Below are 144,179 nucleotides of genomic sequence, written 5' to 3' on the forward strand. Positions count from 1 at the left end.
CCATGATTCATTTTCACACAATGTAGGTTTTAACAGCTATTCAGAAGAATACTATATCCAGTAGAAATATACTTCAGCAGCTCAGTTGGCTGTCATACCATAAAGGACACACAAAACTGGCACAGACACACACTTATAGGGGGTTATAACACTATCTATATTTGCTGAGTCCCCATTCATCTCTGTGGTCATTTTGAGAGATGATATGAGGGCTGAGCGGTGACTACCCAGATAGTGATCCCAGAGCATTCTTTTGAAATCTCTGGCATATCCACTCCTTTCATATTTGGTAGCACATTGGGCCAACTATTCTCCCAGAGGCACAGCCCTTCAAATAATGCATATTTTTTTTAAGCTAGGATATTGACAACAATATTAAATCAAGATCAATTCAAAATGGAGAGATTCTTCTCATATATTGAAACAGAAAATTGAAAACAAATAATCTTGTTTCATTTTGCAGATGAATCCCTGTTTACTTTTTCATAAAATGATAGTTTTTAAATGAAAAACTGATCATTCTGATGTTTTGAAATTTTTTTTCTTACATTATTTTAGCTGAAACCTTTCCCCCAACTTGAACCAAATTCTTCTATAGATTTGATTCTCTCAGACAAAACCAACCACCAAAGTCCTTGCCCATACTCTCCCTCCCCTAGAGTGTCAAATGAGGAATTTCCAGGAACTCCTATATGTTCCTTTATTATGACAGCTACAAACTATAAAAACTTGAAATACTTTATGCACATTTCTCCGGCAATGTTAAAGAAAGTTAAAAGCAATCCTTATCTCAAATCTGAGGAATAACCTAGTATGGAGGATAGAAGACAGCCGCTCTGGCTTTGCGAATGCTCCCTCAAGCCTGCCCATTTTCCTCAAGTAATCATGCGTTTGACCACGAATCCACAGCAAATATTCAGTCCTGTGGGACTTGTTTGGACCCATCATCCTAACTCCATCTGCAGCCAGGGCCAGTGTCTCTGTCTCCTCAGTGCTTAGTGCCTGAGCTGGCTTCTGATTTCCAGCACTATTTCTTCTTCCCATTTGGAGCTCTCCTTGGCTTTTGAGCTGGGGCGAATACCACTAGCAGTCTACCACATTGCTACCAAAAGCAATCTAGCACATTCACAATCAAATTCAGGGATAAAACTGTTTTTCATAGTTCACTTTCTTCAAACAAAGATCAGAGACGAGCCCTCAATGTGTAATTGGATACTTATTAGTTTGAGAAGCCTCTGCTCATTTAATTGAGATTGAGTAAGACAAGTATGGCATGCTTAATGAAAATAGGAATGATATATTGGCACTTTAATTTAACAGCCAGTTTCTTTGATGTAGGCTGGCTCGTTAGGGTATTGAAATTAGAACTGAGACAACCTTACAAGCTTCAAGCTTAAAACTTGCTGTAGTTCCCATTTAAGAACACTTTATAAAAGAATTAATGTTGTTGCCATATGACAAATTTCTGAGAATAAGCCACCAGCATGCTTTTCCAAATGGACATATACAAAAATAATGAGATTTACAAGAAAGTTTATATCTGAAGCTGTTAAGCTAGGTTGAACTTCTGAGGAAGTGCAGTCACTGATATCCTTGGTACCATTTCTTTTTATTCTCCATGATCATTGTATTCCTGTCTTTGTTTAATGCAAATTTTTAAGGCTCTCACTCCTTTTCCCGCTTCATCTCATTTCTTTCTTTTCTTACCCATGTCAGTCCCATTATTTTCATATTCAGGAGGACAAACACAGGTAGGTCGAAGAATGTCAATATAGTATAGCTAACTGATTTGTATTTAAAATCATACTGGTAATTAATCTCTGTTGTTCAATAAATGAGCTATTCTTTCTGAAGCTTACAGTTCAATGGCTGCTTTTTTGCTAAGATTGCACCTATCTTGGCCTCTTTCTTTAACCACACGACTATGGGTATCTTAAATACACGTTGTCTATCCCACGGCATTGCCACTTGAAGATACAGGAAATCTTCACAGTGGTATTTGTACCATGGGTAGCTGACGAAGGCAGAACGAGATACACTCTCATTTACTCGCTAGTGTGAAACCTTGGTGCAGTGTTGCTCTTTGGGAGTCATGTTTTGGTATCTGGGCTGAGACTGCTGAAGGACAAGACAGGCTGGAAGGCTCTGTGTTCAACAGCTGATGTATAGAGTGAAAATAGCATGTACTATGTTAGGAAAATATTCACACTTTCAAATTACTGCCTGACTGAAAAGGATTGACCATTTCTATCTTTGATTGCCTAATAATGTTGCGTTTAGTCTCAAATAAAGTGGTGAATATTTTATGAAAGGAATACTTTTTATCTATCTGTTTATATAGCACTCAGGATAATCATCCTTAAAAGACTATTTTAAAGGTCTTTTTCATAGTGTAGATAATAAGGGGATAATGAATAGAATAGCTGGTTTATATACTATTCTCTCACTGTCTGACAAACAAATCAGTAAGGACCAGAAATCCACTTATATGGCCACATAACACTTGCATAAGAATAAGATGTATATCACTCCTTCCTCCAGTCATCATATAGAGCATGCCAGGGACAAGGGCAGCCCCCAAGGACAGTTTGCAAGGGTTCTTCCAGACCCTTGCATTACCTCGAATTCTGATGTCTTTTTTCAGACCTAAGATTAGGAGCCCGAAAAGGTGGCAGATTGCTGTCACCCACTAGATACTCACTGGCTTTGAGAGTGATTCAGTCATTACATTTCTAATTTCCAACAGAATACTCTCAAAATTCAGAAAAACTCAAGGCTTGGTAAGAAAGAGGTGCCAGATTGTTCAAGCAGCAATCAATTTCAAACTGTAGACATTAAAAAAAAAAAAAAAGTAATCATATAAGCAGCTTAAAATTTGAACTGTTCATCTGCCAAGGAACAAGCTGCAAACTTTAATAGTTATTACGTAGTCTGCAGATGTTCTCAGGGGGTTAGGAAAAAATTAGTACAAATGCTTCTGTAATTGTGTCATACAAACTGGCATTGCTCACTGACCCTCAAACCTCTATTTTCATCTCTCTGTTATGATTTCCTGTTCCGTAGCGTATGTCCTGCAGAAAGCTTGCTTAGTAACGGACTGTTTTCTACAGTCTATGCTTCCTGAAATGTATTTGCCTGGTATTGAGGCAGGCTGCAAATGTGCCACTCAATTACACAGCAACCAAACAACCGGCAGCACACATGACCAGTGGGTTAACAATGCACAGCATGGAAATGGTTCATAAACAAAGTTCTGTATATGACACATTAAGGTGTTTGACAATATTGCTTTAAAGCCTGCCTGGGGAGAAAAAGCTTCATTTTCTCCACAGACCACAAAGGAAACCACAAGTTTTCATGTGATACAGCCTTTGCCAGACCTCGCTTTAAACCAGACAGATGTGATAAACTTGTGGTTGATAGGCATGTTGTAGGATTGGGCAGTAATCGTGTTTGCACTTTACTGGATTTTGAGTCTTGTAGTAAGTGGTCTAGTCCTAAATAGCCCAGGACATGAAGAAGATTTTTAATTACCTTCTCCTCTAACTTGCTTGTATGTTGAACGCAGAATTTGTTTGTGGTCTGAAGGCGTATGTGTACTTGGTTTCAAACCTTGGGTCAGATAATTTTTTTTTCAACCAAGACAGTTTTCTGATTTACCTTATCCGTCACATGTGATACATTAAGCACTTTCATCTCAGGGTGATCATTCACATTCTGAGTGCACAGCATGCCTTGGGGAGGACAATGAAGTGTAAAAGTTTGTGCCACTAATGAACACTCATCTAAATCATTAGCATTACCTTTTACACCAGAGGGGTGAGATATTTTAGAAAAAACTTGAATTAATAAAACTAACTTATTAATATTTAGAGTTCTGGGGCATTCTGTGAAAAGCAGAATTTAAAGAAGCAGAGTTTAAAAGAATTTCAGGGTAGAATTTGAAGAAGTATTTCCATTCCTATTTTCCCATTCTCTTTATCAATCGTCAATTGATAACAACGTGAAATTATACAATGCTAAAATATTAACTTTGAAGGTTATAGATATTGTGACATTTTCTAGCTACGTAGCATATTCACAATATATTTTCGTAATGTTCAGTGTTAACAGAAATACAGAAATTTCTAGGAAAAATAACAGCTTGCACATTTTTTTCTCCTGCAGATGTAGGAGGTTGATGAACAATTTGAATGCAGTTCAGTTCTGTGATTTTTGGCTGAATCAAATCTACATTTCCCTCCAGGACATAAATGAATGTATAAACTTGTAATTGGTTGCTATCTTAGCCTGAAGGCAGAGAAAAAATTTCAGCTTTGGAGAGCACTATACAAAAAAAAAAACCCAGAGCATTACAACTTACACAATTTGTATCAAATCACAAGATTAAATTTTAACATATAAACACATTTATTCCTGACATGGACGTTTTTATTACAAAATGATGGACTTACCTTACAAATTGATTTATACAACTGTATTAGATAGCATTCTAAGTATAGGCCTTCTGTGCCTCCAGATATTTTATAGACAATGCATATAAAATACTGTATTTCTTTTGATCAAAGTCTCACGTTAACTCTTTGTCTTTTATCAATGCATTAATTCTATCTCACAGCCTCAACACAGCTTAAAAGTCAATAGGATTAACCTAATTTTACATTTATGATATTCCTCTCATCTTTTTTGATTTACAGAAAGGAATCTTTATTAAAGAAAAACTTGAACCCTCTGAATTAATACAGGAGTCGGGTATTCAGTCAGTCTGGTTCCTCCATTTCAGTGACTGAAAATGTATTTTTAATAGTGTCCCTGGGTAATCAAAACCAAAATTCAACACTTCGTCGCTTAGAGACAGTCCTTGCTTAAATTGCAAGATGAGCTTAACTGTCTCACTCTCAGCAGAACAAAACCTCTATCATGGGGCAACCTCCTTCTCTTGCAGAATCAGTAGCGAGTTTATGTCAAAAGTCTGAGACTTTTTACAAGGGCATGTAGTAATAGGACAAGGGGTAATGGCTTTAAACTGAAAGAGAGTAGATTTCTATGAGATCTAAGGAAGTTCTTCCCTCTGAGTGTGGCGAGGCACTGGAACAGGTTATTCAGAGAAGTGGATGCCCCATCCCTGGAAGTGTTGAAGGTCAGGTTGGATGAGGCTTTTAGCAACCTGATCCAGTGTAAGGTGTCCCAGCCCATGGCAGGGGAGTCGGAACCAGGTGATCTTTAAGGTCGCTTCCAATCCAAACCATTCTATGATTCTATGATAAGGTGACATTGTGGGGACAAGGAGTCAAAAGATAAAGACGTTTATATGTCTATACATTTATTATGTTGCAGAGATGCAACTACATATCATCTCCTCTTTTTAATACCATACAATAATGAAAAGATGGAGATTGGGAAAGTGTTGGGCAAAGAACTTCTGCCCTCTGGGCTCCCAAAATAGCCAGTGGCACTCCAGTAGGACTTGCCTGCACAGTCATCTGTATGCGCTATGCAATGATGTCAACCTCCACGCACTAGTTGCTCACTTTATTGTGTTCATGCCCAGTTGGATATTCAGTGCACAAAAGAAAGCACAAGAAGTAGCTAAGGATATGCCTGTACTAGTGCCTCCAATATGGACATCACCTGAGATACTTCTTGATCACTTTGCCTGTTTGTATGCATATGTCCTTGCCTTGTTAATAGTACATGTGGTCCAGTTCTGATCATCTGTTGCCATCACTGTTCATAACCTAAATAAACACAATATGCTTTAGCCATCCGGTATGCACCTTTAGTGCATGTGCACTCTTAGTGCACTCTGAGGAAGATTTTATATGATATCGTACTCCCATTTGATCTTCCACATCCTCATCAGGGAGCCTCTGGCAGGGAAATTTCCCATAGACTGTGTGTATGCTGGTCATGCTCCATCCAGGATCTGCAGAAGCAGCAGCAGAACAGTCCTATGGCAGCTGCATGTCATTAACTAGTGTATTAAGCAGATGCGTACAGACATTCAGCACTTCTGGAGCTCTAAGTGTTTGACTTTCCATCATCCCATTCCTTTAATACAGTCTACATGTAAATGTCATACAATCCAGTATTAGTCCTCTGTGTGAATGGAAACGCAAATCAAGCCCAAATGCCACAATGGAGTTTTTAATCTCTTCTTTCACAGCAAATGCATTAAACTCCAAGATAGCCAGATGCTGAGGAGAAAATAAGGATTTCCTTCGTGAGATTCTGCTCACATATTTTTTGTGAACAGATAGTTACAGCTGAACACCTGCCATCTCAGAACATGAGATTGCATCAGTCTTGTCAACAGAGGATCAGGAATATGAATCTCTCTAGCCAGGAGACTAGAATTTGTATTAAATGTATCAATAAACAGTGTGTTCACATCATGACTGTGCTTGCCAGAAGGCTTATATTCTCTATGATGAAATACAATTTTTCCCATTAGTAAGTCAAAAACTGGAGCCACTCAGCACAAAATCATTTGAGGCCAGAGGTCTGTTAACACATTTAGAGACATGGGCAAATATTTCCAATATACTGTGATAGCTAGCAGACAATTTATTCCCAGTATCTCTTCAAAGGTGGGAATATAGATAATAACTGAACTCAAGAATAACCTAAGGAATACAAGACCAGCATCTTAAAGCAACAATTTTAGTTTAATATATACATGACTGAACGTATAAACATGAAACAAATTTGTAATGTTTTCTGTCAAAATTCATCTTTGAGTAGCTTCATGGAATTCAATGCACAGAATAAAATCTTGGAACTGAAGAGCGTATCTGTATATTTTTAGTTGCATAAAATAGCAACATCAAAGATAAAAGCTGCATTTGTGATTGAAGTCATGCCTTTTATATTATTTTAGCTTCAGAACTGGTCTATATATGTCACATTGAGCCAAGTGTGTTTTATTTTAAAACTTATTGTATGTTATATACTAGTTTCATTTAAATGATGATGATGAGGAGGAAGATGACAATGATGACGACAAGAGTATCAAGTCTTTCTTGCATCTGTTTTTAATATGTGTTACTGCATCAATTCTCTTGAAAAGTGGTTTACTGGGATGTAAGGTGATGTCTGCCTCTAGTTGTATCCAACCCCCCAGACATAATTTCCATAGATCTTCAAGGTCAAATGTTTCTGTTGGGCATTTTTCCCAAACTTCTTTCCCAGATGATATTGAAATGTTTCCTCCACAAGGTCCTACGGATTCCTGTGTTGTTAACTTATAATTCAGGAGGTTTGTTGCTAAAATTTGGGTAACATAAAATTTTAACAATTTTTGTAAGTGTACGGAAATGGAGGGAAAAAACACAAATCCACAATTCCAAAAGTCTTTCAGAGCATCAGTCATGATATAAAAAACCATCCGATTAATACAGTAGCACTTGAATATGTTTGCACTGTGCCTATAGGAAAAAACATTTGGATGGAAATTCAAGAAGCCTTTGGTCAGACTTTCATTACCTCCCAAGTTCGTTATGGAACTGGATGATAGAATAGGTTCATTAAATTAGTTGCCACGATAATACGCTTTGGTCTGCTGTGTTGGCAAGAAAAGGAAGCAAGAGGGAGTTGGTATGGCCTACATATTTTCACTTAAAGCCTATTCTTTCTTTCGTTCCTGAAAAAGTGAAGAGCAAAGTAACAGAAATTTTACAGATGGCTTGTAAAGATGCCTAGAATTTGTCTTCTTGATGAGATGACCCTCAGAAAGTCTCCTAGTAGCAATAGCTGGAGTGTCATATAAGCCCAAGAAAAAGACACAGCTTCTATCCCTTTGTTTGCTAAGACAACCTGGAGTACCTCTGCAAGAGATTAGGGTGGGTAGAATCACAGAATCACAGAATGTTAGGGAATGGTAGGGACCTCAAAGGATTATCTAGTCCAATCCCCCTGCCGGAGCAGGACCACCTAGATCAGATCACACAACGCGTCCAGGTGGGTTTTGAACATCTCCAGAGAAGGAGACTCCACAACTTCTCTGGGAAGCCTGTTCCAGTATTCTGTTACTCTTACTGTGAAGAAGTTCTTCCTCATGTTTAAACGGAACCTCCTATGTTCCAGCTTATATCCATTTCCCCTTGTCCTGTCATTGGATGCTACTGAGAAGAGACGGGCTCCATCCTCATGACAGTCATCCTTTACATATTTATAAACATTAATGAGGTCCCCTCTCAGTCTCCTCTTCTCCAAGCTAAAGAGACCCAGCTCCCTCAGCATTTCCTCATAAGGGAGATGCTCCACTCCCTTAATCATCTTTGTGGCCCTGCGCTGGACTCTCTCAAGCAGTTCCTTGTCCTTCTTGAACTGAAGGGCCCAGAACTGGACACAATATTCCAGATGCAGGCTCACCAGGGCAGAGTAGAGGGGGAGGAGAACCTCTCTTGACCTACTAACCACACCCCTTCTAATACACCCCAGGATATCATTGGCCTTCTTGGCCACAAGGGCACATTGCTGGCTCATGGTTATCCTGCTGTCCACCAGGACCCCCAGGTCCCTTTCGCCTGTGCTGTTCCCCAACAGTTCAGTCCCCAACTTGTACTGGTACATGGGGTTGTTCTTACCCAAATGCAAGACTCTTCACTTGCCCTTGTTGTATTTCATTAAATTTCTCCCTGTCCAACTCTCCAGCCTGTCCAGGTCTCTCTGAATGGCAGCACAGCCTTCAGGTGTGTCAGCCACTCTTCCCAGTTTAGCGTCATCAGCAAACTTGCTGACCGTGCACTCTATTCCCTCATCCAAGTCATTGATGAATATGTTGAGCAATACTGGTCCCAGTACCAACCCTTGAGGGACTCCACTGGATACAGGCCTCCAACTGGACTCTGTCCCATTGACCACTACTCTCTGGCTTCTATCCTTCAGCCAGTCCACAATCCACCTCACTATCCGATCATCCAGACCACACTTCCTCAGTTTAGCTGTGAGGATGCCATGGGAGACTGTGTCAAATGCTTCACTGAAGTCAAGATAGACCACATCCACTGCTCTACCATCATCCACCCACTGGCTGATGTCCTCATAAAAGGCTATCAGGTTTGTCAAGCACGACTTCCCCTTAGTGAAGCCATGTTGACTGCCCCTAATGACCCTTTTATCCTTGATATGCCTAGAGGCAGCACCAAGGATAAGTTGTTCCAGTATCTTTCCAGGGATGGAGGTGAGGCTGACCGGTCTATAGTTACCTGGGTCTTCCTTCTTGCCCTTTTTGAAGACTGGAGTGACATTTGCTTTCCTCCAGTCCTCAGGCGCCTCTCCCGTTCCCCACGATTTAGCAAAGATGATGGCGAGTGGTCTGGCAATGACATCCGCCAGCTCCCTCAGCACCCATGGGTGCATCCCATCAGGACCCATGGATTTATGGATGGCCAGGTTGCTTAACTGGTCCCTAACCAAGTCCTCATCAACCAGGATAGACTCCTCCTCTATCCTGACTTCCTCAAGAGCCTCAGGGTTCCGGGGCTTATCAGGATAGCCTCCAGCTGTATAGACTGAGGCAAAGAAGGCATTTAGTAACTCTGCCTTCTTCTTATCCTTTGTCACCAGGGCACCCTCCTCATTCACCAGTGGGCCTACATTGCCTCTAGTGTTAGTTTTATCTGCAATGTATTTGAAGAAGCCCTTTCTGTTGTCCTTGACCTTTCTTGCAAGGTTTAATTCCAAGGAGGTCTTAGCTTTCCTAGTTGCCTCCCTAGAGTTTGGGAACTGTATTGCAGATCATGAGGCTCTACTTGGGATCCTGAAAGCATAGACAGATCTCGTGTTGGCATACACAGGACTGAAGAGGTGGGGTTTGGGATGGCAGTTGGAGTTTTGATGTGGTAGCATAAATTACACCAGGTTTTACTTCTGATTTTCTAACAGTGTGATTTCCTTTCAATTCAAAACTATATGGATCAGGTAATACATTAGTAAATAATTTGTGACTGCCTTACTGTAAGTAATACAATTCCCATTCAAACTGTTTTCCTTTGCAATCCTGTTCGCTGCATGTATGAAACATCTAATTCATAATCATGAATGTTTCCTGTAGGTACCCAGGACATTCAGGGCCAAATCCTTGCCCTGTGAAGACAGAAAATGACTTCCCTTTTTTTGTCTTTTTTTGTCTTTTTTTGTCTTTTTTTGTCTTTTTTTGTCTTTTTTTGTCTTTTTTTATCTTTTTTTGTCTTTTTTTGTCTTTTTTTTTTTCCTTTGAGGAATCCAACCCAAACTGCATTTGAGTGAAAGAACTGAGTAGCTAGATCATCTTGCTTTGCCTTTGTCTGCTCATGATACTCGTCAGCCAAGAATAGCTAACATTCACATGCTCTTGAAGATACTTTTATCCTGGCCATGTGTTTGGGAACTAGACAATACAGCCATGTCTGCATGCCATGTCTGCCTCCCATAATAAACTCTGCCAGTTCCAGCTTGGGCCTCCACATCACGCTGCCAGTCTTCCCCCAGCAACACAGAGACGGGAGCAGTTTATTTGACTTAATAACCAGTTACCATTGTCAGAACTAAGTGATCAAAGTGAGTTTGGCACTGTCTTTAAAATTTGTCAGCATCATTTAATTGAAAGATTAAAGGATTATCACCCAAGACCTCTGGCTTCAGTATTCACCTGTTACAAGTATCTGAACTGGGATTGTCTATGAAAATACAGCAGCGGTCCTGTACATTAAAAGAACTATCAAAATATACTGTAAAGAATGCAAAACACGTTGGGATTTTCCTTTCATTTTACTAGATGGCTTGGTTTTTTTTTCCCTGTAATAAATCTAAACAGAATTGATAGATTACATTGTCTTTGATTCTTCTTAGCTATAGTGTAAAACATAAACCAATCATTTTTAAGAAAGTACCTAACTGCTTTTACTGAACTGTGCCTTTCCCAAGTGGTAACAAAACGCTGGAAAGTAAAAAAAACAACCACCCCAATGATCAGAAACTGTGCTGCAGTGCCAATATCAACAACATATAGCCACTCACTTCAAGAGTGTGAACTCGTACACTATGTATTTTTCTCCTCAGAAATTGTGTGAGAAGACAGAATCTAGACATTGATGAGGAAGGCTTTCATCCGATAATTGTTTTTTTTTCATCTGCATGTTCTTCTGCAGTGCCTCCAGGGACTTGGACATTCGAGTTTCTGATTCCTCCACATGGATTAAACACCCCGGCCAGACTACAGTGATGTCCCACAGTCATCCCTTTTAATGAGACACTGCACTGCCTATTGGAAATCTAAGTGACAGTGAATTGGAAAAGATACAGTCTAGCAGAAGAATCAAAATATAGAAAAAAAAAAAGGGCGTGAGATGTTCAAACTACAACTCCCAAGAAAATTGATGGCCAAATTTACAAAGAGAAAAATTTCATTACATTTTAAAATGTCTTTTTCTTTAAGAAATAAGAAAAGTCCTGTAAATGACACTTTATTAGAAAAAAAAATTTATCAAAATGAATTTTCCATCATTTGAAAATGATTTTTGACAGAAAATTGTGGACCAGAACCAAACTCCCCATTGAATGTGTTTGTCAGGGTCAGTGCTGCCTATGGGGCAGCCAGGGCAGGCCATGCAGGATAACGACTTATATCTGGAAAACACAGCCCAATTCACTTTGCTAGGAAAAAAAGCAGGAATACCTGTGTTCAGATACCTCCTGATGGAATGAAACTAAAAGTGTCCATAGCCTGTAGTTTAACACCGTAGTACAGTAACTTTATTTTTCTTCTCAACAGTGGGACTGTTAAGAAAATGAAAAAATCAGAAAGCAAGCAGAGACAGTGAGCATTCATTATTGAACTTAAGAAGTTCTGGCACTTCATTCATTACATGATTAAAATATCTGAAATATGGACAATTAATATTGCTCTCAGACTTTTATAGAAGACACTGAGCTATTGTTATTTGAGAAATCAAGCTCTACCCAATTATTTATAGAGCCAGTAACAAATATATGAGCAATTCAGAAATCTAAGTAGTAGAAGCTGTACTTTTTAATTATCAGAGGCCAGATCGGGTGGCGTAAAATGTCACAGCCCCACTGTGGTTTCAGCAATACTATGACTTATGTCAGTTCTGGATTTGGATGGCTATTCAGAAACAATTTGAATGCCTGTTTTTCTTGCATATATATACCTTTTGAGACTTTCCATGTGCTTTGCTGCAAATACAGTAGTATAATGACATAGGTAATTCCTTGAAGCATTTCTATTTACAGTTCCTTTCAACACTGTGTTTTTCTATGCAACTAACTGCAATCAGAGGAAGCAGAAAAAAACGAAAACAAAAAAAAACAAACACCATTAACCATTGGATTAAGCCGTAAGGGAGAACCTAACTGAGTGCTAATTTGACTGAAAGTCTTAGAAAGTCAGTGGCTGAACATAACAAACACCCTATCAATAGTATGGATTGTATCTTGGATGTTCGCGCCGCAGACAAGGACACTGTCATTTGAGTTACAGAATTGCTCTGACAGTGAACATGTTGTGGGTTAGAATTAACAACTATTAATTAAATAGAGAGAAAAGAAAATCCCAGCTAGAAAAAAGTATAAATTGCAATTATAATAAGAGGCTTCATACAGACTCTTCCCATTCATATCTGGCCCTGGTACTATCTTCATCCTTCTTCCTTCTCTTCCTTCTTGCTGGAGACCTGTTCTTCTTGCCAGCTGGACTGGGAAAGTAGATTTACCATCATAAAGAACAGCAATATTTGGTTCGTACCCCTATTTGGTCTAACTATCCAGGGAACAGAAATCATGGGATATTCAGTCACATCAGCACACAATAACCTGAAGTGTAACTATTCATTGTACAGCAGCACTTCTCACAATCCAATCAGTATTTAGTTTAAATCAATATTTCTTTTAATACAATTTAAAGACTATTAAAAAAAACCCCGCTTTTATAGCTTTTCCATTGAAATTTGAGATTGCTAGCACTCATAAAAATGAAATGTGAATAGCACTGATGAAGCACAGTATAATGTAGGCAGATGATATGCAAATATCACCAAGAATCTCTGTGAATGCAGCTCTATTCTCACCTGAAACAGCCTTGCTAATATTCCTTCCATACTCCTCTGATTAGATTGCAGACACTGAAAGGGGAATAAATAGCTACCTGCATAAAACACCCACAAACTAGCAAGCAAATGGCATTTTGAAATAAAGATATGCAGATTTATTTTTACCTCGAAGGGGAAATAATTGAATTTGAGCCTGAAGGGGTTCTAAGCACACTCTGTCAATAAATTGCATGCCAGAACAAATAGGTCTGAATATAAAATGAAAGTGTACATTCCCAGTGCCCATTTTTATTTAAAGGATGTATACGTGTGTATATGGGGGGGGAGGTGTTCAGTTAACTGCTTGCACATCAGGGAACGCATAAAAATATCAAATCTCATGGTGTGGAGCCACAAACCTGGACTGCTACTATGCTGCCGATACCTGCGATCCACAATGGCATTTGAAACTGGAGTAGATGTTCAGTGTCACAAGGACATGGAATTCTTTTCTGAAAAATATTAAGCTGCTTGGTATTTTATAAATGTACATAAGGAGTTAATTTAAAAGAAGTACTAATAATAGCTGGCAAAGGATTTTTCTGACTTTTGGCTGCCTTCTCAACATTTGCCAGACTGCTCGCCAATCACATCAGAATGATGAGAAATTCACGGTTCAATTTGAAAACATATTCAAGTCTAATTATGCCAAATCCCTTTCCAATTATGTTTCATTTGTTGGACCAGTTAATTGAAAAATTTTATTATTTAGAAATCCAGAATCACAGAGGAGAAAGTGCTTTAGGACACAAAATATCTTAAGATACTTCTGTGTATCTATCTTTGTCAGTCTTTACAAGAATTCATTCTGATAACACAGTGGTGATGGAAGTACTGAGCCAGGCTTGCACAACACAGAAACCTCCTGTATATGCTACAGAACTGCAGAGAAACACATTTATACAACAAAAGCCAATTTTCCAGCTTCCTTATCCACAAAACAAGAGACGGTGGTAAAATATCAATTTGTCCTGTGAGCATAGCGAGTGCAACAAAACAACCAAAAGTATTCAACATTTATGCAGAAGTACTGTTTTCCTCAGGGTCTCTGTCTGCGAGATGAATGCTCCCTGTGATCACCGATTCCTCTTGAGCCGAGGTGTTCTCCAGCTGCTTATTTGTGCAATACGGAATGTGGCCACAAAAATACATGTAAATCCATGGGTTGGTGCAACTATTTAAATTGCCAAGGAGCATGATAATGGTGAATGCCGAACCTGGAATGAGACAGTTAAAGGAAGAACAGAGTAAATAAAGCACTCGTATAAATAACATTTTCACAGTGTGCTGTTTTCTAGCGTAGCTGTTCATATATTAAAGCTAATCTACTAGAAGGAAATTCCCATTTATTCAATGCAATTTGTAATTGTTGAAGTAATGAAGCACACTGCATTGTATGCATTTCAGAGTTAAATAGTTCCAGATAGCTCTTTTTTTGATGTAGCTGCATTAAATTTAAAAGCAATTACTAACCTGCTATGCAGATATAGATAAATACAGATATAGATATTGATATAAATGTGTGTAGAATAAGACTCAAATTCACACTGACAGGAAGAATTCTTAGAACAAAGATCAGAAGAATTTTTTTTTCATCAGACAGAGCTAATATCTTTTTTTTTCCTTTGGTTTATATCTTTGAGTTCAGAATAGGTGAACTTAAAGTCACATACAGAGTCTGCCTTTCACAAAGAGTGAATAGTTTAAGTTTGACAAGATTAATCTTGTTTACAACATGATGTTCTTTGATACCTCTCTCAGACTTGCTTTTTTGCTTTATAAACAGCTGTTTTGCAACTTTCAATTGTTTCATAGTGTACTACAGAGATTTCATCAATTTGATTTCAATATTCAAAAAAAAAATCAGATGTCTTATAACATCACTGTTCTATCCAGTAAATAAAAAATATTTATTTTATTACTTTGAATAGTTAATTACTCCTTTTCACCTCAAGAACCCCAAATACTGCTGCTATAATTTTTAAAACCTCTAAAAGTCTGAACCCTTGCTTGAGCAGATGATAATTTTCACCGTGCTGTTCATTAACCTTTAAATTTTTAATCACTCAAAACACACACACAAAATACACACTTGTGTGATGTTTTGAACACATAACATATGAAGCTCACTGTACCTAATTAAATACAGTAGATAATCAATCCAGGAATTTCTTCTTAATCATACTCAAATGATCATATGTAACTTTTGCACAAAACCAAAGTGCAAATATAAAGCAATATAGCAATGTGCTAGCCTGCTATGAAGTTATGAATGAGGATGGAGAGTATCTTACCTTCAGTCACGACACTGGGGAACCACACAGACCACAGCTGTGCAATGAAGAAAGGTGACCAACAGAGAACATACGCAACAACTGTCACCACTGTCATTTTTACAGTCTTGATCATAGCCTTTGAAATACAGTTCACGCTGCTTGCTCGGGATGGCAGGACTTGCTTCAGATTTGTTACTTCATATTCATTCTGGTTTTTCACATATATATTTCTTCTGATTATTTTGCAAATCTTAACCTGGCACGTGATAAGGATAACTGAGGGAATGAAGAATATAACTACAAAAATCCAAGTCACGTATGCCCTTGGGCCCCATGGCTGAATAAATTCACCCCAACATTCAAAGACACCTGGAGATATTTCAGTCTTAGAAAATATAAATACCTGTGGTAGGCTAAGAATCAGTGATACAGACCAGCTGGTGCAAATGGGGATGTTCCAGAGAGCTCTCTTCTTTTGGAAAGTGACCATAGGGTAGCAAACTGCTTGATATCTGTCCACTGTCATGACCACTATCATATAAGTAGAGGCGAACATGCCCAGCAATTGTAGATACTTGATAATTCTGCACAAGAAATCTGGCCCTATGAAAACGTCTGTAATATCCCATATAAGTTGAGGCAGCACTTGAAAAAAGGCTACCACTAAGTCCGCGATGCTGAGGTGAAGCATGAACACATACATCCTAGAAAGCTTCTTTCTTCTTCGCCACAGCACCAGTATGAGAATAAAGTTGCCCACAGACGCCGTCAGAAATATGACCCCCAGTACAGCGATCTCTACTTGAGCTAATTGCTCATCTCTTTCTGGTCTTCCAACAGGATCTGACTGATTTGTCAAACTCAGGAATCTGTGAGGAGAAGGACTCTCCGTCTGAGGTGTGTTATCCTGCATAGGAAACGAAAAATTCTTCATAGTGCACAGAAGCTACTTACAGTAGCTGCTACTTGCAACTCAGGTTGACAGCTGTGAAGTACGGGGCTGGCAAACAAACCAGCCCGGGTTCAGGTTTCACTGTATCTTCAGGCAAATCTCCTCCTGCTTGTGTGAACTGAAGCAGTGGGACCTGGATCTTGATAAAACTCTGTCTCTTGCTGGCGTGCAAAAAGGCTTTATATAGGCTCCCAGCAGACAGAGCCTTATGTAACTGCAGAGCCCCCGGGTAGGCTGCCGGGACCGCAGCCAATGGCAGAGCGAGCCACACAATTGGGGGAAATATATAAATAAAAGGCAAACTTCAGAGGCTCAACGTAATTCAATTACTCAGTTCAGTCAAAGCCCGAACTTGTAAATAGCTGTGGCCAGGATCATACTTAAGTGATCTTACTCGGGAGACTTCTTGCAAATATTTTTTTATACGCAAACCAGAAGTCCGTGCTTCGGCCGAAGCAGGAGGAATGTTTATACGTAGACGGAAAGTTGGGTCCCTGGGCTCAGGAGCATCGTAACTGCAATTCTCTAGGCTCCTGGGGCACGACCACATCCTAAATGCGGCAGAGATAAAGAAATGCATTTTTCCATAGCTTTTTTTTTCCCTTGTCTTTTTTGGAGTCACCTGATTCTGAAAAAAAAAAAAAAAATTTTAACTGCCCTAAAAATAATCTTTTTATTTCAAGACAGGGTCAAGACTTAGAGGTTTTTTCTCAGCAAAATGAAAAATAACACATGTGAAATAAATTACTTTTAATGGGACTGTGAGTCTACTGAGAATTTAATAGAAAAATAAGTGAAAATTCAGTGGGAAATGCAGCAGAGGAAAAGGTCTCTACAATGAAGCAATTTCCAAGGGTCTCTATTCTACTATAGTCCTAAAGGCTAGGAGGTCATTTTTCAGTACCTAATCCTTTTTATTTTTGTGGAGTAAGTTGTATCATGACCACAAGGATTTCACTGCTCTTCAGCCTTCCAGTATGACTTCTGCATATTGTTAGTGGCAGATAAGAAGAGCAATTTTGATTTAATTTTATTTTTTCTCCTGAAGTCTGTCCGCTTAATCACAAAATATGGATTTAATAAAATGAATTAATTTAATATGAAAGATAACACATATTTGTATGCAATCTTGTCTGAAGCTAGAGCACTCATATCCTGGTTACAGGCAGGAGGCTGGTAATTTGAAGTCTTTCTGAAGAGGAAACCAGTAGATTAAAAGTACATCCTTGCTGCATGTACAGTACATAATACTGCACCTACACTGATTAATCTCTGTGATCATAACCATGTTATAAAATCAGCTGAGGAATCTTGCAGATCGCCATCTCTTTGGCACTAAATGTTTTCATGTATCAACAGATGGGAATGGCAAAATTCATAAACAGGAGGCTGAGAGAGACTACAACGGTTTGTAAAAACAGTATGGTCTCTGTTCTCTCCCTCTTTCCCCCTTCTATCCCACCACGGGACTGATGTTAACATCTCAAGCAAGGGTAAGACTATGAGAACAGACCACAGACAAGCTGAACAACCTTAGGAAACTTTGCCACCACCAGCAGCTGTGAGTATCCATAATCCAAATTTGGCTGAACACTTCTGCAGCTGCCTGAGAATACAACAGCTTTTCTCTATGGCCATGTCGCAAAGAGTATGAATCATATCAATTTAATCTAATATACTTGATATTTTTTTCCTAAATAGAAGCCTATTTGTACAGAAATTTGGATTCCTGAGGTTTTTTTCTTTTAGTTTTCCCCTCACTTTGGAATCTACCCCAATCAGTGGGAAACAGCATGTCAAGACCGTAAAAGAACAAATGGTTTTGCCTCTACCCTTGTCTTCCCTTCACCCAGCAACTTCCAGAAGAATAACTGAATTGGCCACAGACCACGAATCTCTGGCAATTCTGCTGATGGCCATCACCATGCTGCAGAGCAGGCTGGCCGATCTCCAGTTATGCCTTTAAATAGAGACAAAATTTCAGGTTTGTGCTCCAAAATCATTTACTTTGACCATCCTCACTCCATGAGTTAGCAAAAAGCCAGGTAGAGTCTTCATTCTTCCCAGCAGGATACTGGATAGCCATCTATACCTAGGCAGAGCTGGGATTAAGTGGGTTGAAACAGTAACATATGCTGAATAGAAAACTAAGCCCAGGGTCAGACATGGAAGATAAATTTATATCTCATGATCAGAAAGATGATCAAGGAATTATATGGAAAAAGGACAGAATAAGCAACACAAGTCACTTCTGGCATACTACTGGAAGACTAACCAGAATACAGTACCAGAAGCATATATTTTTATGATTTTCACAATGCATAAGTTATGGGTAGACATATATTCTATATAGAATCGTTCAACAAGATCCCTGGGAACAGGCAACTCTTCCTAAGTGTACACACGTACACAGCACACGCTGTCTGGGCAGCAGACATGCTATAATAGGTGTCAGACCCAGCCGACATCAGTTAAAGGTCAAGCACACTGCGCAACAAGGAGCCTTTGCCATGTTTATAAAAAGGGAGGTGGCCCCCTCCTTGTACAAATTATCCCAGTGATGTAAGACTCTACTCCATCTTGCTTATAATCAGTTCGACGTATGTTGACGGTTTCATAACTTTGTAATTGTGCCCTTTCCATCTTTTTCATCCACACTAGCAGACATTCAGGATAACGTTATATTGAAATTGAATCCACTCTGGGACTTTAGCTCGCTGAGAAAAGAAAAACAGGATAACAGATGAAAATGTTTAAGTAGTCCTAGCTGTTCTTTTACTCCAATAGTGTCCTTCTCCTGTTGCCCAGCTTTGCTTCATTCCAAACCATATCTGTCCAAGTTAAATTCTTTTCCTAGATTATTTACTTTCAGTAGTGTGGGAAGGCACATTTTAATTAACTTCTGTTGAATTTCTCAGTGTGGGCTCTCATCTAATGTTTGTTGGTTAGCTAGTAGAGAAGGATTCAGCTCACGGATTAAGACTTAAGTTTAGGTGTCTGCTTAGAATTACAGAATCACTCAGCCGCTCAAGGCAGGGACAACACTGAATTCAGATCAGTTTACTCCGGGTTTGTGCAGTCAGGTCTTGAAAACCTCTAAAAGTTTAGACCCTCAAACCTCCCTGGGTAACTGGTAGCAAATGCTTAATTATTTTCATTGTGAAAAAGCTTTCCTTGTGTGCCACCAGACACCCTCCCCTGACCACTTTCTCTCATTCTTCTGCCATGATCTCAGTAAATGCCTGGCTTGGATCTCTTGCCAGCCTCCCCATAGCTACCGAGGGGCACTGTTAGGCCCCCTGAAGCTGTCTCTCCTCCAGGCTAAACAAGGTGCATTGGGAGCCTTGCTGAAAATGTTGTATTTGAGGAGTTAGTGGTCTTGAACAGGACACGTCTGCTCTGCTGAGCCTTGTACTTAAAGACTGTGCTGACGCTGGTGAATGTTATGACACAGATGACATCTCAGCCTGTTAGGAGAAGATATGTGATTGATCATTACACAAAATAAAAGGCTCCACAGCGTGAGAGGGAGAAGGAACCCCTCCGCAGATGGCATCTGTGCAGTGTGCTGGAGGAAGATCATCTGATGTCTGTCTGGTGCTGCAAAGAAGTGGGATTCTTGGTACTGGAAGGGACCTAAGATTTCCTCACCACCTATATTTCTGGTTTTACACTATCTCATGAAAACAGCTATTTTACCACAGCCTTTATTGTTGCACTTGGCTGGAGCAGAACACAAGCCCAGCGCACTCTGTCTCCTCCACCAGGTTACATGTTCCGGCCCTCTTACCATCTTCATGGCTCTATGCTGAGCTCGCTCAAGATCATCAACACATTTCCTGTGCAGGGGCTCCACAACCAGAGACAGTATTCCAGGCGTGAATGCTGAGTAGAAGGGAGTAACCACTTCCCTTGACCCATGGATAATGTGTGAGCTGTGCATGTCAACTCCCATCACACCCAAAGGGAATCAAGGCTTCAGTTCAGTGCCTAAACGTAGCTACAGAGTACTGTTTGAGTTGTCCTAGGGTATACTGAGGTGGCCCAAGACCCATTTAGCACAGATTTTACCCTATGGTTGTGTTAGGATTGTGGCACAATTTAACTTTCTAAAATCTTTCCATGTAGTTTCCTCAGTGTATTATTTTTTAAATATCATCTTGGAAGATGAGATACTGCCTAGTTTGTTGTTATTGTTGCAATTCACAAAATTCCAACATTATCCAAATAATAATTCCTTCATTCTTCTTCTGGCATTTGATAATTTAAATATGTGGTACTGTCAAGTAATCCATCTGAATTTACTGAGGCTATACAAGAGGCAAATGGGGTCAGCATTTTTTCTGTATCTGTAGATGGGTAAGCATTTCAAGTCACTTTGTTGTTCAAGGAGATATACTCAAAGCTAGGATTTAGGCAAATCTCAGCCACAATTTTTCCTGTGGCAACGATACTGACTATACTAACCTGATCTAGTTGGAGATATCCCTGTTCCTTGAAGGGGGGTTGGACTAGATGGCCTTTGAAGGTCCCTTCCAGCCCTAACGATTCTATGATTCTATGATTCTATGAATACCTTAATCATAGAATCACAGAATCGTAGAAATATTGATTGGAAGGGACATCTCGAGGACTTCCTCCAGACTGTAACTGCCTATTGAAGTGGGACTATCACCATCACTAGATCAGGTGAAACACAGATTTGTCCAGCTGGGTCTTAAAATCCTTCAAGTATGGAAATTCCACCTCTCTAAGCAGCCTGTTTCAGTGCTCTTGGTGAAGAATCACTACCTAATGCGCCTTCGGAATCTCCCACAGTGGCCGTTGTCCCCTATTAGATCACCTGCCACCACTGAGAAGAATTTGGTTCCATCAACTCTGTAGCTGCTCTTGAAGTACTTACAGGCTGGTATTAGATTACTCCTTAACCAAATCTCTGCCAGGCTAAACAATCTTTATCTTCCAAAAGCTGCATGAATTGCAGTGCATTGCAGATGCTTTTTGCCCAGCCAGGCAAGGAATATATGGTGAAGCATATGCATTTCAGTGTTAAAAGCCCCCCACCAACTTCTAAAAACCAGCAACTGTTTCATCTCATGAGAGACATTACTTATTAAATATAACTTGTGAAGATAGTAGGTTTGCACTCTCTTACTTTAGAATGCATAAACCAGTTCTAAAAAGTTCCTGTTTAAGAAAAGATCAAGTGGAAAATATTGCCGTCTGCTTTTGATTTAAGAAACCCAGGTCTGCCTTTTTTCTCTGTGATATTCTGTAGATCTGAAGAGCTAGTGTATTATTGCTACTGCACTTGACAAGTCATGAAAACCAATTAATTAAGAAAAGCAAATTTTCGCATGGTTGGCTACGTCTCTAGAAGATTTTAGAGAAATGGCAAATTATTTCCTTTCCTATTTCTTTTCAAACATTAAAATGTAAAAAACAGCTACCATAGACCTTAGAGGGTGGAAAGGACTGAAGTGTGCAGTAAAAGATTAGTTATCAAGAAGAGGCTAGAAACATTTACTTCTTATTATCCAGTTATATAAAACATTTACTTAGCAATATATTCTAGGGTAGATAAAAAGAGTGAGCATAGTATTGCACTGAAATTGCCCTAGCGATAGAGAATACATTCGAGAAGATGCATTAAGTACTGCAAATACATACCAGTAGCATGAAATGTAACGAGAACTCCTTACTAGAGAGGGTCTAGGGAACTAAAGCAGCCTCAAAGGTAAAATTTATTTTATTTTAAAGCAAAATTTATTGCAGACCAGTATTGCAGACAGTATTGCAGACAGCATATATACAACCACGCAATGTTGGCAGCTACTAATGCTGTTGTCATGACATGAGAAGACATAAAATGATGAATAGTGCCAATAACTCCATTTCTCAGAAAGAGTTAAGCTTTGATTTGGACAAAAACACTTTTGGACAGGAAAGAAAACTTTTAGGGAAGCCAGAAGACTATTAGAAAATGTCAGGACAACCTAAAATCTCATCCATTTCCAGCCCAGACACATTACAAACTACCCTTAACTTTTCAAATTAACATCATAATGAGCACAGGACAACATTTGGTCCTGTTAACCCTGCTTACATGACAAAAGTGGAATTTAAACCCTTCAAAGTGGATCCACCTCTCAGTTGTGCACATGCCTGTGTTTTGTGTATGTGTGTAGGTGTGTGCAAAAGCTGCTCCTCTACACACATATGATCTGGATGCCTTTCACTTTCCACGAAACTATGTTCACTTCCCAGATGAGTAAGTTAACTGTGTATTGAAAGGAGGAGGATGTTACTTTACTAAGATTAAAAGCTACACAACATCAAATCCAGCTTTATAGCCTTAAAACGTAGGACTGCAACACACCAAACTACTATAATTACTGTTAGGCAGTATTTTGGAACAAGACTTTCCTAAATTAAGTGCATCCTTCAGTAGGAATTAGCCACAGGCATTAAAGTCAGAGAAAAAACAATGGATATGGGCCCCCTGTGGCTCATAACTAGGCATGTCCCAGGTACTCACCATAAACCAGTACCACTAACTACGTACTTTACTACGTGCCTCTTTTTGATCCCTGAGGAGATTATGTCTGAAAGAGTAACTTTTTAACATGTTCCAGTAAATCTTTATTATTCACCAGTGCTGACCTCATTCTTTGGGTATGTTTCTGATTTCACAGACATTACTGACAGCAGTGAGTGAGAGTCCCACTCGGCCCAAAGCCCAGAACTGATTTGCTTAATTCATGTACTTGAATTATGGTAGTAGAATTATCTTCCACAGCTTGTAAAGTATTCTCTAAATAACGCCTTTTTCCCATTGCTGCTGTAATATTCTGTGCAACTTTAATAAATAGTGTTTACCCATACACTACTGAGCTTTTACCGATACTTCTACAACTTTCATCAAGCTTCTTTAAGTTGAGATAGAAATAAATCACTACAAATCAGGTATGAAGGCTTCTTCCAAAAAGTATCTTTTTCATTTGCAGCACTCCAGACAGTCTGGATTCTGTATTAGAACACTAAATGGCCTGTGAGCTCACCTGCCACCAGGGCTGTGGAAAACAACTGACATGTAAGGAGCCTCACCAAGGCTGGTCAGAGCGAAGAAAAAGGGAGAAGTAACGTGCAACTTCCAGAGAAGGAACTATGATGGACTGGTTTTGAAGAAGAATGACAAAGTACTTTTTCCACAGCTGAGAAGTTTTAAGCAGACTTATTAATAAACGCAAAAATGCAAAGATGGAACCTAGTATAATACCTCAAGGTCTGGTGCAAAGGTCAGATATATCTCAATGTTTTAATTAAAAGACAAAGTAAATAGCAACAACTCAATTTCCCCAGTGATACTGAATAGGCAACTGCAAACAATGAATTAATTTCAGTGGACCTAAAGAGATCGCGTGTTTTGACCTCTTTCCATTCATGCCAAGAACTTTGTCTGGGACTTGCACAATCATACTCTCAACCAGACGCTGCAGTAACAAAATTCATATCTATCAGTTCTTGAGCACTGAAAGATAACAGAATGACTATTATAGTAATCACAGAGGGCTGAAAGGAATTGTGATATGACCTGTAGCATGAGTCTGAATTTCAAATTCTAAGTAATCAACTGCATTATTCTTTACTACTATATAATTATTTGACCAGTACAATCTTAGTTTTAGCAGTTAGAGTTCTAGAACGCATAAAAGCACTGATCAAGGTCACAGACCACTGACTATGAGCTGTGGAGGCACAAGAAATCAAGGCTAGTTTTGTAAGAGACCTCAGCTACCAATTCCTTGAGCAGAATCAAAACTCCTGATTTAGGGATTCAGAACTCTGATTCAGGGATCCAATCACCTTGACATTCAGTGAAAAAGCAGGAAACTGCCTGAGCTTAGCAAAGCAGCAAAATGAACAGAGAGGGGCGTAGCTAAACCCTAGATCCAGATTCTAAGCTAGGAATGAGAGCCAGGTACCTTTACCCATTCAAAACGCAGAGCCTGTAACTCTAAAGGCACCTTACAGCCACTTCTTGAAGGAACAGGCTAGGACTTGTCCAGTTTTTTCAAAAGAGGTGAGAAAAAGTTGAGGTCCCTGGGTGGGGAGAGGAGAAACAGCAGGAATAGGAGGGAAGAGGAACAGGGACTAGGTCATCAACAATATCTAGTATAGCACTATTTTCAATGGACTATTTGCCCAGGTGATGCAAGAAAATTGGGTCAGCGTTATTTTCAGCCTGAGAAGGTTTAAATACACATTTCTGATTCCCTAAGAGAATTTCCTGTTCACCAACTTTTTGGCAAGGCAGAACAGAAAATGCTTTCTCCTCTTGTTGAAACGAGGTGACTACGCACAAAAGATTGGAAGACTCATGCGACCAAGAAGAAACCCTGGAAAAATGAATGTAGTTCTGTAGACGTGTGCCTAAAGCACTCCCATGGGAAGGGGAATGCCACAGTCTGGTGTTTGCTCCTATATATGCATTTTACACCAAAAGCTATTGCATAATGACAATAAACTGAGGAACCAAGACCAGAAGCCATGGCCATCTCTGTGGGTGACTTCCTAATCAGAAGGCAGGAAGTCACCTTTACATTTGCACTTACCCTTCTGTCCCACTACACTTCCTTTTCTCATTTGGAACCACCTCAACAGGAAAAACACCATGGGAAGCACTTGAGTCTTTTCTGATCATAGCTCTTAAGGCTGCCGGCACTGCCCAGTATGGCACTGGAGATAGCCAGATTGGCTTGGAGTCTGTGCAGCCAAAATAGCAGCACAGAGATGGAAAGATCAGGTGTGATCTGGTGGGATCTGTACAACAATTTATAATATTCTAGGAAAATGAGTTGCCTCCTTAGCAAATGTGTTGCTTCCATTTAATTGTCTAAGATTCAATGACAATAAGAAGCAAAGCAATCCAATTACTTTAGGTAACTGATGTAAGACAAAAGTACTAAGCAGCTGCAATAAAAGTCTTATATCGCCTGTTTTTTGGATGTACCGAAGACAACTTCACAACCATGCAACTACCTGGCAAGGATAGTTTTCTTTGAAAGTTTCTCTTCTATTCGAGTTGCTTAAGCCTTTCTCAGGCTTCAAGAATTTTTAGTTCTTCTTTGACAAAAGCAAAATATTCAAGGGAAATAAGGGAGATACAAAAGCAAGAAATAATGTAGAAACGTTCCACTCTATTATTGCAGTATTTGTGCCAAAAACCACAGCCAAATGAAAGGCTGCAGAAAGTATCCACACTATCATAAGCATGATATTTTGTGTCTGTGTCCAATGGTTTTCATTCTTATTATTTTGAGAACTTTCAGTGAATGTTCATTGAAGTTGCAAATTAATTTTTCGATATTTTATCTCTGAAAACAAGGAAATGTTTTCCCATTTTTGTCTGCCATCTAGTGTTAAGAGGCAGAATACCTGTGTTCTGCATTTACAAAGCTTAACAACACTTGGAAGCACTACACAGCTTCTGCCTGTGTTATACTACTTTGATGAAAATAAAACCCAGCATTTTCCCTAAGGCTTAATTGAAGATGTTAGATTTAAGCAATTATCTCAGATACCATTATTAGTAGAATACAATCCTAACAATGTGTGTTAATTTATCACAGCGCTTTGAAATACTTGGGGTTTTAAAATTTGAGTCTCCTAGGTGACAGTGCTGTGTTTCCAGGATACCATCCATGATCAATATGGTAAGGAAAAAATAAAAACCTGCCTGTATATGCTTAATGCTATTCATATAATACCTTCGTATCAAATGCTCAGTGAAAGTATATGCAAAACTATTTTCTCAGAATTAATATCTTACCCCTGGAAGTTGTTCTATATAGGTTTAATACATATAAGCTGAAGTCACTGAATTCTGCAACTGGAATAGCAATGAGAGTAAGACTTAATTTTGTAAGGAGTACCAGAATGAATTAATTTCAGTATATTTACAACATCTTTTATAGTGAAGGAGAGTGTAAGAAAATAGAAAACTCTTATATTTCGTAGATCGAGAGAGAACTCTAGAAAGACAAATTTGGGAACAATTATTTCTGGTAAATATCCAATTTTTATCAAACTGCCTTATAACGCATTATGACTTTCTCTCCAAGTAGCAGTCCAAGACAAATGTACAAATGTGAATGTTAGAAATAATTAATGGCATTTACAAGTATAGCATACTGTCACGTTAAGACACAATATCATGTCGATAGAGGACAGAACAGGGGCTACCTCGAGCCTTTGTCAATTTGACCAGTCTGCCCCTTTTCCAAGCAGGGACCCTCACGGGCAGTGGCACTGGCACAAATCCCTTATATCCTCTATGGCAATTATTGAAGTTTCCAGAAACTTAATTTATATATGACAAGTTTTATTACACATGCTCGTGACAGAATACAGATTCAAAGATAGCCAGTGATAGGGACTGTCTGTGAAAACAGATTTAATTAGGATAATATAAAACTATTACTGATCAGTGATAATACTAAGTAGCTAGCAAGGTGTTAGTAAGTAAATGCACATAAAACAGAGCTCTTACCCAATAGGCGTCCCTATGGGGGGGAGAAGAGACGTCCAGCCCATCGACTGATCCCAGACGTTTCAATGGGGGACTTCTCCCTAAAATCCCCTTTGTCTTTTGCCATTTTATACTATTTCTTTACTTTCAGGTGGAGCTTGAGTGACTCTAGTCATATATACCTTTATTAGGATTGGTGTAAATTTTTCTTGCTTTGATTTAAAGGCATAGGCAAGAAGAAATTCAGGGCGCCGGCTCAGTGAGGGTGGTCGCAGCCCGGAGCCGGGTAGCTTTTGAGGTGGAGGTGTGTTTTGGTATTAAAATGACATTATAATGAGCAAAGTTCAACTAAAGGACAAGATTTCCCGAGACAACAGTTGCGATCCATCTTCCTTGATGGCGATTAGACGGTTATCTTCACCAGATGTTCTTTGCCCCTGATAACAGGGATGAGCCATGGTACCTCTGTACCATTCTAATCCCCACTTCAAGGACATCGCTCATTTCATCTGACCAGCAGGCAATGTCCATCCTGGGAGCAGCAACTGTGTCTCACTTCAAAGCTGCTCTAATATTGCAGCCTTTGAGCTTAACTTTGCAAAGCTGTATTTCTCCATTTTCCCCAATTTCGGTTATTTTCCCACAGCATACATATAAATGAAGACAGTTAACTCACTTGTAGTATGGACGTCACAACACTTCGGCTATAACATGACAAAAGTCATGTACACCAAAGAACTCTCTCTCATTAAAGCAGGAAGATTTACCACAATTTTTGATCTGTAACTTAAGTTACAAAAATTTGTATCTTACCTACAAAAACATGTATGAACATGTACATTGAGAAAACGTTTTGAAAATCTCAGATTTTTTAAATTAAGTTACAGGGATAGCATTCATTAAAATGAAACTACCTTCAGTGCTGTCCTAAACTGGAAACTATCACATTTTAAGGGACCACTGTGACAGAGCTTGAGTGCTGGGTATGCAACCTAATAGAGATCAGTAAAAAACCCATCAATAATCACAACAAAATCTTGTATTTTTAAAGTATTTAAGTATTTTAAAACAGTTAATGTACATCTTATTAAAATTAAAATATATCTCAAAATGTGATAACTGAGATCATTTCCATACTATGCGAAAACTGCTGTAATTGGAGTTAGCCATCTTCTGAATACTGCAGGTGGATTCATCTCTCTTGTCTAAGAAGTAGGTGTTTAGTCAAATGGGATGAATCAACTCACCTTTGACTATTCAGAGAGCTTACAAAATTAGCTTAGCTGAAGTGCCTATCTTTTAAATAAATAAATTTGAGATCATTTCTTCTTAATGTCACGATCGCAGTAAAGAGAAGGCTAAATTGGCAAAATGTTTGAGAAGATGTGGATGCAGAACTTGTGCCTGGGAATACAGAAATTTATCTTTTTTTGTCCGGCGTTTTTTAGTTCTTTCAGACAGTTGCGTGGCTGTTTTGAGAACCTGATGAATCATGGGCCTCTGAACATGTCAGATGAGACAGGTCTGTTCATCCTCGGGGAGAGCCATGTGGCAAGAGCAGACGGGTTTGTGATTAGACCTGAAATGTGAAATTCTAGAATCTTTTCCTTAGCAAAGGTATGAATGGACAGACCATTGTAAATATCCGAGTGGTGAGATGAACACCTGAGCTGGCAAAGAGAATTTTACAGTATTATGGGAGAAAGCATGACCATTTAGGAAGGAGCTATGTGAAGTAGAAGGGATCAGCTTCCATCTACCTCCAAGACCTTATTTGCCAGTCAAAGAGAGGCAGGACGTGTCCTGGCAGCATGAAGCTTAACATGGCCAAACTTCCTTCTTACAGAAGTTGTAGGTCTTGTTTTGCCTAACTCTTTGTTGCCGTAAGAATGCAAGTTAGCCTGTTTAAAGCCAGCTCAGACTGCCCTTTTAAAGCCAGTTCTGGTTGTGGCTTCAGATAAGACGCTGCTTCTTAAAACAGTTGCCAGGAGTAAACCATCTCTAGATATTACAATCAGATGTATAGTCATCTACAGACAAGGCAGGCAGACCATACCTGCCAAACAGGCCACTGTAATCCAGAAAGCAACAACTCTGAAAGCATTTAGGAGGGAACAGATGAGCACCTGGGTGTAACCCCATGAACCATCATTTTCCTGTGCAAAAAGATCCTAGATAATACACGTCTCATGAGCTATTTGTGGTCACTGAGTACTTCACTGAGGAAGCGATACTGGAATACTGCCTTTACGTCTTGCCTCGATACCCTCCTAACAGTGCAAAAATTTTGTTGCATTGGGTTTATGTGACAAGGTTTTGGTAGTGGAGGTGCTACAGTGGTGGCTTCTGTGAGAAGACACCAGAAGCTGCCCCTATGTTGAAAGGAGCCAGTTCCAATCGGCTCCAAGATGAATGTGTTGCTGGCCAAAGCTGAGCCCATCAGCGACTTGTGATAACATATTTAAGAAAGGGTAAAAACTGCGGCACAATAGCAGCTGGGAGAGAGGATTGAGGCTATGTGAGAGAAACAACTCTGCAGGTATCAAGGTCTGTGAAGATGGAGGGTAAGGAGGTGCTCCAGGCGCCAGAGCAGATACTCCCCTGCAGCCCATGGTGAGCAACATGGTGAGGCGGGCTGTCCCCATGTAGCCCACGGAGGCTCACACTGGAGCAGGTGGATGCCCGAAGGAGGCTGTCATGCCATGGAGAGCCTGTGCTGGAGCAGGCTCCTGACAGGACCTGTGGAGGAGAGAGGAGCCCATGCTGGAGCAGGTTTGCTGGCAGGAATTGTGGCCCCATGGGGGACCCAAGCTGGAGCAGGATAAAAGTGCGAGGAGTCCTCCCTCTGAGGAGGAAGGAGCAGCAGAAACAACGTATGACAAACTGACTGCAACTCCCATTCCTTGTTCCCCTCTGCTGCTGCGGGGAGGAGTGAGAGAAGTGGGAGCACAGTAGAGCCCAGGAAGAAAGCAGGGTGGAGGGAAAAGATGTTTTCAGATTTGATTTTATTTTTCACTCTCCTACTCTGTTATTAATTGACAATAAACTTTTATTTCCCTAAGTGGAGTTTGTTTTGCCCATGAAGGTACTTGGTAAGTGATCTCCCCGTCCTTGTCTTCACCCATGAGCTTTTTGTTACCTTCTCTCTCTGTCCTGTTGATGGACAGGGAGTGACCGAGCAGCTCAGTGGGCACCTGGCGACCAGCCAGGGTCAACACATTGACAGAAGGCAAAAAAGGAACTACAAATTATTCAGTTAATTTTCATAAAATATTCAAGACCTGAAGAATGTCTGGCATTGAGAGATGTATAAAGCTCAATCTGTTCGATTTATAAAAAATACATAACAATTACATCATGCAATGGATACAAATTTCCCTTTTGGGGAAGAAAATACAAGCTAAGAAAATTAAATTTACTTTTTAATTCGTGAGAAAGAGCAGAAGCGGACAACTGGAATCTGAAACGCCAAATGAAAACATTATCCTCCTAAGGAGGCGTTCCTGAGCCCACCGAGGCACGTGGCACATTCACCATCTTTTGCCATCACCACCCTTAAGTTTGGGAGACTTGATTAAAACTGTATTCCAGCCAGGCCACGCAGACAGGGATCTCACAGGCCCGCTGCTGCTCTTCAGTCTGGCCGGGTAACACCAAGGAGCCCCTCTAACCCCGCCAGACCCATGAGGAACACCTATTTGTGAGCTTTATGTGGGAAAAGTGGGAAATGCAGGAAAACATGTCTGCGGCGCCTGCACCGAGCTGCCGCAGAGGAGCTGGGCGCCGCAGGAATCCGCCTCCTCCTCCTCCTCTTCCTCCTCGTCACAGCGCCCTCGCTCCCAGCGCCTCCAGGGCGGGCAACACCGACACCCCGGCGCCGCCAGCAGCCTGAGGCAGAGCCCGCCCCGCCGCCACCGACGGGACGCACAGCGGCGGCCTCCGCTCCGCCCCGCCCTAGCGGCGCTGAAGCGAACCGGGCCCGCCCCGGCTCGGCCCCGCCCCCCGCGCCCCGCCCCGCCCCCGCCGCCCGCGCGCAGCCGCCGCCGCCACGGCCTCGCCCCGCCCAGCTCCGCCGCGCGACCGTCGTGCGTCACACCGCCCGGCCCCCGCCGCTGCCGCCCGCCCGCGGGGCCGGTGAGGCGGCGCAGCTGTTTCCGGCGCGCCGGGCGCGGCGCAGGCGCAGTAGCGGGGCCCAGCTCGGTGTTCCGCGCCGCCGCCGTCGTCGTTGTTGTCACTCTCGCCGCCCTCCTGTCCGCTCCGCCGGGGTGGCACCGCGCGGGCCGCGGCGCCTGCGGCCGCCCTGCTTGTGAGGGCGGCGGGCCCTGCCTAGTGGGGGGCGGCGGGCTGGGGAGCGGGGGCGGGCGGGAGCCGTGGCCCAGCAGGTACGGCCGTCGCCGCCGGCGTGGGCCGCGTCGCCCTCCGGGGGGGCGTAGGGGGTGGGCGGTGAGCGCGTGCCGGGCACGCGGGGCTCGCGTGCGTGACGCAGGGGTGGGTGCGGGCTCGTGACGTGGGGCCGCCGGGCAGGGCCGGGGACGGGACGGGACGCGCCGCTTGTTTACGCGGCCGCTCTCGAAATCGTTTCTGCGAAATGGCGCAAGGTAGAAACAGAACGCGCTCCCCCTCCCGAGGCGGGAGGCTCCCGTGTGCCTATATAGCGCCGCGCCCGCGGCCTGGAGCAGGCGGCACGGCGGATCGGTGACACAGCAGGAGGGCTGGCGGGCTTGGGACGGGCACAGCGTAGGTTCAGGCAGCCGCTGAGGAAACTGTAAGTAACGATGCTGCTGCCGGCGGCGGTGTCGCCTCCGCCGTACTTCGGCGTCGTCGGCCCGTGCCTGACCCCTCTGGCACTTGCCACAGGGGCGAGAGAAGCCTGATTTTGCCATTGAGGCAAATCATGGATTTGATCCTGCAGTTTCAGCACGGCTCTTGCGTACTGTGTGAAACTCTGACCCACCCAAGAAGCACCTTTCTTTGTAGAGTAGGGATTACATACTGCCCTTAGCTCTTAGGGTAGGAACGTTTCATTGAACTTGTAGCTTTATACTGAAGCTTTGCTCAAAGAGTTGATGTCCGTCCTCCCCTGGGAGGCATTCTGCAAAGGGATGCTAATATAATTTGGCCTCTGCACAAGATAATTCGCTAAAGAGATAAAAATTTCTCTTTATTTGAAAGACCAGCAAGCAGTTTCACATATGTCACTAAATGCATTCAACAAGTGTTGCATGTTGCTCAAGACGGACTAAACTGGCTTTTAAGGAGTAATGTTGAAATTAAAATGTTGGGATGACACTACCAAATGTCCTGTGCAATCTCATTCCCATGAGATTGTTTGAGTTGATTGTTTATTTGTCTCTACTCAGAGAAGAAATAAGCTGCATCTGCTTTAAGCGGCTCTGTGATTTTAGTTTAACTTGTTATTGGTTTTAGATTTCCATTATTGTTTTTTTTTTCTTTTTCAGGTAACACCATGATATGAAACTTACTTATTGAAATATATTTTCTGGAATGAAGTAGACAAGCAACATAGAAAAGGTGAAATTATTTATAAGTAATGACAGTTCATTTATCTTTAGATACATATTTGTTCTTTGTGACTAACCGAAAAAGTCTTTGGTGGAAGCAAAGAAACAAATACCTGTATTTGTATAGACCTAAAGTCTGCTGGAGGATAAATCATGCCGTTCACCTGAGAGTTTTTCATACAAGTGAGCCTCAGTGTAAATGGGCCAGAAGCAGAACATTTTGGTGTAACAAATACACTTACAGCCATGACTTTTTATACTACAGGTTTTCTAAACTTTTAACTTCTTCTTCCAAAGGACTTAAAAAAGTGAACAATCGCATGTCACGAATTAAGAATACTATAGAATCTGTTTCAAAGGCAGTGTCTGGCACTCACAGTGAACTGGTTTCGCGGATAGCTCGATTAAAATCACACTCAGGTACTCTGGGAAAAGCAAATAAAAGTAATGGAGATGCAAATAACACCAATGCAAATCTGGAAAATGATAAAGAAGTCACAGATGCCAGAACTCAGGAGGATTGCGACAGAGGCCCAGCTGCAAAGAAATCCACTTGTGCAAATGAAAACTTGGAGTCTCTGTTAGTAAGCTCAAGTGGCACTTACCAAGATACTCCAGAAGTTTCAGCGTCTGCTAAAAACCACCTTTTTCATGTAAGCTACTTTTCTACAAATTTTGGACAGACTTACAACTTTGTAGCTGATCATATCAACTGGTACTTTAGTAATAATTTTGTTATGGATCAAGAGAAAAAAAAGAATGCTTTGCTACAGGACTCTAAAAGTGAAGAGACGGATAAGCTTGAGTCATCAGAAAATACTGTAAAGAATGAAGAAAAGTCAGCAGCTACTTTAGCCCCTGAAGCAGAGACTGTGGGTACTGAAAAGACAAATACTACTCTTCCAGTTTCCACTAAAAAAAGTATTGCAAACTTTCTTTCATATCCAAGTAACAGTGTACAAGCTTTTGTAGACAGTTACATCGGAGGGTTGGTTCCCAAGTTAAGGTCTGATACAAAAGTTGCTTCACAAGAAAGAAGTAAACAGATGGAACAAGAAGTGTCTGAGAAAGATGAGGAGGACAAAGCAAAAGAGGCTAAGACTGCAGAAGAAAAGGAAAAACATCTGTCTCTTCAGAGAGAAAAGGCAAGTCTTTGTTTACTGTTAGTTCTTTATGTATTACTTCTATGTATATGTATATTTTATACAAGTGTATAGATACACTATACACACATAGGTATCTACCTGTGTGTAAACTTACATACACACGTGTACTTAGATAAGTGTATACCTGTGTATGTACTTACATGCATGTAAGTGTATGTATGTCTATGTACACACATACATTTATTTGTATGTGTACGTACAACATATAAGTACATATGTACTATATATGTGTATACACATGTATGAAAGCTATATAAACTTGAATATACACATACTATATGTAACGTGAGTTTACATATACATAGCTGTACTTATATAAAAGTAAGTATACATTTTCATATATGTATATATATTTATAAGTACATCTATGTATATGTAAGTTTATATGTAAGTGTATATATGTGTATACACGTGTGTGTATAAATATACATATATTTACTTCTTAAGTATGTAGAGAGAGAGTATATAAATATAAATAGATCTTGTTGCCTTTTTTTGTTGTCATTTTAGTAATCTTACGCTCCTTCATGGTCCAACTAGTGTGATTGCCCTGAAAATACATCTGAGTACATGCTGGCACGTGTTTGTTTGGTGTGTTGTTGCTGTGAGCTGCCTTTATTTATTTTTCTAGTAAAGAAAGAATCGGAAGATTGCCCATTTACATTTAAGCAATGCTTACTTGGAACCTGTAGATCTCGAGTGTAACATGCTGTCCATTACTTCTGAGAAATCTTAAAATAACAGTTTGGAATTAGTCTTGCCAAATTGTACATGTTTCTTAGAGCAGTTTTATGTTATTTGTGTAACTTATCTTTTTTTAGATTATTGCAAGAGTGAGTATTGATAACAGGACTCGAGCTTTAGTTCAAGCCCTACGAAGATCCTCAAATCGAAGAGTCTGTATCAGCAGGGTTGAAGAACTGACCTATCATCTTCTAGAATTTCCAGAGAGCAGAGGAGTTGCAATTAAGGTGCAAATAGTCTCTATACTTAGACAAAAAATAAATATCTGACAGACAATTGGCGTAGAATAGCATAAAACTTCATTCTCTGCTTTCGTGGGCTAGTCAGATTTTCTGTTTGTAAAGATTACAATGCAAATGTCTCTCTTTATAGCTGTTTTTTAGCTGGTGTAAGCAGATGCTTATGCAAACTATCAGTAGTTTAGCTAAGGAGATTGCAATGTTTAATTTAGAAGCATACAGCATTGTCATGTGGATAGATAGTATAGCTTATTCTCGTGGTAGATGAAGGTCGTACACTGTGTCCTCTGTTGCAATTGACCAGATGGGAATGTACAGTACAGTTGATCTGCATATGCACAACAGTTTTTATGCTTGTTTGCATGCTTCCTTCGAAGAGAGATGACAAGAGTGGAGTGTAACCATCAAATAAATTCATGTAATCTAGTCCTACTCATTCCCTTTCCTGCAGTGAAAGGACAGGAGGTGGGTGGTAGACTGTTCTAGCAATACTGGCCAAATCACAGCATTTGTCAGTCTCGTGCCTTTTTCCGCAAGATGTGACAGATGTGTGACATAGCTTGTAGAAATGCTGGAAAAGAGACCTTTGGGAATGGAGTGCAGGCCAGATGAATCATCTGGGCAGGATACAGGTCGGGCATCCACATGAATAGATGTGAATTACTTTATTGTGAAAGAATACATTCACTACTCCCATTTTGATTATAATACTCTATATCTTTGTGATAATTGTATGTTTAAAAATTGCATTGTGTGAGGAAGAATTTTAATTTTTTGGTTTTAGAATTAGTGTGCTTAGAGGGCATTTCCTGTTTTGAAGCAGTGTGATACTCGGCAAAATCTGAGCTTTTGGCTGTACTTGATGTGCTCCATACTTGGATGTATATTTGGCCAATATGACATTAAAGTCAATAAAACTAAACTGCTGGTAAATACAGCTTTTCTAGCTATTTGAAAGATGTACATTCCACCTTGATTGTTTAATTCTCATAGGTAGTTGCTTTAGCATTGAGGCATATATGACATAATATTGGAGTCCTTTCTTTCCCTTATTAGAAAGAGAAATGGGTAAATACAGATTTATAGAAGTTTTCCTCTGAGTTTAACTAATATACTACTTTTATACTTAAATGCCAAGCTAGTAGATTGAAGCATGAATTCTTTTGATATAAACATAGAGTTAGAATAAAATATCTTTGTATTTATCAATAGGAAAAATTAATCCCATGCCTGCTGCGACTGAGACAGGCAAATGATGAAAGTCTTCAGGCTGCTGTTAGAGAGACCTTAGCTATAATTGGATATACAGACCCTGTGAAAGGCTGGGGAATTCGAGTCCTTGCTATTGATGGAGGAGGAACAAGGTAAAATCTCTGGGTTTTTATATACTCACAGCCTTTTTCATACTGTAACTGGAAATAAAATTTCAGTTTCTGTTTGATAAGTTTGTGCCCGAAGATTAAATTTATGGTTTACAGTTCTGTTACATTTGACTATCCAAGTGATGGATATTATTTTTGTGTATGTTCGTGCTTAAATTTTCATGCATTAGTAGTCCTATGACAATGAAATTACTTAACATTTAAAGTTAACTATGAAGTTAAGTGCTTGGCTCTTTCTGCTTTTGGAAGTAAATAAAATGGTTATTTGAGTTAGTCTGCTTACAAGTCTAATTTCAGAAATACAAAATTGGTGTGAAGTACTAGAAGTAGTTTATACTTTTATGATTGCGTTGACTTAGTAATGCAAAAACATTCTTGTACTTGTCAGGAGGGTGACCTGCCCTAGCAAGACTGGTCTCATCTGCAAATGTGAATAGGCTAGTGATGGAAGCTACTGTAGCCATGCTGTTGATTTATCCTTCTTCTACAGCGGACACTTTATTTTTTTAATTTATGAACCACATGTCCTTAGTTACGTGTGCTTTAGTTCTGCATGAATTTATGCACCTACCACAATTTGTAAAAGGTAGTAGCAGAAGCATGTTCATTGAATTTGAAGTCTGATGTTTACTAAAAGCTGTGTTTTTAGGCATATTTGAAGACATCTTGTTGGCAAACGTTTGCTGATTCACACATCTTTATTGGTAGAAAGCAAAGTATGAAGTCATTGCAGAAATACTGTTTCACAAACATTTTGTTTCCAGCCATAGTATTTCTTTACTTGCATCAAAATCAGTTGTCTTCAATAAGGAGTAAGTGTATGTCACAACTTCCAACGTTTGTGTTTCCAAAAGTTCATTGTAAACCATAAAGATTTTACAAAGTAGAAAGAAGGACGCTATATGTATGAATATAGGGTGTTAATTTTTCTGTTAGATTTCTAGGGGAGTGACTTTATAAGACACCTTACTGGAAAGTGGTATCTAACATCTGTAACACTAAGTGAAACAAGTCCAGGAAGTGTGCCTGAGTACTGACTACTGACTGTCGTGCCACTTAATTGATGGTGTTCAGCTGGTAGTAGTTTCGGACTGAGTTGGCTACTGCTCTTCAGCAAAAGCTGGGACAGATATGGGGGCAGCATGCAAGAGGTGCCATTCTCAGCAGAATCTGTTAAGGTGGTAATTGGTTTGGTGCTGCTTTTGCCATATGCAATTCTCTAGTTCTAGGCCAGCCGTTAGCACCTTTGGGTGCTGGATACTCTGTTTTATGCTATAGAAGCACAAGTCTGATGGTCTGGAATGCATCTGTCCCATTATTTCAGACACATTGAATTGAAGCAAAACAGATAAGTGCTATGTCCTAAGGGGCATTACACAGCTCTGTTGAGACCAAACTTTTAAGTGCCATGTGGTGTGAATGCAGCTAAAATCTATCCTGAGTCTACATCTACAGAAGATGATCAACCCTGAGCTTCTGCTACAGAACAATACGGCTGTAGCTGTGGAGTACTATCTTTGATGTGCCTGAGTATATCCCTTATGTTTAGTATTCATCATTCCATTTTAATTGTGTTCTGCTACTTTTTCGTTCCCTGAAATATTCAGAATTCTTACTGTTGTAGTTAATGGGTTATAATTAGTTACAATTAAGCAAAAGTGGGCTTAATTAGAGCTATGTAAGATAAAACTGCCATTGTGTGTGAAGGTTGTTTTTTTTTGTGTGTTTCAGGGGTTTAGTTGCACTTCAGACACTACGAAAACTGGAAGAACTAACTGGAAAGCCGGTTCATCAACTTTTTGACTACATTTGTGGTGTAAGCACAGGTAATTGAGCCACACATTGGAATTTTTCTGTCAATATAGTAAAAGAACATCTGAGAATAAATGTAGATTTTGTGGAACTTGCCAGTGTCTGACTTTGAGAGATGGGAAAGTACAGGTGTGATTTCTAAAGTCTTTCTTTTTTTCTTGTGAATAAGAACTTTGGGCGATTCATGATACGCTTGTAACTTCAAACTGATTTGTCATTTTTTTCAACGAATGTGAAACCTTCATTTAGCGCGCAGCTATAATATTTTAGATATTTATGGGGCTTTACAGACAGCTAAGGCAACGTCCCTCAGGGACTGATACTGGGCCAACAGTGTTTCCTGTCTTTATTAATGACCTGCACAGGGGAACAGAGTGCATGTTTGCAAGTTCTTGGGTGATACTAAATCAGAGGAAGTGGTCAGTACATTGATGCCCTCTGTTGAGATTGGCCTGTGCAGGCTGGAGAACTGGCTTGATAGGAACCACCTAAGGTTCAGTAAAGCCAAGTACCAAGCCCACTATCTCAGGTGGGCCGACTGGCTAGAAACCAGCTTTGCAGGAAAAGATCTGGTCCTGTTGGAACAAGATGAACATGACTCATCAGCATGCTGTTGCAGCAAAGAAAGCGGACCACATGTTGGCTTGAACGCACCCAGCAGATTGAGAGTCTCTGTTTGGCCACTGCATGTCTACCTTTTGGCTCCTCAGTAGACCCTCAATCTGTTGGGTACGTTCTTGTACCTACTGGGTGAGTCTGGCAGAGGCCCAAGTTGGATGGTCAGGGAACTGGAGGTCATGATATATAGAGAGAGAGTGCAAAAACTGATTTTATTCAGCCTTAAGAAGAGAAGACTAAGAGGAGGCCTTATTGCTGTTTCAACTAATGGAAAAATACAGAGAAGATGAAGCTAGACTCGCCTTGAAGTTGCACAGTGATAGGAGAAACCTAACAGACAAGTTGGAATATGGAAAGTTACAATTTGGTGTAAGGAATCGTGTTTTCCTTGCAAGGATGGTCAGACACTGGAGGGAGTTGCCTGTACACACTGTGGAATCTCCATCCCTGGAGACAGTGAAAACTCAGCTGAGCAAGTCCTGAGTAACCTGTTCTAATTGAACCTGTTTGAACAGGAGGTTGGTCAAGATGACCTCTAGAGGTCCCTCCCAGCCTTAATTGCTGTGTGATTCAATTTTAAGTTACTCCTCCCTAGGAAGGAGGAAAATCTAAAGCATAAGTTTCTTTGTAAGACAGCTTTTGGAAATTGTGCTAGACCAGTAGCAGCGTAATGCTGACTTTTAAAATAAAAGGTATGCTGTAGTTCAACAGCTCGGTTTAGTTTAGAAACCCAAATGCTTCAACTTTTTTTTTGCATTATACATATCTTCCATGCAGTTAAACTCAGAAATAACATTAAATGCAGATCACCATGACTAGATATAATGTTTGTGTTTTCAGAGATTTGTTTAGTAGGCCTGAAATAGTAAAGAAGAGGAGAATGTTTAGGTCTGTTAGACAGAATTTGTTTGTTGGCACAATATTTGTTAATTAATTTAGCAGTCAGTGGTTGTTTCTCTGGAACATGGTTTCACTGACCAAACACTTCTCAAGCTCAATATGAGCCGGCAATGTGCTCTTGCGGCCCAGAAGGCCAACCGCGTCCTGGGCTGCATCAAGAGGAGCGTGGCCAGCAGGTCAAGGGAGGTGATTCTCCCCCTCTACTCTGCCCTCGTGAGACCTCACTTGGAGTATTGCGTCCAGTTCTGGAGTCCCCAACATAAGAAGGACATGGACCAGTTGGAGAGGGTCCAGAGGAGGGCCATGAAGATGATAAGAGGGCTGGAGCACCTTTCCTATGAGGACAGGCTGAAAGAGTTGGGGCTGTTCAGCCTGGAGAAGAGGAGGCTCCGGGGTGACCTTATAGCGGTCTTCCAGTACCTCAAGGGGGCCTACAAGAAAGATGGGGAGAGGCTGTTCAAGAGGGCCAGTTGTGACAGGACAAGGGGTAATGGTTTTAAAATAGAGGGAGGTAGATTCAGGTTGGATATTAGGAAAAAATTTTTTACCATGAGAGTTGTAGAACACTGGAACAGGTTGCCCAGAGAGGTGGTGGATGCTCCATCCCTGGAGACGTTCAAGGCCCGGTTGGATGAGGCCCTGAGCAACCTGATCTAGTTGGAGATATCCCTGTTCCTTGCAGGGGGGTTGGACTAGATGACCTTTGAAGGTCCCTTCCAGCCCTAACCATTCTATGATTCTATGATTCTATGATTCTCTAACGTCTCCTTCGATCATAATAGAAACCTTTTATCTTTGGTAGAGAGGCCTGGTGTTCAGAATTCCATTCCGCTACTCTGATTAGAACTAACTTTATTCTAAATTCTTCACCAGATTTTGAGTTTTGTAGTGCTAATGAGTGCTCTTAAGCTTTGTTTACACTGTCAGGCTTTTGTCTGTGGTAGTCCAGCTTGCAGTAATAGGTGACGAGACATGGCTGAGAGGGGTTTTATATATGTCAGCATGTGCTAGCAGTGAACTTCCATTTCAGTGTGTGTTGGTGGTGCATATGCCGATAGGATTTGCAGAACCTTGCAGCTGGATGAGTTGTGGTTTATAAGAGTGGTGTATTAAATGAAAGGTAGGATGCCTCTTGTGCATTGCATTTCCTGCATACTGTTGTGTTTTTTTTTTCCTACTGTGCTTTTTATCTCTTACTATCATTTAGCTGTTTTGCCTTTGAGATTTGGAAATAACCCATTTGCTGTGAATTCAGCTTCACAGAATCTGTCTTTGTAGTTATCTTCCCTGTACTTCACTGGTGGTCGCAGGGTGTAAATGCAGGCAGTCACACGGAAAGATCACTGTAATGATGCTGGAATTGGCCCTGCATACTTAGGTCACCTGCCTATTGCTGAGTACGGTATCTGGGCATGGGAGCACCAGAAAATCTGCAAGCACATGCAATGCAGCGATGGATACTGAAACTGTCTTATGAGGAACCGAGTTAATGTAAATTCTGTACTGAGTTTGTGCCTGTTCTGTGGAAAAATCCAAGGATGAAAGCAGAGTGGCTGAGAGGAGGAAGTGCTGTTGCCCCGTGAACTGAGCTGCTGGGAGTTCTGTAAGTGAGGGTGATTTTCACCGTTCTCCAGAGCATGACATGCTTTTAGAGATACACAGAGCGCTTATCCCATTGACGACAATTTATCTGCAGGTATGCTGTGGGTGTGCCTTGTGTGTTCTTCTCGCTGCTTGTGCGGTCTCCAAATGTATCAAAGATACTTCTCAATAGTGGTGCACTTGCGATTCAGTCAGAGGGAGCAGTTTGTAACATCAAGAGTATATGATCAGGTGAAGTAAATGCTACCACATTTTCAAATGTGCTGGCCTCCACCAAGAATTTTAAAAATATGCTTTTTTTTCCCTATATTTCTATATTGATCATATTTAGTGACATTCAGATGTATTGTATGAGGGATTCCGTCATTGATACACTGTGATGAAAGGTTCTCTAAGCATATTGTTTCCAGTGCATTTTGTAACAAAGACATCTGCATTCTACTGGTCTCTTTAATCATCAGTTTTGAATGTATGTGAAGTTTGTGTAAGGACTTCACATAAGGATATTCCCCCAAAATATACCTTCCAGGTTGCTAACAGCATAGGGCTAGTGCCCCCATGTATTCTCCCAGCCTTCAGTGATTTGCAGATTAGGAGCCTCCTTAAAGAGAGTTGGGGTGTTTCTGTGTTGATGGTTTTGCTTTGAGTTTTTCTGCCCATAATTTCTTTCCACTTATGAAATGCATTTTAAACACTTTTCTGATGGAGGAAGCATTCTTTTTCAGGAGAACTCACAAATAAGTCAAGTTATGGTATTACAGAGTCGGAAGCGTCCTCAGGAAGTTACCTTATTTCCCAAGGGAAGGATCAGGTGTGTGTGTTTCACTGCTGATGATTGTCTAAGATTTTGAATCACATTATATCTCTTCTGAAAAGATGTGTTAGTGATCTGCTGTCTTGACGTTTGGAAAAAAAATTCCAAATGTCTAATGTTGATCCTTGTGTTGCAGTTCAAATTTGTTTCCTCTTGTCCTGATTCCCCAGGAACATGGATAACAGATTCTTTCCTTTCTGTTTGCAGCAGCATTCTGTGCATTTAAAGGCTTTTGGCATAGCCTGTTTATTCAGGCTTTCCTTATAGACAGATTTCCTTGAGCCGTGATGGGTTTTTGGTTTGTTTTTTTTTGTGTGGTTTTTCTTTTTTTCAGTTGGTCCGCATGTGTTTTGAAGAACATCATTCAGTTCCAGATATAGCACTTCTGCTGAAGTCTTACTAGTACTGAATAAGGAGGGAATACTTTTACCTTTCAGATTATATGCTTGCTTATCTCATGTCTCATTAGCCAGCTCTATCCCTGTGTTCTTTGAGATATACTCCTTGGCCTCCTGGGTTTTATTTAGGTGTTTTTTCCTCCAGAAGTGTTGGCCTGAGATGGTGGCTGGCGTGTGGGAGTCTGTGATACAGAACAGGATGTGGTGGAAGCATCAGAAGCTTTTTTCACTGGACCATGTGCTAGAGCCTGCGCTGTATCTTTGATTGTGACCTTACTCTCCTGTGAGTGTCTTCTTACCACTCAGCAGGTTTCAGCAAAGTCCTGACTCTGATAGTGTCTACTGCCATTTGTGCGCTGATGCAAACTGCGGGTTTTGGTGGTGTTTCTCAGGAGGTGAAGTGAAAATGAGTGTGCATTTGGTGTGAATTTTGGCTCTTTGGCTTTGAAACTGTTCACCAAAATAGCAAATGCATGATATTATAGAATTGGTGCTGGAGGGTTAAGAGGAAAAGAGGTAGCAGAGGATTTGCGTGATTAAGGAAAACGGTTTTTCTCTGCTACTAGCCGTTTAGTCTGCGTTGAATGCAGGCGTTTAGTGATTTGGCAGTTGAGTAAGTTTCTCTTGATGAAACTGTGCTGGGTCAAGTACGCCCAGGTTATATTATGCATGCGTGCTACGTTTCAAAAAACTGAGACCATCAATCCACTGACACTCAGCTACTGTGGTAGTGGGAATTGTGAAAGCAAAAGAAGCTTGAAAGCCACGCTTCCTTTAAAGCCATCTGTAACTTTATATAATTCTTTCTGCATATGTGTTTTATTCTTACTCTATTTCAAGAATTTTCTCCTTTTAAAATTAATTTTATTCAAACCTATTGCATTCATTTCCAAATGGAAAAAATCATGTTGTCCTAATTATTCCTAGTGCTTAATTACATGTCCTCATAGTACTGCACAGTTAGATTTAAAGGTTGCGTATGTCCCTTTCAGTTTAATATATCTAAGAATCGTGGTGGTGCATTAATTGTATTTTTCCTGTCTTTTTAATGATATTATGCAACCATGCTTTTAGGATGCTGTTGCTTTGTTCCTACAAGGGTAGGTCATAATTTTTTAGGCCCACACTAGATGGCAGTATTTATGAATGACTAATTATAAATGGTTATGACCAAATATATTCCAAACAAGTCAAAACTCCCTTCTTTTTTACAGAATTATGCTAGATTTTTTCTTTACTGACTTAGGGTTTGCCAGATAGCAAGTAATGCTCCAAATATATTTTTAATACCACGGCATAGATTTCTCTTATTTCTCTTTCCAAATAAAGCAGTAGATTGAATTTGCTTTCTGCCGTATACATGTTTGTAGGAGTGAAATCTGTGAAATGAAATAATGCCATTTGTCAACCTTTTGTAGTTCTGTTTTGAAAGTAGACTCTTCCTGTCTTGTATATGTCCTTTTAAAACATGGTTTGTGGTCTTCTGACAGGAATTTAATGATACAAACGTCAATTGATCGTCCTTTTTTATGATAGATGTTCTGCTGACCTGTGAACTACATGAATTGATAATCCATCTTTATAATCTTACTCCAGGCTATATTTTACATTTCAAAATACTTCTTTTTCAGGAGCTATATTAGCTTTTATGTTGGGGTTGTTCCACATCCCTCTGGATGATTGTGAAGAACTGTATCGCAAGTTAGGATCAGATGTTTTTAAGCAGAATGTCATTGTTGGAACTGTCAAAATGGGATGGAGCCACGCCTTTTATGACAGTGATATATGGGAAAAAATGCTCAAGTAAGTAAAAAATGGTCAGGTAAAAATAATTAGCACAATGTCTGAGAGCCTTCGGTTTTGTCATTGTTTCACTGGTAAGCAAATTCTTCAAACAACTAGAAAGGATTAGCTTATACTCTCATTCTTTTGAAATAGCTGTTTTCGTATTTACCAAAACATTGAAAGTCTTTAATGTAATGGTTTCTGCTTCTGGGAAAGAAAGTAAGCTTTAGTGCACTGATTTCTGATTATATTCCTGTATGCTTGCCAGCTCTGCTTGATCTGACTCATTATAGATCTGCTACAAATTTTACTAGCCACCTGCTGTGCCTTTTTTCTTATAGGAGACATGGTGAGAAATGAAATAATGTGCTGTAGTGGGGATTTTTAATCTTAGCTGCTCTATGGAGGGGTTTTGCCCATTGCCCCTTTCTTTGAAAAGGGAAATGAGCTGGAAGGATTGTGATGAAAAAATATCCTCTGTGCCAGAGTTGCCAATGAAATGGTATTTTTTTTCTTAGATATGTACACAAACTCATTAACAGCTCTTCAGGAAAAGTCACCGGAATATTAATATCTATTACAAGTTTTATTACTTAGTATTATTCATCAGTGTTTGTATTAATAGTTCTGTTGTTTATAATTTTTAGCACACTAATGTCAGCTTCTCAGACAGTGTGAACTGGCACTACTACTGAAAAGACTGAAACAACCTTTTCTGAGAGCGAATGTAAAATGGTAAAAAGCTTCTTTGGATAAGAAACGACAAGGTCTGCAGGAACATGTTTAATGTGCTTTTTGGGATTGAAAGAGTTTTTTGTAGACATTATAGTGGGAATATCTGTGCTGCCTGAGTTTTAACCATCTCACTTCTTTGCTGAAGTGGAGAGAGAGGCTTCTAAGCACCACTGCTTGTGCTTTTGTTTCATTTTAGGAATAAATGTGTTTATCAAATGAGTATCATAAGTTATTCTTCTCAGATATCTAGAGTTCCTCTTTTTTCAGAAAAGAGATTTTTCTCTGCTTTCCCTCTTTTCCTCCCCTTGCCCAACTAAAAGAAGTCTTGTGAAAATCAGAATTACCTCATATGAAAGTGTTTTACAGGCCTTTAATTAAAATGCTGTTATTCTGTGTAGTTACATGTAACACATGAGGGAGGTAGGCACTCTACTCCTGTGCAATGGACGGAAGCCAGGCAATTATTATATTAGCTGTAGATTAAATTAAAAATTAAATTTACTGATCAACCAAATGACTTTTTGTTGACCTAATTCTGCAATGTCGAAGGGAGATGCTATGCCTACACAACATTTCATTGAAACAGTAGGGATTCTTGTGGGTTTCCTTGTGATGTGGAAGCCTAGAACTAAGAAGGGAATTTAAAGGTTATATAGCATCTCTTTACAGCACTAAGAAGGTCAGGTGTAACTTTCAGTCACTGCATGGGAAAACTGCTTTATATTTTGCTTTAAATTTAAAAGCCTTACTTGTGCTTTTGTTGTTCAAATGGTAGCAGACTTGTCAGCCTTGCTTGAAACAGAGTTATATCTGTTTGCAATATACAGCCGTGCAGTATACGTTTAGCCCTACCACAATATTGATGGTGATATTTTCTGTCAGAAAGTACTCTTGCTGAAAATAATTAGGCTAATGCTTCATTAGACTAATGGTGCATGCATTCATGAACCATATTATGAATTCCACTTCAGAAAATGACAACTGATTTTGGTTAACTAACTTTTTATTCTGACTGCTGTAGAGAATTGATTTTATGTCTTACATATATGTTTATTTCAACTGTTCTTATGTTTTCCTTGAATTGCAATTGAGGACTGGTTTTAATCAGTTACTTTTATTACTTTGTGCTAAAAATTATACTTACCATACATCGGTCTATGTAATGCTATATTGAATTGCATTTGTAAGAAGAACCTGGTTTATAGTTCTAAGTTTTCTGTTTTCTTTTGGCTGTTGTCTACATGTACAATTTTCTTTTTTTTACATTATCTTGAGAAAGTACTTGAGAAATGTGGTGAGCCATTAGGGATTTTGGGAAGCTAATTAAAATTCCATACTGGGAATTTGTAATCTTGAGAAGCAAGCAAGCACCGTATAGAGAGAGTAGGGTGAAAGATACACATTCTCTGTTGGTAGGAAAATGGATAATGCCATGTGTTTGGGATTACAAGTAATAATGCTTCACACCAGTATTTGTTACGCAAATTGAAGTATGAATTGAGACTGCACTCTGGTGACTAGACAGGCAACACATTCTGCACTGGTTAGTCACTCCAGACATCTTGAACACATTTTGCAGCATTGTCCTTGTGGAACATACAGTAAAAGTCTCTCCTTTAGGTTCTGTAAAGATATCATAGTTTCCTGGTACTTTTGTTGTTGTTAGAAGGGCGTAAAAGCTAGTGTTGCCTTTCACATTGAATTCTCTTTCTCCAGGCTATTTGATTGCACCCTGGCTGTAGCCCATTAAAATGTTTCTTTAAGCATAGGGTTGGCAATATGTTCTTCATAGCATTATTGAAATAAATGTTGCAATATTAGTGACTCAAAGAGATGAAAGATCAACATTTGTAAGGGAGACTTGTTTAGATAGGTCATGTCTAGAGGTCATAGATCGCAGACAGACACAAGCAAAGCAGAAAAATGGAAAGATAGGATGGCAAATGAAATTATGTGTAAAGTAATAACCCATGAGTGGAAAAATGTAAAATACTTACAGGATTTAAATTAACTAATATCAGAAGTGATTTGGGTGTCGTCGTGGGCAATTTAATGAAACATCTGTGTGCTTGTAGTCAAACAAGATGATTCAGTGTGTGATGGCTGGGATTGAAAATAGAGAAGCTATTATGATGCTGTTATATTGATCTTTAATACAGTTTAATTTTAAATAGTATTTACAGTCCCAGTTACCACATTTTAGAGAACACTTCTGTTGCAGGAATGGTGAAATGTAGCCAGTGACCTAAGGACAGCTCACACAAAGGAATTAGGACTCTTTATCCTTAACAAAAAAAGCAAACAAGTTACAGCAGTAATTTGAGATAGTAAGATATCTTGAGATTACTGCTCTCGTTTTTTCTTCAAGAACAAGGGACTATTCAATAAAATTAAAATTAGAAGACTTTCTCTTCTAACACAGTATGTGAATAATCTGTGGAGTTAATTGTGTTATGACTTTGGTAAATAAAATAATTGAACAGTGAAGCTTGACAACAATGTTCATATAATACACAATTACAGTATTAATGCTAGCAACAAAACTAAAATAAATTTGGAGATGATACTAAACATTTACACCTTAATGTCTAAAGTTGCATAGTAGTTTAAGGGATTTCTTGTACCCACTCTGTAGAGTTTTATACCTTTATTGTAAGCAAATCAAAGTTGAAATAGATGTTAATATGAAATTATTGGTTAGTATGCTGATATCCTACAGTCTCCTGTACTGTGCAGGAGGGCTACCTTCAAGTTAGCAGTTAGAATACTGGCCCTAATGCTGATGCAATGATTAATTACAATGCCAACCATTCTTGTGATTTCACTATAAGATTTATAAAAATGTATACGTATGAAAAAGTTCTACCTGAAAAGTGGATGTTAAACACATACTGAATTATGTTATGAAAGATTACATGTAGATGGTTTATCTTTCTTCTACGTCATGTAGAATGGTCTCTTTCTTTCCCTAGATTATATTTTCTTAACAGTTCAGGAGAGTAATCTTCATTACTATAAAACCACATAATGAAGATGTTCGGTTTTTTGATTCTTAAATGTAGCAAAGTACTTTGTTTTCCTCTCACAAAGTAGCTGAGTAATCCCAGCGATTTATGGTTAAGTATGTGATGAAGTGAGTAACTGAATCAAGACCTCATTTCACTCTCCGGCCTTATTTCCAACAGCCTAGAAAGTCTGAAGTATTGGTCCATTGAAGCCAACTGTAGAAATCCAGTTATTAAAGTGAAATTCAAGCGTTGCTTCTTTTAAATGCAATGTTCTCAGAAGTAAGGATGATAAAAATATGTGGTTTTTTGTTCATGCTAAACTGATGGAGCATTTTCAAATTTTTACACTTATTTGTAGAGAAAAAATGGGCTCAAATCTCATGATTGAAACTGCAAGAAATTCCAAATGTCCAAAGGTAAGTACAGTGTTCTAAGGTACATATGAATTGTATATTCCACAGGTACTTTTAAGAGTTCTGAGTAAGCGTACTCCCTAGAAGAACATTGGATAAACAGCATGAGTGTTGATATGCTCTCCAAGCTTCCATATGAGATAACCCATGCTTTTAAAGGATAAAAAATAATTAGATTCTTAAATTTCTGCAGCAATTTCTCGTATTTTTATTTAATACTTTACGTTAGAATATGTTTCAAAGATGTTAAAAGGCTTATAAGCAGAGAAATACTAGGTCAGCTTCGTGAAGTTCTGCAGAGTTTGATACAGCACAAGAGTGAAAGATGAGAAAGCAAGGGTATTTTATTTTTGGTGAAGGATAGGGTGTGAAGAAAGGAGAGAAATATAATAGCACATATTTCAGAACAATCTGTAATTAACAGGTGTTTTGGTGTCATAGCACTATATTCAATGCTTTACTGTTAAATGGAAGATATTTACATTTTTCTAAACATAGAAACATGTGCTTGACCGACTGCGTTCCCAGACCCTGTCTAAAACAAGGACATGAAAAGGCTGGAGTGGTATGTTGCTTTCTGAGAAAGAAGCTATCCTACATTGACTTGAAAGTTATCTCTGAACCGAGATCTTTGGCATCCTTCCATGTTCTTCAGTAATAAAATGTGAATATAAATAGAGTTGAAACTAGCTATCCCCAGTAATTGCTTTGTAGTGCTGGCAGTGGTGGCACTCTTTACAAGGCACAGCAAAATCAAAATAAAGAACACAGTCGTGTGTTCTGCTGCTGTTAAATTTGCGGCAACATGGATTTTTCCAGAAGGTGCTCAGCACTTTACAACTTAGACTGCATCGTGAAGTGAAAGTGTATATGGGTGTCACTAAAAATAAATTCAAGCATCGTTTTGATTTTCTATTAAATTTGCCAAAGTATTTTTTCTTACTGCTTCCAGTAATGCTTAGAACCAGACCTTCCTTTTGACAAAACCAGGAAACTTCTCCTCTGTCGAATGATGGAGTATGAATCGTGCGTGTTTTCCTTCTGGGTTGTCATATAGAAGTTATACCTTTGTTTTCTTTTTAATAAGGATGGACTTACTGTGAAATATAACTTAAGTAGCTGAAGAATGGAAATGAATACAGTGATATCATAGTGTCAGCTGATAGTGCTGTTGAGTAATGTTTCACAAAACCACTCTAAAATAGTAAACAAAATAGACTTGAACACCCTCTGGTCTGCTAACGAGTATTGTTCTGAACAGCGTCAGCCAGGCTGGGTGCATCATCACTAAAATGTCTTCCACATTCTGACACTCACCCAAAACTATAGGTACTCTCACCTCATGTGATTGTATCTGTAAGATGTGATTTTTTTTGTGTGTGTGGTCATATGTTTTGTTTTATTGAAATACCATTTTGGCTTTTCACCTAGATTTAAATATGTGACTTTTTGTTAATGACATTTCAGTGACCTTATTAAAGACCTTGAAAGATTAATGTTTGATTCTTTTGTTTTTTGTTTTTTTTTCTTTGGGAGAGATTCTTCCTGCAGTCCTTTAACTCAGGTTGCAATATTAAGTAATCGTTTTCTTGGAGAAAGCATTTGGTTGACGTTTCTACCATTTGTATTTAATGGCTTTGTTGCGTTGCTGGTTACAGACTTTTGAGAACAAACTAGTATTCATAAAGACAAAACATTTTAAAGTCATATGGATGACACCAGCTTTTAGTTTAAATATTGATGGATAGATACTGGTAGAAACAGAATAGCCAGTGGAAACATTTAATTTCAGGTTAACAATAACATTTTCTTTAGGGAGTTTGTTTTTTGTTTTGTTTTCTTTCTTTTTTGTCTTTCACTTTTTAAAATTTAGATAGGCATTATAAAGAAGTAAATAAATAGTGAACCAGATAGGATTTCAGAGATGCATTTAATATATAAATTGAATTTTGTGTTGTGGGAAGTTGTAAATATTGTATTAATATTATTATTATCATATATAACTGTTTTTGTTCCTCCTAACTCACCAGGTAGCTGCAGTGAGCACCATTGTAAACAGAGGAACACCACTGAAAGCATTTGTTTTTAGAAACTACAATCACTTCCCTGGTGTTAAGTCTCATTATATTGGAGGCTGTCAGTATAAACTGTGGCAGGCCATTAGAGCATCGTCTGCTGCACCAGGTTACTTTCAGGAATATGTCTTGGGCAACGATCTTCATCAGGTAAGTGGAAATTTTCTCCTTTAGTAGATATTTTCCAATATTATACCTGAGGAAACAGTTGTCTGAATTTCTGAATCAAAACTAAGCAAGTAAGTTGGTAGCAGAAAGGAAATCTAGGACGAGTAGGGCTAGGAAGGGAATTTTTTAGCCTGTATAGCCCTTATAGAACTAAAAAGGGTATAGGCTTAAAAATCTTCTCAACATATACTTATGCTCTTCTGCTATTCCTTTCTTCTCTGCCTGGAAGGAAACCTTATATGAGTTGTAAATTGCCTCTGACTTCCTGCTTACCACTGGTATTTCATTGAGCATTATTTCGCTAAACAGATGGTATGACTTAAAATCTGACAATACTGTAAAGTGTGAAAAAGTCAAGTCACGCATTTCAGTGTTCCTTTTATTAGTGCATGATTTCAGTTTACGGTCTACTTTTAATTCTTTCCACTGATAGCTTATTAAGCTCTACCCTGGTTCTGAGCTAATAGAAAGAATAAGAGATGCTGCAGCAGTAAGATTAAACTCAGAGGACTGCTGCAAAAGAAATTCCCTTGAGGATAAAGCCATGTTTCTTATCAACAGTGTATGCTATTTTATTGTATTACAGCTTCTGTTGGTGACCCTGATTAGTAAAGAGCAAGACAAATTTTCTTTACTAGTGTTCTAACCATTGCATTCTTGTCCTCCAGTGCCCCTTTATTGCTCTGTAGTTCTCTGAGTTTTAGAACCCTTTTTACAGTACATATTAATCTAAAACTGTTAGTATTTATTTTTAAAAAGATCTGTTCCTGATCTGTGGCAGCAAGGACTATAAAGGATGACTGAACCTGAGACCTTCAACAAAGACAGTGTAGGATTCTGTCACCTAAATGTAAAGAAAGTGTCTATTACATTTCTGTCATACTAATTTATATAATGGCATAAGCCTTAACTACTAGAAAGCAATTAATAATAGCATATTTTGAGTAATAAGATGTACTGGGTCACACCATTTCTCATAGTGTCAATTAAAAGTGTGTAATCTCATTAGCATTGTAATATGAATAAGTAATACTGAATTTTCAAGATTAACAGATAAATAAGATGAAATATAAGTAAATATAAGATGAAATAGTGAAAAATTCATTAGATTAAGAGATAATAAACAGAATCACTGATACAAAGAAACAGGATTTAATCTGAAAAAAACAACATAGTTCATTTATTGAATTAATATTTATAAGGAGATGAAATAATTATATTTGTCTATATAGAGGCTCTACATAAGTTGGGAGTGAAGGTGAAGGGCAGGAGGTGCTATTACATAAATCACATACTGAGAGTTCTTCCATTTTATTCTATTTCCCCGTTTTGTTTAAAGTCCTTTTTTTTTTTTTCCCTCCCAACTCCCTGCACCCCATCGCCCCCCAGCCTCCCCAGTATAGTACATGCTTGAAATCCTGAAACGTGGTCATCTTCCATCTGGCCAAGCAAAACTGGGAAGGGAGCTGCTTTAGCTTGTGGAGCTGTTCCAAGCTGCTCCTTGACTCCTTGAATGGGTCAGTGTTAAGCTACGTGAAACACTTTTCTTCCTCTTCTCACCTTTCCACCTCCTCTTTCCTTGAACTGAGAGTACATCAAAGTCTATCTGTGCTTCTGGATGAAGAATAGCTAAATAAACAACATGATTTTTAACTTCTGTGCAGTGCTTAGACAGTTATTTGTCTTAACATCGTTTCTGAGCTGCCAGGCTTGTCTGAAATGCAGTAAGGTGGATATTGATTTCATCTGTATTCACTTCTAAGTCCAATTTACCAGACTAGAGAACGTATGATTAGTGTTAGAGACCAGATGCAGTATTCTCAGACACACGGAGCTAGAATGAAGTCTAGTTCAATTTTCCTTACTCTGGACTCTTTCAACAAAGACCTTCCATATGATCCCACCAGCATTGTTTCTCAAACTTACCATTCTTTTCTAGTTGACGTATTTTAATTGCTAGAAAGCAAGGGCTTAGGATGTCGTTCATCTTTGTAAACCGTAGAGCACTAAATATGCTTTCAGTACTAAAGTTGTTTATTGCAGCAGAACTAGATGCTAAAATTTCTGACTTAACCTTTCATATCATCTGAAAATCTCTATTCTATCCAGGCATGTTATTTAAACACTTCTGAATTGTTTTAGAATCAAAAGGTTATCATCTTTCATGTCTTTCATGCTTGCATGCTTTTCTTTCCCCATATTACACTTTTCTTACCACATCTCTGTTTCCATAATTGTCTTACTTCGTGTAGGATGTGCTTGGTATTTTATGGACAGCCAGCTAGCAAGGTGCGACATAGCAAATGCTACATAACCATCTTCATGCAGATTTCTCTCTCAGATTATAAATCCACCACTGCATATTCCAGCTGCTTTGAATTACCTGGTGTAACAGCCTCCATGCATGTAGCAGACTGTTACCCTTATGTTCTTGGGTGTAAGGGTATCTCAGTAGAAGGTGCAAGGTAATCAAGAGTTTTATCTTTATTAAAAGTATCCAAGGTGAACTGAAAAGAATACGTATGCATAAATACATTTTTAAATAAATTGAATCCTAAGTGCAGTCATATTCCCATTTAAAATAGCTTTGTGATTATTTTTAAAGTATGTTAATAACTCTTAGTCCTTAGTTACAGCTCATATCATAAATATGAGATAGGAGACTTTAAATTTCTTTATACTAAAAGTGCACTGCAGTTGTCATGTTAAGTTCCTTGGGCAGGTCATATGATACTAACATTTGTAGTTTATATGGAAATACTTGCTCTTTTCTGTCTTATTAGTTTGGCCTTGTATACTATCTAACTGCTTTTGAACTGCAGAAATAAATGAAGCATGACGTTCTCACTAGTACCATGATTTTTGTAAAGTGCATCAGCACAGTATGTATTAATTGTAAATAATAATTTATGCCAAAGGCTTCAGTATTGTAGTACAGTGTCAGAAAGATGATCGTCTTTTGAGGATATTTTTTTAATGGATTGGAAACTTTCATTAATTAATCAACATAATCTCTTTTCTGAACATAAACTATGCTAGTTTGTTATTAATTTATATATAATCTGCTTCTGCACTGTTGATATTTGTGAGTAATTCAACGAATAGAGATGACCAAAATATGAAAATGATTGTAAAATGTCTGTGAAAATTCAGAATGGTAAATACAATGGGATTTGTTTCCTGGCTTTGAAGTTTGGGTCTCCAAAGGATTATATATCGAGACTAGGTTTTGTATTGGCTTATCATTCAGTTGTACGGTTAAATCTGAAGGAAAAGCACTCGGGCAGTTGATCTGACTTGGGAGTCTTCAGATGTGTATTATATTTATTTTGATAATGGAAATTTAGTGGATTTGGTTTATGGTCAGCCTGCATGTTCTTATCTTTTGTTATCTAGCTTTTCTTGAAATTAGAGTCCTTTTGCAAACTGTGTGAAGTAGTTGAATGAGAGTTATGCGTAGGGTTGAGATTAATTTGTAAAGATTTTATGTATGGCTGTAGACATATATGCTGGAATCATGCCTGAACTGAACGGTAGCTGTTTGCTTTAACCTTCACTTTTCCACAATATATGTAGATGTATATATTTATATATGCATGTGTATTTGTGTACATACATACGTGCCCTTTCTCTGGGAACATTCTAGTCTGACTTCCTGTACTAGTCATTGTAAATGTTTGAGGGGATTGTAAAGTGTGTTAATTTATTAATAAGGTTCTTCTGATAGAGTTGTTTAGAAAGAGGTTTCTAGGTGGCCAAACACTTATTCTTATTTGTGCTGCAGATAAGCTGATGCCAAGTTTGTTAAATTTCTGCAAAAAGCAAGCAGTTAAAAAAGAAATAGCAATATTTACATTCAGGTCAATCATGCCACGCTATCTGGTTCCACTCTGTCAAGTAGGAAAAAACAGTGCAGCTGTTGGTAGATGAGGGTAGGAGGATTAATATTCTTTGTGGTTCAAAAGAGGAACACATTAACATTCAAAGGGATTTAATCCCTGTAACATGCTTCTCCAGGAACTGTGAAAGTCAAGAGAGAACAAGTCATGATGTTACAATGTAGAAACTGTATTGCCACATGTCAGCTTTTTTATATTAAAATCTATTTATGAAGCGCTGAGAGTCTCTTAGCCTCTCCGCGGTCCTGTTACAACCAGTGATTTTTTTTTTCCCCCCTACTTCCCACGGAGGGTTGTTGTCTTACATCTATTTCTCTTTTCTTCTTTTCTTTTTTTCCTGTAGTGTGAAAAGCATTTGGGTTACTCAATAGTGTCACTTCAGTAGACAGTAGAGTATGCTGAGGAAATTGCCAATTAATTAAAAGAGCAATTTAAGATTTAACAAAATCATTATGCACACTTCATTTACTAGGCTTTACAGTAAAAACTAAATTTGTCCCACAGGATTACTTAAAAGGGCAACAGGGGTTTTGTGTGTGTGTGGTGGTGTTGAGTTTAACAAAACCACAGATTTTTCTCAAAATAAAATATGCTCAATTTAATACAGAGGACTCGATCACCTTTTTCTTGATAGCTTCCCATGATTTCATTGCTGCATTACAATTCCATTTATTAAAATGCTGGTGTTGACTTATAGTAGTGTTCAAATAATCGTATTTTCTTTGAGCAGGATCAGATACTAAAGTGGTTAAATTGGCAGCTAATCTTTTAGTGGAGTTGTAATAAAGCAGGTGTGACAGGGTGTGTGCTGAGAATACAACCTAGAAATAAAAAAAAAAATATCGCACAATAATATGACGTAACTAAAATCTCAAGTCTTGCCTTGATTGAAAAAAGGTAATAGACAGTTTCTTCGTATTTTTCGAACTTTTCCTTCCTTTTATTAGGCTGTAAATCTGTAAAGCCATTTCATCCTTGTTGCTCGTTGCAGGAGAGGCCTTCAAAAGCGATTCGCCCAGTGGATCCTACCCTAATTGGTTTTACACGGTAGCTTTTAAAATTAGATTCAAGGGTGCTTCCCAGGCTCCAAGAAGGCATAGAATATAGGTCACATTGAAGTTCTTTTCATTCTTAGGATATGCCGTGGTGATCAGTATGCACCAGAGCTTATACAGGCTGCAGTTTAATAGGTGTATCTGGTTCTCACAATGATAGAAACAAATATTTCTTTGTTTCTCTGTCTACTTGTTGCCATACACATCTTCCTACAGCCTTGGAGGCGATGTCGCCTACTGTTTAAGGAAGAGGGAATTTACTGGAATGTGTTAGTTACATGGATATGTGCATTTCTTTTATGGATTGTAGAGATTTGTTTAGCAGCTCTTAAGGTGGACATGCATGACGCAGTTTACCAGCCTTTGTGAAATTGCTGTGGTTATTGCACCAGTAGTGTTTTGCAGAGCAGACTGCTTGTGCAAGATCCCCTGCAGGGACTTGCTAAGTGAGGTATTATTGAAAGATTTGTTTTGTGAAATGAAATTGAGCATATATTTTGTTTAGGCATTTAACTTGGATGTGTTATAATTTGTATCTCTGATGATTCAGAATAATGCTTTGCTACTGTGATTTTCAGAGTGCTTATTTAAAACAAACCCAAACCTCTCTCTCGAAGGAGCTGTATTAAATTTAACTGTTTTTTTGCTTAGACTTCTAAGTCCATATATCTTTAGTGACACTGTTCACCAGCTAATACTAGCTATAAAACAAATCTCGCAAAATCAGAGGAGGCTGGTATAGTGAAAAACTAAGAGCGGAGTCAGTTCAGTAATTTCTGTACAGACAATCTGGGTTGCTGCTCTCAAGTTCTGATGTAACCGGCCACCACTTCTTAGATCGAAAAGAGCAATTTACTGTCAGTTCTTGATAGCTTGTAATTTTTGTTTTTTCAAGTTCTATATATGCCTAACACTGACTTGAATGGGGCCACATTTCCATAAGAAAAAGCCTTGTGATATTCGTTGCAAATAAAAGCCTAAGACTGTGGCAGGACTGTTGATAGACTGTTACTCCTTCCCTTAAGGAAAGCTTGTTTATGATAGTAGTACTTAGTGCGAACGAGTATCTCATGCTTTGTCAGATACCATTCCGCCTCTAATTTGACTTCTGTATTGTAGTTTAGGAACCTGCCCTCCTCTTGTTGCTTATACAGGTCGTAGTCCTGCGATAGGAATAATTTTCAGCACGTATACAGAATGTGCATAGTCAATTACTTCAATACCCGATGTGTTCCCATTAATTGAATAGAACACAATACAATGTCTAAGCCCTGTTTCCTGTACTGAACTTCTCTTCCAATACAAGGATTAATCTATAATGTTAGTATTGCAAATCCCAAATCAGTTGTCAATCTCTTCAAAGATTCTTTACCTTGCAGTATTTCTTTTACTGGGGGTATATTTACACTGCTGTTTTCAGTGGCAGATATATTTTAGATTTTTGGCTACGGAACTTAGAATTATTTCATCTGGCATTTCCTTAGGAAAAAAATGATAAGGGAGTACAGAACGAAACAGTTTCCCTCAGGCCAAATTCAGTCCTCTGTCATGGTTGCCAGCTGCCTCATAGACTGTAGTTCACAAACATGTAAAGCTGTCTTTGCTGTTGCTACCCATGGAGAACTCTTTATTATTTCAAGAAGATATTTCTTCATTTTTCCCACAGCCAGAAAATTTCTCATTTTCACTCTTAAGTCTATTCCTAGCTAATAGATACAAATTCTCCTTGTGCCAATACTGTTGTCTAGTTTAATTAACTTTTTGCCTTGTAGTATTTCTTCTTCTGATGTGTATATAGCAAGCACTCATATCCTTTTTTATTTTGTTAGTTTAAATATGCCAGTCTGTCTCAGTCTTGCAAAATAGGCTCTGTGTTCTCTTGATCATCCTAATGGTCCTTCATTGCACCTGCTGCAGTTTGAGTCATCTTTCTCGAAACTGGACTATTCAGTGTGCTTTGGCATGACCCAAGGCATATTGTGCGAAGTTGAATGATATGCCAGATTGAAAATTAGCATTTCTAAATTAGAAGCAAAATTCAGAGGAGTTAATTTGATCAGGCTGGAACACTGTTCTAGATACTGTCTGAACTGTGTCGTGTAAGTTACAGCTTAGAATTAAAGTTGCGTTTTCAACAGCCGCTTCATTTATAGGTGGTGAAATCACTCTGAGATGGTGCTCTATTCGGATAGTTCTCATGGTTGTTCTGATTCTGACTTAGTTCTGAAGAGCATAGCTTTGTGTTTACGAGCGCTTTGCTTGGCTGTATGTCATCTCCTTTGGGTCTTCTTAGACCTTAGTTGTTCTGTATTTACAGTAAGGCCTTGGTATTTGCAAAGCCTCTAATCTTTTATAGTAAGAGATTTCCTTAGCAGTTGTGTGCTTTTGAGAAAACAATAGAGAGGATGAGCCCCAAACCAGCTGTTGAGTAACTGATAGAAAACAGTCCCAGCCAGAGAGTTCCCTGTTCAATACAGACTGTTGTCCCATGTAATTAGACAGTTCTTTCTCCACTCTAGTCCCTTTCATCACTTCCAGTGGTCTGGTACGTAAGGTGCTTTATAAATCCGAATTTTCTTCATATAAAAATTTCTGTTTTGATTTTTATCTGCCTTTGACAAACCCATCTTGTATTTGCCATCTAGGCGCGTACTTCTTAATTTAGAGGACTTAGGAAAGTGCAGATCTTTTTCCTTAAGTTCTTTCTCCACCTTCCTCTGCCCCCCACTGTGGATACAAATACTAGATAATTCATATCAAAATCCTGAACCCTTCACATAACTTTTCTCCAATTATCAGTTTACTTTATTTCTTGAATTTTGTCAGTTTTAAGATCAAATCCTTTACTTATGAACCCGCTTGCTTTCAGTTGCAATGAAGGAAAATCTAACGTTTGAGTCAACAAATAAAGAATAAATTGTATTAAGAAATCTAAATAGCTTATATAGTTTTATAAAAAAGGGGATTTATGGGAAATCCAATTTAATTTTGAAATTACAATATGAAAGATAAAGAATTTATGGCATCTGTAATATATTTAGTTTTAGAAGTTGTCTGTAGAGTTATCTTACAATATTCTGATTATTGTACAGTTTTGAGCAGATGCATGACTAGCAGATTTTGAGTAGCATTTGTCAGTGATATATCCAGTAATACAAGTCACCTGGATTCCCTATGGGTCACTCCTTTCTTCATACTCTTCTGTATTTTTCTCAAAGCATTTTGAATTTCCTGTCATGTTATTATTCCTTAATAAACTAACAGCTAAAAGCATAGACCAATTAGTTACCAAAACTAATATCAATAATTAATATTAATAACAATCAGATTATTGATGTAAAAATATGTTGTATCTTATTTACATTGTTAGCTTGGGAAATTAAGTTTAAAGAATTTTGAAAATCTAACATGGTCAGCTTTCGCAAGGATTAGGATATCTCTGAATCTGGGATTTCTTGCTCAGTTGTGGAAGTTTTATACTAATGTGGTTTTTTGTGTAACTACTAGAGCTTTCTCCTTAGTCTGATACATTCCATCATAGCAAATAGAATTTGTGTATGTCTTCTTAGTTAAATGTTGCCAGAAAAGACAAACCTTCTAGACTTGAGCCCCCTAGTGTCATCTGAATCCAGAAAGATTTTATTTGGATTCGTGGGGGTTTCTTTATTGTTTTTTTGTTGGTTTGTTTGGGCTTTTTTTGTTGTTGTTGTACTCTTGAACCTTGCCTGTGCTTCACAAACATCATATGGAGAACCTGAGCTTAGGTCTGTGTTTGGTGCCAGTATAGATTCAACCACAGGTCAGCTTTTTCTCTTAGTTGCTGTCATGGTTTAGCCCCAGCTGGCAACTGAGCACCAGGCAGCCTCTTGCTTGCTCCTCCCCCTACCCCTGCTGTGATGGAGAGAAGAAAAATGTTAACAAAAGGCTCGAGGGTTGATGCAGGGACAGGGAGGGATCACTCAATTATGGTCACGGGCAAAACAGACTCAACCTGGGGACAAATCAATTCAACTCATTACATTACTCGTTACTCATCAGTCACATCAGAGAGGGCAATGAGAAACAAAGCCAGATCTTAAAAACACCTTCCCCCACCTCTCGCTTCTTCCCATCTCTACCTCCTCCCTCAGCAGCACAAGGGGATGGGGAATGGGGGTTGCGGTCAGTTCCTCACGTGTTGCTTCTGCCATTCCTTCCTCCTCAGGGGAGGACTCCTCACACTCTTTCCCTGCTCCAGCGTGAGGTCCCTCCCGTGGGAGGCAGTTCTCTATGAACTTCTTTGACATGAGTCTTTCCTATGGAATCCAGTCCTTACTTATCAGACTGCTCCAGCACAGACTTTCCCATGGAGTCACAGTTTCTTAGGGTACAGTCACCTGCTCTGATGTGGGGTCCTCCATGGGCTGCAGGTGGGGGTCTGCTCCACCGTTAATCTCTGTGGGTGGCAGGGTGGCTGCTGCCATCTCACCATGGGCTGCAGGGGAATCTCAGCTCTAGCACACCTCCTCCCACTCCATCTTCACTGGCCTTGATGTCTACACAATTGTTTCTCTTGCATCTCAGTCCTCTCTCTGATGCAGCTGAGCCAGGCCCAGCCAGCCCAATGCCCCTTGGCAGTCGTGGCGGGACGAACTCTGCCCAGCGGGCGCCCCAGGAGCAGGACACTTCAGGAGCTCTCCAAGCCATGCTTCTGCAGCCACCACCAGTTGAGTGGCAGTGGCCCAGTGCAGGCAAGTTGCCCACAGGGAAGCCTGGGGGGGTCACACCCCCTCACTCCACCTCCTCTCTTTTTACTGCAGACCCCGCATGGCACAGGTTTCTTGTCCCCTTCTTAAGTATGTCATTCACAGAGGCACTGCTGGGCTTGCCCTGGCTGGAGGTGGGTCCAGCTTGGAGCCAGGGAAGCTTCTAGCAGCTTCTTACCCCTCGCCTGCTACCAAAACCCCACCACAAACCCAAGACAGTTGCACACTATCAGCCTCACTTGTAATATTACAGGCAATTCATCGTTTGGGAAGCACAGTTAAAACACTATTTTGGTGATGTGTCCTGTTGTTCATTGCAGAATTCACGTGCACAGCTTGTGCTTTTAGTTCTTTCTTTTGATGTCTGCTATCTATCTGACAGAATACGAATTCAGTCATGTCTTGAGAGCTGCGGGTAATTTTCCGTGAATTAATGAGTCACTGGGATGAGTTAATAATTTAAGATAATCACCTAGCAGTCTACTTCAGCTGACCATTCATTCTAAAGAAATGTCAAGAGCAAACATGGCTAACGTAGGGTAAAATAATGTAAAATATATTATTAAATGTTTAACTTACAATAGCAATAGTATTGATAGCTCTCAGAAGCATTTAGCGTAACATTTGTGTGTGTGCAAATAATGTATTACAGCAGTGCTGATTTTTAGGAAAAAAATGATGAATACTGTATGGGAGAAGAAAGGAAGGAAGCTTTCCATTAAACTTTCAAACTTAATTAGGTTCTTTTTTTTTTTTACTTTATTTAATGTGATTCCAGTATAACATGTTCTATATTTGCAACTGGTGTAGTAGAAGTTCAAATGTAGCTAATGTACCTTCTGATGTTTTTTTAAACCATCAAAGACAGCAGTAATGGAAATTTTGATGTTAGTGTCATTCAATAATATAAATACAAATGCATTTAGTTTTCACTTTCTGCACATTTTCTAAAGAATTTTTCCATTATCCAGTTCAATTGGAATCCCTTTTTCAGTGCATAATTGAGCAGTTACTTGTCACAGTTCTAGAGTGTTTGTTTTTCTAGTATCTGAAGAGAAATGGTAATTTTGAGATGTGCTCATTACTTTGTGAGGCCAAGATGTGTATTTCAGGAATTTAAAGGAGCATCTCTGCCTCTCCTTAAGTAATGGAATTGATTCGTTCTGAAACTGTTAGAAATTTGGCGTATAGGAGGATTGCATTAATATCTGTCACCAGTTAAGGCCTCAGTTGGAATCCACGTGGTGCAGAATACATTATAAATTTTATGTAGACACCCAATAGCATCCCTATTAGCATGATTATGAAGCAAAGGTGAAGCCTGAAGAGCCAGCTGTATCCTGGGCTGCATCAAAGGAAGTGTGGCCAGCAGGTCGAGGGAGGTGATTCTGCCCCTCTACTCTGCTCTCGTGAGACCCCACCTGGAATACTGCGTTCAGCTCTGGAGTTCCTAACACAAGAATGACATGGAGCTGCTGGAGTGAGTCCAGAGGAGGGCCACGAAGATGATCCGAGGCCTGGAGCACCTCTCCTTTGAAGAAAGGCTGAGGGAGTTGGGGTTGTTCAGCTGGAGAAGAGAAGGCTCTGGGGAGACCTTTTAGAAACATTCCAGTATGTAAAGGGGGCCTATAGGAAAGCTGGAGAGGGACTTTTTACAAGAGCATGTAGTGATAGAACAAGGGACAACGGATTTAAACTGAAAGAGGGGAGATTTAGATTAGACATTAGGAAGAAACTCTTGACTCTGAGAGTGGTGATTCACTGGAACAGGTTGCCCAGAGAAGTTGTGGATGCCCCATCCCTGGAAGTGTTCAAGGTCAGGTTGGATGCGGCTTTGAGCAACCTGATTTACTGGAAAGTGTCCCTTCCCACGGCAGAGGTGTTGGAACTACATGATCTTTGAAGTCCCTTCACCCCAGAAGGCCAACCGCATCCTGGGATGTATCAAGAGAAGTGTGGTCAGCAGGTCAAGAGAGCTGATTCTTCCCCTTTACTCTGCTCTTGTGAGACCCCACCTCCAATACTGCGTCCGGTTCTGGTGTCCCCACCATAAGAGAGACATAGATCTGTTGGAGCATGTTCAGAGGAGGGCCACAAACATGATCCAGGGGCTGGAGCACCTCTGCTACGAGGACAGGTTGCGGGAGCTGGGATTGTTCAGCCTTGAAAAGAGAAGACTTCAGGAGGACCTAATAGCTGCCTTCCAATACCTGAAGGGAACTTACAGGAAGGCTGGGGAGGGTCTTTTTACAAGAGTGTCCACTGATAGGACAAGGGGAAATGGGTTTAAGTTGAAGGAGAACAGATTTAGATTAGATCTGAGGAAGAAATTCTTCAGTACGAGGGTGGTGAGACTTTGGAATAAATTGCCCAGAGAAGTTGTGCATGCCCCCTCTCTGGAGGTGTTCAAGGCCAGATTGGACAGAGCCTTGAGTAGCCTGGTCTAGTTGAGAGACGTCCCTGCCCATGACAGGGAGGTTGGATTAGATGATCTCTGAGGTCCCTTCCAGCCTATGCCATTCTATGATTCTATGATTCTGCATACTAACATTCTCATAATAGCACTGGGCGCGCAGTACCATGGGAGAGGACTAGGTCAGGATGACAATCTTGGAAGTTATCTGTATGCATAGATCTTACAGGCAGTAAAAGAACTGTCCTGTGTCTACTCTGTCTTCTACTCTGAGGACATTTGCTGCTACTTATGTAAATGTATTGAGCTGATTTTACAGAATGATTCGGTAAGGAGTACCCATTTTACTTATGGAGTAAATGTGTTTAGAGTAGTTATTTTAATTTTTCTAAAAGTAACCCCTTGTTATAGTGTAGCAACTCTTCAGACACCTCATTTTAAGCAATAAGCCTTATCCTTAATCTGCATATTTATTATATTTATGTTGACTTTAAACATAGAATTTAAAAAATACGTTTCAAAATTCCATTCATAATCTTAGTCTGTCTTGCCTGAGCCTGTGATAGCTTTGTACTAATTCTGTCTCCACTTTTTCACAAAGACAATGAAAGTAAACAACAGAAAAGTCTGTAAAAGTGAACTAAAATGCAAAGCATGTCTGCATAGGCAGTGAGGTGAAATGGTTACTATGGAGCCAAGAAACTCAGCTTCCAAATATCAGACTTGGCTTTCTGAAGTTATATATCATTCATCCCATGCTAGATTATTTTCTTCACAAAGTTTAACATCGTTTAAGTGAAACTGTGCAGCGCACAGGATGTTACACGGAACGGTTACAAGGCATGAGTTGAGTCTGACAAAATTAGGAAATGCAATGATATCCTGTGAGCGTACAGAGTATTCTAAACTTATTAGAAACAACTGCCCATGGTAAAGTACAGTTCAAATTGTTGTTTTTATTTTAATAATTTTAAATAACTGTTTCCAAACTGTTGATTTAAATATATGAGTGGTGACTTTATGCACGTTCACCATAATTATTTAAACAGGACAAGGTTTTCAGAAGGTCTTAGGCTACCAGGCTCCCAAGTGGTCTGGAGCACTTTCTTTGAGACTTCTCAATATGTTTTCTTTTTGATTGTAGAATTTTCCTCCATCTGTTTCATGTTTAACCAGGCCTTTCTTTATCCCTAGAACTGGGCAAGCAGGGTATCTTCATCAGAGAGTTTTCGTTGGAGCATATGCCTACAATAGGTGCATCTTTCCTACTTTAAATAATTTACGATCTGGTAGTAGAATCATGAGGGAGCCTTCCCTGACTATTTTGCAACTATCAAAAAACTTACAGAAAATATTAGCTACAGCTTTAGACTTCTGGCTAACGATCAGCAAGCCCTAAAAATATGCTTACAATTGCAAGGGGAATTTTTTTGAAAAATCTGTATGGAAAAAAATGTCATTGTATTCACTTGGGAATTAGCTGATAAAATATTAAACAAAACATAACAATTGAATGCTTACCACTTGGAAAGCCTTTGACAGAAGACTGGCAGTGATGCCCTGTCCCTGATTTTGCTGCTTTGCTGTCACTAACAAGCTTGAGTTTATATGTATTAAGCTCCATTTTAAGATTAATTTATTTGATTGCTTCCATTATTTTTATTAGAAATTTTAAAAAAAGCCTTCTTCCCTACTGTTACCTGCATGAGAACGTTAGGGAAGTTATACACCCTTTTTCAGCACTTACTTGCATTAACATTCCTACTATGGCCAGCAAATTAAGTTGACTCAAGTGTGGAGTGGTTTTGCAAAGTTCAGCAGATGAAGAAACATCTAATACTTGCCAGTGCAGTGACCATAGCAGCACAGAAGAATGCAGAAAGGAAGGGGTGACTCATATATGTTTGGGAAGTGAAAAAGAGAGCGTGCAATTAGATTGAGAACTACCTAAATGAGAAGAGATGGTGAAATGTAAGGAAGGCCAGACCACCAAAGAATGAGAGAATGAGGGATCTACTCTGGCTGTTTGCACAACACTAAGTCCTGGGTCAGAACTCGGGACAATTGCATGTTTTTCTGGACCTTGGTCAGCATTTTAGTAATTTGAAGAGTTCCTGTAGGTTACCCTTTCAGTTCCAGATTCCAAGGTATGAGTTTGCATTTTCCACAAGACTTAGACTAGACTGACAAAGCTCGATTTCTAATAAGAATTACTTTTAAAATGTAATTTCACTTTAACATCTATGATTCATATAGTATTTCTTTAAATAAAGTAGAACCTTGGGAAAACTGGAGGAGGACTGGACCTCAGGGGATTATCTGGTCCAGCCTCCTGTTCAGAGCGGGATTAACTTCAAAGTTGAGTCAGGTTGCTCAAGGCCTTGCCTGTTGAGTTTTGAAAATATCCAAGGATGGAGATTCCACAGCTTTTCTGGCTCTTACTCTGCACTTTTAGAGTCTGGCTGTGTCTTCACCCCCTTTAGGTGGTGGAAGACTGTGATTGATTCCTCCTTGGCTTTCTCTTTTTCCAGGTTAAGCAAACCCAGCTCCCTGCGTCTCTTCTTATATGTTACGTGCTTCAGGCCCCAAACCATCTTAGTGGTTCTTTACTGTACATATTCGAGTTTTTTAGTGCCTTTTAACTGGGTGTCCAAAACTGTACATAATATTCCAGTGTGACCTCATGGGTACTGACTAAAAGGGATAATCACTTCACTTGACCTACCAGTTTTGCTTTTAGCCCAAGTGTATGTTGATAATCTCGCAGTTTTAGCTAATGTACTGCTCATATTGTCTCTCTTTTTCAGTGTGCACACAGACTGTACCATACCATAGCAATATATCTGATAATATAGATGAAGGGAGGGACATCTGAAGACATTCCAGTCTGTCAAAAAGAAACTGATAAATTTAGTAGGAACTGAAGAGGTTTAGGGCTGCACGTAAAGTCAGCATTTCTTTGTAGAATTCAAATTGCATCTGAAGCTTATAGTATAATTTAAAGTATCACTTTATATCAGCAAGATTTTTACACCATTGTATGTGCTATAAAGATCCTTTTTTGTTTGCATGATTTTGTTTATATGAAGGCTTTTGGAGATCAGAATTATGCTATGCTGGTATGGATCTGTGAAATATATACTTTTTAATTATAACTAATGATCTGAAAATATATTCCATAAAATAGATACTGGGCACAAAGAATGCAACAATATTCCTACATTTTGAAGATTGCATCCTGTCAATGCATTTTGCACATCTTGCTAATGTTGGCGTTTGCTGATCACTATACTTAATTCTAAAATGCATTATTGTGTAAATACAATTTTATTCATGGAAATTCAGACACATGAAACTTCCCCACAGTCATTCCATAGAGTGTGTAGTGTCCCTAGTATACCTAGTTTCCCTAATCTTTTCAGTGGTGGTCATATTTTTCCCTATAGCACAGCACAACTATCCACTTCCCTGTATTTCTAAAAAGTATTTTACTAGTGTTTGCTTTTGTTTGTTCCCCAGCCATGAGTGTCTTTCAGTCCATGGCCTGAATCAATGCATTTAATTGTTTGGGATAAACTTTTTGCTTCTGGATTACTATTCTTGATTTGTCATTCTTCCCTCCTGCAGAAGCATGCTGGGAAGATCCTAATGCTACCATCATACTCACTGAAAAAATTAAATTTAAGATTTAGAGATAGGTGGATCAAAGACAAGAGATTGTACCAAGAAAACAGAACATTTGAAATTGAATGGACTCATAAAATTAATGAGTTTCTTCTGAAAATAGACACAAACAAGAATTCAGATTTTGGCTGACAGGCATCGCTGTGCTCATAGATCAGATAAATTTGCCTTGTTTACTGCCGGTTGTTTAACTGCACAAAACTTTAAAGTGGTGAGAAGGCTCATAGAAGCTATTATAGAAGGGGCAGCTGTTGTGTTAGTCACCGAGACATTCCATACTACTAGAAATCATTCAGTCTCTTGGTTATATTGCATTTTGATTAATGTATTTTTATAAACATCTTTTAAAAGCTGAGTACTCACAATAAAAATATTTTAACTGGTAAGTTATAAATAATTTAGATTAGTTTTCATAATATTACATAACTATAGAATAACTTCAGCAGAATCAGGGGAAAAAAGTGAAGATACCAAATTTACCAGTTCTCTAAAACAAATTGGCAGACTAAATACATAGGAAATCAGAGCAAGGATCAGTGAAGATTCTTATTATCTCAGCATATCTTATGTACAAAACTGCAAAGTCAATCACTTGGAATTATATTCCAGTGTCTTAAGGACAAGCGTGAAGAAGGATATGTCATGATTTCTTAAAATTACTTTTTAAAAAAATTAGACCTGGCTTTCATGTTTCTGTATTGGTAGTTTAATGTATTTCTTGGGAAGGACTTTTTGTCCAGTTTTATGAATATAGAGGAATTATTCAGAATCAGAAAGATTAGTTTCTAATTTTTAATCTTAGAACTGGAAAATTCTTTGTTGTTTACAGTTTTCTTAGAATTCATATACATGTGAAATCATTGCAACTCATTTTAAAACTTGTGAAATATTTTTCCACAGGAATTTCAGCCTCTGACGTAATTAGTTCTAAGGTATCTGGAGCTGCAGAATTAAATAAATTATTGTAGTATTTCCTTCATTGAGTCCTTAATAGTCCAATTTAACTAATAACGTTATTTACTGCTTCAGTAGTTGATCATTGTAAGCAAAAGAGCAACATGATGAACGTCTTTGTTTGAGAGAGTAAGCTGATTTGAAGCACAATATTGATCGGGATGTGGTCATTATCAACCATAATCTGTTTGGAGGGGAAGAAAAAAATTCAGCTGCCTTCCTTACTGAGTTCTGCTTCCAATTTTCAAAAAATGACATGTACCTATATAAACACCAGAAGTTATGTTAAAAGTGACTAAATTGCAAATTTTTAGGAATGGATATTTATGGTCACGTCGATAAACCTAAATTGGAGAATGTTTAAATATGGAAATCATTGCACAAAGCTGTTAGTTATCATCACAATGCATGTTTGGTATGTGTAGGTATGTGTGCTTTACCTTCCTTTGATTCTTTATTTGTCAATATGACAAAAATATTGTAGTATTCTAGTATTACATACCTCCTAACTTTTGATAACGCTGATTTTCCCATGCTTCGTGCTTTCCCATGAAGCAATCGTGTTTAATTAAATTATATTGACAAGATCAGTGGAAATTATTCAGTAAGCATGTTTTTAATCTAGGATTTAAAGAAAAAAGCACCACAAAGATAACTATTAAGATTTTAGATTAAGATTCATGGGGAATTATATCAAGGACAAAAACGTCCTTGTATTTAGTTCTCTGTGTAGAAACTGATTTAAACATAAGCAAAGGATAATAGGCGCTGAAGAGACCATTCATTTTGGCAGTGTTTTGAGCAAAGCAGACAGTATCCAGAAAGAGTTCAAAGAGCTTTTTGTAGGTTGAAATGAAAGCTTAATTAAAAAAAAAACTCAAAAAACTCAGCTCAGTAATCCTGTTTTTACTTATTTATTTAGCACAGCTGTAGTTAAAAGGAGTTTCTGTAAAATATTTATCAACTCCAAAACATTTTCGATGCTAAGGTATTCCTGAGTAGAGTTGCTTTTTTTTTTTGTATCGTTCTTGTAAGTTGATGGTCAGGTGTGGGGCTTTAGGATATAGGGAGCTCTTCCACAGTGCTTACATGTTTTCTTTGTATAGATTTTGAATGGCTATAAAGATCTTAATCTCTGCTATTGATAATGTTTTCAGCTTAAGTTTTGCCTTTATAACTGTTTTGGTTTTAAGGCATTCCCTGTATAGAAAGTACTATTGAATTTGAAGTCCAAAGTAATCTCTTCCTTAGTTGGAGTGACGATCATTTTACTTCCAAGAAAGTGCTGAACATACTTTTTGCTCGATCAAAATCTCTTTGTCTGAATGTTCTTCAGACTTATTGTCAGTCATACTGATTTTTACTAGTCCTTAACTTTTTTTATCCCAGCCTCATCACCTATGCTTTTGACATATTGCTAGCAAAAGATGTCTCTCCTCACTTCCAGGCTTACAAGAGTAGCCTTTGTTCCTATTGGTCTTAGGTCGAAATCTGATCTTCAGGCAACTTAAAGAAGCCTCATGTCATTCCTGTCTTTGGGAAGGGCGAGAAGAAAGCTCTGAGGAACTACAGGCTAGTTGGCCTCAGCTCAATCCCTCAGGAGGTGATGGAGGAAATCCTCCTGTAAAAGATGTCCAAAGTCATTAAGGACAAGAAGGTGATCATGAGTAGTCAGCATGGATTTACAAAGGGGAACTCATGGTTGACCAACCTGGTAGCCTTCTGCAGTGAGGTGACGAGCTTGCTGGACAAGTGGAAAGCAGTGGACATTATTTACCTCAGCTTTAGTAAAGCCTTTGACACTTATCTCCCATAGCATCATGAACAAGCTGACAAAGTGTGGGTAAGATAAGTAGGAAGCGAGATGGATTCCAAACTAGCTAGGTCCAGAGGGTTGGGAATCGGTGTCACAAAGTCCAGTTGGAAGCAGCTCACTAGAGGTGTACCCCAGTGGTCAAGACTGTGCACAATACTGTTTAAGGTCTTCATTAATGACCTGGATGATGGGATGGAGCGCACCCGCAGGAAGTTTGCAGATGGTATGAGCCTGGGAGGAATGGCTGGTATACCAGGTGGCTGGGCTGGAGAATTCTCGTGAAGTTCAACAAGGGGAAAGGCAGAGTAGGAAGGACCTGCGTCTGAGGAGGAATAACCCCATGCACTAACCCACACTGAGGACCAACTGGTTGTAAAGCAGCTTGGCAGAGAAGGACCTTGGGGTCCTGGTGGACTAGAAGCTGAACTTGAGCCAGCAATGCACCCTTGTGGCAAAAAAGGCCAACAGCATCCTGGACTATGTTATGAACAGTGTTGCCAGCAGGTCAAGGGAGGTGATCCTTCCTCTCTGCACTACTGAGGCCGCATCTGGAGTACTGTGTCCAGTTCCCCAGTACAAGAGAGACATGAGCATAGTGGAGCGAGTCCAGTGCAGGACTGCAAAGATGATTAAGGGACTGGAGCATCTCTCATATGAGGAGAGACTGAGACAGTGAGGACTGTTCAGCCTAGAGAAGAGAAGGCTCAGGGGCATCTCACCAATGTGTATGAATAAAGGATGGGAGGGAATGAAGATGAGGGAGCAGTACTTTTCCCAGCAGTGCCCACTGTCAGGACAAAAGACTGGCACAAATTAAGACACATGAAATTCCACCTGAATACAAGAAAATTTTTTACTGTGAAGGTGATCAAACACTGGAATAGGTTGCCTGGAGAGGTTTTGGAGTCTCCATTTTTGGAGATACTCTAAAACCCAACTGGACCTGGCCCTGGGCAATGTGCTCTAGGTGACTCTGCTTGAGCAGGGGAGTTGGACCAAAAAAACTGAGTAGGTCCCTTCCAACATAAATGATTCTTTGATTTCCCAAGTCTTAAATCTAGGCTAAGGCATTCTATGTAATGACTGTGCTTATAAAGTAGCTTTGACCAAGCTTAGCTCTTGTGATTATTTTTTGTTTGTTTGTTTTAGAATCTGCAGGTAGTGATGTTGATTTTGTTACAGAATGTATCTTTGCAATACCAGTAATAAACATTTTAGGATGCAGACTTTTTATTGTTTAAAGTCAACATGTGTATCTGTCTTACTTAAAAGTTCTTCAAAAGATGAAGTCTTAACTTCTTCACATATTCCAGTGAATGCTGCTGTTTCAGCCTACCTCTTCCATACAATGCTCACAACAGCAGAACTGACCACAGACCCAGGAGCTGCTCTGATGGTGTCCATAAGCCCAGGAAGCTTTCCTAGGCAGCTGCTGCATAGCACAGACAGAAGAGATGCACGAGAGAAGGAAATTAATGCTCGTTTGATCTAATTGATTCAGTATATCAGTGTTACTCTAGTTTAATTGATGCAGTTTCTTTTATGACCATATGTTACGTATAGTACTAACATTTGTATTTCTTTTTGATTTGCAGGATGGAGGTCTGCTTCTAAATAATCCTTCTGCTCTGGCAGTTCATGAGTGCAAGTGTCTTTGGCCAAACGTTCCATTGCAGTGTCTCATATCGCTGGGCACTGGTCGATACGAAAGTGAGGGGAAGACGAACCTCACGTACACCAGTTTGAAAGCCAAACTCACGAATGTTATCAGCAGTGCAACTGACACAGAAGGTTGGTGTCTTAAGACACATTTGTATTGCAACCGTTTTCAGGTTTTTATGTTTCTTAGAATTACAGTTTCAATCCAGAGAGCAATCTGCAACCTTCTGTCTTTCCCCTTCTCCTCTCTATCCGCCCCATTGAAACTACTTGAACATGTCTCTCTGTAACTCATTTTGTATAGCTGGTAGTTTAGTACCAGTATTAGAGGTTTTCTGGAGATGATAATGTAAACGTGTTTCTTACCCTTAACTCCATGTTCTTCATCTTCACTAAGTTGTTGCTGAGCTCTTTTAGTTTGACTTCTCAAGTGTTACTATTGACATAGGTATACTAGAGATAAAAGATACCTTAAAAATTCAAATGGCACTGATAATCCAACAGGATTTAGATAAAGCAGTATGTTTTTACTTGTGCTTCAGAATAAAGGCATATTCAGGAATTCATTTCAATAGAGAAATCATATTTTCTTATATTTTTTCCATAAACAGAAATGCTTAATAGTTAATATAGAACATCAGTTTTTAACAGCTTCAGAAAAAGTATTTTAGTTCAGTTCTTTTCTACATGTTTTTAACGTGTGCTTTTCCAAGGACTAGACTGTATCTGCCAGTGACTTCCATTGCTGTCAGGAGGAGCCAAGCATGTATTCCCATCCTAGGAACAGAGTTTATTTTGGAAAACATTGGAACTCTATCACTAGCAGATTACACCCATTTTGTTTTTATAAACTGGGAAAATACTGATATGCAGATGCTTTTTTTCCTCTTACAAAGGGAACCAATACTGTAAAAAGCTAGGGATCAACAAATACTTAACAGTCTTGATCCCTTGCTGCATCGTTTCTGTCAGCTATCATTAGTAAGAAGCAGCTACCTTTTTTGCACAATTGTGAAAAGGCAGTAGGAATTCTGGGAAGGAGAGGCATGCTGTCCACATGTCAAGGGAAGAAAAAGTTTCATTGCAGCAGAAAAATCAGGCAAGAATTTGATTGGGGAAAAGGAGGAAAGGAAAGTTTATTGTGGAGACCAAAGGAGAGGGAAATGGAAAGAGGGGAGAGCAGATTTGAGCAAATGAGAAGTTATATTATGAAGGAAAAAATGGAGAGTTTTAAATAGGGCAAGATAGGATGTGGTGAAACAGGAACAGAGACACAGCTTGAGGGATCAAGCAGAGAAGATTTCAGATTAACAGGAATATTTTGCTGTAGTCTTACCTATGATGGTTTTTTCACTTTAAAAATTTTATATAACAGTAAAAGAATGGGAAAGCACGGTAAGAATGCAAAGAAGATGGAAATAAAAGAGAATGAAAGATAAAAGAAGTAATGGAATTTAAAATATGTAAAAGGAGAGAGAGAATAGGTTATAAAAGAGAGGAAAAAGGAAGAGAGGAACATAAAAATATGTTACATAGCCAGTTTGTTATTGTACTAGTTAAATGAACTGTTACAATTTAACAGGAACATTTTAAATTAAATGAAGGTTAAATTCCAACCCCATATATATAGTAATATATATAAAAATAATTAGTTGCAGACAGAAGAATAAAAGATGAACCTTTTCCAGAGTAAACAGAGCTACAGGATCATAGAATCATAGAATGATTTGGGTTGGAAGGGACCTCAAAGATCATCTAGTTCCAACCCCCTTCTAATGAGAAAGGAGTTTTGATAAGGCAGGTGTGGAAAAATGTTTACTCAGCAAAGCAGCACATGCTTACACTTAACTGCCTCACTCCAGAGACTAGCTAAGAGACTGGAGGACAATTTGTCTGTCTGGTGTAAATGTAACTGTTTCCTTCATTTGTTTTCAATACAGAAGTTCACACCATGCTGGATGCACTGTTACCTCCGGATACTTATTTCAGATTTAACCCTCTTATGAATGAAGACATACCTCTGGATGAAAGCCGTAAAGAGAAACTCAATCAGCTGCAGACAGATGGGATTCGGTATTTAGAACGAAACGAAGAAAAACTGAGAAAAGCCGCAAAAATATTAACACAAGAAAAAACAACTTTGCAGAGACTTCAGGACTGGATAAGATTAAAGGCTGACATGTATGAAGGCCTTCCATTTTTTTCTAAGTTGTGAATATGTAATGCATGAAAGATCATAAATGTAAATCTTGTACCAGAAAATCCATTCAGTACTGTAAAGGAAGAGTGTTTATGAGGGGTAAAATGGCGTCTTTGGAAAGCTACCGGAATTCTGGAGGAAGCAATTCAGGATGGCTGTTTTGTGCACACTTACGTGATAAAAGGTTTTATCGTGTTAATTATTTTTTGAACCTCACAGATCTTACTGTTGCTCTACTTTGTTAAAGTTGGTAAAATTGAAAATTATGAAAACAATTGTGCTATGCATTTTTGGATGTATGTGCCATAATTATGGTGACAGTAAAACTTTATTTATCAACTACCAGGCTTATTCAAAATTAACAGAAAATAAATCCTCATTCACTTTAGTGTCGACAGTGGAACTGTTAGGCTCTTATATAGCCAATGAATTTAATAGAAATGTAATGTTCTTACAAAAACTTTGCCTGTGTTAATTGCACTTTTACATTTGAAAGATAACATTTAAATTCTTTTTTTATTTTCAGTGGATTTTGTACATAACAGTATTGAGAAAGATGTTTGGATGACTACAGATGGTATATTAAATTATCAAAATTAATGGATATTTTTAGGACTTGCTGCTTATTGTTTTTCTCAGGATAACTGCAGATTGGTTCATTTGTTATTTGAAAATAATCCCAAGTCCCAAAACTTTGCTTGAGCAACTATTCCTGTCACAGGATAAAGAAAATAAAATCTTGAAATAGTTCACTTGTTAAGTGAATTAGAAGCTTACTAGAGAAGCCTTGGTTTTGGATGCCAAACTTCAGCTGTCTCTAGTCAAGAAAAAATTAACAGTCGATACATGAAATAATAAATTACGCATTTTCTTTTGTCTTTTACCTTTCATATATAGAGATTACTAAGCTCTTACTATTCATTCCTTAGCAGCTTTTTGCTTGTGACAAGAAGGGTGGTGTAGTAAGCTACGATGATACAGTACCTCAGTGAAACAACATCTTTAACAACAGAAAGACACACATGAGTTCTTGGAAACAGTATGGCTGCAGTGACACGTGCGTTAGACACAGCTGCTGTCACAGGCTGGGCATGTACCCATGGATAAGATTGCTTGACAGGTTGCTTGGTGGTTTTGCCTCTCATAGACAGCTACAGTACATGAAAATAATTACTAGATAAAATGTGTGTTTTATGCAGTAGGCAAAATGCCCAGTTTCACCAAAAAACAGTGCATTCATCACTTTGCCTTTCAAGACTGATTACCTGCCATTGTATTATCTACTAAAAGTAACATTTAGTTTGATGGTCACCTTCTGTACTTGTCTTAAATCATTGAAAATGTCACTAGGCTGCCTTTAGAAAAGGAACTTTAAGGAATACAGCAGACATCCTTTGTTGTCTTAGTTGCTACTAGTATTCTGTGACTGTGCGAGAAAACATTTGATTTGGGCTGTTCTTTTTTTGATCTGACGTATTTTTAATTTTTACCCGTGCCATTTTACTCACGTATCCATACTTTTCTGGTGCTCCCTCAGTTCTCTGGCTTGTTTTTGCCGATGAATCTAGTAAGTGTCATTGGTGCATAAGCTGTAGCCTTCACGTTTTTTAAATTGTTCCCAATGCAAACAAATTCTAGGTGTGTAAGGCCTAAAGAAGCCTTTGTTATTCAGTGCATGAGGAAGCGAAAACAGGAGAAATGGAGAGAAAGGCTATAAAGCTACAGCAATTTAAAGATAAAAAGTGAAAGAATGTATAAACACAAGTAGTTCCTTGAACAGGGCAATAAAATTGCGAAAACAGAGTTTTACGATTTTCCAATTACTAAGAACTGAGTAAAAGAATAACAAGAAATCAAGACTTTCCCATTGGTGTGAGACAGTTTAAGCCTATTAAAAAAAAAAAAGTCAACATTGTTCTGATCAAGGCACCTTGTACAGAGTTGAGTTGAGTTGCCATCATCCTAAATCAAAATAGACAACACAGGATTGTCTCGTGTAACACCATCCATGATGTGCTTCTTCCCCTGGCTAAGAACAAAGTCACGGTATCACCCATAAGGCTATGAAAGGTGTTATTCTGAATTCATAAGCTTCCAGTCTTATCTTTTTGGGATAAGCATTTATTTAAGAAAACACCTGAAGTCCACAAAGTGGTAACATTTCTATTTGATTTTTATTCAAATAAAACCTGTGAGTGACTAATGTTCAGACAGTGGGCTAAGTGCATACACTGAGCCAGGCTTTGCAGGTGGAGTGTCGTTCTGTTTGCCATAATGCAGTGATTTTCCTTCACTGAGAAGTTCCCCAAGTACTCTCTACTCTTTTCACAGGTAAATTCAATGTTATACTAGAAATTGATTAGAGAATGTAAACCAGGAATGGTTTACCTGTCTTTTGAATGAGTACAGATTATCTCAAATTAGCTTTATTTAAATATCAGGTTATTTCTAGTTCTTTATGAGCTGCCTACAAAGCTTCCACTACAGCTCTGTTGAAAAAACAGTCGTTTTGTGTAGAACCTTGGCTTTCCTCATCCGCCTTCTAGAAGACTATGTTAAATATACTCTAGGCTGATGAATGCGGCTATTTGGCTGACTGTTGAGATCCCGTATTTAAGAAATTACAATATACTTGCTAAGACATCCGTGTTGTCTCCATGGTATTTGACATGGCCTTTCGAAGTGGGTTTACATAAATACATCTCATCAGCTCACAGGAGTGTGAAGGCAAGTGCCGTTTTGCCTTCAGAAGGGCACTTACAAAATGATACTTGCGGCTGGTTGCTTGCTCTCTGCAAAATCCCAGTGTGAGTAGCTTCTGCCCACAAACTAGGACATAAGAAGTGCATGGGCTTCATGTTAGACCTCTGTAAAGCTTAAAATTAATCTTTGGTTTGTATTAAAGAAACTCTAGTGCTGAGCAGCATAAATATTAATATTTGAGATAGAGCACGTGCATGTAAAGATACGTGACAGCAACAACGCTGGGTAAATCTCATGAAACAGTGGCTCAATCTTGTGAACAGAGAGGGTAAAAAAAAATCATAACTCTTAAACCGATGAGGTCAAGGCTACATATAATGAGCAAAAAGAAAAAATTATATTTAAATCAAGTTCATTCTATGAAAAGATTTTGATTCAGCTTAAATGTATTGGTAATTTTTTTACATATTGCTGTCTTTAGGAGAGGAAAAGAGGAGTTTATTTCAGCTAGGGCGAGATCTGGATTTGTAATTACACTGGTTTTCCTGGAAGCTACTCCTTTACCTTCATTCACCGTTTTTCCTCTTTATTGCTGTAACAATCTTTTTTCTTAGGAGTGGCTTTTAAAAGTACGCATGGAATTGAGCTGAGCTATAGAGTAATTAATTCAGACTGGTTTAGGGCGCTGTGTGTATAAATTCACAAGATGCGTGTATTGAATCCTTTCAAACGAAACTGTTTGATCCTCCGTGTTGCAAGTGCTGCACTGTCTATCAGGCACTAATTAGGAGTTTGCTCTCCCCTCTAAACCACTTTAAAATGTGCAGGTGCAACAGTTCTACCACTCTAGCTGCCATTAGTTTTTAGTTAGTTCAAAAACAATACTAGCAGTTTGCAAGGAATCCTGACTATTGTGGATGTGTTCCTACAGCACTGTATATAAAGTAAAACTATTTTCAGGAAGTTTATTGAGGCATTAGAGGTGGAATCCCACATGACACTTTAATAGAAGAAAATGGAATAAGAAGAACTGTAGAGGAATCAGGACTGGCTAAATAAGGAAAAAGAATTTTAAGGGAGTTTATTGATAAGCAGAGGGATTAGTGCTGGGTCAAATACTAGCATACTTTAATCATTTGGATGGCTTGAAGAACATAATTCACAGGTGAATCTAGGAGGGATCGTGAATATTTTGAACAACAGGACTTCAGTGCAGCATGGGTTTGAGAAGAAAATAGGCAAGAATGAAAAAAGTGCATCTGAAGAATAAAAATGTAAAATTAACAATGGGAGAAGGAATACTCTAATGCAGAACATCACATTAAAGGAATCCTGCTTTGAAGAAGTACCCTTGGGAATGCTGTGCAGTTATCCACTTAACAACCTGAAATTGAGTCAGCTACAAAAATAACTGTGTGTCAATGCACTAGAGAATTCCTTGGCCAGGAATACATGAGCAAACCAGAAAAAATGAGAAATCAATGTGAATTTTGAATCTAGAGTATGAAATCCCAAGAAGATAGTAATGCTTATGCATTCCAAGTTACTCGTAAATTCAGAGAACACAACAAGGTTTGTCTGCCTGGATGAGCATTCCCACTTGAAAAGGTACCAAGTTTGCATCCTGGAAAGAAAATCACGAAGTTCATGCTTTAGTTTAGAAAGTGGTAACGTCGAATCCTTGCAAAGTTGACATAATGTTCTTGGCCTGATTTTAAAAGGTGAAAAGAAAGAGTCCAGACCAGGAAATGAAAAGGTACAGACATAAAATAATCTCCCTTTATGCAAAGTCATCTCTTAGTTTCTAATTATCTACGCAGAAGGAGATCTTAATTGAAGGAGGTTTCGTTACCAAAGGAAAGAAAATAAAACATTTCAATGTTGAAGTGTGATCACTGATTTTAGGATATTTCCTGTCAGTGTGCATTCCAGCACTGATACGAAGATCCTGATTCTACTGCACAAGGCGCAGGCAGCAGCAGTTGAATATAATTATAGTTTTGGTCACTGCTATTAGAGAAAGAGATATTCAGACTAAAACAGATGCAAAGAAGGGCTGCCAAAGGGAAGATTAAGAGAGCATGGTCTGTTTCCTCTAACAAAACAAGGGCTGGAAGGAGGGTACACGCTGCTGTTTAAAAATACTTCAAGAAGGAAAAGATAGCAAGCTGAAGGACTACACTTGCATAAAACCAAAGGTGCTCAAACTGGCCAGAAATAAATTTAGCCAGAAAGTAAAAAGGTGCTAAAGCCCCAGGAGCAAGACCACAGAACAGCTATACAGAGAACCAACAGAGCAAAAGACACTGTTTCAGTATAAGTTTTAGAAACTGAGCTCATGAATGGAGTTCTGTAACGCACTATGAGAATGGCTACCTGTCTCCATAGCCAGCTGAATCCCTTCTAATCTATGCAGCAGAACTTGTTAACCCCTTAAATATAAGAGAATCCACAGGCTTATGGAAGCTTCTAACAGCTCCTTCTCATTAGGCCTAATAGATAAGGGTTATGTCTTGTTTTTGTTCCATCACATGCAGAGCATTTCATTTATTTTGCTTTCCCTGCCTAGCTGGTAAAGGGAGCTGATAGAGGCTGAAGTAATACAAGACACATGACAGGTGAAGGAAAAATCTGGTGTGCACTTACTACTCATTGGCACCATTAATTTTTCATCAGAGATTAAAATACTTACGTGCTGCTGGGTCAACAAATAGTGCTGATTTTCTTGCATTAAAAGACTGTTCTCAAAAAGACAAGTATTAAACACAGACATAATCTGTGGCAGGAGAGGCGGTGTTGAGGCTTCCTCTTTCGGCTTAAGGGCTGCACTCCCAGACACAGCTGTGAGATAAACCCGTAGTCTTTTACACTCAACTACATACGGCAAGAAGGCAAAGCTACTTTTTTTTTTTTTTCCTGCATTGTTGCCTAAACAGTGAGTCAAATTTTCAGACCTTGCAGAACCGTTCCATTTGAGGGACAGTTTGGTGCTAGAAGGAAGGTATATTCTTGGAGTACTCTTACTCATTTACAAAGAAAAATAAGCGTGCCGAATGACTCTTCCTCAAGATCCGTCGAAACAAGATGAGTAGGCTCTTTCTTTGCTCTGGCTGCACATCACTGAGGTGTGAACTCAAGGGGCTCCTGCCCCTGAGACACCTGTTCATGGCTCAGCCTCCTCGCTTCCAGCCTCCTCATTTCCATACCTGCAGTCTCGTATGCTCCTGGTGCGAACCAGTTAATTCCAGCATCCCACCTGCTCCAGTACTTTGCTGCCAGCCTTCACTGTTTGCAGCTACTTATATAATAAGAATGATTTTTTTTTTCAATTGTTCCTTCTTCAAGATTTAACAAGGACAATTCTATTATTTATTTTAACAAAATTGGCAGACTTCAGTAAGGGGGAACCATTAGCAATTTTCAGCATAATATACAAATTAAACAAGCATTGAAACACTCCTGTACTTATATCCCTGGAAATGCATGTTTAATCTTCGGTAGCAGTGTAATTTTGCTTTTTATTTACAATTTCATTGAATTTATTGGTTTCTCATAACAATATCATGAACGATTACTTCACCATATAGTTGCAATAGTCTAAAAAATACACAGTAGCGTTTTGAAATCTTTACCTTTCAGGAAGGAGCTGTAATACAGCATTTTCATGTATACCTCATTTGAATGTATTTTCAGGTAGGCAAGTTAGGCAGTCATGGAACGCTTCTAACAATGAAACAAGATGACCTACATTGTAAAGAACAAAAGCAGAAATGATGAAGAGTTTAAAAGCTGAGTAAGGAATATTTCCATCCTCCTACAAGGAAAGGCAGACATCTCAGGGACTGCTAAAAAATGTGGAGTCAAAGGACAAAACCATTGGCACTACTAAATCTGACTTCAAAGCATTACTTTAGAGTCTACTAAGACACAAGCATGTCGTAACTTCAAAATTTGAGCATTGCATCCTTTCTAGCTGGTTTATTTCTTGCTGAATATTAGATTTAAAACCATCAGCAAGTAGGTCTGAACAATACTTAGACAAATCTGGGTATGAATACAGTAGGAAAGACAATAATATTTCTGTAGCAGCCTGAGGTTTAAATAATTTGCACTAGATATGTCATAAATCCTTGGGAAGAGCTACAGATCAGTAGGAAAGCTTAGAAGAGATTGTCAGGAAGCAAGTGTGCTCTGGACAGTTGTTTATTGCATGCGTTCATATATATATATAAATGGTTGTGTTTATTAGAGATAGTAAAGAAAAAAGTAAGACAAAGTATTTCCAGCATGATGCTGTTCCTATATATTTTATGTCTGGCTTGTAGAGTGCATTCACTTCAGGTTGTCTTTGAGGAAAGGAAAGCTTTTCCTCATCTATTGTGCAGGGCTCAGCACACTGCAGCCTCTCAGGTAAACATCATCTCTTTTCAAACAAATACATTTATAACAGGCACATCATAATTCAACTTATAACAAATACTGTTAAAAAAAGAGATTCGTTTCCAGAACTGAATATATCCAGCACGTGTTAGATCAAAACTGAGGGGCTGCCACCATCTTTTGTCAGCGACTGGTATGAGTTGGTTGGAAAGTACCGTCCTTGTGGCACACTCAGAAAGCAGCGTTATTCCCACGCGGTTTCTGCTGCGTGGCCACTCGGTCACTCCACAAACGGCCCCTGCTGGAGTGGGACACCACGGCAGCCACACCCACACACGGGCAGCAATCAGTTGTTTGGCAGATACTCTCCTCCTCCACATTCGAGTTGCAGCCACTTCATATTAGCAGTCACTCTGACCAGTCAGGTCTTTACAAAATCACACCACACAGAAAAAGATACTTCTCTTTCCTTCTGGAGATAATAAGGAAGGAGAGTTAGATCATTATTACTGTCCAGGACACAATGACTTTGCTTTCCTCCCTCACAATAGCTACTTGTAAAGAAGCAGCTCTTGCAGTCAGGCCTCAGAAAACAATACTCCATGGTCACAATAGCCCACAGTCAGCTCAAAGTCACTAAAAGAACTGGAAAGGACTATTTCTCAGGTCCCCAAAATGCTGTGAAATATCTGATTTCCAGTTGGGCTTAGGCTGCCAAACCCTAAAGGCATTGCGAAAGACTGGCAGTGTCCAGAGATCCCTCTGCAGAAGGTCCCCATGGTTAAGTTCCGAATTGCAAAAGCACTTTGGAAGTGTGGAGTCCTCAGAACAAATAAACTCCAGCTGACAGTAGGTACCTTGTTCTGGTAACCTTTTCTATCAAAAGCATCCCTGACAGACCTTTTATCAAGTGCCCAGCTGACATATAGAGATGTTCATGAAGTGGGCAGAGAGTTATTCTTAGCAAGAAGCTGGTGCTAAGCCTTCTCCTTTCTGCCTGGAACAGTTCCTCAAAAGAAGACTCCCATGCCAACCTTTTGTCCCAGAGAAATCTACCGTACAATGAGACAACAAAGTTCTCAAGCTAGATTCAGTGTTGGGCTGAGGGGTGCCAGAGCAGGTTTTCTGGTGCATGAGGAAGAGAGCGTGTTTCCCGAACAAGCCAAAGCACAAGCATGGGTGCTGCTCTGCTAAACCTACAAACCACTTGTATGACTTTTGGTTGTCATCATGGGGTGACATGGGGATAGGCAGGCTGCTATTCCAAATGACAAGTTTTTTATCGTGTGAGAGGGCACTCTCTTGTTGGTGCTGGAAAAACAGAATTGGTCCCACTATGTGCCTGCACTGCCATGCTTTTACAGAGATGTGCTATCCACGTGAGCGAAAGCATGCGTCATGGAAGTGTCATGGAATATGTGCTGGCAGTCTCAAATCACTGCAGACCACATGAGGACGTGGTCTGAATGGTGGAAGAAGAGTCCTGTTCCTTGAGGAACATAGCCCCCAGCCGTCAGCTGGGTCTTTCTTCAGAGCCCCAAAGCATTATGGGTGCTGCCAGAGGCTTGCTAAAGGAAGACAATGAAGGAATCTGAAACTGCGCAGAGCAGACCCAAAGCCTGTAGAAAGCAGCTAACAGAACTTATAATTAGGTGCTCAGAAGTATGTACTCTGGGTATCATGACAGTTTCTGGACAGCTTTTCTTCCCTAGTTACCTAAAAAGAAACAAGAATAAAGAGCTTCTTCAGAAGCTAAGTCACCCTGTCAGACTGTATTTGTGAAAACAAACACATTGCATCTCATAAACCCCTTCTCCACGACAGTAAACAGCAGATTAGAAAATGATTGAATGCAGTTGATTTTCTAATCTGATGCAGACATGCTCGAGTAGCTTTATAGAGAGATATAGCACTGCAGCCTCCATTTAGCTGGAATTAAATAATACCTGCTACGGCTAGTCTGTATTTTAGCGTTAGCCTCTTGTCTGCAGTCACCTACTGTGAAGGTCAACAAATCAGATCCCAAAAGGCTCAACGTTAGTATCTTAGATCTGTGAGCTTTTATTCAGGTGTATGTGTCAGAGCTGTGTCTCTCTAATCTCTACGCATGTGTCTCTACCGTTACTAAAACAACATGGCACAGGAGATGGTGGCGAGTAGTCAGCTGTGCACTCAGCTGCATCTGCTCTTCCACATCTCTGCAAAGATGTCTAGGATTTCCTAGTTTTGCTCAGACAACATCTTGCCTTATTCTCATCGTGCTTTCAAGGTCTAGAACGACAGCGGTTATGAATCAAGGTCCAGGTTTACTTCCCTAGGGACAAAAGGTATGATAACATTTCTATATATGTTCCTACCTGAGTACTGCTTCAAGATCTTGCCTTTCTCTTTCCCAGAAAAGACCAATTTTTCCTATGTCATTGTTCCACATTCTGAAGAACTCTTTTTTTTTTCAGCTCAGCCTTGTGGACTTGTCGATGTGTGATTTGACTTCTGATGCCCCTGTACCTCTAATGCTATGTTCTAAAGTACTGTAATGATCACATGCCTCATTTTGAAACCTAATGCTGCTATTATAAACAATTGTTAAATGGCTTATAGAACAGTCTTTGTCCTCATCTATTTCTCTGTTTATTTCTGGACAAGAGTGTACTTGCCTAAGATAGGTCTCTTCATGTTACTTCTTCGACTTGTGCCACAGAACAAAGAATGATAAAAGTGTTACAGCAAAAAATGCAATAGCCTTGCCTCTCCTGCTCAAAAATGTCAGTGTTACAGCATTTCTAGACCTTTGAGCGGGGCACAAATGTTTTTCAGAACAACAGATGATTGGAGAAATGAGGAAATAATTATTATCTAGCTAAAAACCCAGAAGATCATAGATGGTTGCAAGAGATTGATTTTGGGTATGGTAGAAGGTTCCTCCCTAATCAAAACAACAAAAAATAACTTCAGAACATAAGTGGAGGTTAGCAGAAAACAAAGGTTGATGTCAAAGGTCAAAGTCTGATGTCATATATATGCCATGTTTTTGAAGAGAAATCTAGATGACGGATTAATTTATTTGGCTCGAAGGCACAGATTGAAACACTAACCTGCAACTTAATTTGTGTATTGATTACAGATATTCATATATCAAATATGCAAATTATTATTGAATGTGCTAAATAAAATGGTTATTTAAATACGTGAGGGAACTCAAGACTTCAAGCTGTTTCTGTGATCCATGGTAGTGGAAAATAATGAACAGGTGCATGCACACTTAAAGAAAAAACCTGGATGTATCCATACCCAGTTAAAAGTTCCCTGTAAGGAGTACAGGCGTTATCCTGGCTCCATTTTAGGGACTGTATTAGAGTAAAAAGTCAGGGAATCAGTCCTATAGATCCAGAGGTTTCCACCGCCTCTCCTAAGGTTGGTTGACCCACCTTGCCTCCAGCTGTGGGCATCAGAGTCCGCCAGCTACACCTGTGAGGGCCAGAACTAGCCTATGGACCACATTGCTAGTCACCAGTTGGGATTTACAGTGCCAAGGAGCAACAAAACTGCATGCTTTACCTTTTCGGGCTTGCTTCCACGCTGCCTTTATTATTAAAGAAATTAAAAATTCAGTTGGTATTAGTTTGAGTACACCAGGAAAACTTCTTTGCACCACTGTCGGTGACAAAATATTGCGTAGTCTGTGCTCTGTCACTTCAGCCATCTGATTTGAGGGCGTATAGCTGGTAACTATACTAATTCGCCTCTCCAAGTTTTCAAAATATTCAAGGGAATTCCCGAGTTGAGGAAACTGCTGGGCTCCTGCAGCAGTCAGCATCCCAGCAAGCAAAGAAGAGGGTTCCAGCACTGGAGGAGGTGAGTGATTATCCTTTAAACGTGAGCCATCCCCGAGCACTTTGGAAGGAGCGAGAGTAGTTACAGAATGAAAGACTGGCAATCTTAAGAACATGAATTGGAAAAGGGCTCACTTCCAGTGAGAGGAAAGTGTGAACACCAGGGATCATTGTGCTAGTTTTGTCTGGGGTAGAGTTAAAATTTTTTTCCATAGTAGCCGGTATGGGGCTCTGTTTTGGATTTGTGCTGGAAACAGTGTTGATAACACAGGGATGTTTTCGTTATTGCTGAGCAGTGCTTACGTAGACTCAAGGCCTTTTCTGCTCCTCACACCACCCCACCAGTGAGTAGGCTGGGGGGTGCAGAAGAATTTGGGAGGGAACACAGACGGGACAGCTGAACCCAACTGACCAAAGGGATATTCCATATCGGATGTCGTCATGCTCAGTATACAAAGCTGAGGGAAGAAGAAGGAAGGGGAGGCCATTTGGAGTGATGGCATTTGTCTTCCCAAGTAACTGTTACACATGATGGAGCCCTGCTTTCCTGGAGATGGCTGAACACCTGCCTCCCCATGGGAAGTAAGGAAGGAATTCCTTGTTTTGCTTTGCTTGCATGCGCGGCCTTTATTAAGCTGTCTTTATCTCCACCCATGAATTTTCTCATTTTTGCCCTTCTGATTGTCTCCCTCATCCCACAGGGAGGAGTGAGGGCGCAGCTGGGTGGGGCTGAGTTGCCGGCTGGGGTTAAACCACGACAATTACACATCATTAACTCAGGTTTTCCATGTATTTGAGTGACATACAGCACACAGATGAAAGATACCCAAACCTCATGATAATTGCTGTATGTGAGACTAGCTCTTCCAGCAAAGTGCAAATAGCGAGACAAAGACTCACTTCCAGTATTTTTCTCAGAAATTGTGTCACTCCCTTTCAGTTTGTGAAAGGAAAATTATATGCTCTTGCTGGAAAAGCATGGAAAAATAACGAAGCTTAGGGATGATGTGGCAAAGGGCAGGGGGTTACGGGAGATGAGGCAGAAGAGGACCTAGTGAAGCATTTGGTTGCTTCACTGAGAAGTGCTATGCCAGTACACCATGAATTGAAAATGATCAAACAAAACACAAAAACACAGGCAGAAGCTCATCTGCTAGAGACAGAATGGTGAAACTAAATAGATCTGCTTATGGTTTCTATCTTTCTTGTATCTAATCCAACGAGGGCAGATTTTGACTAGATATAAGGAAGAAATTCTTCACTCTGAGGGTGGTGAGGCACTGGAACAGGTTGCCGAGAGAAGTTGTGGATGCCCTATCCCTGGAAGTGTTCAAGGCCAGACTGGATGAAGCTTTGAGCAACCTGGTCTAGTGGAAGTTGTCCCTGCCCCTGGTAGGGGGTTTAGAAATATATGATCTTCAAGGTCCCTTCCAACCCTAACCATTCTATGTTTCTATGTATCAGTGCAATTTTCCATTAGGAATGAAGAGATAAAAAAAGGTATTCCTTCTGTTCATGTTGAGGCTCCCACACGCACATGCAACAGGACCTTTGCAAATTTGCTGCACCTCAATTTAATCTCAAAAGCATGCCACCTGTCAGCATTTGGAACATCTCAGCATCTTTTCACTTTAATTCCTTTCTTTTCTTAAATGTGTATATATTACGTATGTGATGCAGGAATGCATTTTTTTTTTAATTCATTTGTTGTGTTCCACATTAAACACCTTCAGTAAATTTTTTTCTGAGTCCTTCGAAATATTTGATTCATCTGGGGCAGATTTCTTGATCACTTCTAAATTCCCAATTCTTACCTAGAGGTCATCACAACTAGAATGTTCCCAGAGGATCTCAGCTCCTCTTCCAGGTTTCCCAAAGGGCTAGTGATTAGCTATTGCGGTGATCATCAATCACATTCGATGCTCGGACTATGACAGACCCTATGAATTATTAACTAACCTCACTGCCGGTTACAGCTGAGAACACTCACATACCGCATTTCCGTACGCATTGTTGTGGAGGTGATGGGCTGTGCAGGTATTGCTTTTCCTCCTGTCCTGGGTATTTTGCCTGTGTGAATTGTACATTTGCAGGGTTAGATATCATTTTGCCTTTGGTATTTTGGACTAATGTAAATAAAAACATGAAGTGCAAAACCTTTCACTTAAATTAACTATAGTTTTCTGGACCTGGAAAAATGCACGATTATCCTGATATGGTGATGAATACAAGAGAATCTTGTAAATATGTTTGGTTATGCAGAAAAAAAATAAAGCTGATTGTTCACTGTCGTCTGCTTGAGAAAGCTACAAGGACTGTGAACTGATGTGTCTCCTCTGGGAACCTAGTAGAGCCTGCCAATTTATCCAGAGATACTCTCACTTAAACTGCTTCAAGAAATCCAAACATAAGCCATTAGGGCAATGGTATGTTTGTAACTTAAAACTAATCCCATCCTTAGAAGGTCCAACAGATTTAGAGAACAAGGTGTATCCTAAGCAAGCAGACTAGAAAAGCCCTTTGGGCATTTTTCTAGTTTAACACTAAAGGATAACTTCAAAAGGACTTAATTGATGTAATTTTTCATCAAAGATTTCCACTCCTTCTTCTCAGTTTCCCAGGCAAAACCCTTCCTTCATCCTAAGCCTTACTACATGTGATCAAAATTCATATTCATGTGTTGGGAAAGGGAGTAGACCTTATTCTTTCACCAGTTTTGGTCTTTGTCATCTGAAAAGACTTAAGTACACGCTTAATGGTTTTTGTGTATGAATCATTAATTCACATTATGTATGTGCACAACAAATAAGTGCATGAATATTTGGTGGACTGAAATAAAGTTTCACTAAAGCAAGAGTTACAGCTCTAAGAGCTATTATTAGGTATTTTCCAGAATCTTGGAGTTGCTTCTTAGCTCATTTCCATAATGGAAAATTCCCCACTGAAGATGAACTCTCTTAACCTGTGAGACATTTAGCTGAAAGATGTAACAGGTTGAATCATAAGGTCAAGCTTGACTTTAAGCTCCTGGTTTTGAAAATGGAGCTGCTTAGTGTTCAGCCCTTTAGAAGTCCCTTGGATAAACTGCCTGGTGTCTGTAGCCTTTTGATCTTTGTGGAGCAGTTTTTCAAGATCCTTGAACCACGAATTAGGCTTGTAAGAGATTTTTAACTGTCTCAGTCAATCTCTTCTAATGGAAAAATGTGAACTCTAATCATGCACACAAAATGTGTTTGGTGTTTGCAGACAGTTTAATCCGCTGTGTGTGAAGGCCTTCCTTCCTGTATTTATATACCAGATAAAACACTGGTCCTGTTGAAATCAACATCAAATTTCCATTGACTTCAGCCATTTAATCATGTTGAATACAGCTGTCAAAAACAGATGTAGTTCCTGTAATATGCCACGGATCACATTAAATACATATTTTACATAATCCTTTCTCTCTCAAGTTTCTGACAAGTTCCAATGGTCCTTTATGTTTCTTGAGATCATCTTCTGAGCATAGCCAAAAGCACCGTGGTCTGCCTGCTTTGGTATCTGTGGACATTTTAAAAAGTTCACCTCCCTCTTAAAACTTGATCTCTTAGGCATTCTTAGAGCATGTCCATCTGATTGATTAAACTTGACACAAAACCTAGCCGATGGTAATATCTTCCTGTGATTATAATTGTCCAGGGTGTGTGAAGTATATTTAACTCCTTTTTCAGCCTTTGCTAAATAGCAGCTAAGAAATGGAGTATTCCGAAATAAAACGGTGCTGTCATTTCTCCTTCTGAAGATATTTCAGTTTGCATGGAATTACTAAACACTCATAGGCCCAAGAGAGAATGCTCTAATCATTATTGTAGACAGTCAAGCTAATGGGGAGCAGGCCAGTCGCAAATCTAATTTTTTTAAAAAAAAAAAAAAAAAGATGAAAAAGCAGTGAAATATGTACAGACGTAAGAGTCAAGTTTCCTCATACATAAGCAAATATATCGATTGCAGAGTTTCTGTGTGTTTGTGTGAGATGTATTTCATGTGTGTAATCTTTCTCTCACTGTTTACCTATCCTGTATAATATGGAAGAGTGTCAATAGGGTAGACTGAAAACTCTGTCTTCTTCCTCAGACTCTCCCAGATGCTATTGTAAGGTTTGTGCCGTGAGAAGTTAAAAGTTCATTGAGCAAAGGAAACAGCTGAACCTAGAGCTTCCACTTCCTTTCTCAGCACTCTAATGATCAAGCTAATGGAAGATGGGACAGGCGATAGCACCAGGAGCTCCTCCTCTCCATCTGTTCCTCGAAGAACAGGATCCTCTCCTTCCATTTTGCATTCAAGAATCTAATTCCTGAAGGAAGTTTCAGCCCTGTGAATTTCTGGCAGCATCTCCCAGCAGCTCGGAATATCTAAAGTCCCAAAAAGGCAAGTAAAACCACAGCAGTTCCACGTGGCTTCACTAACTGGCTCTTTGCTTAGCCTGCTATCCTCCTTAGGTGCTAGAAGAACTCTCACTTCTCGGAAGGGAAGCCTACGTGATCGCTTATGTATCAGGCATGGCAGTATCTAACTGTACTCACAAACAGTCTTTTGAGAAAATAGTTCTGAAGCCTTAAATTATTATTTTTCATTTCTTGACAGCACATCAGAACACTTCTGTGCAGTGTCTTTCCAGTACGATTCTCTTGCTAGCCTAGTGCTCAACATATTTTACATCAAAACACATCCTCTCTCTGGTTCTCTGTGAAAGCTGATTCTGTTACTGTATAGCAAGCAGTGCAGGTTTTTTAGACATTATCACTCAAGCTTTTGATCTTGCCTTTGGTCTCTTTTCTGCTTAGAAAGTCATATTTTATGCTCCTATAGTAAATAAACACTAGCTTGGAAAAAGTACTAGTCCAGCAGTAAGTGCGTTTACTATTATGGTATCAGAAGATCCTCCAAAAGAAACCTGAAATGTCCATAAATAAACTGGATTAAAATTCACCTCAAAAGTTGTTCAGTTTTTGACTGGGAGGGCTCCATAACCCAATGAATATTAGATGAACTTTTATTGATTTTCAATATATTCAGTGGGATCTTCCTCACCGTTTCACTTTGTGTAAAGTACTTTGCATGCTACACTGTGCTCCGCTCACCACTGTAAGACCTCAAAACCAGTGGAACAGGGGCACAGTGGGATAACTCCTGTTAAAATCACATGGGTGGCATTCAGCTGAGTAAATGCAGACTCTTACAATGCAGACATCTACAGCTGAACAAGACACCCGCTGGTCCTGTTACAGTCAATGGAGAGAAAGAGGCATTTCTAGGATGCAACTCAGCTTATCCTAATGTAGACATCTAAAATAGGTTAGATGAATCATACACCAAAAGTGCCTATTTCTGGTTGCCTTTATACTCAGTGGAGAGACTAGCTCAGATGCAGACGTTCACTTAGTAGACATCTAAAGTTAGGTGAGATGAACAACCCAAGATATTTTTCCATATCCCTTAAAAACGTCTGGTCTAGGAACAAAATGTCAAAGAATTCTATTCAGCTAACACTAGCCTCTTCCCATGTATCAGCTCTCTGAGTATTTTATTTGGTAATCTCTTCTTTAAAACACTTTGTGAATGCCCAGATCATGACTGATACCCATCACAGACAAGTTTTTGACAGCTTTTCCTGTGTCACAATACTGTGATGATGTGTACATGTATCAATTTTGTGTATCAATTAAATGAATGCATTGTGTACCTGATCAATACTTCCCTAAACAAAAACTACAAACCCCCTTAACAATATAGAAGAAAGTGGTAGATAGCTAAGTGAATCAAGGTTGATATTAAAGCAACGCGGAGACCAAACCACTACATTTGGAACTGCCCATCCATGGATGTAACTGCAGCAGGCAAAGTGAGGAGAAATGCTACAAAAAGTAGTATGATGACTACAGAAAAGATGGAAGGCAGCAGAGAACAACTCTGAAAGCCAATATTCTTTCAGCTGCACAACTCCTGCTTATCGTAATGGCTGTTGCTGTTCATGGCAGCAAGCCCACCTGTTTCTTTTTGCTTGGTGCCACCATCCTACTGCCTGTATGAATGGCACTCGTCCTCAATAGTGGATACCATCACCTGCAGAAGTAGCTCCTAGCTCTGTAATAGGCTGTATAAACCTCTGAATTTACCTGTTTACTGATTATTATATTTATGCCACCACTTGGAAAGTTCTGCTTTGTGCTATTGAATGTATTTGTTTATCTCAGTAATATAAAAAATACAGAGTTTAAATTCTTAGGGGAATCATAAGGGTGTAATCATATCAGCTGCAACATTTCAGCCTAATGTTACATCAATGTAGAGTTGTTTATTACACCCTCCCTGCAACAGTGAAATCTCTTCATTTATTTGGTTTCTGTGGTCTAATATGCACCAAGTGGTTCGCCACAGCCCATTGGTTTGTGCTTGTAAAATTTGGTACATTTGCCACCCAAATACTAATCACATCTTTGCTCCTACATTAAGTTAAACTTTCAACTCAAGTCTTTCCCCTGAAGTGTGCTGAAGTTCTTCAGTCCACCTCCTGAAAGTCTGGCTCACCATGTTCCCCTGGGAATCTGGCAAGGATGCAAAAAGATAGCTGTCTGAGAAATCATGCTTCTCTCAGCATTTTATATCCATGTTTTCTCAAAGCCAGGAGTGGCTACACATTATCCTTATGGAACACAGTATCTTGGAAGCAAAGTCAGGCAATATACGAATGTTTTAGGCCCCCTGTTTACACGTTGCTGAATGTTTACTTAGACTGTAGTGGCTTTGTGTTTAAGACTAAATAAATTATTGGGAACATGGGAGTTGTACAGCAAGAAAAAATGTAAGCAAACAAAGAAAAGCAGAGAACATTTAGGCGTACACAATAAATTCAAGCACTTACTTTCCTTCTTTATGAAAAGGATTTTCTTTGCATCCATCTAATCTTCTTTGCATATTCAAGCCTCAAACAATAGTATCCTGGCCTCAGATTGATAGGAGCTTGAATATCTCTAAAGTCTGAAGCAGTAGTGTCTGAGTTATTGTTTAACCCATGGGTATTTATATGCATGTGCTACATCATTTATAGAATCCGTTATTCATCTAGAGTGTTGTTTTTCAGTAGGTCAGCTGTTCAGATTTAACTTGCCAGAGTCATAACAGGGTTTCTGCAGAGATGCAGGGTAAGGGCTTTTTGCTTATCTCGGGCATTGTGTTTTGCACTATTAAGTTATCACTGTAGAGTTCATCCTGAAAGCTGTTTCCTGAAATGGATAACACAGAGTTAACCACTGTAAAAGTTGCCACCTCGCAATGCACAAAAGGCTGTTCCTAAAACAGCTGATCCAAAAGCAAGTTCAGCAGCAGCAGATAATGACATTTACTACATGTTAAACGTAGATCTGGATTAATTCTGAGCAATATTAAGAAGTCTCAAAAAGATATTAAAATGCTTTCTGACGGCACACATTAAATGAACTGCAAGATGTGAAAGGGAAGATGAGCACTGTGAGCACTTCTTGATTGAGAAGTATGTTCAGCAGAAAGGTTTATTTGAAACAACCCTCACCCAAGACGCTTCTCCAAACGGTCTTATCCAGAGCCACCCCTTAAGTGATCTCATCTGAGCGTCTGACTTCCTGAACTTGTGAACTGGAAATTTAACCTAATTCAATTTTGCTCTGACTGGTGAAGAACGCGCTGGTACGAGCTGTGGGCAGGCCAACGGCTCCGCTATTTGCGGCAGTCCCCAGGACAACCGGCATGCCGCAGAGGATTCCGCCGCCCCCTAGAAGAAGCCGGCAATGCAAGCCTCTGTCTTTCCGAAGTCAGTGTAATTTACTGTATTGTTGCACCCACAACAGCCGAAATTATTGGCTCCAATCCTGCAAACACTCCTGTTTAACTACACACATGTGAGCAGCGCTACCGAGTTCAATAGGACTATTCTCGAGTGTAAAGTAATATCCTTGTCTCCAGTTTGGGAACTAGCTGAAACCATCTATTTGGAGGGGAACTGCCGGGCTAAAATAACGCATCTATTTAAAACACCGCCTTTGCCAGGGCCTGCACCGCTGAGGGGGGGTGTGGATGCGGGGGTGCCCCGACGAGCGTTCGGCTTTCCCCGGCCGGGGGAGGGCAGGGGAGCTAAGGAGGCTCCCGCCGGGCCGGAGGCCGGGTCGGTTATCCTCCGGACGCCCCAGAAGGAGGTGGCGGTTAGGGGGAGCGGCGGGCTGCGAAGGCCGAGCCCTGGGACCGCCTGCAGGTCCGCTCTCGGAGCGCGATGACGACCTTACCCCGGTTTTTACCCGGGTGGCGGAAAGAGGGACGGAGAGGGCTCAACAGGCGGAGGCGACCGGGGCTGGCTCCCTTCCCCCGGCAGCGGCCGCGGGGCGATGCCCAAGATGGAGGCCGCCGCCTCGCGCCACCTCAGGTGCGAGGGCCCCGCGCCCCGTCCGGCGCCGCCCCGCCCCGGCTCCCCCCGCGGCGCGCGCCCCCGCGCAGCTCGCGCGCCTTCCCCGCCCCCCTGCGGGAGCGCGCTCAGCGGTACGGCGGGGGCGGGCGGGGGGGGGGGTGCCGGGGAGGTGATAGGCGCGGGAGCGCGCCTGCCTCGGCTCTTCTCGTCGGGCTGCTGAGCGGGGAGAAGGAGGAGGAGGAGAAGCGCGGCCGAGGGTTCCCCCCTCGACCCTCTCCCCGGGCGGAGGGGCTGCAGCTTCCCGTGAGTACCGGCCTGACCATCCCTGTCACCGCGCTGCGGGAGGCGCCGCACCGGCAGCCGGTGGCAACCCCTTGCGCCGCCGCCGACGGTGAGGAGCCACCCGTCCGCGCCGCCTGGGCCGGCTCCACCGTGGATGCCGGGTCTTCTCTGAGGGGACGGGCGAGCGGGGCGCGGCTCCCCCCCTGCCCCATCCTCTCAGGCGGCAGCGGGTGGTGCGCGGAGCCCTTGTGAGGAGGCACCTGGTGAGCCCCCCGGGTACCGCGGCGGGGGGCTTTGTTGCGGCGGCCGGGGGCGACCTCCCGGGGGGGGGCGGGCCGGCCCCGGCGCGTCGCAGTCGCGGAGCGTCTCCGCCCGGCCCGTTCGGGCCGGGCGGAGACGCTCCGCGACTGCGACGCGCCCGCATCCCTCGGCGGGTAGGTCGCCATTTCGTGCGCTGGCCGGCGGGGGCGAGGGCCCGGCGGGGGCGGTGGCGGGCGGCGTGTGGGGCGAAAAGGAGCTGTCTGTGCTGAAGTGCCGGGATGCGGGTTTCGGCTTTTACGTGTTTATTTATCAGCTTATTTATTTTATTTTACTATTTTTTTGTTTTCCTTCCGCGCCTTGCTTCTCGCAGAGAAGAGCAATGCCAAATTTATTTAGGTATAAGATAGCTAAAACGTGGCTGGATCCTGAGCTGTTCCCCCTTGCTTTGCTTCCTCTCTCTTGATATGCGGATCAATGCAGAAAATTGCAGCAAAGTCTGAGCAGGACTTGCTCTTCGCTTAAAAAGTAATAATTAACGAAATCTTCAGCTACTGCTGAGCTCCTCGGCACAGATGTGTTAGTTTTGAAGTCTGAAATGTGTTTACACCAAGGCTTGGGAGTCGAAGTGTAAACAGTACCTGATTAATAATGCCGAGCTGTTTAAATATTTAGGATCATAGCGTGCTTCAGCCCAGTCAATAAGGCTGTTCCGCATTGACAAGTATGCTGTGAAAGGAATACTACTCCTTAGCCGTCTGTATAGTTAGATAAAACAATGGAAAATGTGATATGTAGCTCTATAGGGGGACCGATAGATGATGATAAAGTGTTCTTTTATCCATAAAGGTCCAGCTTTTCACTGTTTAATTTGAAACACGTCCTACTGAGTCAAGAAGCCAGTATTAACCACCTGGGTTTCTTTTTTCTAATGTTCTCTGTCTTTGAGTATTTCTCTGTTTCTGAGTATTAAAATACATTTTGATTCTTAGTTATGTATATTATGAAAAAGATAGATGAAGCCTGAAAACTTCGTTGCATCTGACAGGTGCACTATTAATCATTTCAACATCTTCTATAACTTAACACAATGGATGTGATAATTTATGGATAGAAATTATACGGGGCTGTGTATAGAACAGGTCACTGTAAAACATCAGAATGCATTTGGACTTCATTTTGGATTTGAGAGCAGTGTATATGCCAAGAGATACATCTTGCCGGTATTCTTTGGCAAAGGTTATCAGCTGGAAAGAGAAAGGTACTATAGTCTGACATTCTAGCTCAAAGGACCTAGAAGTCAGAGAACTGACTTGCAGGTGCAGCATACTTTTAATATTTGTCTGATTTGTTTGATATTACCATTTGTATGAATACACTTCAGGCATTTGTTTGTTGATGGCTGTCCTTAGTTTTGAATTGAAATTGCAAAGTCGTGACCGGAGTTGCTAAAGAATTTCATACTGAAGTCTGTGAAAGTTATTTGTTTGAATTTTGAAGTACTGTGAAATTCTCTGGGCTGTCTAAATTGGTTGTCAGACCATATCAATACAGAATTGGGAAACAGTTGTATTCTGAGAATATTGAATGTAAAGAAGCAAAATCAGAAAGCCTCTTGATATTGACAGAACTCAGGATCCATTGAATGAATTCACGTTCTGGATAGTGCGAAGGCGATGTAGCTAAAGAAAAGCTGTACAGCTGTGTGACTGCATTGAATGGTGGGGTGGTGTGTACCAGCTGGTGTTAATGATGGAGCTAAAACCCTCTTCACAACTTGCAGAATAAGTGCACAATTAATCATACTGCTATTAGTATCTTAGTTCTATAATCAGTCTTACTGGCCATAGTAAAAATACTTAAAAGTATTACTGTTCAAGGTGAATGAGATCACCAGAATCTGAGCCTTAGTTTTCATTCCTTATCTTCTTGCAGAAAGTGTAATGTTTATCACATATACCACAGCTCGTTTCATAAGAAGGGTTGTGGTAAGAATATTTGGCTTTATAAGTGGTCTTTATTTTCAGGAAATGAACTGAAATAAGAAATCCAATGGATGCTTACTGATACTTATTGTTAGCTACTTGTGCTTTGGTGGTTTTCTTTGGTGCTCAAAAAGATGGTGGCAGAAGTTTTAGTAACCAAGTTAGAGTTTCTTGGGGTTAATGAGGTGACTCTCTAATTGATAGATTTTATTGGTCTGAAGATTCTGATTTAAAGTCGGGAAAAAGTAATGCTAGTTTCCCCGTTCTCTTCCTGCTGTGGAGAAATGACTCTCCATGGTATCTGGACACAAAACATACCGAATACACTAAGGGTTTGGGTTTCTGTTAATAGCTTATTGCACAGCTCAAACAGCTCCATCAGCCTAAAAATTAAATCTGTTTTGCCTGCAGCTGTGGAATTGCTATTAGTCTGTAGTTTTATTCATTTGCCCCAAATCACTTTGAATTACAATTACTTACCTTCCATTATATCGGAATAGTACAGTAAAACTGTGCTATTCAGTTTTCACTGAACATGTTCATTTTGTTATGTTGTATGAACAGAGTAATAAAATGGGAAGCCGTACAGAGAAAGTATGTCTTGGTAATGTAAGCTGAGGGAATAATGTAGGAGGTTGTCTGCTGGGCAATATGCAGTGAATTTGATTTTGCCTTCCTGAGTGGGCTGATAGTATTCAAAAAATTCAGTTATACTTTCTCTGCAGTGGTAATTTGTTGCATTTTAAATTGGTAAGTATGCCTGTTCAGTTTAGTATTAATGATATTGTAATTTATGCATTTATGACTATTGTCTTGTAAATATAATATTAAGGGAATTTTTAAAGAGTTAATCTCCAATAATAAGATTAATACGATGCACCATAAGTTTTGTCCTACTGCTTGTTAACCAGGAAGGGATAGTTGCAAACTCGCTATATTGCTTTCTTCTGAGCTACTGGAGGCTGGCTGAGCTTTCAGTTATTTACCTCAATAGAAAACTGAAAGGGAAAAAGTGAACAAAGGAGGTCTGTTTTGCCTGTCCCACTTGCTGGGCTGTTGTCTTTGCCCTTTTCAGTGAAGGAGGGGGTAGAGCTGGGTCAAAGTTGAAGAACACTGAAAAGGAATTCAAGTCTTATATTGAAATGTGAATGATAGCTTAGTTTGAGTGCCGAAAGCATTTGTTTGAATTTATTTTTTTCTGTCTGTGGAAGCTTTAACTGACAGATGGTGATGGACTGGCATATAGACTGCTAGAAGGTAGAGCTAGATATGTGTTCAGACCCCGATTAAGATGCTCAGTAAACAAGTACATATCTGATGAGACTTTTAATACTGGAGATACGGATGCTAGACACTGCGGAACACACCAGATAGACATTTGATCGCGTGAATTAAGGGCAGGCCCCTGCAGCTGGCATACATTCAGACTTACATGTCTAGCCTAATTGCATTGCAAATACTCCTCTGGATTGCTCTTTAGCTTCTCCCTTCTAGTAAACGTTGAATAAGTAGAGAAATGTTCATCTGGATCCTCTATTAACTGTTGTAAGAAGCTTTCGATTTCTTTTTTTGTTTTCCGTATGAATGAGGATAAATGTATCTTAGTATTCATTTTGTGAATACACTGTTTTCCTGCACTGTTTTGGTTTTGAAATGGCTCAATTCATAATGTGATTACAGCTTTCCCCTTGTTAACTTTTTAGTATGGAAGCGTAACAGCTTGAATTATAAAATGTTTCTGTAAGAGTTCACAGTACCCCCATTCTACTTTAAGCAACCAAACGTTATATAAAAAGCAGCATTTCGTGCAGAGCATCTCGGATGCGCAAAAATAGCCAAGTGAGTTAAAAAAGGCCAGTTCAACTTATGAGGACGTGATAACTTTAAAAAACAGCTGCATTAGGAAGAAACTAGCTGTCTAAATTGTCAATTAAATCAGATGAAATCAGTACAAATGTGGTCTCTCTAAATTCCATAAATACTCATGTAAGATTGCTGCATTTGGATGCATCCCGGTGAGAATACAGTTGTCCAATACTTTGTCTGCACCATTAGATATATATGAGCTTTAATTTCCTCTGGTTTAAAGTATGTGATTGTTTCTGTTTAACAACTTGTTTGAGGAAAACAGAAGTTGATCCATAACTTCCTGGTTGCATGAGTTAGTCTTTGGCCACTAATCAGGCTCTTCTGGACAGCCACCCAAAATATTAACATACCATTTTCCTTCAGACTGTTAACTAAGTGAGGAGCTGACAGTGTTTATCCGTGAGTACAGATTTTCTTTGTCATTCTGAACTGTGCCTCTCGCTTCTAGCTTCCCTTTTTCCGTTTTGTCAGTGTTGCTGTGTTTGTCCAACTTGATTGAGAGGGTTCATCTTAAGGAGTTACCTTCACAGTGTCACAACACTGCAGGGCTCTGTGTGTCTGCAAAGGCATTATATATAAACAATTAGTGCAAAAGCCAGCTGTGTACAAGATTTGGAGTTGGGAAACAGTTCTGCTGGTGGAGAACAGTACTATGGAGTTAACTCACCTGTGCATAGGCACTGGCTAAGGGAAGTCTTCCCACTGAATATTGTACATGGGCAGGGTAGTAGAAATGAACAAAATTGAAAGAAAGAGGTTGAAGATAATGAATTAGAAAAAAAAAAATCCATGAGATGGACTACTGTGTGAGGTGAAGGACAAAGAACAAAATTTATTATTGACTTTTATATTAGAAAGAAGTGGTAAAAGTGAGGCAGTTGGAAATAAAATTCACTGGAAATCTTAAAGAGAAAAGGCAACAGTCTTGGGAGCTCTGAGTAGAATAGCTTGAGAGGCAATATATGTACGACTCATGTATAAAAGCATGTGGGAAGCAGGAGATGGCTCCTTGGTGTGAGGTGGGAAGTGCAACCTGTGCTGAGGGAGGAAAGAATTTTGAAGAGCATGTCAGAAGCAGGGAAATTAGTTACTAGAAGAGGAGCAGAAGAAGGAAAACAATAATTTGGCTTACTAGTGGTGAAGGGTTAGAGTTTTTTTTCTAGGAATTATCAAATCAAGCAATTTGAAGGAAAACATTACATACCCCTGTTACCTTCGTGTCATATTCGCTGTCATTTAAAGGGCTTTTCAAGAGTATGTAAGAATTAAGTGGTTGTTCATCAGTAGGCTTGTATATCACAAGTTGCCCTCTGTAACAGGATAAATGGTCTTCTTCACTACTTCTCCAGTGTTTAGAAGGACTGCTGCTGTTCACATCTCTAGGGGAATCAAAATGCAGGAGGTGCTTGATGTGCCTTCCTCCTTACAATTTCCAAGTGATATCAGGAAGTTAAGCTTGGCCATGGGTATTCTCTGGGTAGAATAAACAGGTTTAGCGACTTGGTTACTGCCATTTTGAGTAAGCTGGAATCTGTGGGTCCTTCCACTTAGCCCTCCCAACTGTAGTCCAATTGGTGGTGGACACTGTGGTTTCCAGACAAACTAAATGTACAATAGGAAGTTCAACTCCCTGAGTTGCTGCTCTTTTCTTGAAAATGGAAGGTATTTTTTCGTTGTCAGCTCAGCTGAATTTGGTAATTTTGTTGCAATTGGTAGATGGCCACATCCAAAGAAAATGCGATTCTTGCTTTGGGTGAGACGAGGTGTTAATAAGCTATGCTTGCCATTTTAATGTTTTTTAATTTATTCTAAGTATTTCTTACTGGTAAGATATATTTCTTTTACTTTCCCATCCTTTCAAAATTATACAGGACAACAGGGGACCTCTGCATTAAAAGAGGGGAAAAAAAAAACCAAACCAGAAATGGAGTTTTTGCATGTAATATTGGGTAAACTGAGGCCTCTAGTCATTCTTGAGTCTTGGAGCAGTTAAGTCGTGGTCTGGCTGCTTTGAAGAGTTGTGCTCTCCGTGGATGGTGAGCATTTTCAGTCACAAGCAATTTAATGGTTCCAGTGTGATTAGGTTTTCTTGTTGTTAAATCAGTTCAGGACACAATGGCAACACGTTTTCCACATCTGAGTAACACTTAAAGCCAGAGTCTGTGTGTTGCAGAGTCTTGTCACGTTTTAAGGAAGTTGTTGCTTTCTCTGAAGCATGGGGAAATCATTTCGGTATTGCAACGATCAAGTCTAAGTCATGAAGACAAGAGCCTTTGTCACTGGAGGTGTCGGACAGGGTATAGTCTTTTCATCAGATGTAAAATACTCTTCCATTTACCATCATGTTTATTTATTATTTATAGTGAAGTTCAGAGACACCAAAGATAGGGAATATCTTGGCAATGAAGGTGGAAGGGGGAGCGTATGTTCCTGAGGCTGTTGCAGAGAATCTGCAGTCTTCTGAGCTCTTCTTTCTATTTCAGGTGTCATTATCCTTCCCTAGCATAGATTTGATTAGGGACATAGGGGTAGATGATAACTGTTATCACTATTACTGCAACCCCATCCTCTGCACCCTACAAGGGTGTTTGGGACTTCTTTGGGGGTGTGAAGGAACCTACCCTTCATATCAGCGCTGTACGTACCTTGTGTATCGTGTATCTTGCTTTTGTCTACTAATGACGTGGTTTTTGGTTATTCATCTAAAACAACCAATAAATCTGATGTCAGTGTTGTACGTACAAAGTGTATTTTGAATCCTCCTGAAGTTTGTGTGGTTTTTACATCATCTGATGTCTTTAAAAGCATCAAATAATGAGGGAGAGAGGATTCCACCTACTGCTTTCCTGACAATGGGGACTTAAAGGTGGGAAACAGTTTTCTCTAACTTTTTCCTGGGTGTGTAATGCAAAGTAAGTAAGGAAGGAAGCTGCATGACTGCTCCCCTGGCACATGAACTAACGTGGCTTTCAGAGAAGCAGTGCTAGTAACTGCATTACAGACCCTGGTCCTTTCTTATTGAATGTTTTTGTCCATATTGATCTTGCATGATATACAAAGTCATGGAAGTTTCTATATAATACAACTCTGGCAGCTTTAATGTGAAAATAGTCTTTTAGGTATCCTTTTCCCTCAGAAGCATTTAATGTATTTATGGACCTTGGAGTCTAGTAGCCAGCAAGCACTTCAGTGTTTTACAGGGTATTACATCTTCTCCCAGACAATACCAAACATATCATCTCAATATAAATTGAAACATCATGTGTTATTCAGGGGAATTTTTGCAAGTTTTCTCTTTTTCTGTAGTTTGAGTGCTTTAAAAATTGATGTCTAAACTTGCTTCTAGATACAGACAAAGTGAGGAACATCTTAAATTATGTGCCGGGCTATTTCTGTATGATAAATTTGAAATATAAGCAGTTACATAACTGGAAAGCAAGCCAGCCCAGGGTGACAAAGCTAAATTATCCGTTAGACCTTGTCGGTGGTTTAACTTTAAGCTATGCATGTGGCAACATAGAAAGGCGAGTGTGACCACCAGAGGGCAGACACATTGTTTAATGCCTCCAAACCAAAATCCTTAGGGAGGACTCTGCTTATGCCTGTAAAAATACAGTGAGATAACGGCTGAATAAATAACACAGTATAGATGCACAGCATTTCATAAACATTAAATAGTATTGTGTTTTGTTGGTGCAAGATGAAAGTAGTAGTAGTAAAGTAGTGCTTAGAACTCACCTGTGGTTTTGTATTCCTACAATGGAAGTCAGAAGAGTTCATCAGATCGTATAGTTCCACTCGTAAATAATGAGTTGTAAAACTTTAACCCATTTACCTTTACATCCAGTCCATTAATTTTAATTCAAGCATGTTTTCCAGGACAAGGTCCATCTTTGTTTGAAAATGAAAAATACACTCCTTTCTCAATAGTTTCTCTCTTGTATTTAAAGAATAATTTAATTCTGTCTGAATTACAGTTCATGTTTTCACAAAAATCCCCCCAAATTGCAAATTCTATATTGTTTTTATTTTTAATAACATTTATGTCTTTTAAAGTATGTAATTTTGCTCTTCAGAGTATAATGAAAGATATTTAACATCTTCGGCCTGAAATTAAATACTTCCATAAAGTAGTCTTTTTCAGGAATGCTGTACTGTGTTTTTGAGTGAAAGATGATGTTCATTAATTTTTATTTCACTTTCTTGTTAGGAATGTAGGTGCTTAATTAAAATATGTAATGTGTTGGCTTTTACTGCTCAAGTACCATCTCAAGTTACAGTGGTAGTGTCTTTTCTTTGAATTATTTTCCTCAAAAACCTGAACATTTTTTTGTAAGCAAAGCAAAGTCTTTATCCCATTGTTTCAAAGTCACAATATTCTTTAGAGGCAGGTCTTAAGAGCTTTGGTTGCTCTCTGCAGGTCTCAGTTCTAGCAGTTGTGCTGGAGTGAGGCATCATCGAAATAGCCTTAAACACTGCCCTGGCTTTCGAATTTCCCCACTGTCATTTCCAGCAGGCACAGTTCCCTTAATAGCAGGACTTCTGGAGAGGTCCTTTATAAGATGGTTTGCACATGTCATCCTCAAAACTTTATCAGAAGGGATTTCTTCAAGTTACTTCCAAAGTTTTATGTGCTTCTTCACAACCTTCTCACCCCCCTGGCATTGAAATAAGGTCGTAGGTTTCTCATTGCATCCAGGGAAATGTATAAGCAGAATTGACAGCATCAGACACTCAAGAGTGTCATGGGACTTAATGATTTACTATGGTTTATATCTTCATAGTTCACATGGCTAATGTGTCCTAGCTGCTCTTTTTTTTTTTGTCCTCTAAGTCTAGAAGCCTAGAAACATCAACAAATAAACCTGAGTTACTCTCAATGATTAGTTGATATTTGCATCTGGGTTTTTGAAAAGTTCAGTTGAAGTTATGAGACTTGACAAATCTTTACAGGGGCTGAATTCTGTCCCTTAAATACAGGGACAGAAACACTATTGCTGAGAGCACATGCAACAGCTGTCATGTGTCGGAAGTTAAATGGGTGCCAGGGCTAATGCAAAAGCTAGCATTAGTAGGGGTATTAACCTTTATGTTCATTATGCTATATAGACACTTGTGTGTGTTTCTTTTCTCTTCCGAGGTAAAGCTGTCCTCGAGAAGTCAGGAATTTCTGTGACTTTTTCGCTCTCTGCTTAGCTTAACTGAGATTATACTGAAAGACACACCAACAGTTACTAACTATACTTATGACCAAGAAGCTTCACACAGCACACGAAAGTAAATAAATACCAATATTTTTATTATTTTAGATGGGAAAGTACAAATTACAAACTAATATGTAGCTTCCTGGTTTGACTGCTGTTGTGGTTTAGCCCAGCCAGCAGCCAAGCCACCAGGTGGTCACTCACTCACTCACTCCTCCCCCTTGGTGAGGTGGAGAGGAGAAAAATCTAACAAGAGGTCTGAGGGTTGAGATAAGAACAGGGAGGGATCACCCACCAACCATGGTCCCGGGGAGAACAGGCCGGCTTGGAGACAAATCAGTTTAATTAATTAACAGTTACTTGCAAGGATAAGAAGAAATAAACCCAGATCTCAAAAAACACCTTCCTCCCACCCCTCCTTTATTCCCAGCAGTACAGGGGAGCGGGGAATTGGTGAGGAGTGGGGTGGTGGTTTGCAGGTCAGTTTGTCACTCCTTGTTCCTGCCACTCCTTCCTTGAAGGGGGAGGACTCCTTACACTCTTGCTCCTGCTCCAACAGATCCCCTCCTCACAGGAAATAGCCCACAGACTTCTCCAACATGAGTCCTTCCCTTAGGATGCAATCCTTACCCATCAGATTGCTCCAGCGTGGGCTTTTCCAACAGAGTCATGGCTTCTTAGGGTGCAGCCACTCGCTCCAGCATGGGGACCTCCATGGACTTCAGCTGCACCTTTGCTTTGTCTTCAGTCTCCAGCAGTATGGGGAGCCCTTCCCATGGAGACAAATCTTTATGACCTCCCTTAGGCACAGGCATCTCTGCTTCAGTGTAGGGTTCTCCACGGGCTGTGGGTGGATCTCTGTTCCACTGTTAATCTCCGTGGGTGGCAGGGCACCACCTGCTGTCTCACCACAGGCTGCAGGGGAATCTCAGCTCTAGCACACCTCCTTCCGCTCCATCTTCACTGACCTTGATGTCCACGTAGCCGTTTCTCTCAGGTCTCTGTCCTTTCTCTGCTGCGGCCATGCTGGGCCTGACTGGCCGAGTGAACCTTGGCGGTCCCAGTGGGATGAACTCCCCAGCAGGTGCCCCAGGAGTGGAGCGCTTTGAAGCTCTCCAGGCTGCGCTGCCACAGTCATCTTCAGTCGAATGGCGGCAGCCCAGTGTGGGCAGCTACCTGCCCGGGAGGCCGAAGGGCCAGCCCCCACCTCCTCCTTTTCTTCACTGCAGGTCCAGCCTGGTTCAGGTTCCTTTGTCCCCGTCTTGAATATGGCATTCGCAGGGGCGCTGGTTAGCTTGGCCCTGGCCAGAGGGGACGGGAGGGTCCAACCAGGCAAGAGACCGGTCTGACTGGCTTTGGAGCCTGGGAAGCTTCTCGCAGCTTCTTACAGAGGCCATCTCTGCAGCCCCTCACTCGCTACCAGAACCCCACCACATAAACCCAGCACAACTGCTAATAAAAAGACGTATTAATTGGAATGGAAGAGATAAGAGTAAGAATGTGCTGAAACCAGGAGGAAGTGTGGAAGATAAAGTGAGGGGATACAGAGCAAAGAGGTCTATTTAATTACATTCAAATAGCGATGAACAAAACAGAGCTATGATTTCTTGTTTACTAAAGTGAATGGTTTACAAGTGAATGGTGCTCGTAACTCTGAAGTATTGTCTAAATTGGCAAAAAATTACATTTAAAAAGAGTTGTGCAAAAAACACTCATTTGTATGATTCTTCTCATAAATACTGCACATCTGTTCGTTGCCTCGCTGCTCAAAAGTGGAAAAATGACCTTTCACTAATGGTGTCTTGATCTAGGCTCCAGTGATTATTCTACATATTATACATCTATATATATATGTATTTGTGTATATATGTAAAAGGACAGAATGCTGAAATGAAATGCCAAGTTAGTACAAGTTGTACAAGCACGTTTCCCTGAAGATGCAGAATAATGCCTGACTTATCCTGGATGGTAAAGAATGGAGTGAGACATCTGTTTCTGGAAGCGTGTCTATAACAATAGTTGAATATTTACTTTTGTTAGTGGGAGGTTTTATCGGTGGTTGTGGGAAATAATTGATAATTCACTATGTTGAGCTTATGCACTACTTTGACTAATATCTCATATTTTTTAAAAATAGAATTGAGATTAGTGGAATTATGAGTTTGCACTTCATAATGAATCACTTGACTATAATTAGATCAATTTTTACCCAGTTTCGATATTAGTTTAGTTTTATAATTAACAAAAAAGTAACTAAATTGATATTGTTTTGACATTGCCTTGAAATATGATTTGGAATTTAAAACATTTTATGTACTTTTAAATATATTGCTGTTCAACATTAAATATTAGCTATCAAAAATAGAGCTATTGATAATTTTTAACACTAAATATTGCTGGAAAAAACAGCCTATCACTTTTCTGATATAACATAAAATTTAAGTCAACATTTGTAATGTCATTCAATTTATCAACACTAATCCTCAAACAATGACTGATGCAGAGTCCAAAGTGAAACACTTGGAAGTCTGTAAGTGGGACTGAGAAGAGCAACTATTTTTAGTTCCCTTGTTGTCTTTATCCCTTCATTGCTGTTTCTGCCATCCTATGAGATTTTTAAATACCTGCTATTCAGGCACAGGCAAATAATTAGTATGTAAATCTTATTTTTAGTGCAATTGTGTAATAGTAGGCACAGAACTGTAAAACAAAACTTAAAGGTTCCTTTTAAGAAGGCTTGTGTACTTAGATATAATTAGACAGTCAGACTTTGAAGTATCTTAAAACCTTTGTTTGCTGTATAATGACTTCTGTTTTTTCATATGAAATTATTTTGCAAATTTCTGTGTGTTCTTTGAGGCTGTGGTTATCTGTCCATACACCACCAGTCTAATGAGATAGTAATTAATGATTACAGCTCCTAGACAGAATTAATGAGTACTGTGCAGTAAAGTTTTTTAGCACTTACGTTTTTAGAGAATATTAAAACTTGCTCCACTAAATATATTAACATTGGTCAGAAAAAAATATTATTGCTATACTGTTGGGTACCAGAGTTTAAAAACAGTGTGTGAAAGGACATGTCTGGTGTAAGTGTTCCACTCCACTTTCAGAAGCATTTCATGTAGCGTACCTCACTCATCAGAAGTGGGGTTCTTTTTTGCTATTAGTGAAGCTAGATTTGAGGTCCTTAATCTTATTGGGAATGTGGGAAGGAAAGCTTGGATTTGTATCCAGCTAGTTTATTTCTGCATAGTGCTTCAGTACTGGAAGGCTAACAACTATATTGTAAAGAAAATACAGCGTACTGCAGATAGCTGAGGAAGTTGGCACCATAATAGAGTTTGGAGGACCAGCATGGCCAGATTATCGTCACTGACTTGATCTTCAGCATGAATGGATGATATTTTGTTGTAATCAAATTACCAATTACATAAACGAATACAAAACGATGACAGAAAGGTGATGAGTTTCGAGACTTTATTTCATTACATTTTGAAGAGGTAGAGGAGGTGGAGCTTCTGTTACACATCCAGCCAACTGCCCTCCGAATTGATAATGTTTTAATGTTACACTACCAATTTGTGATCATTAGAATTATCATCATACAGCAGCTTTAAATGAAAAGCTTTCCACTGTATGTATTTGTGTTTATTTTTCAAGCTGTGGTTTGTGCTAAGGTTAATTTATTTGTATTTATTTTCCAGGTTATGTATTAACTGTACTATAAATGATCAGCTTCCTGTGAGCAAGTTCAGGTCAGAGAGCAGAAGAGTTACTTTTATGTAGTGCTGTCTGATGCTGGGTCAGTATTAATCAAGAGGTCTGTGTCCATTCATAGTCAACAGTATAACTGACATCTTTGGCATTGCTTACACTGTTTGAGTGTTCTTCTGTAAGTTAAGACATGTACACATGTACTATCCCCGTGTTGGTTTTTTTTTTTTATTGATTATCTGTCCCTTTTACTGCCTTGGATAGTTGAAACTTCACTGTGCGGTTTAAGGTTGGGGAGGGAGGAAATGAAGGTGGGAATGATACCTTATGAGGTGATGACTGTGTTGCACATCAGCACCAGTTTGCAGCCATTCCTGAGGTGTAACCTGTGTGGAAGATACACTGACACACAGCGCTATCAATTCAAGATGGTTGTGGTATAAAGCTCATATCTAATGAAAACTGTTGGAATAACTTAATGGTGTATGTAAAGAAGTAAAAATAAAAGCAAACTTGTCTGTTGTGGTTGTTTCTTACTGAGAAGCCAGAGTTGTGAAGCTGATTACACTTGGACTGATCTGAGAACTTGTAATGTAAGTGCTAGATGCAACCTTCGCTTGGGAAACACTGTTCTAATCCTGTCTGGGTAGTATTTTAAAGTACTTGCATGAACATTGGTGATACAGTGAATTTACTTCATGTATTTGAGAAAAACGTGTGAGAAATGTGTGGGCTTTTATTTTTCAATCTGGTATCATTACTTGAAGATTACATGAAAATGTCTCACTCTTTAGGGCTTTTTCTGGTCTGCAGTCTATATAAAATGGGAGTAATGCCTCTAGGATTAATCTGAATCTTGAAAGGGGCTTTTGACCACTTTCTGTCATTTAGTTCAGTGCAACTTTGATAAAACGAATATTTCTAGGTATTACGCCAAAAACTTTAATCTGGAAACCATTAAGGAAGCAACACAAATGCAGATGAAGTAGGCTTAATGTGATGGTAAATGTTGGGAAGTGACTGTAGTGTTTTCCTTGAAAAAGACAATGTAATCCTTTGTCTCCAAATAACTTTCCCGATATTGTTACACAGTCAGGCAGATGTTTGTTTAAAGGGTGGACGGGAAAAGTAATTGACTGGTTTCTGTTGCATTGAGTAATGCTCATCTGGGGTATCTAATCTCTCAGATAGGGTCTGATGGTCCTTTACTGGATGGTGACGGGTGTCTCTTCAGCTGGATTAGATGAGACTCCACAAAATGTTTTCTGCTGTTTATGATTGATCCGTTTCTCTTGGTTACATTAAGCTCTGTACGAAACATTTCCTGGCTGTCTTGCGTATATATACAGGAGACTGCAGGAACAGTTTCATTCTGCCTTGGGGAGTCTCTGGAATGTCAAGATTCTTGACCTGGGATGCTATTCATCCATTTAAGCATACAGGCAACTCTGATCAGTTGGCCTATGCACAGCAGAAGCTGCCTGGGGAAAGTTCAGGGACTGTCCACAATTCCCAACTGGAGAGGTCCTGTTTACCAGCTGCCTTACTGTAAAGGCGGATGGGAGTTCAGTCAGTCATCATGCTGCATGGGGGCATGAGGGGCTGATTTGAGATATTTCAGCCGAATGGTTCCTGGACTATGCTGGGAGCTGGTGAGTAAGTGTGCTGGGAATGCACGCAGATACAGTCCTGATACCTAGGACTCTAACTATAGGATGAACTTGAATTTCATTCTTTATTTTTCTCCACAATTACAAATTCTGTAGACCTTGCCACAATATACAATATATTCTTGTAGACCATAATTTAATAGTAAAATCAAGATAAAGGAACTGATGCATACTTCAAAGAGCTTCTGAAAAAACTTTGTGAATTTTACCTTTTTTTATGAAACCACAATACATCTTAGTTTCTATACTAGTGTTTATTGCTAACTTCACAGCCATTGCCACTAACAGCATGTAATGTTTCAAACAGCACACTGTAGTTTTTGTGTGGAGGTCTTTATGGTGTAAAAATGTTAGTATTTCATCAAGACAGTATAGCAGTAAAGTTGAGCAATGGGAAACTGCAGGAAGCCTCTGAGGTTTCAGCTGATGAAAGCTGGGAGATCATTGCCACCAATGTATCTTCTTCCCTTGGGCATCTGCTTTTAGCTGCTGTCAGAGATGAGATCGTGGGGTAGATGGATCTTTGTTATTATGGTAAGTGAATGCCAGACTTGATAGGACATGCAGCACGTGTATTTGCAACTTTAAAGAGAACATCAGACTTAAAATTAAACCAGCTCAGGACTTGGAAATCTACTGGACTCTCTAGGATATCCTTCTGAGAAATGTTAGTGTAATAATTGAACATGTCTGTAAACGTCGCTCCCCATGTGTGTTATGCATACTAAGAGTGAAATCCTGGCCTCCTAACTTAAATTCAGCTGCACCAGAATTTGAACTATTAGGACAGGGTAGCAAGCCAGCCTGCCCAATACAACTTTATTTTTAGCATTTTACCTCATAATGAGAAATAAGAACATTCTGAAGACCAGTTCAATGAAATGTTTGTCTTTCACTAAAAGCATTAAGGAATTATTAGGATATTGTATCCAACTTTGGATTTGTTCTTGTGCTGAACAGGGTGAGAGGCAAGTGCTTAAATCACGGAATGGTTTGGATTGGAAGAGGCTTTAAAGATCATCTAGTTCCAACCCCTGGCATGGGCAGAGATACCTTCCACTAGATCAGATTGCTCAAAGCCGCATCCAGCCTGTCCTTGAACACCTCCAGGGATGGAGCATCAACAACTTCTCTGGGAAACCTGTTCCAGTGAATCACCACCCCCATAATGAAGAATTTCTTCCTTATATCTAATCTAAATCTCCCCTCTTTCAGTTTAAAGTCATTGCCCCTTGTCCTGTCACTACATGCCCTTGTAAAACGCCCCTCTCCAGCTTTCTTGTAGGCCCTCTTTAAGTACTGGAAGGCTGCTAGAAGCTCTTCCTAGAGCCTTCTCTTCTCCAGGCTGAACAACCCCAGCTCTCTCAGCCTGTCTTCATAGGAAAGGTACTCCAATCCTTGGATCATCTCTGTGGCCCTTCTCTGGACTTGTTCCAACACTCCATGTCCTTCTTATGTTGGGGACCTCAGAGCTGAATGCAGTATTCCAGGTGGGGTCTCACAAGAGCAGAGTAGAGGGGCAGAATCACCTCCCTTGACCTGCTGGCCACACTTCTTTGGATGCAGCCCAGGACACGGTTGGCTTTGTGGGCTGCAGGTCCACATTGCTGTCTCATGAGCTTCTCATCAACCAGCACTCCCAAGTCCTTTTCCTCCGGGCTTCTCTCCATCCATTCTCTACCCAGCCTGTACTTGTGCTTGGGATTGCCCCGACCCATGTGCAGGACCTTGCCCTTGGCCTTGTTTAACCTTATGAGGTTCTCACAGGCCCACCTCTCCAGCCTGTCAAGGTTCCTCTGGGTGGCATCCCTTCCAGCATGTTGACCACACCATACGTCTTGGTGTCATCAGCAAACTTGCTGAGGGTGCACTCGATCCCACTGTTTGTGTTGCCGACAAAGATGTTAAACAGCACTGGACCCAATACTGACCCCTGAGGAACACCACTCGTCACTGGTCTCTGCTTGAACGTTGAGCTGTTGACCACAACTCTTTGAGTGCGACCATCCAGACAGTTCCTCATCCACCGAGTGGTCCACCTGTCAAATCCACGTCTCTCCAATTTATAGACAAGCATGTCATGTGGGACAGTGTCACATGCTTTGGATAAGTCCAGGTAGATGATGTCAGTTGCTCTTTTCTTATCCACCAATGCTCTAACCCTGTTGCAGAAGGCCATGAAGTTTGTCAGGCAGGATTTAGTGAAGCCGTGTTGGCTGTCACCAATCACCTCCCTTGTTTCCGTATACCTTGGCATAATTGACAGGAGGATCTGCTCCATGATCATGCTGGGCACAAAGGTGAAACTGACTGGCCTGTAGTTCCTCTGGGTCTTTTTTTTTCCCCTTTTTAAAAACGAGGGCTATGTTTCTCCTTTTCCAGTCAGTGGGAACTTCACCGGACTGCCATGACTTCTCAAATATGATGGATAATGGTTTAGCAACTTCATCTGCCAGTTCCCTCAGGGCTCACAGATGCATCTCGTCAGGTCCCACGGACATGTGCACCTTCAGTTTCCTTAGATTGTCTCGAACCTGATCTTCTCCTACAGTGGGTGGTTCTTCATTCTCCCAGTCCCTGCCTTTGCCTTCTGCAAGCTGGGCAGTCCAGCTACAGCACTTGCCAGTGAAGACTGAGGCAAAGAAGTCATTGAGTACCTCAGCCTTTTCCATATCCCAGGTAGCCAGGTCTCCCATTTTCTTTCAGAGAGGACTCACATTTTCCCTAGTTCTCCTTTTACCACTGACATACCTGTAGAAGCTTTTCTTGTCGCCCTTGATGTCCTGTCTGGATGTGATTCTGTCAGGGCTTTAGCTTTCCTAACCTGATTCCTGGCTGCTCGGACAATTTCTCTCTAGGCTACCTGTCCTTGCTTCCACCCTCTGTGGGCTTCCCTGTTGTGCTTGAGTTTGTCCAGGAGCTCCTTGTTCATCCATGCATCCTGGTGTTTCTGTCCAACTTTCTCTTTGTTGGGATGCACCACTCCTGACCTTGGAGGAGGTGATGCTTGAATATTAACCAGCTTTATTGGGCCCCTCTTCCCTCCAGGGCTTTATCCCATGATACTCTACCAAGCAGATCCCTGAAGAGGCCAAAGCCTACTCTTCTGAAATCCAGGATAGTGAGCTTGCTGGCACCCTCCTTGCTGCCCTAAGAATCTTGAACTCCACCATTTCATGGTCACTACAGCCAAGGCTGCCCTTGAGCTTCATGTTCCCCACCAGCTCCTCCTTGTTGATGAGAACAAGGTCCAGCATAGCACCTCTCGTGGTTGGTTCCTGTATCACTTGGAGAAGGAAGTTATTGTCAACGCATCCTAGGAACCTCCTGGATTGCCTATGCCCAGCTGTGTTGCCCCTCTAACAGTTTATTGGGGTGGTTGAAGTCCCCCATGAGGACTAGGGCTCTTGAATGTGAGGCTGCTCCTATCTGTCTATCTAGGGCCTCATCCACTTGGTCTTCCTGGTCAGGTGGCCTGTAGCAGACCTCCACTACTATGTCACTCGCTCCTCTCCCTTTAATCCTGACCCATAAGCTCTCAGTTGTCTCCTTGTCCATCCCCAGGTGGATCTCCATGCACCGCAGCTGGTCTTTGGCATAGAGAGCAACAATTCCTCCTCGTCTCCTCTGTTTGTCCTTCCTAAAGAGCCTGTATCCTTCCATTCCGACACTGCAGTCATAGATTTCAACCCATCATGTCTCTGTGATGCCAGTAAGATCATAACCCTGCAGGTGCATACACACCTCTAACTCCTCTTGTTTATTCCCCATGCTATGTGCGTTTGCATAGAGTCATTTAAGTTGGGCCCCGAATGAAGCTGACTTCCTGGCTGGAGTGGCTGGAATTCCTTACACCTGCTCTTCAGGTGTTCCCAGCTTGTCTTGGTCAAGCTTGATATTATCCCCTTTCCTCTTCAAATCTAGTTTACAGCCCTGTCAATGAGCCTCACTAGTTAGGACTCTGTGTCCTAACTGCTGGGACCCAGGGTGTGCTATGTGAAAACTTCCATCTTCTCTGAGCCCCTGTGCAACAGAGAACTGGGAGAGCTGGTATGCCAGATCATGCTCTCTGATAAGCCTGCATTTGCTAGTAAGTCATTGTCAGCTCTGCTCAACCAGCTCTGCTCACGTGGGGCTTGAAGTTGGATCTCCCATCCTTAGGTATGTGCTCTAACCACCTGGCTGAAGGTGGAAGGAGTATCACTGTTTCTGCTTCTCAGAAGTACTTGAGATCTCCATCACATCTGACTTCCAGTTTTCCTAGAGAACTATTGTAGACTTCAGGTGCTTAATCACATCTACTTAGAGAGCTGAAGAGTGTTACACAGAAGATAAGTCTTTATCTACCCAGAACATGTGCCTCTGTGCACAGGAGAATGAATGAAGTCAACTCTAGGAAATTCTAAGGCTGACTTATGTAGTGTATTTGGGTATCTGCCTACATCCTAGGACTCTTTGATGCTACGAACCGAATTGCTGTTCAGAATTTAAGTGTGATAAGGTGGGTTGACATAAGGTTTAATATTAACTTCTCACCCTAAAGGTATAATCTGCTTTATTAATGGTGAAGCTTTGTTACCATCCCATGCCCCATGGATGTGAATATTTCACCAAACTGGAACATAAGGCTCTAGTTTAATTTCCTAGAACAATGGTGATAATTCTCTAATTTAATTTATATTTGTACTAAAAGATTAAACTTCAGTTCATACCACTGTGCTGTTTATGTGTACCACAAATGCTACAAAAGGACTAGTAAATTAAAGAAAAAGCCCAAAAGCAGTTCTTCTACATGAGTGCAACTCCTGGTTTGGATGTTGCGTTTGTGAATAGAAGACATTGATTTGATGTCACAAGTATTTTTAACAGGATTACAAAATGTAAATAGCATTATGTAAGACAGATTACCTATGGCTTTAATACAGGATTGTTTTTAAGCCAGAGGCAACATTTTGCTGGGTTATGTATGTTTGTTTATAGCCGAGCACATCAGGATTAGACTCAGCAGAATACCATTTTCCAATCCTTGATATTTTCAGGTTAGATGACTTCATTTTTTATATTTTAAATTATGAACTTAAAATCTGAATGGTGATTATTCTTTTTAATAGCTTTCAAGGTGGATAGCTTCTTTGTTTAGTATCATTACAAATAATCTGATTTGTGTAGGTAAAATTGGAAATTGCTGTTGTCCATCATACCACCTATAACTTTTTTCCTATGGCAGAAAGCCACTTGGTTTCAAAAACAACATAGAAGACCAAATGCCTTTCCTGCATGGCAGAATGTATGTGAACGACATGTCGCATTGCCAAGGAAATCAGTGAAATGTTAGTTTTGTACTGAACAACAAGGAAAATCTTACAGGCAGTTGAACTCAAAATGATTTCTAAAAGGCCTCATATGTACAGTACCACAAGTTCTTGACCTTTTAGTGAATGAAATTTCAGGAAGCTTACACAGCTGGCACAGCACAGCTTCATGTGACTCTGCATTGTTGTCATTGCTTTATGCTCTGAATGCCTGAAATGTGCCCCTCCCTGTTAAACAGACATGAGGAAGTGTCTTACAAAGGTAATGTTTCCTTTTGGAAAGCTGAAATGTTTGATGTGCTCAGCAGCCAAGGTTCCCTATCAACAGGCTGATCTGGAAGCATGGCTTTTTTGTCCCTCCGAACTAATTTCAGTTTTTGTATTTCACTGTGACTTGTGCCCAGTTTCCTTCAAATATGTTGACATATTCCGGTTTGAGCACCAGCAGATTTCTTCTAAATCTTTATTACCCTGGTGTTTTTTCCAGGGAAACATTTGGCATCATTTCCTGCATTACAAGGTGTATTTACTATACACAGGCTGAGAAGGAAAAAGTAGAAACTTAACAGGGAAAAAAATGATTTGAGCACATGTGAAATGTTAATATTGCACATAAATATGCAAGCAAAAAAAAGCCCAACCTATAGCTTGCATGTAGCTAGTTGTTTCTTCTTTTTTACAGAATAAAGGTTTGCTTGCATTCTGTGACTTGTCTTCATATCTCTTATTACAACTAGATGGTTTTCTTATCAGCTTAGTTTTCATTTCTGCAGAGCTCTGTTCTATGAGTACCAAAATGTAGCTCCCAAATGCTGCAGGCCATAAGGAGTTTGGATGTAATGGAGATAACAAGAGCCTGTCCTTCTAGAAGATAAATTCCTGTAGTATTCTCAATCTGGCATTTGTAGGTAGTATTCAGATGGATACTGATGTGCTCTGCAGAGAGGTGATAATTATTTCTGAGAGACCTGAGAAGTGGGATGCTGACTTTCAGTTTTTTTTGATGGTGATAATTTCTGGTAAAAATTGGCTGGAAGGCACCTTAAGAAAAGCTCCTTTAAAGTGATTACATACCATTTATTTCCAAGAGATAAAAATACAATAGTATATGAAGTTTAATGTTCTTTAAATACCAAGGAAGCGGCTGAGAAGGCCCATGGTTTCCTGCTAAGCTCAGCTATCCCTATACCCCTCAGTTTCAAGTAGGCAGGAATTAGTCCTGGAGACATTGTGCTGCTTGTCTCTTAAATGACAGTCTGATCAAGGCCATACCTGTGATTTGCATGGTTTTCACATCTCTGCTCTTGAATGTATGGGTCTGGTGGAGGTAACGCTCTCTTGTTGGGCTCATGATCTGCCTTTTGAAGTGCTGAAAGTGCTGAAACAGAGAAGAGGGGCAGTATTTGGAAGGGGAGAATGAAATCTCTGTGAAGTCATTTGGCAGCTTGTTCCAGGCATTAGTGATGCAGTCATTTCCTTTAGGTGAAAATGAAGTGTAAACATACAGATGTGTAATATATATAACTGCATAGTGACACCTGTTAGCTTCTGCCATGTCCTTACCCCACAAGCTCGTTTGAACGAGGGAGAGAGATGGTGCCTCTGAAGCTTGAGGCAGTTGATGGCTCTTCTCATTGGTACAAATGAGCCAGAAATTGGCAGTGAGTTGTTTTAACAGTGAGTTAGTAGAGCTGAGGTAAATGCAGCAAATATCTAGCAAGTTCTTTACTACCTCCACCTCACACCAGTGAATAAATTGAAGCTGTTATTTTTCTCTGAGAGCCCAAAAGTACCTGTCCACCCAGGGAGGGTGGAACCAGTAGTCAGGCAGCTCTAGAAAGGTCAAGTTGTAAGACTGAGTTTCATCTTTGTGGATGCAGTCTTTTCTTGAAGAGTCTGAGACAGTTCTATGACCATAAGGTCACAGGTTTGTTTTATGTTGTGGATGTGAGTACAGTGATGCTCTAGCCTTCTGTTTTCCAAAGCTATATTAAACCAGTGGGGGCCAGCGTGTGTTACTGCTTACTCAGCTCGTTCTAAGAATTCAAACAATTAGCTATAGATAATATCACCTAATTCCACCGTGAAATGAAAGAGAATGGGTGGTCAAAAACCTACTGACAAGAGCTGTTTTGCTTCGAATAATGCAAATGAAGCATCCTAACCCAGTGAGCAGGGAGCTTTTCTCCTGTAGCCACAGGTCTTTGTTCTCTTTTCTGACAGACTGCATATCCTTTCATCTCCGTGATTAGTGGAGCTACTGCTGTGGTCAGTCTGAAATGGAAAGTGTACCTCTTGCTGACATTGGCCTCTCTTGCATACAGGAAGTCTCAGCACAAGCACGTTTATCTGTCTTTATGGTCCAAGCTTGTTAATGGTCAGTAACAACCTACTATAAATTAATTTGCAGATCACTGCTTACCACAGTCCCTATATCAAGAGATGTGAGGAAAATCTAGTATCTCTGCATAATAAAAGTACTAAATGTATTGCAAGAGAGGGAATATTTAGCAGAAAATATTTTTTTTAATCAACAGCAAGGGGCATCTTTAGTATGATCTCTTCCATAATCATTTTGAGAAAACAGAAGTTGGATTCTATTAGTTCATCATGTATTTTGGTGAGTCCTAGAGAGAAAATATCTGTGTATCCTAAAGCTAGTTTTGCAGACCTCTGTTCATCTATTTAAAAAAGCCGTCTACTAAGATTATACTGTGTTATTTCTAATAAGAGAAATAACAATTTCAATGCATGAAAGAAAAGACAAGACTGGAAGATTGTTTTCAAAATGTTTTCCTGTATGGGTGTAGTTTTTTTCCCTGAGATGTGAGGGAGAAAGGTGGTTTTTGAGGGAGGGCAAAAATTACACACTACGTTCAGATGCAGCTGTATCATGGATTTGTATTGTAAATATCAGTTATATATATACATATACTGTATATGTGTGTGTACAGTATATATAGAAAATCAGGTTATGTTTCTCTGTTGCTTTCCAAATACTGTTGGGTTTTTTTTTGCCTATTGATGTGGATTGCACTGACCTTTCTTAGTAATGACTCAGTATTTCATTCTTTTTTTTTAACAATGAATTCAGAATTCATTGTATAGATAATTTTTTGTTTGACTTTATCACGCTATTTTATTGTCTGCTGACTTTGTATTGCAAGGTCCTTCTGCAATTACTTGCAGACAATCCTTGTCTTTACAGTCAGAATGATTTAGGAACACCAGGAGGCTCGGAGTTTGCTCCTTTTCCAGCTCGTTTGTGAATACACAGAACAGCATAAGCCTGAGCAGGGATCCCTGCAGGACTCAGGATAGCCTCCCTTCCTTGTATGACATGAGTACCTAGTCAGAATTGTAAAGTTACGCTCGTAATAATAACAACCACAGTCAGTAATGAAGGCTCCAACCTTGTACTTTTTCCTCTCCGTTACTTAATGTCTAGTCTGCATTTAGCAACCAGTGTTCAGTGGCAATAACTGCTGTTGGATACTTTCTCTGTCTCCTGGTTGCTGTGTTTTTAACTTGCTTGGGTGTCCTAAAATAAAAACAAAAGCAGTTAGGCATCAGTAACTCTAAGCTACTGAAACTTTGAATGGGGAAAAGGGAGAAGGGAGAAGTCTCACGGATTAGATCTGTTCTATGTAGTAGCTTGTTGGAAATAGGTGGGAGGAGATTCATAGCTGTGTACAAATGAATGTCTTTTTTCGAGGTTTAATACTACATTATATGTTGAGATTTTAAATTTTTTTTTCATGAGGCAATTGAAAGTCTGATGGCTGATTTTTTTCATCTTCTTTGATAGCAAACCATCTTTAATGCTTGATTCACATTTTAAAACAACCTTGTTAAAACATGGAAATGCATATTTGGACTGACTGTTTTAATTACTTATGCAAGATTAAAAAGCATATGATTTCTCTCCCCTAGAGATGTAATCAGTTAACGATAGTCACATTTTTATTTATTTTTTTTTATACAGACAGTTGTTCCACTTCAGTTGTTTGACTGAATATATGCTGATAGTTGAAGATGAGATCACTCTGCGCTCATTTGTTTATCAAATGTTACTTATCTTTGTATCATAAAAGCAGTAAACCTAAAATGTGTCAAACTTGCAGAATGACAAGTGGTCTGTGGAGTGATGGTGTGTGAGCAGCTACCAGGTGCCAAAACCAGGCTGTGGAGGTGGGGAAAGCAGCAGCTCAGGCTGTGGGGCAGAGCCTTCTGCCAGCGAGGGGATGGCTTGACTCAGCGCTCTCAATGAGCGTGCTTGACTTTTAAATGCGTTTCCAACCTTTTCTTGTATCAAAGTAGCTGTAACTTCAGGGCAGCCTGACGACATTGCCCTTCTGCGTAGTCGTGTTGAGAATGCTGACTGACTCAGACTTCTTTTTAAATAGTTGCATATGTAGAGGCTTTTCTGGTTTTGAAGTGCGTTGGTTGTTACATGCTTAGTTGGACTGACAGTAATTCTTTGCTATAATGTAGTCTTTTGGGTTTGTATTTTTTTCTCTTATGATTCACTTTTCCGCTAAGTTGCTAACAGGCATCTTTGTTCTTTATTTCCCCCCTCCTTTCCTTAGTCAGTATAAATGTAAGGGTTTCACTGGACAGAACAGTAAGAAAGAATAGACAGTTGGAGGCGATCGGAAAATGAAACCTCAGAGTTCTCAAGGGATGGTAAGTGACTGGTAATGGTGAGATAACAAAAGATTTCTTTCAAAGACTTGTGTGGAAGAAGCAGAGAACTAAAATGTTTTCAGCTGTGTTGAGAGAAGAAACAGTCTGCAGACTAGAAAACTGGAAAAAATGGGAGAAAAACCACGTGGAATGAATTGGATTGTCTTAAGGACGAAATTCAAAATGAGAACAAGAAAATACCTTTGTATTGTAACTTTTCAATATATTTGTAAGACAATGTAGAGTTTCATGTAAGTGATTGTGAGATTGAACATCGGCTTTGGGAACAGAGCGTGTTGTGCGTAACAGTACGTTATGTTCCTTCTCATCTGAGTGTACTCCTGAATGTGCACATTCTTTCTCGATAGAAGGACGAGATCGAATGTCAGTTTCAATTCTTTTGTTTGTTGTTATGGACTAACATATAGCTGAACGTATAAGGAGAAACAAAGGCATAGCCTAGTCAAAGTGTAGCATGTGGAGGGAGTTGCTCTATCTGGAGTTAAGATTAGAAAGGCAGAGGGTAGCTTGTGTTTAAGAAAAGGTGGCCAACAGAATATGAAGCAGTTGATTTAGTGTGTTTAGACATCTGAATGAAGATGCTTAAATATTGCTCAAAGCTTTAATTAAAATGACCTTGTCAGCATCCTCTGGAAAAAGGCCGAGGAAGTGTGGGTACTGGGGTGAGGCAAGTTTGCACAGAGTTCCTATTGCTGAGAAATGGTGTTGGAGATATTGGAGAAGGATAAGAGATTGAATATTACATTAGATTGCACATCTTGTGTGAAAAAACTTTTTGTAGATACAGCTTTCTTTTTCTTCCTCACTTGTTTGCTCTAAGGCTTTATATAATACTGTATCTCAATTAATCTACTTTTATCAACAGATGCTGTGCTTGTTCTCAACCCTCTGTTACCATAATTTCCTTAGTAACCAGGGCAGCGAATACTTTTATTGAGAGTGTTAGTGCTCTAGACACGCTTGAGACCTGAGCCACCGTGGTCAATTGCAGAGGAAACGGTGGCCTCAGGGATTCAGCCAGATTTCTCACTGACCTCTCACCTGCCGCCCCATTCCCAATTACTTTGTGGATTTGGGTGAGTGTGAGTTTGTTTCTCCACCTGGATCAGGGACAGGTTATGGAGAAGATCTTAAAAAGAGACCAGTGGGCAAAACTACCCTGGAGAACCTGGTTCCAGTCCATGGCCAAGCTGGACACTCTCAGCTGCTCCTAAAACATTAATTGTCCCTGTTACGTCAAAGACTTCAACCTTTGCTTAAAATCCCTGGTGTGGGCATGGCCCTCCTGCATCCCTGTTGTCTGACAGGTTGGGATCACATTGTTTGTGCATAGTTTGTAGAAAAGCATTGGTCCTTGCTTTAATAAAGCTAATTTGAGATTAAAGTTGCCTTTGTGGATGAAGGGAGAGGAGAAAGCTGTACACAATTTTTTTTCCCTGCAAATTAATAGTGCTAATAGTTTATCTGTTGGTTCCTGCCATCTCATGTCTTCCATCTGTATCAGACCCATTTGTTCAGCTTCTCTTTCCCTTCTTTTGAAGCTAGCACCAGTAATAACTTTTAAATGCATTATTTAGTGGTGGGACAGTTTTTAAATTAGTCAATCATCCCTGTATAAATATAGAAAACATGCCTATTACTGCTGTTTTCTGATTTTTATTCTGGTTAATATCAACAGGAGGTTTGTACAAAGCTGTCTTACAACAAAGCTGAGAGGAAAATATGACTTATTGTGGATGAGGAATGATCTGTTTAATATACATTTGTAAGTTCATTTGCTTTGAAATTGTCCGGTGTTGCTCCTGTGGCATCTTTCACCCCCTGTTGCACTGTTGCTCTCAGGCTTATGTTTATATACTTTGAAAGGAAATGTAAAGATTCCACATGGTCTCCAGTGCAATAGCCTCATGTGCAAGAGGTTTTCCCTCAGTCTTTTTCTTACCAAAGAAATATGCAATTAAATCACAAAGGAAAGTCCTCCCACATTCTTCTCCTGGGCTGGATTCATTAAACGTGTAACAGGCTGGTTTAGCACCGTCTCTGTGATCACAGTCATGCTGGTAGAGAATAGAGCTGACAGATGAAGGCAGCATGATGCGCCGCTGAAGAGGACTCTGTCCCAGGTCTTTTTTCCCACTTTCCCTGAGGCAGTGCTTCTTAGCACAGTAACCTATTTCAGTCTTACTGGGCTGTATTGCAAATCTCATTAAAATATGATTAAAATGAAATACAACAAAACTTGTAAGACAAACTCGATTAGAAGATGAGCTATTAAATTCCCATTACCCCTAGATGTTACTTGATCATTATAATTTACATGTTATTTGTATTTGAGAGCAATTATCTGTTGTAATTAAGTCTTGATTTCATAAAAAGCTCCCAGATTTTTTAAATCTTATGTTTTGGAAGATTTAAAAATCTCGATTTATGTCTATTAGAGCCAGAATTGTTGACACTTTTTTGATGCCAGACTGTGTATAATGTTCATCTTCTGAACTGAGATATCCTGTGTGTAGTTAGAAATAATGTTAAGTCTGCAGTTTATCTTCAAGGTCGATCTTACCCTATTGTAATGATAGTAAATTTTTGTGTCGATTGGCTGAAGTGGGCTTGTGTGTTGATCAAAAGGGGTTAATTTATCACACCAGTTAGCTCCTAAAAAATCATAAATACATAAGATGGGGAGTGAGTGTGGAACTCTCTCTAGGAGGCATCTGTGAACAGAGAGGAACTGAGGCTGTGCTGCCTGGAATTGCACAAGTTCAGGCATGAGGAATGACGTTGGCTTTTGGTTCTGCCCCAGAAAACAGCTTGTGGCCCTTCTCCTTTACTGCTTTCTTATACTCCATGGTTTCTCAGCTGCGTCTTGTGTTATGTCACATATTAAGGTCAGACAAGCTATTTTATTAGATAGAAACCTAATTTGCTATCTATGAGCAGCTATCAGGCCTGCTGTGAAAGGATTGAGCTAGAATAAAAAGTCCTCATTTGTTCTGTAACTGCACAAGTCCCCATTCCCTCTGCTTGACCTGCTCAGATGTGACTTGTCTTGTGGCATAGGGCAGCAGAGCTCATGTGAGTCTGAGATGGGCAATGAGCCACCCCGACTTCAGCTGCAGAGCGTTATCCACTAATGTTGTATAGATCTGATGGCTAACACCATAAGGCTAGCAAGCAAACAAGCCTTTCTCCATTCCTTTCCTGGTGAAATACCTACCTGTCTTCATTGACTTCTGTTGACTGGACTATTCGTTTTTAAAGTGAGCTTTTTGGACCAAGCGCTTTTATGGGAGTGCCTACTTAGTACTAATTAAGTTCAGTGTAGGTGTCAAGAATGTGGTGGTAAATTTCTCTGCCAAAGGTTTTTCTGCACTAGTGTCGATACCTACGCTCAGAATTTAGTACTACTTCCATTGGTAAGGTAAGAGCCAGCACACTGGATCAGACTAAAGGTCTCACTACTTCAGTGTCTGGGGTCTGATGGTGGATGTCCAAGATAATGTGAGTGAGAGCCAGCAAGAATATGTAATACACTCTAGCAGTTTTTCTTCTTGGTAGCTTTCTGAATTGGAGTTGATTTTGGTTGTTGGCTTGGGTTTTTTTTTAATATCCTCCAATACCTTTCTTCACTTAATTTGTCGTGGTATTTGTCAACCCATGCAGACTTCTGTAGTTCACAGTATCCTGTGTCCTGGCTTACTTACACTTTATGTGATGAGTCACCCATCGTTTGTAGGGTTTGTTGCGGATTTTGTACTGAAGTCTAGTGCATAAATTTCATTTAGTGTTCACTATATCCTGTACTAAAAAAAATATTATGAAGTCAATTCTTGCTCAACCATTTTATGCCCCTGTATCTTACCTCTTCTAGTCTCTGCTGCTCCAGCCACCTTTTTGATGGCCTGAAGGTTAAGCGCAAATGGCTATTTTCTTTTCAGAAGTCCTTTACTGGTCAAATCAGCCCTGCTAATTGCTTCTAAACCAGTTTGAGCAGTTACCTTATTCTGAGCTGGGTGGTGAGAATGATGTGTGTCACTTGGGATACAAGGATACTCTGGAATATATTGTTGGGTAATGAAGTATTTCCCTGTCCCCCTTTATAATTCCTACCAATTCCTAACTTCTGGCTTGCTTTTGTTTTGATTGCTTGGGGGTTGAACTGACATTGTTGAAGAGCTAACTGTTACAATGCCAAAATGTACCTTTTTGGTTAACAGTCCCCCTGGAACTTGTTACTGAATCTGTTTGCAGGGATACGTTTCAGTGTGTTACTGTGGTCTTCCTGCGCTGAATTTCATTTGCTGTCCTGTCACCCATGTGGTCAGTCTTACAGCTGGCCTGCAGTTCTCCACGGTTGGCCCTTGTCCCTGTGGCTCTGAGGAGTATCCTCAACCCTATATCTCACCCTGCATCTACCTCGTCCCCCTTGTTTTGGGTGATGTCCAAGCATCCTTATCTCTGGGAGGTCTGGTATGGACTCTCTGATCTTTTCCAGTGTGAAAATTAGCTGATTGGTTTGTCTTTATTTTTTTGGGCTTTCAGTGCAATCTCTTATCCAGGTATTTGCCTTTTCTTTTATTTATTGTTTATTTAGTTTTGTTTTTTTTTTTTTAAAGGACTTTGACAATATTATTGAAAACTATTGAAGTATCAGTAGTGGCTTTGTCTCGGCTCTGCCTACTTTCTAATTTCTCCTAGGGTTATTTTGTAATTTCTTTTTGGAAAGTTATGTTGTTTATTTGTACTTTTGTATTTGTTCTTTTGACTGTAGTAAGAACTAAATTCATGTCTTTGAAGGCAGTTAAAGGCTTTATTCTTGGTACTGAAAACGAAGGCCAGAATGCACAGAAATGTATGCATGGAAATTTGGCAAAGCTTGGTGGATCTTACAGAAAGGGAAGGTGATATTTATTTTAACCTCAGTTTAGTCATTCTCACTGATTCCCTCCGATTTCAATTACTTGCTCTCCCTATGTGCACATACTCACCAGCACCAAAGTTTTTATTTATGTCCCTAGGTGCTTGTGTGTAACATTTCCATTCATACTTAGTCCATTACCAATCTTTTTGTTTCTTACAAAATTTCTGCTTCTACAATTCCTGCTTTTACAACAGTCAATAGTCACGACTGAAATGCCAAGAGCAATAGTAAGCTTATAGAAATAGTCTGTTGTCACACTCTTCATTAAGATGAATTTAATGTTAAATGAGTAATTTGAGTTTTATTTGTTTTTTGAGGATAAGATATTATTAATCTACCAAAAAAGGCAGTTTGGCTGGAGTAAAGATAACTGACACTTATACTGTCTCAGATCTGTACTCACCTGTGATCCACTGGGTTCTGAAACTCTGAAAACTTGCTCTTAGATCTATGGATGTGTGTGTTAGATTTCATATCGTTGTCCACTCTGAGTGGGAATTTACTCACCATTTACTTCACCAGAAATTTATTTCAGTTTGGTCCTGAAAACATTTGATTATCAGTATATACTTTATCAATACTGTTTTGGCTTGACATTTCATTCAGAGATCTACTATCTCCCAATGGTGGTGATGATTTGAGAGTAAGGAGGTAGTTCAGTGACTTATGAACATATTGCCATAAGCTTTTGTGCCTTATTAAATGAGACTTAATTTTATGGAGACTCAGTTTTCCTCTTTTAATGCTGTGTTTTGAAATGAAAGTAAATGGTTGTTTTTAAGCTTTTTGTTTAATTAATCATTAATCTAGGAAAAAGGTAGTTTTTATCTAGAAAGGAGCTAATCACTGGGAAATAATTCTGCTACTCCCAGTAATTTACTGGGAAAACCTGCTTTCTGTCATTCACAATGTAAAACTAAATTATCTGTCTGTTCTTGTATGATAAAATCTTAACACCCCATAATGACCAGAGATTGCTACTGCCTGAAAACCTTTCACACCTTGGTGGTTTTTGCTGGTAAGATCACAGCAAACTGCTCTTAGAGCAGATTAGTGTTTTCCTTGTGTGTACGTGCCCAACTAGCTCACCATGTGCACGTGAGTGCTTTCAAAGCACTTGGGTGCTTTGAAATCTATCCTGGTTACTGGAAAGTTCTCCCACCACAAAAGGCTTTTTATGCTCCAAGGTATAGAAACAGTATTTTCAGGTATTGAAAACCACACTTCAGTTTGGGGAATAATTGGCACAGATCCTGTGGTTTGTTCGATTCTGCCTTCTGCCCTGTGCCCCCAGAAGAGCCTGTGGCTCTGATAGCAGTGCGCTCTGCCTCCTGCCTTCTGCTCATGCCAGCCTCTGTGCCATTGGCTCTCACTACTGCTGCGTGCCAGGGCAATCGCTTGCCCTTAGCCCAGGCAGTGGAGAGGCTGAAATGCCCATCCGAGGTGGAAGGCAGGATAAGCCAGGTGAGAGAGGCTGTGGCAGTGCAAAGGGTTCCCACTTAGGGCTTGGCACTGACTCTGCCTGGGCTCGAACTGGCTCCTCTTGGCTCCAGATGGGATGTTTCTGCTCCGCCATCCTCAGCAGGTGCCAGGAGGAGTTTGTCTTAGGTTCAATATTAGATCCAAACCAGCCTTACGCATTCATGCATTACATGTGCAAGCTAACAAGCTCTCTTGGAGTTCAGGGTGTTAGATACATCTGAATTCTTTCCAGTAAGCAGCTCGAGATCCCAGCATGAGATTGGGAGACCTAGTGTGGCTGCTCACAGCCTCCCCAGGCCTAATGGGACTTAGTAGCCCAAGGCCAACACAGAGAACCTGTGTAGGCGTGCTGTTCCTCATGGGGTATCTGAAAGGCTGGTTACATGCGAATTTTCATACAGAGTTGCTTTACGTGACTGTAATGATGTTGAGCACACTTGTACCGCGCTGCCTCTAGTACTGGGAGCAGCAGCAACATAGACCTCAGAAGAGGCCAGCTTATCTCAGTTGTTGCCATGGGAGTCGATGCCTGGTCCCTCGGTGCCCTGGAAATGGAGGTTTCTAGCACCTGAGCTGCTTCAGGCGTAGCTATGCTGTGCCATCTGTCTGTGGAGACACATGGTCAGAGATAAAGCAGTTGTTTGAGGCAATCTGAGGCTGAACACTGCCTCAGTTGGAATATTAAGCACAAAAGTGTGTACAGATAGCTTGCGATGAATGAGGGCAGGGAATAAGAGATAAGAAAACAGAAGAAAGCGTCGAAAATGTGTCTTTGCTTATGAGAGAGCGAAGTTTCTCCAGCGAGGGAGGAGAGGATAGGAGTAGTGAAGTTTCCAGGTTGTGAACCCTGGACTGTTTCTGTGTCTTTCCTGTTGATAGCAGTTTGATGGAAATGACTCAGGGGGCTAAACTGTGTGGTCTATCATCCAAGACAAATACCTTAGCCCAGCAAAATGTCCTAGGCAGGAATAAATGACACCTTCTGGATCTCCTGAATGCCGTAGGGAGGAGTATCTGACATCTTCTCTATTAATGAATTTTCGCATGCTAGACAATGCAGTGACCCAGCTACAGCAAGAGGAATTGAAAGTTCTCTCAAAAATAGTGGCTTCCTATGGCTTAGACCCGTGCCATGGGTATGGGAACAGGATGGGTTATACTCTTGTCAGGGAAGAGTGGGTGTTGAACCAGGAATGTGGTGGTGTTAATATGCTTAAGATAATTGCAGTCTCCACCGTGTTTGGATCGCAGATGACTACCTGCCATCCCATTATCCCACGCCAACTCAAACTAAAATGATAGCCTCAGTAAGTATGCCAAGTAGGAAGACTCTTCCCCTCCTAGGGAAGTAGTTACCTGAAACCTAGGACAGAAGCTCTTTCTCTGGACTGCTTTTTGGAAATTAGAGTTTTAAATTTCAGTCATCAGAAGTCCTGGTGAAGTGTTTGCCTAGATGAAGTAGGGGGAGAGAAAAAAAAAAACACCACATTTGCTTTTGCAGTTCAAGCCAAAGGAGAAGTTTGTCTAGATTTACCTAATCTACTTAGCTTTAAGAGCAGTAGTTCCACTGTAATATTGTGGGGTTTTTTTGTTTAGGTCTAAGAAATTCAAAGTTCCAAGAAGGAAAGGTTTGCTTTAGATGGAGAAAAGCAGTTGGAATTTGTGGTAGAAAGCTTCAAAATAGGCATTTGTAGTTGAAGGTTGAACAGTGGAAGACTTTTAAACGAAAGGAAAAGATGTGGTGTTTCAGGATGGACTTTTTTGCCTAAGATTAATTTAAAACTTTCATTTCATGTTTATTGAAGTATGGAAAAACATGGAAAGCAGAACTTGGGTGTCAGGGATTCTTATTACTTCCTTTCATATATAACTCCTGTTTAATCTTTCCTAAATCAAGAGAAGTATCTTGTTATGCTTCCATATAACCTCAGCATTTTGGGCCATGATTAGTGTGCTTGATAGGCATCCTAATTTCTTCAGTAAGTAATCATGAGTGACTAAAAAAATACCCCTTTTTATCTGCTCCGTTTCATATGCTACTTGTTAGGGAAAGCTAAATAACTTTGTTGTTTTCAGCCTGTTACAATAAGTTGCCACCATTGTCCTGCATTGAATTCTAGGGCATAATACTGTCATTGTTTCAGATTCTCTGTTTCTCTTCTCTGTGCAAGACAGCCAGATACGCACGTGTATGTGAACTACCTTGGTTAAAATAATCAATGAGGTTCAAGATGATTTATAGAAGACAGTGGGTGATCCCTCTTTGTTGGAGCGTCCTTTGTAATCTGAAGGATGGCATGTCAGCGTGACATGGCAGTGAGTGCGCTGCAAAGAGCAAGGGTGCCTATTCACAGAATACTGAAATTGGATGGTTTCAAGTGAGGCTTTTCTAAGTTTAATTTCAGAATGCAAAGCAACATTTTCTGCAAGTACACACACTGTTGTGAGAATATGTGAAATATTTGTTATTGTACATTTTGCTTAAAGTTTTAAACCAGCTCGAGACAGTTCTTGAGTTTGTCTCTGCTTACGCTTCTCTGGGTAAGTGTATTGCCTCATTTAACTTCCTTGCCCTTACAATAAAGACCTTGGAAAGATTTTTGTGTATCGCCAGACAGATGATGCAAGGCATAAATACAGCCCTGGGAACATCTTTGGTGTCTTTCTTAGTGAAACCTGAACATAAAGGTTGATATTTTTAACTGTCGGGATTTCAGTAGGCTTGCATCACTGTTAGAGACTAAGTGTATTTTTTTTTCTTACTGTACTCTGTTAGGTGATGTAATGTGAAATGTTGTAATTTTTTTTTTTTACAGGTCAGGAAAGGAAAGCACTCGTGGCATATGAGTGCTGGTTTCAGCATTTTTTAGTGTGAAAAATGATGACGACAACCTCCAGTTCAAATAATGATTCCCAGTTAATCATTATTTGTGAGAATGTGCTGTATTAAAAATTCTATGCTTTCCTGACATAATTTTCTGTTGATTTAATAGCTGTTAAATTTGACTTGATCTCTTTATGCCCTGCTAGCATGTCTTGCTTTGGAAGGCCTCTTTTTCCTTATTAGCTGTCTATATCTTCCATTATATTCTTTCTGCCTCAAACAGGATTGCAGTTGAGTTTATTGTACTTTCTGGCAATCGGTGATATCTAGTCACTTGTCAGATGTTGTTTTACAGACTTAGGTAAATTTCCCTGAGTGACCTCTCTAGGAGCTTTGAAGCTGTGTTGCCTTCTAGCACTGGACTCATAAATTATTTTTCGAGTAGAGTGAATAGAATTCAGTCAATGTGTAAGGAGTAGCTTACTCAATTTCTTTTTTACTCAGAATACTTGTAAAGTTTTTACTGGAGAAAATACTTTGCTTTTTCACATTTCTTAGAATGAATTTATACTGGGTGGTACCAACATTCTTCAGATGTCACTAGAAATGGTAATACAGAAAAGTGAAAAATGCAAGTGATGTCGTAGGGAATATATATATATTATTTATTTTTTTTTACTTAAAGGCCATCGTCTTGTTCAAACCACTAATATTTGACTAAGAAGCTTTTTCTCAAGTAAGCGTCATGTGAAATACAATATTTAGTTAAACTTCTAAAAGTGCACATTCTAAAGGAAGCAGATTACTGTTGTTCTCCGCTTTTTCATATTGCTTTTCAGTTTGGTTGTTTAAATATCAATAAAGAAATAGTTTCGCAGTTGCTAATTATTTAAAATTTTGAAAGGAAATATCTTTATATCAGCAGATAATTTGTGAAACCAGATAGGATGATGGGTAATTTGATGCAAGTGTTCACTTAATAGTCTTTAAATAGGCCATAACAACCTCCAAAATCTTGACTGATTTCAGTGTTTAATAAATCTTTTAAGACATTTCCTCAGAGTATCTGTCTAATAATTGGTTTTGAGACCTATATGGCTTTATTCTGTTAATGCCATTAATTTTGAGGCATCTCTTCCTTATTATTTTTGAGCTGTCAACAGTGTGACTTTCATCACCATAAACTAATCAAAAAGAGTTTGCTAATTTTTTAATGTAATTAGAAGTCTTCATGATATCTCTTCATGGAGCGGAAAAAGACGATTATTGCCAGCCATTTCAGAAATAAATATGACCAAATGCTTATTTTAATATATTGTTTGTGCATTTACAAGTTGAACATCTGTCAGTGACTTACAAAGCCCGGCTCTATACTTGCTGAACATAGTGTATACACAGGCCTTTTAAAAGGGTTAACACTAAGAATATGGTAATGCTTTGTGCTTATTACATTGATTAAACGATTCGTTATAAGAATTGCGTTATGTGGAATATATTTGCACATGCAGCAATTCACTCTGTGTGAATTACTCCAACTCTGTCATGCTGTCTCAGTCCTGCTGTATGATCTGCAGGTGACCGATGGAGGAAACTAACTGTGCGAAATCCCTGGAAGACTGTCTTTCCGCAGTCCCTTGGTTTGAATCCAACCCTTTACACAAGGAGTTGGTGACAGTGTGGTCCATGTACAGGTACAGAAAGGTGTTTCTGCATGGAAGGCAAGCTGGCAGAAAGATCAGAAAGCAAAACGGGAGGGTCTGTGTGGGACTGGACATGTGACTTGTAAAACTCTTCTGTATCTAAACAGGACCAGTTGAATCAGCAGTCAGTGTGTCTTTTCCTTGCACTCAGAGTTTTTTTAATTTTAGTTTTTTCGGCTTCTTAATGTGAAAAACCTTTCGTATGCTCTATAGGAAAGCTGAAGCATCAGTTTCAAAGCACCTGGTCACCTAGTGTTCTCTTTTAGGAGGTTAGTCTTTTAAAATGCAAATGCAGTTCTTGTTTGGATTGAGATGCTTCTTTTTCTAGAGTGGGTCCTTAGCCTCCACATAGGGAATTTCCTACTTTTTTAGTTTCTCTAACTATAAACTGCTCCAGCTGGGTTAAAGAGTTTATGTAGATTTTTCTCAAAGTGTAATCAAAATCAGAAATTGAGCTGGGGGTGGAATTTAGCAACATGTTTTTAAAATAAAAATCTCCACCCACCATGCTTAAACCTTCAAATATTCAAGTGCTTTTTTAAAGGCTTATTGTGTAATCGAAAGAATCATATACTTCTGTTTTTCATTATTGATCTATTACATTAAATGAGAAATTAACATATACAGCATGTGCACAGCAGTCTGACTTGTACAATTGTGCTGAACAGTGTGTATTGCAGAGTTCCTTATCCTTAAAAAAAATCGTACTGTAGGTATATGGTAGAGGTTTGTTTTTTTTTAAGGTCAGCTGCTTGGGAGTTCTCAATTTGGTGAATCATGTAGGATGGTGCAGTGATTAGATGCCAAGTCACGATCCAGCACTTGAGCTAATTTTACTTCCAGTGTGCTGCTTTTGAATTCAAAGCTGTTCTTACTGGCACTGTTATGTTACTGACAGGAAAGGAGATCTCCTTAAGCTGCTCAGGGTTGCTTCTTGGTGCTGGGCTTCTCGTCAGGGTCTGTGCGTTGCAGCACAGGCTGCCCGGGCTTGGGGGTGCGCTTAGTGGCCTCTGAGTTCGGGCTCTAAGGATTCCAGCTGCTTCCTCAGTCATTTTAGTGGATGACATCTATGTATGTAGCAAAGGATAATCTGCTGCTTGATGCTTACGCTTGCTGCAGTTCTGAATCCAAAGTAGGTGCCTAGGAATGTGGGAACGCTGAGCCGAAAGTCAAGTATTACTTGCTCTGAGCAGAGCAGACGCTGCTGAGCTGTCTGAGTGAGCTTTGTGCTGCACCAGTTCTGTATGCAGCCTTTCCTCTAGTAATTTTTAAAAGTTGAGAACAAACTTTAGTACTTCAAGATTTGAAGAAAATTATACTCGAAGAAACTGTTACACAATGCTGAACTAAATTAGAGTTCTATTCAACCTGGAGATTCATTTTTGTTATGTGTTCCTTCCTATTTTGAGTTATTTTAATTCATGCGATATCAAGTTGCTTGAAATAAATATAACTTGTAATACTTGATCATGTCTCACCCTATTTATTAAAGGAGGGATTGTTAGTGCTATCTGATTTTAAAGCTGTTTGACACTAGTGTTTGCTGCAAGCTAAATTTTTTGAAAAACTTCAGCCAAAGTAATTGTCACTTCTGAAGATGACAGAATAGAAGTTATTAAAAAAAAAAGACAGCTTTTTTAATTTAGACACCTTTGCCTTTCTGTCAAAGATTGGTAGGTATTTGGGTGTATCAGTGAACATTTGCCTATTGCTGGCTAAGTTAAAGAACCTTCAATAAATTTCAGCTTGTCCATTTTCAGTAGCAGCGCAGAAGCTGTAACAAATACTGTACCTACACTGAGTGTATCCCAGATAATACCTGCAGGTATCTGAGAAGGCCTTCTTTATAATTAGAGTAATAACCTGTTGAGGGCTGGCCAGATCCGAGGCTTGGCAGAAGAACTGGTGGTTTAGAGGGATAAAGAACTTTTCCCTTTAGCTAATAATGTTGCTTGTCAGTAATTTAAAGGGATGAATGGCTGGTAACGTGGAGGAGCAAGGAGAGTTGGTAAGAGGGTGAACGAAGGGACCCAGAGTCTGAGGAGCTCATGAAACTGGGACTGGGAATCACTAGGAAAGAAGGGGATCCTTGGCTGTTAGGCAGTTGGAGTAAAGTGCCTGACTCAATGCTGCTACAGGCTGCATCCTCTTGTAGCCCGGCCACTTCCACACCATGTGTGTTGGGTCTTCTCCAAGTCCTACATGGTAATCTTGTGCCTTAAATCAGTTGATGGTTTTGGAAGGTTCTGCTCAAAGTGTCTGATATAATGTCAGGATTCTGTTGTAGCTCAGCAGGATGTTCTTTTTTATAGTATGGATTTGGTTATATATGTTGTGTGTCCTGGGGAACATAAGAGCATATTCTTGCCAGGAGCTGCCTGGGATGGTGTTGGAGCACTGTTGAACGAAATAGCAGTGCTGTCTTACGAATTGCCAGCAGCTCCCAAGTGAGGTAATATTTAGAAAGCTAGCTGAAGGGGCCAAGCAGTATGGATGGTCAAGCAGGTCAGCGCTTAAGCTCTTGCGTGTACCTCTCTGTGAGGGGCATGCGAGTGTTCGGCGTGACCGATTTGGCAAAGAGATTAGGCCTGTGAGGTTGGGGGATGGGGAGAAAAGGATTGACCTAGAGGACTGGAAGCTTGTTTATGCATGTGGATTTCTCTTATCTACTCCACTCATTCTTTCTGTCCTCAAAATCTGCTGCTGTGTAATCCACTGCAAAAGCAGCAGTTCTCTTCCACTAGTCTTGTTTTGCAAAGTGAAGTTTACTTTTTGTTATTTCTTGTCTTGAGATCACTTGTGCAGAGGTAAGGTCAGTGTTTAGATTGCTTGTAACAGAGCTTAAGTTCCCACCTCTGCTTTTAAGCTATGTCATTATTGATAGTGATGCCATCTGATAGAATTTTTACCTCCAAAAATTTCACTGAAAATCTGATATGAAGGTTTTGTTGAAAGAAATTGGGAAAACCTCCAAAATCAAGCACTCAACAAAAAACATTAGAATAAATTTACAAGTGTGATAGAGATTTGGTCTCATAATACATGTACATTGTAATCACTACATGATAAGGCATGCTGAAGTTGATGTAATAAATCATCTGCTTATATAAGGGGCAGGGATGAAATAACTGCTGGAAAATTTGATTTAATTATTGATATGTTTATAGAGATCAGCTTAAAGATAACAGTTCATCCTGCCATATGCTGTTTATGAAATGTATATAGAATTAGATGGGGGAGGAAGTGCACATAAAAGAAACCAACAGGCAGTCCCAGAGCGTTAAATCTCAAAATCCCCTGGAGAAACACTTTGCAGAAACTCCCCAGTTCCGTAGGACTGAATTCTCTGTCACTTCTAGCATGGATGACTTGACTCTTCTATTTTCAGATACCTACTGATAGTGTTGTAGGTCTCTTTCTCACTCTCATCTCCCGGAGTTAGTGTTTGCAGCATGGTTGAACCCCCAGCTTCCAGGCTCAGTGACAGTGCTGTCATTGTGGCGCTGGCGGATGCTCTGTCAGCTCTTTCCTGCCGGTCAGTGGGGGTTTGCAGCTCACAAAACCCTCGTTTCCACTGCTCTTCGGGAGACGTAGACCTTGGCAGCTTTAATCACCTGCCAGCTCACAAAAACATGGGTCTTCCAGCCTTGTAGCCAAGATCAGAATAATCTTCAGTGGAAGTTTGGATTTGTTAGTGTTCCTAGCCCCTTCTCTTGGGGCAAAAACAATCTCTAGGTAATGTGAGAGAAGAGATACGGGTTTTATTTTCTTCATTAAGTTATGTTTTGCTGCTAATTAGAGAAGCCAGGTGGTTTCTGTGGATTGCTCACCACCTCAGCAGGTGGGGAAAATTAATTTTATGCCCTGTAGCTTTGACAGGTGTTATCAATATATTTGCTTAATGCAAAATGAAACATCTTACTGTCATTTTATACAGACAGTACTGCAGACTGTGTTGTTGTCACTTAGTGTAGCTCTTTTTCCAGTGTTTCAACACCCAGGTGCCTTAAGTAGCCGCATAAATCCAGATGCATTTGTTGCTTGCCTCTAATATGTAAAAAGGGAAGGATACACTCTACAGTGGTTTCGGTGAACGCAGCCAAGTTCATTTGAATAGGAGGCTGATGTAGACTGTCAGGTAGGTTGAGCAGAAACTCACTCCTAACACAGGTACGTTGCAGTGTCTGGTGAAAAAGGCGCATGACTTATGTGTGGAGATTCTGTCCACCGCTGATATTTAAAATAACCCCGGTTTGAACAGTGGATTGGGAACAAAAAATCGGGATGGGGAGAAGGTGCGGAGTCCTGGTAGCTGCAGAGTGAGAGGGAGGCAGAAAGCAGAACCAGGTAAGCCTGGCAGGACCACACAGAACAGAGTGAAGGACTAGTGCCTGTTATTGTGATTTTGTTGTCGCCCAAGTTGCTTGTCTTTTGAAGCTTGTGTAATTGTCGCACTGGAGTGTATCATGTAGTGCTGCTCTGTAACCCTAAGTCATTTCAGCTCCAGATAGACTGTGTAAAATAACAGCTGCTGTTTGTGCCATGTTAAGTGGTGGTTTGAAGCTTGTAGAATACTCTGTAAATAGTCTTGGGTTTAATATAGATTAAACTATATTTTTTAATCTTTCATTTTCCAAATAGATGAAGGTACTTGGACTTAAATTTGTGTGCACATTTATTAACTTGCATATTAACACAGGAAGGAATATGTACTTTTTTCAGCTGACAGATGCTGTTACTCTTCTGTTTGATGTCACCTAAGTTAGTCCAAGTTCAGCATCATTTGTCTGGTTACGTTGAGGAGATGTGGTAGAGTAGTGTGAGCTGTTTTAACAGAACTCTTGTCAGTGTGAGGTTTCAGTGCATTAGTTCTTCAGTTTAAACATAAAACCAGAACAACGTTCTTAAATTATCAAAAACCATCACTCTTTTCTCAAGATAGTTTTTATAAAATGTGTAAGTCAAAATCAAAACATATGTTTTTTAATGCAGATATCGTCATTGAGTTGGTAGGGTTGTAACCGTCATGAAGGCACAATTCTTCAAATGTCCTCAGGAACTGGAAGCTGAAAGTTTTGCACTGCATGCTTTAAACTTGAATCTCTATCTCAAAAAGTTCCAGTGTTCTTTAATGGATTTTTATTTTGATAAAATAGACATCTTGTCGGTGTTTAAAGTCAAAATAACATTAAACATTAATAGTGCCACAGCTTTAACTTGCTGTGTGTTTTAAAAGCTATCTCAGTACTTCAAAGTGAATTGGCAGCACTTGGTGTTAACCTCAGTCGATATATATCCATAAATCCTTCGAAGCAACCTGCAGTGGCTACTTGTTTCTTACACTGTGGGGTTTTTTTCTTTACACTGTTTTTTTTTTTTTCCCTTTAAACTATTTGAATGCCACTTCTCATATTGTATTTGTATTTGTCGATAGTATATACTTCATCTCTTGCTGTTGTAGCATTTCGAGAGTAAAAGTATCTTTCTGAAATTGTTTGCTACTTGTAGTTCTTGCCCAAGTATATTACTTTTCTGATAAGGGAGAGCTGAGCACACATACCACCACTGTCTGTGCTGATGGATTATCCTAGATGGGCTACAACACCGTGGTGACGGCAGGAAAAAAAAAGATAATCTGATTTGTGCTTGAAAAACAGTTCCACAGCAATATTGTAATGAAATATACTTTTGATTTTATTTACTGGATTACTATAGTATGTCTTCCAGTCCTCAATCTTTGCTTTTGCTTAATCGTCCTTTAGGTATTTATTGCTTTTATGTTCTTCATAATAAACTTACTGTTCTTTAAAGAAAAAATAAATAATAGCTCAAATAATTAATATTTAAACTGGTTTGTTTTAGGTTATTTTCAAACAAAAAACCGTAAAGCTTTGTAAAATGGTGACAGATCTTTATTTCTGTATTTGTAGAAAAGAATTATTAAAGCTTATTTACCAATTCAAGAGGTGGCCTACCTGAATAATGTCTTATTAAGATAAAAAGTAAATGTCTTAAGTTTTTTGAGGCTAATTGATTATTTGTAATAGGCTATATTTGCTAAGGCAGCTTCCAAATATGTTTTGCAGAATTCTAGTAAGACTTAGGATTGTCATAAATTGGCATTTCACCCATTGCAGCTCATGAACCAAAATATTCTTGGTCTGATAGTGAGATAACATCTCTGCCTATCAGGGTATGTGTTCAGGAAAGATAAATTATATATGCTGATATCCGCAGACCATAATAGTATAACTAAAATTAAAAGCTTTGATTAAATTTCCAAGACTGACTTTTCCAGTAAATAATGAAGTTAGAGAAAGACGTGAAGATTGTTGGGAAGAAGAGCAAATGTAACTTATTGGAACTGAGGGCTTTATTAATATGGAGAGGTGTTCAGTACAGACGGAAGAGTAAATTAGGGGACCATGTGATGAGAGGATGTTGAAGATATTCACAGATCCCTTCTGTACTGTGATTTTCTTTGTATGTCAAAACAGTGGCTGATACTAGTGTATTGAATAAAACAACATCAATTTAAGTCATATCCTTAGAAGTCTCTCAAAGGCAAACCCCTCACTTTCTAAGATTATGTTTGTTTGCTGTATAAGTTGTAAACTCCTCGAGCTTTGAGCCTTGAGACTGCGTTTGTTACGTGCGTGTGTTATCTGCGCTTTTGGAGGGGAACACCACACGCTTGTGTTACCTCAGCCACCTGCTGGAAACACTCTGGTTTCCTGGCCAGAGCCATTTGGAATCCAGCGCTGCAGGCTGTGTTGTCCTAGGGATGGAGATCTCCACTGAGTTTGTAAAACAGGTAGCTGTTTTACAGTTCCATATGTGGTATATAATTTGGTGAGTAAAAAGTGCTTAAAATTGATTATATGTAAATACAGAAGTTACCTGTAAATTATATTCCTCCTTCTCCAATTGAAAAGTAAAATAATTTGAGTCTCCCACAGTAATACTTTTGGACTTGTGTCATACGCTTCTAATGAAAGGAGACTCTGTTATTGCAGAGGGACTACCTGGCCTCAGGAGTTAATCCAACAGCTGTACCTGTTGGTATCACAGAGTTATCGCTGTGCCACTTTTCCAGCTGCTCCAGCTCTGTCTCTGCAGCAGTTCTAGCTGAGGCTGATGCAAACCAGGTTTGCTGTACAGAAGACAAATAGTAAATAACTGAACTGGACAGTTGGCAACTCCAGCCTCCTAGGTGCAGAAATGATTCCAAACACCTTTCTTCTCAAGCTGCTGGGAAAGAAGAGTAGTGCACCTGCTGCTCGTCAGACTGTTTGATACCAGCAAAACAGGCTTCTGTGAAGGCCAGGTTCTTACAGAGTCTTCCAGCCTTTTTTTTTTTTTTTTTTTTTTTAAAGCCTATAGGAAGTCATTTGGCAAATGTGTAAAGTAAGGAAAAAACTTTAAAGGGTGTAACTTGTCTGGGGTGTTTAAGCAGTGGTGAAGCCCGTTTTTTAATATATGTGAATATTTTAGCTCAGTATACAGAACACAAAATCATGCAGTGCATGCAAATAAAAAACTGAGCCCACTGTGAGTTTAGATGTGTGGGAATTTGGCTATAATGAATCTGATGTTAACAACTTTATTAAATGTTCCATATTATAATATTTTAATAATGACTTTGTCTCTAAATTAAGCATACCCTCCTTTTTGGTGTTTTGGATGCCTTGTACATCCTTCTGCTTTTTTTCCTCCACTGCTCTTATTTGCATACTGTATTTTCATGCTGAAGCTATCTTTTGAGTGTGTGATTTTATTGTTCAGTTCACCTCTATTGCCATATAGTTTTACTGTCTTTGAAGAAAATACAAATAGTTCCATTTTCTGTTATTGCAGAGGTGTAGAAGCCATTATGCTTGTGTGGTAACTCCTTAGCACTCTTTCAGTGGCTATCTGTAAAATCAAATATTTATTAATGCAGAAAAAGTTCAGAGAAGTTAGTGGCTACGCTACATTTGACAACTTATATCAGTAACATGTAGTCTTTGTGCAGATGTCAAAGGCACATTGAGAGACAATATTTTGAAATCAGGAGTATAATTACAAATAAAAATATGAAATGTTCTCTTTCCATTAGTAATACCAAATTAGTCAAATGTATTTAAAACAAATGCAGTTCCGACTAGACTGCAGGAATGGATGGTTTATAGTGTTTTAATTTTTTTTCATGGCCAGGTCAACAGCTGAAATTCCTTCCAGATCAGTAGTCATCAAAATTAATTTACCTGTCAGATGATTGACAAAAAGACTTTTAAAAACTGAAACCTTAAAATCTTAATTATACAGTTTGAAAGGGCTCTGACATATTGGAAAACTTGTAATGCTTTAAGAACTTAAACCTGAAGGCAGTTTCTTGTGATGAGTAGAGATGTTCTTGGTTTAGCCTCAGAAATGGAAACCAGGTTTCAGGTGAAAGTTCGGGGAAGATGATGCCCAGAAATGCGTTTATGTACAATGTGCAACTTTTCCCTTTAAAAATGGGCAAGTACATCAAAACAGCAAAATGAGGGCTTTCTACATCACAGCAACTCTGCCAAGTCTGGGCGTGCATGTGCGCACACAGGTTATCGTATGCAGCTGCTTCCGTTTATAACCCCCCCGCCCCAGTTCCCACTTTGTTCTGCACCAGTTGCTGATGTAGGTGGTGCCTTGAGGGTCCTGCTCTGGGGCCAGCAGCATGTAGCTGTGAAGAGCTGAGCCATAGGAAGATGAGAGAGAGTCAGGAGGTATTTCCATCTGTTTTTCTATTCAGGCTCTGCTTTACTGCTGGGTGCTGTTTTTTTGAGTGAAGCTCTTAAGTTTGAAACTTACTGGGAGAATTATTACAGATCGGTGCCTTTTCCAACAAACAGCCATGACGTTGCAGTACTTGCTGGAGGAGAGACATGAGATGAGATATATCCTCTTCAAAGTAGATTCAAGCCCACATCTTTTATCTCTGAGGAAGATCCCTATTCGTTATGTTTTAGGATCTTTAGACAGCAAGGACAAAGAGGCAGAAAAGAGAGTCCGTTTTTACTTGAATATGTTCTTCGGATGTGATCTGAAGGGAAAGAGAATATGTTCTCTGTCTCTCTACAGAAGTTGTGCCATTGAGGACAAAATGCTGGAGACGGGGTGAGCCACAGCCAGTCCTGCTCAGTGTAAAGGAGAGAGCGCTGCCATATACAGCCCTTTCTTTAAAGACAGTCACAGCTGTGCCAGTGCTTTGGGGAGCCTGGTCCTTTTGTGCAGTAGGCACGCTCTGTGTGTACCTACTGAAAACAGCCCTTTAGGAGTTTCAGGTGGATAAACTTAGTTTCAAGTTGTCAGTCAAGATGCTGGCACGATTCAGGCAAAGAGCTGTCAAGTTCTTTCAATCTGTTACAGAGAAAGAATGGTAGATAGCTAGAGAGCCTTCAAGTAATGTCTAAGTCACTGATGAATTTGGGTGCTTCTAGGTGTGATGACAGATGAGGTTGGACAGAGGAGCATCAGGAGTGAAACGAGGCCTGTTCCAGCCAGATCCTCTTTGATAGTGCATATATCACAGGCAGAAGTTCAAACAACATGTGCCTTACCAAGAGAAAGGAAACTCTTGGGCAGCTGAAGCATCCCCAAAAGACTCGTGCAACCAAAAACTCACTGTATTTTTTTTCCCCTCCCCCTCCCCTTGGGCATGGATTGAAAACTGCATATGCCAGAATCTTGATTCGGTGTTGTTTGTGTTTTGTTTTTTTTTTTCCTTGTTTGGATGGTAGTCTTTTTTTTTGTTTTGTTTTCCTGTTTGGTTAGTTTTGATTTTTTTTAATCCAGAATCGAGATTCTAAACTCCCTTCGTAGCTGTCATCTTCTTCCTTTTATCCTCTTCTCTTTCTTTTTCAGATGTGATTCTGCTCAGTCTTTTTTTTGTGTGTGCGTGCGTAGTTGATGTAAATTCGTTAAGGCTATGCACTAGATGTGTTTAGGAGAGTTTTAATTTCAGTAACTTCTTCCCTAGTTATCTACAGGCAGTGCAGCATCAGCCAATCTGTTTTATTCCTGAAGCTGCAATTGGTTTTCTAGCTGCTGATAAATCTCCTTATCCTGGGGTTAGGAAGTGTACCATTTGTCTACACTTACACTGTGTCTCTGTGACCCATGTATTTAAACTGCTTTAGGCATCCAGCAGTCAAGGACACTTGTTGTGCACGCAGAGGAAGGGCAAGGCTTTTGTTCCTTTATGAAAAAGGATAGAGAACAGTACTAAAGAAAGTCTTAGTATAATTAAAGTTAATTCCGTGAATCCTATTATGTAACATCCTCATCAAAAAGTAACATGAAGGCAAAAAGAAAGCCCATGTACTTAAATTTCTGGCAATATTAGGCTGTGTGTGCTATAGCTGGTAAAATAATAAAGTGAATGAACCTTGAGTTACTTGAAGAGAGTTCTTCTCAGTCTGCCGTGCTGGAGTCACTTCTGGGAAAGCTCACTCTCCTTGACAGCTTCTCTGTGATAAACAGCGTAAAGGCCTTATGTGTGGAAACAAAGTCTCTCCCTGTAACAGATTCAGAGAAATCAAATGAATGTGAGTCTGCATCCCCAGTGCGTTCAGCAAATGATTTTCTGTAGCTAGTGGATAGCCAGCTTTGGCTGGTACAATGAACATCAAGAAAATGTAGAAAGGAGACAAGTCTAGGAATGATAATCAGAACACACATGCTACAATGATTTTGGAAAAAAAATATGTTATTCAGGTCTAGTTGAAAATTACTTAACCTGCTTTGCCTGCTATAAACTGTTGGTGACTGTAGTAAGGAGTAACTAGTTATGTTCCGGTATAGAACATCCTTATGTATTTTTGTAGGAAAAAACAAAAGGAATAAACTATTACCGAGGAAGCGACAGCAATGGGTTTAATTCAAGTAAGTCCATGAAATTTCAGTGGTAACAGCTAAAACCAGTAGAAATGGTTATGATGATGTTTTAAAGTAAATAAATAAATAAATAAATTAAAAAATCCTCAGAGGATCCTGATCTTCCCAATTTTCACTTCATAATAGCATTTAACTTACTAGCTACTCTTTAATATTCACAGGTGACAGTGAATATATCTTGATATGCCTGTGAGGCTATAGTTTTGCATGTCATCTGCACTTTAAAGTCTTCTCAGACTTCAGTCCTAAAAGCGTTTTTTATAAAGAACCGGGAAACTTACATGGATCTTACTTTTGCACACAAAATTATGATCCTAGAAAACTTTACTGGTGAAATAAAGGAAATCTAAGCTGGAAAGTGAAAAAGAAAAAATTCAATTTGCCTATGCAAAAATGTCAGAAATAATGATAGAGGACTCTATCAAAACATATGCAAGGAACAAAGCCTTGATTTATCAAGGCTATGCATTCCCTAAATTCCCATTTAGGAAATGGAAGTGTTTTCCCTCTTGCTTTTCAAACAAAAAAAACAGTGATAGTAGTAATAATAAATAACCCTCCAGCCACCTAGTTAGGATACCTACTCTTGCTCCTTGCGTGATCATCGAAATGAAATACTGTCCTAATCTTGTGGACATGCCAGAAGACTTCATGGAGGTAATGATGTACCCAAGCGTACCTTTCAATGCATAAGTCTTTACTCTAAAAAGAATAATATTGACCTGACTTCGCTTGTCATTGTTAGGCGTAAAAAAGCTTTTAAGATATTCAATGTCCAAAATAAAAGGTGAAGCAACCAACCTGTTGGAAGGCTTGCTATGACAGTACTTGGTCTTCGCTGAGCTGACCTAACTGCACAGCCATCTTTTATCTTGGCTCTCTGTCTTCCTGTGCCGCGTCCCTGAGCACTTGTGAACCACGCTGTCTTCCTGGAGTTGCAGATTCCATATTCGCTCGCCCAGTCTGACCTGTAGTGTGAGGGCAGCATCTGGGGTTAAACACTACAGTGGCATCAGCTGTTGAGCTTCTTGAAGATCTCAGCTGAGTATTACACTAGCTAAACTTTGCTGGGAGTATGACTTTCACCTCAGAAAGCATAAATGATTTGTGACTCTTCCTGAATATTACTGTATGTTTGGAAAGAGCTGAGGACGTTTGGAAAGGAAAGCTAAAAACACGTGAAGACAGAGGTGGATGAATAATCAGTACCATCGGCAGTTGCTAGATATTTCTCAGAATCTGGTTTTCATCTTTTCTAACAAGCAGATCTCAAAGTAAGGAATTGTGCACTATATGTGCACATCACTGTTATTTTCAGCTTAAACAGTTCAATAGGTTAAAAAGTGGTTTTGTTAATATGTAAATTATGCAGTAAGACATGCCTAATGGTTGTATTATTTAAAGGCTTCCTGAGGCTAAAATGGTAGTAAGATGTCAAACAAGATGCCACGGGTACTAATATGGTTACAAAAAAATGTACATATCTCAGTGAATGTTTTCAGAGGCAGACCTGATTATTTCTGTTGAAGAAAAAATAGCTGCTATTACTGAAAACCTTCTCGTAATAAAAATGTATTGGGAGGTAAGAGAACCAGTTCAAAGGCTTCTTTTTAAGACACCATCACAAAGAGTCTGTTTTATTATGATAGCTGCCGTCCTGACAGTCAAGTGACAGACTTTGCTATGGGTTTTGAGCTGTCCATTAAATATAGCACCTCGGGTTTTGGATGTTTTGAGTAGCCCGCTGAGTAGCTACCAACTGAAAAGTAGGAGTCACAGTGGGAAGCCGAAGGGGAACAGGCTTTCGGAGCATTTAGCGTTTAATGGATCTACAGCTGTAGTGAAAGCAGTGTGCAGAAATAATTCTGATTAGGCTTGGTCAATCAGATGACAAAATGAGCCCTGCCCCTCCATCATTCAGCTCTAAAATTCAGAGAACAATTTCTGCTTAAACTCAGTTAAACACAAAAAAATCTGTTCAGTTGGTTATATTTTAGCTAATTTCTTGACATAGTATGCTGCCAAAGGCAGAGGGGAACAAATAGGTAAGCTGCTGTATTGGCAAAATTGCCTTTTTCATCTGGGACTCCATTTTGGAAGGAATGATTGAAACATTAAAATAGTGATTTTGAGAATTAAGCTTTTACAAGAATTAAATGTTAATGAATACAGATACTAGAGTAATATCACGCAACATTTGTGGCATGATAAGTAGCTGCTTATTTACAGTTTCATGTCAACTGTTGTCATTAGAATATACAGTTGTAAATGTGCAATTAAAGAGCAATAACTTTGAATGGCAGAGGTTTTGTCTAATCAACACTATATTATTTGATGATAAATCTTCCCATCAAAAATAAATGGTCTGTAATTGTAACTTCTAGTTTTCTAAGACTTTTAGCCTTCTCAGCTAAGTCCTTTGCAGCTCTAGAAGCATGGTACGTATGTGAAGTGGGAGCTCAATTAAGATACTCTGGTTCTATTTCAGCAAGTTTAAGAGGTCAGGTGGATGCAGTCATTACTGAACCTCACAGGCAATCTGCTTTGAAGTAGATTCTGAAGTAGAGATCGTGCTTTTGAGAAGAAAAGCATTGTTCTAATAAGCCTTGAGAACAGAATAGGTTTCAAAGGAGCAGACGAAGTTATTGTTCTGAACTTATGTTGGTACTAATAAATGTTGACAGAATTCTTACTACTACCTATAAAAAGCTGGAAACCTCAGCTTTAGAAACGTTCAAAGTTAGAAATGTTTTAACTGGACTTAAAAAACAAACAAAAAAATTTCTAAATTTGTGGCAGAAGAGAAATTAAAAGATTTAAATAGGGCTTTTTTTCTTTAGGAATTGAAAAAATGTCACTGTTCTGTACCGGTGTTGCTTCAAGGTAGTTCCTTGGAAAGCAGAGGTGGTCCAGAGGTTCCTGTGGTGTGTGAAATTGGTGGCTTTAATACTGTGGGCAAGCACATTCAGCTCTTCTGAAATGTTTTCGTTTGTTTTTCGGTGTGTTTAAATTTTCTATCTTGTGCTGGAATTTCACCACTCAGCAAAAAATAGCTTTTGCAACCATCTGCTTCTTGAACACTGTCGATAGAGACAAGCGGATTGCCTCACTGGCAAGTCACCAAGTTGAATGAACATAAAGGAAAAACGGAACTAGAGCTCTAAGTTGAGAGGCAAGTCACAGGTAGTTGCTTAGGGGGAAACTGTAAATAAGGTAAGATCTGGATTACAATCTTTGTTGATTTTACTGGCTGCATTGCTTATGCACTGTGTACAATGAAAATGAACTATTTTTCTTTTCTTTTTGTTGGTTGAAGCCAATTACTCTTAAACAAACAAATGGAAAAATACCTTAATACAGTGGGCATCATTTTACTAAAAGGTTCATGCAGCTAAGCAGATTTAGCTCTGGTTTTAAATAAATACAGGGAAATGTTTAACCCCTATTGTATGGCCACAAAGCCTGTGCTGATCACACAGAAGCTTGGGAGGGCTGAGGACAAAGCGACGGGCTGCTGGAAACAGCTCCTCTTGTATGTGCTTCTGCACATAGTCCAGCAACAGCAGGGCTTAACAGGAGAGTTTTGTCAAGATTAAAACATGAAGAGGAGCACATTACAAATTCTTACATCTTGCTAAGCAAAAGAAAGGAAAGGGGGGGAAAAAAGGAAGAGGACTAACGACTATATAGCTATATGCACAAGGTACTGGCTGATTTCTCTTTTCTATTCCCATTCTTAATCACTTATGTAGTTGAGATTTGTGTACCTTAGTATTGGTTAGTTTGATTTATTGGAATTGAGTAACAAGAGGAAATGGAGTTTATACCCCTGAAGAGGAGAATAAACCTATTCTGTGTAATTTACTGAAATTTTGACTTTGGTTAAACGTCTAGGAATTGAAATCAACGCAGTTATAGTTTGTATCCTTGGAGGAAGGGGGCATGACTTTACAACACGTTGAAGATCAGATGAAATTTATATTTGTTTCGATTATTATAATATTTGGAAAATTGAGACGTTGTTCTTAGGGATATTAGTATAATCTAGGCTGGACTGCTTGCCTTATGACATGTCTTCATGAGGATGTCTGTATGAGAAATGGAAAACCGAAGAGTTATTTTTTTTGTGTATTTCCAGGATATTATTTTTTTTTTCCATTATTACTTTGTCAGATCTGGGGTTGAGCACTACCAGAAATAAGATGGATATGACAGAAAGATGGATTACTGCCCTCATCAACCAACAGGGTAGTTTATCCTTTTCTGAGGGCTCCTCATCACTCCTTCGTTCTGAAAAAAGAAATGACATGAGGGTGAATAATGGAGCTCTGCAGTACTGGATTGCATAAAACTGTGCTTAAATACACTAAATAAATTCTATATGTTACAAAGCAAATATTTTTCCAGGTCCTCCAAAAATGTTTTGCATTGAATAACTTTCTGCAGTATTGTAAAGTAAAAGGAAACTGAATTATATATGTATGTGCATGTATATAGATATATTAATTTTAGGAGAAAGCTACATATTGTCTTATTCTATTGCTTTTTAAGGATACATTAAGAACGTTAAAATGTCTTAACCTTTTAATGCATATTTTGAATGCATTTTATATGAAACTGTTTGGCCTATGAGAACATACAATAAAGATGGAATTTTTGTATTTGAGATTTTGTACATGGTTAGCTATTACAGCCGATGTATTTTTTCATTCAAAATTAGGCTGCAGAGAAGTAAATCAACACTGTTAGTATAAAAGTTGGTAAATTGACAGTACTATGTTAATTGTAGTTCTTTCACAAATTTTTAAATTAATAAGTACATAGTAAGCATAATGTCAGGTATGGAAAAATAAAGTGTTCTTTACATTTCTGCAATATGCAAGTGGCTAAAGTCATCCACAGAAAATCAGAAATTCGTGACCCCAAAGACAGGTAATAAATTTTAAATCACGCTTCGTCTAATGTATAGACTTTTTAAAACCATCTTTTTTACCATCCCCCTTGATTTTTTTTCTTTCTTCTTGTTTTTTTTTTTTTTTCTTTAATTTTTTTTTTTTTAAATTCATGCATTCTTACTCAGTCATGATTTTCCTGTAAGGGTACAAATGCTCCTCGCACTTCGGAAGCTAGACATCTGGTTATTAATTTACATTTTCAGACATGAGGGTTTATGGTACTTTATCTGTTGAGTTCTATAAGATCATGTCATCAAGCTATTCAAAGTATCCTCTTTGCGCACTTAGCAATGCGAATAAGAATGCAAACCTGAAAAAACCCTGAGATGTGCTTCTTTACTTCTTCATTCCATCCAAGTTGATTTTTGGATGTTCAGGTGCCCTTCTGTAC

General features: G+C 39.7%; 2 protein-coding genes across 3 annotated transcripts; one reads left to right on the forward strand and one right to left on the reverse strand.

Moving 5' to 3' along the window:
• Positions 1–14,108: 14,108 nt before the first annotated feature.
• On the reverse strand, positions 14,109–16,301 carry LOC104374069 (arg8-vasotocin receptor). Its single transcript, XM_009980092.2, has 2 exons — positions 15,386–16,301; positions 14,109–14,308 (listed from the first exon to the last, which is right to left on the reverse strand). The coding sequence occupies exons 1-2, from the start codon at positions 16,299–16,301 to the stop codon at positions 14,109–14,111; spliced, it is 1,116 nt and encodes a 371-aa protein (XP_009978394.1).
• A 14,911-nt stretch (positions 16,302–31,212) lies between these two features.
• Positions 31,213–73,530, forward strand: PNPLA8 (patatin like domain 8, phospholipase A2). Of its 2 annotated transcripts, none has more exons than XM_086610677.1 (10): positions 31,213–31,232; positions 32,310–33,517; positions 34,360–34,509; positions 35,734–35,885; positions 37,635–37,729; positions 43,679–43,850; positions 47,934–47,991; positions 50,019–50,213; positions 70,393–70,588; positions 72,397–73,530. In XM_086610677.1, exons 2-10 carry the CDS (start codon positions 32,402–32,404, stop codon positions 72,669–72,671), a joined length of 2,409 nt encoding a protein of 802 aa, XP_086466803.1. In that variant the 5' UTR covers positions 31,213–31,232; positions 32,310–32,401; the 3' UTR covers positions 72,672–73,530. The 2 variants fall into 2 exon arrangements, with proteins under 2 accessions (XP_086466803.1, XP_086466801.1); XM_086610675.1 differs by lacking the exon at positions 31,213–31,232 and adding an exon at positions 31,425–31,615.
• The last annotated feature ends 70,649 nt before the right edge of the window (positions 73,531–144,179 follow it).

The sequence above is a fragment of the Tauraco erythrolophus genome, chromosome 4, assembly GCF_009769465.1.
Source record: "Tauraco erythrolophus isolate bTauEry1 chromosome 4, bTauEry1.pri, whole genome shotgun sequence".
NCBI lineage: Eukaryota > Metazoa > Chordata > Aves > Musophagiformes > Musophagidae > Tauraco > Tauraco erythrolophus.

Bases quoted from the DNA above. Each gene is read 5' to 3' on its own strand.
- PNPLA8 (XM_086610677.1), top strand. From the start codon at position 32,402: ATGACAGTTCATTTATCTTTAGATACATATTTGTTCTTTGTGACTAAC. The intron at 43,851-47,933 runs GTAAGTAAAAAA...ACTTATTTGTAG, and splicing joins ATATGGGAAAAAATGCTCAA to AGAAAAAATGGGCTCAAATC. The intron at 50,214-70,392 runs GTAAGTGGAAAT...TTTGATTTGCAG, and splicing joins TGGGCAACGATCTTCATCAG to GATGGAGGTCTGCTTCTAAA.
- LOC104374069 (XM_009980092.2), bottom strand. From the start codon at position 16,301: ATGAAGAATTTTTCGTTTCCTATGCAGGATAACACACCTCAGACGGAG. The intron at 14,309-15,385 runs GTAAGATACTCT...GTCTCATTCCAG, and splicing joins CCCCAGTGTCGTGACTGAAG to GTTCGGCATTCACCATTATC.